This window comes from Tachypleus tridentatus, chromosome 2, assembly GCF_004210375.1.
Source record: "Tachypleus tridentatus isolate NWPU-2018 chromosome 2, ASM421037v1, whole genome shotgun sequence".
Lineage (NCBI taxonomy): Eukaryota > Metazoa > Arthropoda > Merostomata > Xiphosura > Limulidae > Tachypleus > Tachypleus tridentatus.
Genome location: NC_134826.1, coordinates 94,348,245 through 94,470,140, shown reverse-complemented (window position 1 = coordinate 94,470,140; position 121,896 = coordinate 94,348,245). Strand labels below are relative to the sequence as shown.

The following is a 121,896-nucleotide window of genomic DNA, read 5'->3' as shown; positions in this document are numbered from 1 at the left end:
CAGATGTCACCGATCTTACTGCATTGAAATGATGACAGGCGGTTCCGAGATTAACTAGTCGGTCACTGCTTTGGTCCTTGAGACTTTAGAACTCATCCCTTTTCTATTATTCATAGAAAATGAAAAAAAAAAGCAACAGGAGAAGAAAATCATTACTTATAAGATTATTCAGAATAACAGTATTAGACACTTATCAAATGTTATCGTTAACTCACAAATAAGGACAAATAAAGTACTCGCAATATTATATATTACCAAATAATTGTCTTATGTTCCACAGTTTCTCAAATCTCTGACCTAAGACCTTTTTCTTGTTCTGATAAGCCTGAGTTCAGTTTCTAAGAGGGTTTATCGTCTTGTCAGACTAAGAAATTACAAGTCACATTACTAACTACTAAACATTTGTTTTACATAATTAGTTATGAACTCAGTATCCTTACATCGAAACCCAGAGAAACTAATATTGATGTATTAATATAAATCTCTACAATGGGTCAGCGATAAGTTCCTTGACTTATGATGCTAAAAATCGGGTTTCGATGTCGCTGGTGGACGCACCAAAAATAGCCCATTGTGCAGCTTTGTGTTTAGTAAGAAACAATCTTAATATAAAAAATACTTCTTTAATATTTAATTTTCACTAGGAGGCAGTGAGCTAGCGTTTAAGATAAATGATAGAAAGAAAAACACATAAAACATAAGTAAAATCAAAACTAAAAATAAAATAGTAATTGCTACTTGAAGTACACATGTTCTGCTGTCGTGCCTATATTCTTATCAGGCTTAAGTATCTGGCAGACTCTTAGCTATGAGTTAGCGTTCTCTGTTAATAGTAACTCAAGGAATAAAGTCGAAGAATAACCAATAATATTATCTTTCTTATTTTAATTGTTATTGCATTATTATTGATTATTCATGGTTTTATAAAACATCTAAAACAAGATTTTAATTTTGCTGTATGTACTTAGGCATATGTGAGTCTAATAATAGTAATAATAATAACGGTAATTGAATAATGTCATTGAAAATTACTTAAATACGGCAAGCGCATCAAATTTTGCTGATAACTAATTTACTAATGTTTTTTATTCAGCGTTCATAGTTTTTATTTAACGTTATTAGCGCAGTTGTTATAATTCAGGCACTTATGTTTCTATGATGCTTTTAGTTCCTGTTTATTTTTACATTTAATTCCGTGAAAAGTTATTACGTATGTATAAATGATCCAAGTGTCTATTTGATTGTAGAAGTAATATAAATTTTGTTTTTGTACAATCAATATGTACTACATTTGCAAAAATAACGGTGTCGCTAGGATCTGCACTTTGTTTGCGAGTGCGTGGTTTGTATCATTTGATAAATTCTATTTTTGATTAGGTATACCGGTTAAAAATTAAAACTTTGCTGCGTGTTTCGGAAGATACAATCCCAAAGATGTCACTTTGCTGTGCTAGTAAGTAATCTTATGGATAATTCTTTTTTCAATCTGTGGTGTGTATTTAAAATAAGTCGATTATGAAAGTCTACTGCTAAACAGTGAGGCCTAACAATGTCGATGAGTAAAGACGTCTAATATTACTAATAATAGGAAGTCGGAAAAGTTCGGAACAGTATGGAAGTAAATGTAGCAACAACTTAGTAGTATAGTTTATAATTCATATATAAACGATTATTGTACAGAATCGGGCCAAAAATATTATTATGAAAATTATACCTAATAATCAAACTAATTATTTAAGCTCATAAAATTACAACTGTGGTATAGTTCATGTGTGTTTCAGTATTGCATTAAACAAAACTAGGTAACACATGGATCTAGATCTTAGTCTTTAAGAGCAATTAATTCAATTTGAGGCCTGAACACTTTAATACTGCTTAAAAATTGTATTAGATTTTATTCATTTATTATTTTGGCAATTCTTAAAATATTATGTTACAAAAGAAGAGTAGCTAGAGACCATTAACTAAGAAATATATCTTAAAAACACAAGTACTAAATGCATTATTTAAATGTTAAAGTACAATATTGTATATGCTGTATGTTTTGTATTAAGATGTATAAAACACGAACTTCGGTCAAGTAAAAAAAAAAGTTTAGTGTCTGGAGTTTTTTGAAAATAGAAAGGAGTGGTCTTTAAGTGACCTCTTTTGAAAAAAATTGATCTCTGGGTGTGCATGTGTGATTGTTGCTTGTTTTCAAAGGGTCCATGTTAAACAGAAGTTTTCTTTTTTTCATTAAAAGAATACAGAATTTATGACAAAGATAAAGGGCAAAATGAGTTATGTTCATCTCATCTTTTTTATTCATAAATCTTTGTTTCCTTGCATGATCAAGAATAATTTAATTACAAAATGAAAAAAAAAATCAAAGCGAGAGGGATGGCTGTAAAAAAGTAAGTGGGTGGTGATGCTGAAATATTTTTGTTTGTTTGTTTAACTTGGCTTTAATGTCAGTTTTCATTATCCCAAAAAATTATGGATAAATTGTATGCATTCATCCTTGTAGTGTATATTATATTGAAACCTGGTTAGATTTGGAGAACATTGATAATATTATTTTGAAATTCCAGGTAACAAGTTATTAAATAGTGGTGATATGGTTTTTAAAAGGGTGTAGTGGCTCTTTATGTGAAGTATAAACCATAGACTCCTAAAAGTTGAGGACAAAATACAATTAAGAATCTATGGTTGGGGGTTTTAGTGGCAGAAAATTTAATTAGTGCAACTGTTATAGACCATCTAAGTAGAAATACAACATCAGTGAGAAAATGTATAATGCGATTAAGATTGTAATTAATAAGATTGCTGTGAACAGTTGTTAAACAAATTGTATACACAGTGAATGGCGTTGTATGGTGTCCAGTAATGATGAAGAAGTATTTCTTGAAATGGTTGTGGAATGTTTTTTATACCAAGAGGTTGAAGACCAAACCAAATGTATGTCATTTGTAAATCTGTTGTTAACTGCTAATGGGGATATGGTTTTAAAGAGTTGAAGCAGGGAAACATTTGCATAAGAGTGATCATTTTGTAATTAAGTTTGATATTTTGTCACACATTGAAATAAATTAAGATTTATTTCCTAATTTCAAGATAATAGAAATAGATGTTTTTTGAAAATAAATTGTTTGTAATTCAAAATAGGCTTGTTTCTGAATAAAGAAGAAAATAAATAAATAAAGAGAAAATTAATTGGTTTACTAAAAAGATAAAGGAGTACGTGTAGGAAAATGCACGAGTTTAAACTTAAACTACCAGACTTTTTTTTTTTATAGAAGTATAGGAAAGTAGGGATTTTGTTTTTTAAAGAAGATAAGAAATCCAAGAGGGTTTATTTGAAATAGCTGGCTCACAGTGTGAAAACAAAATTGTAAAATGTGGTTAAGTTTTTGTGCCTAATTATTACTTTACAAATCTTCTATGTATGTAAAAGAAACTTAAAATATAATCTGATCAGAATTAAGTTGTTGTTCCAGTAAACCATCAGGTGTATGATGGTCCATTGCAAAGACAGTTTCCTTACTATTTTGAGAAACTATAAAATAAACTCAACAAAACGCATATCTAACACTAATATAAACCTACACATCTGAATTGATTACATTTTCATAATGAAACAATGGATATGAATGCACTTAAACTTCAATATTAAACATTAAATTTTCACAATTCTCAAGTTACAGACATCCTGAAAAGATGTTTAAAACAATCTCTACCACTGCTGCAATATTGGATGTGCAAAAATTCTACATGACATGACTTGTGGGAATGAAGTACCATGTTGGACAATTGTAAATTATGGATACTGAAACCATATCTACTTTATAACAAATGAGATGGTGACCTTTTATATTTTGATATTAAGTAATATAAAGCACACAACACATGCACTATTAGTGGATGTAAAATTACAGAAAGAAAATATTTTGAGTTATTAATCTTATGTTTTTCTGGGTTACTTTTATCTGAATCATGGAAAAGCTGTTGACTAGTGTACTTAGTTTTTAAAATAGTTTTGATGAGGTTCAACACAAAAGATTAGCTATAAAAATTATGCGAGTAAGGGTTGGGGAAAAACTAGTTAGTTTAGGTATAGAGTGATAGAAAAAGGTTATTAATGGAGTTCAATCAGACTGGACCCTTTTTACTAATGGAGTGCCTCATTTGTCAGTGTTTTAGAGCTTTGCTTTTTGTTTATGTCAATGACATTACTAGGGGCATAATTATTAAAGTTTGCTGATGACATTAAACTCTTGTTTATTTTGAGTTGTATTGGGGATGAATTGGCAAGTCAGATGTTTAGCAAATGGCCTTGAAAGTAAATGAGGTAATGTATTTGGGCTACATGTTTAATATAGATTGAAATTTACTGAATAGTGTGAATGAAAAAAAAGAGATCCTGATATAATGGTGAACAAATCATTCACACCATCAAGGCAGTGTTTTATGCTTGCATTAAAATTTATCGGATTTTATAAACATTGATTACAACTCAAAAATTGTAATTATTTTTTTTATAAAAGTCAGTAGTTAAGCCATTCATACTGGAAAAAGTTCAGAGTATGTTTTGCAGCTTGTTAGCATGATTTCTGGAGTGGAAGGGTTATTTTGAAAGGACAAGTTATGTTATTTTCTTTTAAGAAATAAATGGTAAGAGGTATTAATCGGTGATTTCAAGAAAACCCACTTGTAGAGAAATATATATGTAAAAACGGCTCGTTTGGGTTGAGAAAATATTTTACATAGAAGAGCGAACAACGTTTCGACCTTCTTCAGTCATCGTCAGGTTTACAAAGAAAGAAAGAAGTAATTGACCGGAAGCTGACCACATGTTTGAAAGGGGTTGTGTAACTGAGTGTTGGAATGTAGAGGGCAGTGTTAGATGTTTGAATATATAATCTTGTATGATTTATTTTATTATTTCTAATATAGGTATAAAGGTGTTCTTTTGTATTGGTTTATTTTGGGTTTAAGTTGTGTAAATAAGGCTTCTTTAATTTTGCATGTTTGTGTTTGTTTCTTCATTTAGTATTTGAGTGTTTCTATGGTTATGTTGTGTTTATTTGTCTTGCAGTGTTCGAAAACGTGTGAAGGTGACTTTTATGTTCTTTGAATCTGGTTTCCTTTTTTCTACTTGTTTCTCCAATATAGAAGTCGTGGCAATTATCACATTGTATCTTATAAATAATGTTGGTGTGGTGTTTGTCAGTGTAGTTTTTACATAGTATAGACCTCAGTTTTGTGCCTGGTTTTTGAATAAATTTGGTATTAACTGGAATGTCATATTTTGTTACTAGTTTTTGCCAAATGTTGGTTATTTTTCTGCTGATGTCGGGAATACATGGTATGCAGCAGTATATGGTTTCGTGATATTTTGATTTGTGAGATATATTTACTTTTGTTGGTTGATTTTGCTTTCTGTCTAGGTGTGTGCGTATAATGTTTACTACGGTTTGTGGAGGAAACTTATTGATGTTAATGAAGTATTGTTTTATTGTGTCTAATTCATCATTAATTTTATCTGGTGAGCATAGTTTTATGGCTGTGTTTATTTGGTTTTTTAGTATGTTGAGTTTTTGTTTTGTTTCATGTGCTGAGTCCCAAGGAATGTATAGTCCAGTATGGGTGATTTTTCGGTTGATTTCTGTTTTGAATTGTGTATCGGTTCTTGTAATTTTGAGAATAAGAAATGTTATTTGATTGCTTTCTTCCTGTTCACATGTGAAGTTAATGTTGGGATGTATAGCATTAATGTGATTGAAAAAATTAAGTGTGTGTTCTGTAGACGTGAATCCTGCAACCGTGTCATCTACATATCTGTACCAGTATAGTGGTGGATGTAATGCTGTGTTAATTGCTCGTGTTTCAACTTGTGTCATAAAAATATTGGCTAGAACTGGTGATACTGGATTGCCCATGCTTAGGGCATTTGTTTGTTATATAGTTGTGGTTGTTGAACATGAAGTTTGTCTTCATCGTGGTGAATTCTATGAGAGTTGCTAATTGGTTGCTGGGAATGTCTATAGATGGGTTAGGGTCTCGGATATAGAGTTCTAAGGCTATCTTGCAGGCTTCAGTGGTTGGAACTTCTGTAAAGAGGGATATAACATCGAAACTAGCCATTAAAGCTTTATGATTAAGTTGATTTAGATTAAAGAGTCTTTGATGAATGATCTAGCTGATGTTACGTATTTGGAGAATGCCCATTCTATGTATTTACCAAGATTGTAATTAAACAATTCATATGTGGACATAATTGGTCGTAATGGACAATCTGGTTTATGAGGTTTGGGAATGCCGTATATTTGTGGTGTGCATGAGTCAGTTTTACCTAGGTAGGAATAAAGTGTTTGTGAAATTGTGTTGGCTTTTTTTCATTTTTAGTAGTATTTTGTTTAGTTGCATTTCATTTGTCTTTGTTAAATTTGTGTGTATTGGTTTGTTCTTTATTTTTTGGATGTATTCATTCGTGTTCATTATGACTATAGCGTTACCTTTATCTGCTTTTAGAATTTTTATGTTTTTGTCTTGCTTTAGATTTTAATGGAATTAATGTCTCTTTTTGTAAGATTGTGTTTTAGCTTTCTGTTTTGCGAAATTATGTTGATGGTTTTGTGAGAAAATGCTTTGAAAAAATTGTTTAAGATGTTGTTTAGGTGTTTCTGGAAAATATAAATTTTTTAATTTTTCCTGGTAAGTTTGGCTGTTAGATGTCAATAAAATTGTTTCAGTTGTCTTTTAAATAAAGATAAACAAATGCAAAATTAAAGAAGCCTTACTTATACAACAACTGAAGCCAAAAATAAACCAATACAAAGAAACAGCTTTATACCTATATTAAAAAATAATATAATAAATAATAATAATAATAAAACAAATAATATAAAATTATGTATTCAAACATCTAAGCATGCCCTCTACATTCCGACACTCAGTTACACAACCCCTTTCAAACATGTGGTCAGCTTCCGGTCAGTTACCTCTTTTCTTTCTTTGTGAACCTAACGATGACCGAAGAAGGTCGAAATGTTGTTCGCTCCTCTAAGTAAAAGGTAAGAGGTATTTTTTATAACTTCAGTCACTTAGGAGATCATAGAATAAAGACTTCTCATTTCTTTTCACTATATTCTGAAGATAATAGGATGAGAGAGTATGCATTTAAATTTGGAAAAGAGAGGCTAGGTTCCACAAGTTTTATTTTTCTAGTAATGTTGCATGTATATATAGTTGCACAAGTGATGATAGCACTCTATAGGAGTTTAGGAGAGGGGAGGAATAAATGATTTCCTGAAAGGATGGGGATCTTTATTTTTCTCAAGGATGTTGAAGAGGAGGTATAGAGGTCTAAGTTGTCTATCCATTGTTGTTATTTTTGTATCTATTTTTCCAGTTAGTAATGAAGTACCTGAGCAGCCAGTTATTTCACCTGTCTCTGGTAGCATATTTGAGAAACGACTTATCCTGAAATACATCACAGAAAATGGCTCTGATCCTATCAGTGGAAGAGAGCTTACAGAGGACATGCTGATTGAAGTACGGAGTAAGTATAGGACAACTGGGTTTATTAAAAGTATTTAGCTTTAATGTGTTGACTTGATTCAACATTTGATTTGCAACTAAGGTAAGAAATGTTTCACCTTTGTTATTTAAAAACATGGTTACCAGATGTCCATTGCTTGTCATGTGTTATAAAAATAAATCCAAGTCTGATTACTTGACTGTATTGTACATTTATGCTATCTGGTGTTTATTTTGTTTTTTAAAGATTTCTATGCTCAACGTAAAATATTAATAATGTAGTTACAAATAATTATTTAGTGCATGTAGTAATCAGTTTTTAAAAAAATCATGTTAGGCCTATGTACACTTGTTCTATCAAAGCATATGAGAAAAAGATGCATGTTTATAAAGTTAAAGCTCCCATACAATATTCCAATGGTAGATTTAGAGGTGATGGTTAGCCATCCTAACTACCACCCTTCCCCCTAAATCCACTGCCATATATTTCTTATAATTATTGTTATAAGTTATTATCAAAAATAAGAATTTCAGTGGATGTTTTATTACATAAGGAGTTCAGAATATTGCAACATGCTGGAAGTAAATATAGCACATCACATGAATGCAAGTTTAACCCTCTATTCATGGGCTTGGTGAAAATGACCAATTTGTACTTGTGAAACTATACACAGTAGTGCTTACTATAACTGAAATTGAAGTTAAAACTTAGCTATTACACACATTTGGTATTATAAACCATGGTTTTATATCTTTTTAGAAATACATTGTTCATAAAGCAGTTTAATAACATTTTGATTGGAATGCTGTAAATGGTCATGATATGCACAAAATTGTTACATCCAGAGTTGAAGGGTTAATATGAGCTCAAATCTCCCACTATACCTGAATATAAAAATTACTTGTTTACATTTTATGATCATATTCTTGACTTGATAAATAAAATATATTTTGGCAAATAGAAATTGGTAACATGTAGATTCTTTAATATCTTAAAATTGTATAAAGTCCTACTCAAATTATTGTTAGTTTGAAAATGTTTTATTATTTTTCATTTAACATTTTGAGCAGTGAAGATATGACTAACAAATGGGCATAATCTTACCTTTCTTACGTGAAGAATGAATTGTCTACAATTCTCCCCTTTTATCTCTTGATGATAGGTGAAAGTGGTCTAAATAGTATCTTTAGATTGTTCACTTTAGTGTGTGCTAATTTTTCAAAAAGAATAAGCAATATATGATAAGACCATTTGGATAAGTTATTCTTAGTTTTGAGACAAAACAAAACAGATGTGCCTAATTATTACTTTACAGATCTTCTATGTATGTAAGAGAAACTTAAAATATAATCTGATCAAAATTAAGAAATTGTTCCTATAAACCAAAAGTTTGAATTTGTCTAAGCTTCTATCAATCTGAAAACTTGTTATTACACTTTCACTTCTATGCTTGATCATAAACAAGTACAACTTGTACAGTTGTACAGGAAATGGTTTAAATTGTAAGATTTTAAAAGTTGACCATTAAGTTTTCTAATAAGCAAGAGATATACTCTAGTACAGGTATTCCTTGATTCACAAATGGGATGTGCTCTTGAAGAATGTAATGTAAAATGGAAAATCACAAGTCAAAAACAATTTTTTCCATTATTTTAAAGTAAAAAATACAGGATGCCATCCTGATCCAAAAGTTTTGGCCACACTAATTTAATATTGTCTATAATGTAAGAAAAATTCTGCTATAAGCAACAGAAGAAAAAACTGAAATAGACATATTCATTAATAAAATATTTAATGTACTATACTTACTAAAACGTAGTTGTTGCTTTGCATGTCAAGGTGATGAGAGAAGGGAAAGGCTATGAAAGTTATTGTTGCTTTTTTGATAGGGCAAAACTTTATGACTTTTATGCGAACTTCAGTTGCAGTGAGAAATGTAAATCCAAATTGAAGAAACATGACCATGAAAGTTCATTGTGCTGTAGCAAATAATTCTAAAGTGAATATTTGTAAATCAAGGGATACCTGTATTAATATAATAATAATTTAGTAGTTCTAAATTTATTGGCAAGTAAATATGTACTTAGTATAGCAAAATATGAAATTTTATTTTTTGGATAAAAAATTTCCTTATCAATTGTTAACATACAGGAATTTGTAAGCAGAAACTTTTTAATGCAAAGTAGTTGAAATCCTGCACTTTGAGTACGATATGAAAAAGACAAGTAAAATAAATATTCACCTCATTTATAAATATCTGTGAGTTAAGCCTGTATTAAAACCTACTTTATGCTTCATCAATATCTACTTAGTATTTTGTAAACACATTGCATGTTTTAAGTGTTACAAGTTTTATTTGGTGTCACAGAAACAAATTATTTTGAAGTCAGTAGGTTGTCTTAAGATGGAGGAATTAGTTCAATACTATAATTGTTAAATAAATATTAAAAAGAGGTAAGAACAACTTGTATGAATATTACCAGTGAAGATTTAAAGTATGCATAACCATTCAGAAATAAATTTTATTCAGACATGTTGGAAAGAATGGCATATATACTAATGGACTTGTTTTTAAGAACTTGGAGCTTTGCATAATTTAGAAATATAAAAAATGACCATCTGATCAATCTAGAAAATATTAAAGTTTTAGTTGATATTGTTACAAATACTGCAGATTATACAAAAGTATACAAAATACTTGATGGGAAAAGGGAATTCTGATTACAGTGAAGCTAGTAGTACCCAAAACTGTATTGCTAATGATTATATTAAAGTTTTAATTTCACCAAAATAATCTATAACATATAGGCCTCGTGCATTATTTGATTTGTCATCCCCATTATAGTGGACTGCAAATCAAAGAAATAGTTAGGCCTCTTGTAATTATGATGTGTATATAATGCTTATGGAGTAGTTTAGTGCTTTCTAGTTCAATATATAGTAATCTAAATTCTTTTAGATGCATGCATATTATTAAATTTAATTTATTTTATATCATATAGTGGACCAACTTTTTAATGATTATATTACAAATTTATTTTCTTTACATCAAAGGTAAAATAAATATCTGTGTCAAATGGGTCTAACACGTTCCCTGATTGGCTGTACTTTCTGCTATGGACTACAGTTTTGCCTATTCAGAGCTCTTCAGAATAGCTTAAGTCAGCAAATAGGCATATAGGCCTCGTGCATTATTTGATTTGTCATCCCCATTATAGTGGACTGCAAATCAAAGAAATAGTTAGGCCTCTTGTAATTATGATGTGTATATAATGCTTATGGAGTAGTTTAGTGCTTTCTAGTTCAATATATAGTAATCTAAATTCATTTAGATGCATGCATATTATTAAATTTAATTTATTTTATATCATATAGTGGACCAACTTTTTAATGATTATATTACAAATTTATTTTCTTTACATCAAAGGTAAAATAAATATCTGTGTCAAATGGGTCTAACACGTTCCCTGATTGGCTGTACTTTCTGCTATGGACTACAGTTTTGCCTATTCAGAGCTCTTCAGAATAGCTTAAGTCAGCAACTTAAAAAATACAGTTAGGTCTGTTACAATGGTGATACATATATATTTATGAGGTTTTTAAGTCTCAGAAACTCTTAAAATGTTGTTGATGATTGACTAAATGAAGTGGGACTTTTCAAGGTGTGAAAAAATGTATTTAATGAAAGTTTTTGTTCCTTTATTCAACCTTTTACATAGAAAAAACAATCATAAATAACTGCTTTACACTGGCAATTGTGTATTTTCATTTACCAGTTTGTTGTCAAATTTCCCAAAACTACTTTCAAAAGTTGTCCATCAAATGTAATGTGTAGGTTTTTAATCTAAAGTTTAATCCACATTTGCAGTTAAATGAACTTTTCACTGCCACTTTTGTAGATGATTCTCACAATTAAAAAAAAAGATGCATTTTCGAATATAATTATTATCTGACTTGAAATTAGTAACCTTTGTGAAATATTATTTCCTTATGATGATACAACATTTGAATTCCAAAATTAAATGTACTTAATATCACATTCTAAAGGTTAAAATGAAGGCTATACAGTATACCCAGTGTGTGTGTGTGTGTGTGTGTGTGTGTGTGTAATAGCTGAGGCATCTGATAAGATATGGGGAAGTCATAGCTCCTGACCCCTTGTACAGAGTACATAGAGGTATGGGCTGAATGCGAACATCTCGCCATTCCTTGGGAGTCATCAGGGTACAAGTGGAGTTTGGTGACACTTGATCCAAAAGTTTGTCAATTAGACGTGGACATCCATACACAGATTCTTGTCAAGGAATATTTTACATGTACAAATGTCTAATACAATGAAAGGGTTAAGCTTCAGGTGTGTAACAAATACTAGAAATACTTTAAAAACAACTTATAAGCAGCAGTTATTTAATTTATTCTTGATCTACAGCTCCACCTGTTGTTAAACCAAGACCACCTTCAGCTACCAGTATTCCTGCAATTTTAAAGACCCTGCAAGATGAGTGGGTGAGGAACACTTTATATAACACTATGTTAAGGCAAGATATACACCTTAGTATTGATTTCATATGAGAAGTTAGTTTTAATGTATCAGGTCATCCCATAAGTAATGTCTGAAAATTTAAAACAGAAAGTGCATCATCATTTTTGTCTTTGTAGAAGGCTTTAATGACTAAAATATGTAGTAGGTTGTGTATAAAAATGTTCAGACAAATAAAAGAAACTAATCTAACTCTACTTTTTCAGATCATTAATCAAATAAACCCTTATGAAGATCAATGTGTCTGAAGAGTACATTAGGCATATAATACTTTGAGTTTAAAAAAGGCAATAGTGCAGCAGAAACTACATGAAACATTCAAGGTGGTTTCAGAAGTTCAGATCAGGTGACTACAGCTCTTAAGTGACGTGTGATGTTTGGGTCATCCTGTTGAGTTTAATGATGAATTGTTGCTGGCTGCACTTGATGAAGATTGTGTTGTAACAGTTGAAGAACTAACACAGAAGCTTAATTCAACCCATTCAACAGTTCACCGTCATGTGCAACAACTTGGAAAATGGGTCCCCCATGATTTTACAGAAGCCAACCTTAGAGAAAGAGTGGAAATTTGCACTTCTCTGTGCTGTCATGAAGGTAACTTGCCTTTTTTGGACATGGTAGTGACTGGAGATGAAAAATGGATATTTTGTTAAAATGGTAAGTGCTGCAGACTATGGCTCAGTGCAGGTAAACTGGCTAAAGCACAGCCCAAAATGGACCACCACCCTAGGAAAGTCTTGTTAAACATTTGGTGGGATATTGTTGGTGTGATTCACTTTGAGTTACTGCCACTCAATATGACAGTTACATCAGACTTCTATTATCAACAGTTAGAGTGCTTAAATATTGCACTGAAAGGAAAGAGGCATGCTTTAATCAGTTGTAAAGGTGTTGTGTTACAACAGGATAATGCACGGCCCCATACAGCAAGGATCACATCTGCAAAGATTGAAGAGCTAGACTGGGAAAAACTTCTACATCCTCCTTTTTCTTCAGACCTTGCCACATCTGATTATCATCTATTCAGAAGTTTGCAGAACTATCTTGATGGTAAAGTGTTTTGAACACATGAAGATGTCAAAACTACCTTCTCTATATTATTTTCCTCCAAACTGCAATAATTTTATAGAAGTGGCATTCGGGAGCTTGTGAATTGTTGGCAGGAAGTAATTAATAATAATGGAACATACATTATTGATTAAATAACATTAAAAACATTTGAAATCCTTTATTTTTTTCTGAACCTAAAATTGGACATTGCTTAAGGGATGACCTGATTTAAAATTAAAATCTGGCTCTGAACTTCTATCCATTTTTCATTTTGTGCTGTTCTTGATTTTTCTTTTCCTTAGAGTATTTTATTTTTGAAAACTTGTTCAATTTGTTATAGAAGTTTTTAATATAGTACAGCTTGTGTTGAAAGTTCCTAGTGGCTGAAACTACTGTATAATTTTTAAGTATTTAGAAAATGCATTAGTCTACTTAAGATGTTAAGTATAATTATTATAATATATATATTATAATATATATATATCATTATAAATGATATACTATTAATACCATTCAGAATATTGTTATATGTAATTAAGATAATGTTTGTGAAATTACATGATTTAGGGAGCCATTTGTAATACTTTTCAGTGTGACTTAACTTCCTATTGCATGTATGAAAATACTGTAGATTTTTTTTCAAAAATATTACTTAAATCTATAGAAATAATATGCTTGTATTTATTTGTCTGTGTAGAGCTTTTCTTACAAATGTGAACACTAGAAAGCTCAAATCATTAGAAGGGCTTTTGACCAAGAAGTCCAGATTGCATATTGGTTTTTCAATTTGGAATCATTTTAGCAGTTTTTTTGCTTAGTCAAACATTTAATGCAATTAGTATGATACACTTATTGTCATCATATGACAGCTGGCTTCAATTTTGAGTTTAGTTTTTCTACTTACAAAACATTTTACACAAGCATGTAAGTTTGTGAAATAAAAACTTGCATTCCAATAAATGTCATTTCATCATTGGCACATTACAGGTGGGGAATGTTATTTTACCATTACTTTTCAGAGGTAAAACAGGATGATAGAATTTCTTTGGAGCTGAAATATCTGTGGGCTTTGACTTGTTTAGGTCTAAAGTATGCATGCTATTTGTGAGTATGCATTCAAATATTTCCACGTATTCAGCTAAGTTTGTCTTCATTTGCAACTTTACATTTATTTTAATTTGCAGTAACCTAGTTTGGGGGCCACTCCATTATTTTTCCAGTGCATTTAACCCATGCCCAGTTTCATACTATTGTCTTACCCTTACTTCACTTTCGTGGTATTTACCTATCTTACATTTCCTTTCTTAGGCTCTGCACTTCAGTCCTCAGTTTTTGAGGAACAGCTTCTACTCATATTACTTTCACCTTGGCTCATTTGTCATCCCAGGCTCTCACCTTACACACATGATTTTCCTCTCTTTTGTTAGGGATCTTTAGAGTTGCAATTTGATCATCCCCTGGGTTTGTCTGCCTACCACTTATCTTGGGTAATTATGTATAGCTCCTTTCTTCAGCATTGTATATTCAGCCATGTTGTTCAAACTTTGTAATCACATGTGGAAACCGTGTATTAACACTTTACATTTTTTTTTTCTTTGGTAGCTTGTTTATTGCAATTAGAACCACAACAAGCTGCTATTATTGTTTCCCACCCTTCTCAGCCCCTGCCTGTTTCTTCTTTTAGGTATTCCTAATCTCAAGGTTTTATTTGATGTAAACTTGCACAACAGTCAGTATCAGTTAGTTACGGTCCAGTGGGAACGTGATTGTGTGATTTTGTACTCTTTTGGTGATCTTTTGTCACTGATCAGTGGATTATAGAGGTTCTACAATTCATTTCCCCACTTCCTTTCCCTTGCCTGGGGGTCCCATTACCAGCCAATGTCTATCAAAGGCAGTTCAAGACCTTCTGTCTCAACAGGTCATTGAACCTATGAATCATTTTTCTCCAGGTTTTTATTCCAGGTTATTTGTTATTCCAAAGAAAACCAGAGACTGGCAGCTTGTCATAGATTTATCCCATCTCAGTCTATTTCTCAATCTCGCCCATTTTACTCTGGTATTGTTTCTCACCCACAGGTTTTTTGTGTTTTTTCACTGGGTTTATGGTTGACCAAGATGGATGTTACAAATGCTTATTTACATATCCCAATAGTGTAGCAGTTGCAACCAACAGTTTGTCCGTTGAGGTGTGAGTTATTAGTTTTATGCACTACCTTTCAGGCTTGCTTTGTCCCCATATGTTTTTTTGGGTGATTTTGAGCTATTGCTCATCATCTTCATGCTTTCTGGATGCATTTTCATTATCATATGGAAAATTAGCTGCTCTTAACTCATTCCAAACAGAAGTCTGCTTTTCATTCAGCTACCCTGGGAGGTGGCTCAGGAGGGTTAGTTAATCAAATTGGAGAAGTATTTCTTTCAACCTACCTAATATCTAATCCATTTGAGTGGGTTTTTTTTCAATACCACTCTCAGTCTAGTCCAACATTCTTCTCTTCAGTGGAACTTTCAGTTCACCACGTTTTTACCTTTCCCTCTTTCTTATTGCCTGTGAAGTTTTGTTACTTTTGGAGATGTGGTCTTACATGCCCACACTTATCCCCTTAGGTTGTGCTTATGTGCAAGTTTTTCATTGGGTTCTTCATGACCAGTGGAATCTTGTATGGATCTTTTGCATGCTCTTATTACCTTTCCTTATGGCATAATTGACAATTTGCATTGGCAGTTGGACAGTACCCACATGTTGGCAGGTATTGTGCCTCCTCCTCTTTGCTCAAATTTACATAATTTTACAGATGCCTCCTTCCAGAAGCTGGAGGGTGGGTGGGTCAATCAACAGGAGGCTTTGAAGTTTTGGTTTCTGGGTGAGAAATCTTGCCATATCAACACTCTAGAGCAGAGGTCAACAACCTCTTTCTGCACAAGGGCCAGAGGCCATGTCTATGAGCAGATGGAGGGACACATTAAGTTACAAACTTAAATTCTTTTTTTAGGACCACCATGGGCTAGGTGGATGTGACATTTCATTTGGGAACTGAGAGTCGAATCTGGCCTGTTGGCTGTAGGTTGGCAAACCCTGCTTTAGAGCTTCTAACTGTATGTCAGTCTTTGGATCATTTTATTCATTTGTTCATATATTATCTGGTAATGATTCATTTCTACAATTTCACACTGGTTATTTATCTCAGTCACCAAGATGGCACTTGTCTTCAATCCCTATGTTTCATATGTTGGATATTCTATTCTGGACCTGCATGCAAGATATCCATATTATTGCATCTCATGTTCCAAGTACTCTCAGTGTTGTCACAAATCATTTTTCCCATCCAGAGAAAAACTATTCAATGGAGTGGTATTTTGTTTCTCTTGTTTTCTGGTGGCTGTGCCTTCATTGAGGTGCTCATTACACTGATGCCTTTGCTACGTCTCTCAATCACAAACTACCTCTGTTTTGGTCTCTGGTCCCTCATCCTCTTGCCCTGGCTATCAACAGATTTCTGTGTTTTTATCCTCTCATTAACTTTCTTCACTGGGTGGTTTCAGTCATCGATACCATTGTCAGGTTCTTCTGATTACTTCTTACTGGCAAGCTCAGCTGTAGTTTCTTTGCCTTTACCAGCTACAACCTACTTTTTTTTTTTTTTTTTTGTCTCCTTCCCTTCTTTAACAACCTTAGTCACGGGTGCTTCATTTTGCTTTTCCTACCCCATGTCTTCATGTTTAGTTTTTATCTGGTTCTTGGCAAGGAAATCAGGCTTGTCTCTATGCTTCACTTTGTTTCTAGCCCATTACACTTGCCCTTCCTTCATGGAAGTTTAACAGTTTAAATGAAATGTTTTTCATTGTTCATCTGTGAACTGGTGGTTTTAAACTGATCAGTCCACTGTTCCTGATAGTTCTGACTTTTTTACTTGGCTTTTTAGTAGGGAATCCTTTGTCTCCTCAGTTTCAGGTTATTGAGCTGCTTTATACCACATTTTTTGTTTGTTTTTCTAAAAACTATACAGTATTTACCTCTTCAACACTCCCTGTTGATATGTTCCTTCCAGATTTGTCATCATGGTGGGCTGCTCTTTGTTATTGAGATGTTAATGTGGTCCTCCTTTGCCTCTATTTAAACCATTTTCAACATGTTTTTTGTTTCATCTTTCCCTCAAGACTTGTTTCCTTTGCCTATTAGCGTGTGGTTATTAGCAGTCTGGTTTATTTGCCATCGATGTTTCACGTGCTCTTCATCATACTACATATCCTCTCCTTTATCTTGATCAGGTTTCATCCCCAAAACCTAGGGAGGACAACTTCTCCTTTTTGCCAATTTCCCTTCCTTTAATTTTCCACTTTTATCATTGGCCTGATCTGGATAAACTTCTATGTCCCGAATGTATTCTTTAATGTTATTTTACTTGCACATTTTCCATATTTAGTGCTCATTCCTGCCTCTTTGTCCCTTGGCATCCATCCTCTGTTTATGATCTTTCTACTTCAACCCTCATTAGTTTGGTTTGGTTTATTTCTCTCATTCATCATCCTCCCACACTTTGTTTCAAGTTGTTCTCATCAAATTCAGTACCTTATTTTCTCTCTGCTATCTCATCTTCATCATCTGCTAGAGGAACTTCTTCGACTGGAAATGTGGACTACTCCTAATACATTTGTCTCTCACTGTTTGCATAAGATTGCAATTTCTTCCCCTTTAGCCTGTTGTCTTCTGTCTATAGCCATTCTTCAGACTTCTGTGCAACTTTGACCGGGTAAGTTATTTTTCTTTTTCTTTAATTTTTTCAGTGGTGTTATTTCCCTTTTCATGGTAATTACTCATTGTTTGGATCCCTCTCTGTGGCAAGAGGTGCTTGACCAGATATTCTTCAATCTTTAAAATCCTCACTGTTTAGCCATATTGTCTTGCTTATGATGTTCCATGGCCATGCTATATACACTGTTGAGATGGGATGTTCCACCAGATTGCTTAATGATTATCCTTGTGATGAAATTGTTTCATAAATAGCCTGTACTGGACTGTACCACTCATTGACTACATGGTTAAAGCAGAAGGGACAGCTGCCCATCCCTTTCATGCCTTATGTTGAATAAATTGGTATGGTGTGCTTTTCAAAATAGGGTTTGTGATCACCTATTGCACTGTCTCGTATTAAGCTTCCTTCAGAGTCTTGACCATATTTTACCAAACCTTCCTTCTATTGAAGTTTGGGATTGCTTACCATTTTCCAGTTCCAAGCTGCTGGAGTGGTAGACCATGGAGGCATCCTCCTGAAATGTTTAGTGAAATAAAAAGTCAGTTCAGAAATAACCATTCAGTTCAGAGTAGGATGGTGATGTCTGATAGTGTAGATAATGTGATATCCTCTACTATAAAGCGTACTAGAAGTGAGTCATCAAATTGTATTTCATATTTTGGATTGAGATCCCTGATCTTTCTTCAGTGTGGATGTTAATTTACAGAGTCCAGGTTTTGAATTTAGAGTAGAACCAGTCAACATAAGTTCTCACACGTGTTAAAGATGCCCGTCTTCCTCCTTCAGTTATACTCCATCTCTGTTATGGATCATGATGAAGGTAATTGGGTTGTTACAGTTCTTTTCTTATTCTGGGGATGTTACTTCAGCTGGTGGGTTCAATTCAGTTTCAGTGTTGAAGGAGCTGATTTCTCTGTGGTATACATCTTTTTGATACTGGATGTCGGGCTCCCGGATTGATATCATTTTGTATTCTTAACATATGCCTTGTACTGGAATCAGGGGTATTTGAAATCTATTCTGGTAGCTTAAACTTGAGGTGAAGCCAGTATTAACCTCATCCTACCCTTGCATAGATGTTAGTTCGCAGCAGCATTTGTTTTGGATGTGACTGAGTATGGTCTGTCATATCCTAACCACTATGCCTGGGGGCACTTCCATTGTTTTCTCTCCACACGTCTTGGATGTGCTCATCTGTTTTTCTGCCCACATATACTTATAGTATAGGAGAAATATAACTTTGCAATAATTTAACTTTGACTCATTTCATCTTCTGCTATAAATACATTTCTAGATAATTTTTACCTTACTCTGGGTTTTATTTTTATTTTCATTTTTTAGTTTCTTTGTTTCAACTTGTAAAGCCATGCTATGCACTGAATGTTCATAATGTTTTCGTGCACTGTACACTATTATAGTAGCATTACTTTACATATAGTTTTATTAAATCAAGTTACATCAATGTTTGTCTGACCTTGTAAAATTTTTAATGGAGGATTTATCAATTTAACAGAAAGCAAAGCATAAATGGTGTGAGTTAAAATGATAGAATAAGGAAAAATTCAATTCAAGGGCATGAAAACTACCACATATGTTTTATGGATCATGAATAGTATGTCTATATTGTTCAAACATTTTTGTGGAATATATTTTCTTAAGTTATAAATGGGTTAATTACCTAGAAGTAATGTTATTTAATGGAGGAATCAACAAAAATAATTTCATAACTTATTTACTGTTATATGGGAGTAAAAGCACTGAAGTACAGAATTGAAGCATTTGTGTCTGTAGTAAGCAACAAAGATAAAGTGTTACAGTGTGCAGTAGAGAGTTAACGTACTAAACCCATAACAGTGAATGTTAGAGAGTCATAAAAAGTTGTAATTGACAGGTGTACAATGTTTAGTGGGACTACATTATTAGATAAGGTATGTAAAAGCTGTAGAAGTAAAGGCTAAAATTTAAAATACTTGGTCACTTTTAAAAATGTATTACATTTTCTTCCAAAATTTGTAGTCTAGGCCTGCATGTATTAAATATAAACTGTTATATTTCTCAAAATAGTTATTTTACATATAGCATGGTTATCTTCTGTTGAATTTATCTGAGCTATGGAATGGTACATCGTCACTGTCATGATAAAAGATAAAAATGTTTTTGTTAATGTGTCTTTGAGGTTTAATGTTTTTTTTATTCATTACATGTGTGTTTCTAGGATGCTGTTATGTTGCACAGTTTTACCTTACGACAACAACTCCAGACTGCTCGACAGGGTTAGTTTGACATTTGTTTAAGTTTGTTTGTTTTGTTTTTTAGGTTAATAAATACAGAAGGAGAATATATTTTACATAGCTTTTCCCAATAAATAATAAACTTTAAGTATTCAAAAATATTTGTGTATCATTGAAAGTTTAGGTGTAATCAACACAAATGTCTCTGGAAATAAATTCTTTTTCGAAATCAGTAGCTGCTTCTAAAAGATGCATAACTTTATCACAAATAAGACTTGGGAGAACTCGTATAAACAAGAGGTTTTATTTTTCTTAATGTTCAAAATGACAAGTAAAACAAAATGCCTGAATTTTGAAAAAAAGTTTAAAGCCAGAATATATTATTAAAAGCATGGTGAGCCAATCCATATTGCCTTTTAAGTAACTTAATTTGGCTGGTTAGCATGTAGATTATCATTCATGTAATAATTCTGTAACAAGTCATGGAATAAAATCACTTGTGAAAGGAAACTGCAACTGACTTTGCATTGAACTGCAATAAAATGAATACAGGAAGTGACTTTCCACTTCATTGAATTGTATTAAATATAATAAACACAGAAGTCTTGAAATAGTGTTTACCATCTTCCTTTTGTGTGTGTGTGTGTGTGTGTTATGGCTCTCTTGTGGCTGGGTATTTTTCTGTTGATTTTGTTTTTGTTAGACCTAAAGGTTAGAGTTTAATGTGTGTGTTGTTCTTATTCTCTTGATAAATATATACATTTAATCTAACTTTTTCAGAATTGTCTCATGCTCTTTACCAACATGACGCTGCTTGCCGTGTAATTGCAAGACTAACAAAGGAGGTAACTGCAGCAAGAGAAGGTAAGGATATTGATGATTTCCATTCTACTGTGCTGTTTCTAATTCTATCAAAGACTTTATAAAACTGTAATTTGCACTATACTTGTGATAAAAATAAGAAAACTAGAAAAAAGTAACATGCATGATAAGAAGTGAAAAAAATCTGACTCCTCTGCAATGATTAATGAACAATTTTTTATTTTCTTATTGAATGTTTTGGAAGTGGCTTTTAAGGTAAAATTAGGAAAGTTACATTCCTTATTTTTTATTTCTTAGTGCTTTAAGACTTATAAATAAGTTTGAATAAATTAAGAATGTAAAACAAGCATCTAAAAAAATGCATACTACTTTTGATAACCAAAATGTAGCAATTCAAGGAATATCCTAATTAAAGTAAAATTAGCATATTAAACAAAATGTGTGAGAATTTTATTTTAAAACTTTAATATCTTAAGTGTGACATCACTGATGTCATAACCATATTTGTGCAATTGATTGAAAATTATTAGATTTAGTAAAATAAATCATGTAAAGCATTATTGAAAGTCACTTACACAGGTTAACTTGTTTCATTTAAGAATTTTGTTTTCATATTCATGAACAGATTGAGACACACAACAGACTTTTATTTATATATATTTGGCTATTTATTACTTATGTTCTCTCAAATATGAAAAACACCATGATACATTATAATAAGGTGTAAGTCTAAATGAATATTATAATTCTAACAGATTATTCTTAGTGTATTCTTGATTTGGTAGAAACAACTTTAATATTCATATCTTGATGAATCACAACCAAAAACAATTACTTGAGAGTGCAGAGCAACTTGCTTTTATGGGTATGTATCTAAAATAACTTGGGGAGGGGATGATATATAACTTGCAATATTTTGTTTGTTGTGACATCTGACTTCCTTTATATATGTGATAGTGTATAGTTGGCAGCTTAGGAAAATTTCAAAACAGTTCTGAAGTGTTTGGGTTTTCAAACCTGAAGGTTGAGCTTTTTACATTACTATCTTTAGATGTTCCATACTGAAGTGGTTCAGTAGTACTGATTATTTGTTTATAGGTGAAAGGGTGTTTTTGTTTTTTTATCATCATTAGTAGCAGGCTGAGTGTGGCTTATTGATCAATAAACTAGGCTGTAGAATTTGAGAATCCATGATTTTTAATGCCATTGCTGTGAAAGACAAATTGATTGCACAATGGGACTATGGCTGTATTATAAGAGTAATTGTGAAATCCAGCTATTCAATTAAAGTAATGTAAGAGATGATGGTGAGTGCTATTGACTGTCTGCTTTTTTTTAGTATATCAACTCAAAATTAGGGATGGCTGGGGCGAGTCATGCTTGGGCAGCTATGCAGAATATTTGAAAGAGACAAACAATAGTTAGTAGTTGTAGTTTATATGATCACCTAAGTCTTAACTATTTAATTACTTTTTTTATTATTATGACAAAATGCTTTTCTTTTGTACATGTTTTGATGCTGTCTAAAAATGTTGTCAAATGTTTTTGTAACATAATGAATGTAAAAATGTTTTCAGCTTTGGCTACTCTGAAACCTCAGGCTGGCATTGCTGCAGCTCCTCCTGGTGTACAACAACCTGTAAGTCATTTTCCCTTTTGATAGCTGTGAAAAAGTGTGTGTGTGTGTGTGTATAAAACTTTTTAGGTTTATGAAGAATAACAAATGTCAGATGAGTATAGTTACAAAATGTGTTAAATTCGGAACAGTAATTGTACCTTTTCTAAAATCACTATTTCTTTACTTTACAATAATAACATTAGATCATCTGTTTTTCACAGCTGAAGTTATACAGTGTTTTTATAAAAATACTAACATCTGAAGTCAGTCTTCTGAAGCTAAACAGTTTGTTTGAAATTTTTAAATGTTTCTGGTCAAATGTCTGTAGTTTTCTAATTGATAAGTGTATAGTATACCAACAGTAGCAAACCAGCAATATATATTGTCTCTTTTTGTTACATAGGCTTTTATAAGCTTGAGAAGAGAGATTCTAAAAATTTCAGCTAAGATGATAATGCTGATGTTTACAAACATATATTCATTGTTGATTGTTACACTTAATCTTTTATAAAGTTACATGGATTTCTAAATGTATATTTGACTGAAATAAACATCGTTATTTAAATAAATATATAATAGTACATCTCTCACATGTTCTTGTTGAATTATTTTACATTATATTAAATTTTGTAAAATTATCAAAACTTTGAACATTCAAGAGATATTGTGAGATTAACCTTGTTTGGTAATAACATGTAATTCTGTTGTGTTAGTTGGTCTTTGTATGAGATAAAATATGTTTACACTTTTTACAGTTAATCCATAGTTTCACTTTTCACTACAAATTTATTTAAGAAAACTATGATTTAGGTATTGTAGAAGTTTTTAATTATTTAAGGTTTGTTTTAATATGATGTGAAACAGAGTGAACTGTGTTTAATGAATTAATATAATAATGATTGTTAGCAATATGGAGCAGAAGCAGGAGGATTAGCTGAGCAACCAACTGAAGAAGCAGGCATGACCCCTGAAGTCATCCAAAAGGTCAGTAAGAATTATACTATTATTGACATTATGACTTCAGAAAAAAAAACATCCAAAATATCAGTAAATATCATACTGTTAGTGGCATTATAATATTAGAAATCATCCAAAAGGTCAGTTAGAATTGTACCATTAGTAACATTATGATCTTAGAATGATTAAAAAGTCATTTAGATTTAGGGTTCAGGTTCAGCTTAATGTTTAACTTATTGGACTGGGAATCTAAAGATCCATGGTTCTCACATCCAATTGCTAGAAAATCTCCATTTTTTAAGGCTGTAAATAGAAAGTAAAGGTAATAAAATCTTGTTTGTTCATAAACAGATATTTATGTTAAAGGTTAAAGGTCTTTGTACTGACAAAAGTTAACCTTGCAAATAATGGACATGAAATTCTGAATAATTTGTAAACCAGTTAATATTGTTAGGGCTTTATATAGTTTGACCGTTTCCAGACAGGTTACTGGTGAAAGGCCATTTCATTGTTCGTTGACTCGCATTCAAAATTTTATTGAACTACTATTTTAATAATTTATCTCATTTAAGTTTCATATCAGACTGTAGATTAGGACTCAAATTTTTGTATTATACGTTATTTAATTTCTTAATTTAAAAATAAGTGTTACAAAATGCACCTGAACATCAATTTGTGTGTGTGTCGCATGATATGTTGAATGCAGCATTAGATCAAATTAAATGTTTGTGATGTCAAAATACAAAATCTATTGTTTTGTATGTATTAAGAACTCAAATTACTGATATGGAAGAGCTATAATTGAAAATAAAAATATTCTATCTTTTCTGTTTGCTGAGCTAGTACTATATTTAGTGAATCAAACACAGTTGACCTATTCACCGCTTTCCATTTTAGAAAACAATCCCTTATATGCACTTACTTCTATACATGACGTGAATAACCAATAGAAAGCTCAGAATGTTCCCTTAGTGATTTTCTCAGTCATTTTCAAATACAATGGCATCCTCTCTTTCTCTCAAGCTTCATGCTGGTAAGCTGAGCTTTTAGCCTGTTTGATATTTCATATTTTTTTAGATACAAGTACAATTATTCACTCATAGATTGTAGTGGAATTCTATGATATTAATGAAGTAATTTATGAGTTTTTGGTTATTCAAATGTCCATATAAAACCTAAAGAAAATTATTTTGTTTTGCATGCTCCACATGTGAAATTTCTTGAGGTATAGCAGGCTGTGATAAGCAGTAACTTGAGCACAAGGGTCATAACTAGAAGAGAAAATTGTTTGCTTTATTTCTTTATTTACTGTTTTATGATTTAAGAAATATAAGTGTAATGCCTTGTATGCAAATATTAATAATCTGTATATATATGTAATGTATTATAATTGAAACATGACTATTTTACAAAATACTAGTCCACTAAAACACAGACAAGGGAAGGCTAAAGCTTAGTTTTACATTAGATACGTAGTATGAATGCATGTGCACTGTATCAATGCAAGCTATGTAATGTTAAGTAGGCATAACTGGAAGGTCAATATAATAAAAAATAATATATATATATATATACTACGAGACTTAAGCTACTTACACGAAACATTTGTATTTTTGTATGTGATCATTCTAGCACGAATAAAGATTAAAGTTTAGTTTTATATTATTGGATACTGTAACATGAGTTCACATTGCATGTCATTGTGACTTCTGTTGTAGCTAGGCATGGCTGAAAGGTCAATATAATAAAACATTGATAAATCTATATAAATGTATAATGCAATGAGATGTATTTAGTCTAAACATGTTTTCATGTTATCTGTAGTCATTCTAGAATGAAAAAGGCATGATTTACATTTATTTCCTAATTTTATATGATGTTTATGATATTTGGCAAATTGGTTGAACCTGTACAGAGATTTATTGGTGAAACTAATGTAAAATATAATTTTTTTCATGAGAAATGTTTGATAAAACTCTGGACATCGTAAGGATTTTGCACGTGAAAGTTGAACATTTTATAATGCATAAAAGTATTTTTCATCTTAAAATGAAAATTTCATTGCATGTTGGATAGGCAACACAAAAAGTGATATTGTGTTTATTAACCCTTTGGTAGTGGGTTTGATATAATATGCTTGAGTTTGCACATTTTCACACACTAAGTAATTGCACTGTAACTTTTGATACAACATATTTGGTAGATGTTTAGTAAAGAATACAAGTATCTTGTACACAAAAAATCAGAATTTTAATGAAATATTTTTACTAATAATTTGTTTGGGAAAATATTGAGTCTGTTTAATTACTATTCTGAGTGCAAAGTGATTTCATGTTATGGTTAAAAAAGCTATTCTTATCCCCAAAATCTTGAATGTTACTTCTATGATCTCTAAAACCTCTTAAATACATTTTAAATGTTTTTCTTTCAGTAAGACTTTATTTTATTTTGTTTTTTCTATACACTGTCTATGTTACTTAACCAACCTCTTAACCATCATAAAAGAAAAATAGGAAATAAATATAAATTGTTTTTCGTTCTAGAATGATCACATATTATAACACAAAAATACAAATGTTTAGTGTAAGTAGCTTAAGTCTCATAGTAGTGTGTGTATATATATATATAATATTTTATTATATTGACCTTCCAGTTATGCCTACTTAACATTTCATAGCTTGCATTGATACAGTGCACATGCACTCATACTACGTATCCAATATAAAACTAAGCTTTAGCCTTCCATGTCTTGGCTCTGTTTCAGTGGACTAGTATTTTGTAATAATCACATTTCAGTTATATATTGTATATGTATATAGGTTATTACTATTCAGAAAAATTTATTAAACTTATTTTTCTTAAAATATAGAACAATAAATCAAAAGTAAAGCAAACAATTATCTTTTTTTCACTATGACCTTTAAAATCAGTTGCTGCTGGACATATGTTGCTAACCCTTTTAAAATTTTGCACTTGGAGAATATCAAACAAAAATGTTTTTATGTTTTATATACACAGTTGAATAACAAACAATCATAAATAACTATACTGATATCATAGAATTCCACTATAATTTATTAAGCTTACTAACTAAGATGCATTTAAATTTAAAAAAATAAATAAATTTAGCAGAGTGAAGACACAACCTTCCTTCTTGAAATCTTGGTTCGAAAAATGTGGTAACCTTTTCACAGATTAAAGTGGTTGAAGAAACCACTAGGGGGTATTCTAATCTAAGCTGTCAATTGGTTATTCACATCATATATTAAAATAAGTGTATATAAAGGACTATTTTCAAAATTTGAAAGAGGTGAATAGGGCAACTGTGTTTGGTGTAGTACGTAAGTAATATCTCAGCAAAATAAAAATATATAAAGTTCTTAGTTTATATTCTAAATTGATAATATTAGTAATATGAGTTCGTAATTTGTATAAAATTACAGACTTAGTATTTTGACATCACGAACATCTAAATTTAAACAGTGCTAAATTCAACATACAATGTGACTGACTAAAATCTGTATTTAAGTGTTTTTAATATTTACTTTTCAATTAAGAAATTAACCCATATATGATGTTAATGTTTGAATTATCTACAATTTGATTTCAAACTTGCTGACATAAATTCATAAAATGGTAGTTGAATAAAATTTTGAATGCAAGTCAACAATTGTGATGACGTGACCTTTGACCGGCTGTGAAAGGGTTAAAGCATTGTAACGTATACTGTTAATCTGCAAAACCAATCCTGAACTATGGTTACTAATTTAAAAGTATCAGCATGTAAACTATAACAAGCAAAAGATGGTTACTAGATGAGTCCAATGGACCAAGCCCAAAATAAACAACAGCTCTGCAACCAGGTAGATTTAATTAAAGTAAGACCTTAATCTTCTAATCAAGATGGGCTTTAAAATACAACAGTAGATGCTGTATGTATAAGTGCAGTGTATTGATTTATCATACATTAAGTTTATTTATCAACATAAAAGTGCTTTGTAATAGGAACATACCATTTTAGCTGTTGGGTAGAAATGGTATGTATTGATCAGTAGAACTGCAGATTAAACTTAATCTAAACCATTCATAGGACAAATTTTCAACCAATAAGTTGTTTACCACATATTGTGTTCCATGAACCTTTTTGCAATTCAAAAATTGAAATTTTAACAAAAATATATTATTACTATCATTTTAGTAATTTCTCACAGTAATGTAGTTTAGTAAAATTGGGGATATTATCATGCATCTTAAATACTACAAGAATACACAATAACTACTTTCTAGTGAAAAGTAAATGCCCACTTAACCACCAAGTCATGAAAAAATGGAAAATTATTGTTACTAAATCAGCATTTTGGTTCATGTTTTCATCAGAAACATTACACAAGTTGTAACAGTGGATCCTGACCAGTAAATAAATTTTAGATTTTTTTCATGTTAGTGGATGTTTATATCATTGCTATGAACTATACAAGTAATCATTAATTGCATTTTAAGCTTCAAGACAAGGCCACTTTGTTGACAACAGAAAGGAAAAAGAGGGGAAAAACTGTTCCCGAGGAGTTGGCTAAAGCTGAGGATGTCCGAGGTTACAAAACGTTAGCATCTCATCCTGTAAGTTTATTTTTAATAACATGCTTTTCATATTTTAACTTTTGAACCTCTCTTCCCATGTGTGCCTTACTGTGCATGTCACAAAGTTTTAGTGACATATGTGCAAATTTTAATTAAACTACTTTTTGTTTATGTTATATCAATTAATATGGCATAAAATCATAGCTAATAATCCATATTTTAATATTTTATAAGTTCTAAGTCTTCAATTTTAAATGACAGTGTTTTAAAAAAAAAACTTAAGTTTCCCTGAATGTGAGAAATGTGACATGTTTTCTGTAGGCATTCCTTCTTCCCTATTTTATTCAACACCCTTCCAGTAATTACAAAATTTAATCAAATAGAAAATTGGATCCCTCTCGCCACACCTACCTGTTGCATCTTCTCTTTTAGGATTTGTTAATAGTTCTCTCTTACATTTAACCCCCTAATTACCAGGGCCATTTTGTCTTATCATAAGGGCAAAAACATATTTGTGAATTGAAATATTACACGGAACTTCTATTAAATTTAGGTTTTATTTTTCTAAACAGAAACGTAACATTAAATTATATTTCTTAATGAAGTTTAAAGACAAACTTAAAAACCAAAAATCCTAAAGTATGGGCCCAGCATGGTTAAGGCACTCAACTCATAATTCGAGGGTTGCGAGTTTGAATCTCCATCACACTGAACATGCTCGCCCTTTCAGCTATGGGGGTATTATAATGTGACAGTCAATCCCACTATTCGTTGGTAAAAGAATAGCCCAAGAGTTGGCAGTGAGTGATGATGTCTAGCTGCCTTCCCTCTAGTCTTACACTGTTAAATTAGGGATGGCTAGAGCAGATAGCCCTCATGTGACTTTGCGTGAAATTCAGAAACCAAAGCATGTAGTGAAACAGTGTTCTCTGGATTTTACAACATGAATTTGGGATGGTGCTTATTATAGTAACTACCCTTTATGTAGAAGTTGTATTTAGTGGCAGTCAAAGGTACTTTTTTTTTTTTTTATAACATTGTGTAATGTGTATGTATTACTAGTACCATGTAAGAATTTTATACTTTTCTTTCTATATTCTTACTATCTTTACTTTATAATTAGACCCATGCTTATGTTATTATTGCTTTGTAAATAAAACAGTCTAACTAATATATGAAAAGTTTATTCTGATATTTTGTAAAGGTTTTAAAACTCTGTGTACATGTGACAACAATAAAATCCATATATTGGTTGTCAAACAGATTAAACACATCTCAATAATAGAGGGGAGCCTGTGACATTCTTGCAGTTGGGTGTCAATACACTGAAAAGTTTAAGTTTTGAATTCCAATATAAATCTTGCATATAATGAGAGGAATGTGACCAAGAGAAAATTTTAAGTGCTGTAAAGGGATTTTCTTTGTAATTTACAGTGTCTTTATTCTTTGGTAATCTCTTTTAACAGGATGTATCATGTAACTTGGGTCAGGTAATGTTACTCAAACCATCTATGTGGTAAGCTATTATATATGTTCACAAGAAGTGGCAATTAGTTTTGTCTCTGTAGTGAAACAACAAACAAGGAGGACATGTTGAAATAAACTTGTTTGAAAGTTCAAAGAAATGATACTCAAGTACTGAGAAGCTTTCTTTTTATCATAATCTACAGTAATGTTTAAGTGCACCTGCACTGTACTAAACTAGAATGACCCCCAACAAGTGTGGTAGTTTATGGGAAATGTACAAAGTTCATGCTGTTAACATCATGTTTGTTTTGACACAGTAAACAGAAGTATGGTTGCAATGAAACAAACTTAAGTACAGATATAAAATTAAATTGAAATTATTTTTATATACATATAGAAACATGAAATCCTATTTAAAAATAAAAAATACTCGTATGTTGCTTAGATTTGCTTAGAAATATTATTTTCAGCCTTTTGTATTTCTTAACTCTAAGGAGGGAACATAAATATTAAAAAATAAAAATAGATAAAAATTTGCATTTTATGGATAAGTTTTTAAAGATTTGAAAATAATCTATTATACTAAAACATTAAAAGTAAGAAGCTCAAATCAGGAACAAATATAAGTATCATAATTCTATTAAATAAATACCATTTCCTAATGTAATTTTCCAATATGTTAAAGGTCGTAATGCAAAAACTAAATTTGTCAAACATAACAGGCTATATGTTTATTAAACTACATGCATATATGAAATTTCTTGGTTTAAGCTGGTTGATTGATTGCTTATAGAATGAGTACATTAACCAGCTAAACTACAAGTCATAATATTACTTTATTCATTTCTAAGGGCGAATTAGCCAGGGCTTATGAGTTACGTTTTGGGATACCACAATTAGAATTTCTTGTTTTTATATAGAAGTTATATACAGAATGTTAAATATAGATCAGGCTAGTTTATACGTCAGAATGTTTCTTACTGGGACAGTGTTAAGCCTTTGGATTTACAACACTAGAGTCAGAGGTTCGATGTGTCTTGGTGGACACAGCAGATAGCCCAGTATGACTTTGCTATAAAAAAACTTGTATGTCAGAAAGTTGTAGAAATTATTACTTTTTGTAGTTTAGCCATATTTTTTATTGGGCTGTTTCCAAACCTTGTATTCATTAAAGAACTTCAAAATAGCATGAAGTTTTAATGTTACTGTTGGTTAATAAAAAATTAATATGTACAGGTTGAGTTATAATTTGTTATCTTTCCTTACTTCAAATTAATTAATTTGTTGTTCTTTTTTGAGTTTCTTGTATGTGTAATAAAGTTTTGCTCCTTAGGGTTTGCACAGTGCCAGTATTCCTGGTATTCTTGCAATGGATGTATGTCCAACTGACACGAGTAAGATTCTGACTGGAGGAAATGACAAGAATGCCACAATTTTTAACAAGGATACAGAACAGATCATTGCTATTTTGAAAGGTCACACTCGAAAAGTGACCTCAGTAATTTATCACCCTGAAGAGGTAAGTCATTATCAAATGTTATTGTAATGGCCTTTAATAGGTACTTGCACGTATTAAACTTATTCATTCAAAATTCTGGGATATTTATTTGATACATATTAATGCAAATTACATTAATTTGCCAAGAAACATGCCAAGAAGAAACTATGAGAAGTCATTGGGAAAAAGTGATAAGGTATTCAAGCAGAGATTTATCAGCCAAAACCATTTTTAAACAGGTAGCAAAATAAGTAGACAAGCTAATACATTAGAAATAATTACCTACATGAATCCATATGAAAGCATAGAAATCTGTTCATTACCCTCATAAGGTAACAGAAACCACTTGCCTAAAATCATGACGATGAGATGTGTGTAAAAATGGGATACATACAAAAGACCTGTTTAATTGTTTTTGCAAAATAATTTATTAAGAAGAACGTTCATTTCATACTCTAGGAATGTTTAAGTGTCCTCTCCCATCCCCCAGAGCATATAAACAATTCTTGTGTGCATGCTGCTAATATTAACCATATAAACTAATTGTTGGTGTTATCTTAGTATTGAGTCATTTGATGTGGGATTTTTTAATTTTAGCACCACCTAAATTCATAGATTTTGTAAAATATCTGTCAACAATTCAACTTTTTATCATGTCAGTCTACTATAACTGAGATTTTAATTAGATATCATTTCTTTATGAATTAAACGTCTGCAAACTTACAACCCTAAAAATTGGGTTTTGATACCTGTGGTGGGCAGAGTACATATAGCCCATCATATAGCTTTATGCTTAACAACAACCAAACCAAATGGTAAAAATCTCTGGTTTTGAAACTTTTTTTTTTACAACAGCTGAAATGTGATATTGTTTTTGCATTTTTGATAAAATTATCTGTGCTTGAGCATTTTACAAACAAATGACTAGTTTTTATTATTTTCTGAATCACTTGGTAACATCTTAAAGAGTAACAAAACTGATATTTTACATTATTATTATAAGTATTGTATTTCTTTAAATATTTACAAAACTTTTGAATATTGTTTTTTACATCTGTTGAATTATATAATACTGAGATATGTATATTGAAGTTGTACATCTGTTGAATTATATAATACTGAGATATGTATATTGAAGTTGTACATCTGTTGAATTATATAATACTCAGATATGTATATTGAAGTTGAATGTTAATGTTCTTTATTCCAGGAAACTGTTATCACCACCTCTCCTGATGCAAGTATCCGGGTCTGGCATGTTCCAACTTCCCAGACAGTCCAGATGATACGTGCACATGAAGGTCCTGTGACAGGTTTGAGTCTTCATGCCACTGGTGACTATTTGCTGAGTACTTCCACAGATGAACATTGGGCCTTCTCTGATCTTAGGACAGGGCGGGTGCTTACTAAAGTTGGAGACACCAGTACACCACATGGTAGCTTATAGAAAATCTTTATTCTTTTTTAGTTTTTTTTCTTTGATCCTTTGTCATATTTTTTCTTTAGTTTCTCAACAATATTTATTCCACTTTTTATATTTAGAACATATTTATATCGTTTTGATTCATCAATTCCTTTTGATATATATATATATATATAACATTGTAACATAAATATCTGTTAAAACTTTTTATCTGGCAGCTTTAACATCAGCGCAGTTTCATCCTGATGGTTTGATATTTGGTACTGGTACTTCGGATTCGTTGATCAAGATATGGGATTTGAAGGAACGAACCAATGTTGCTAATTTTCCAGGACACTCTGGTCCAATTTCTGCCATCTCTTTTTCAGAAAATGGATATTACTTAGCTACATCAGCTGATGATTCTGTTATAAAACTGTGGGATTTGAGAAAGTTGAAGAACTTTAAAACTATCACACTTGATGAAGGCTATGAGGTGTGTATGAAAATTTGATGTTTAAAAAGCATCTTGAATTGTTCTGTGATGTGTTAACTTTTATAAGACAGCTAGAGAGGAGTGAAATTAAAAATGAATTTTTATAGAACACATTATTTACTTTACATCTTTTTCAACATAGTATCAATACTGTAGCAGCAAACAGAACCAGCTTTTTTAATTATTCAAACATTTATCACATTGTTTAGATAAAACATTCAGTTTCTTTAGGTACTTCCTAATGACTATTACTGGTTGTTCTTTTTTAGTCTTTGTTTCATTGATACTTAGCTTGCGATATACTTATTGTTATTTAATGTGTTTTTTGTATTTCATTGACTTGATCATGCTAAATTAATATTGGCAATATGAAGATATTTTATGTATTTTTAACTTTATCCTTACTCTGGAGAACTTAAAGTGATATATGTTATTACCTCCTTCATAGGGTGTTTCTTCCACATAAAGTAAGGGAATTGCTATATCTGTTAAATCCATACAGAATTCTTTTTAAGAATTTTAACTTGTGTCAAAACTCGTATTAACAGAAAGTTTGCATACAACACACAAAATTTCTGTCTGTGTGCAAAAAAGGAGACACCGTGTTTACCTTTTTTTTTTTCTTTACACCCGTGCCTTGGCTTGGTATAATGGGAATTCCAATGCTTCTGACAATTCAGTCAGTCATTTTTATTTCTTTGCTGTTTCTGCTGGTTTTATCATGTACTTGGTAAAAGTCTGTTTTGACATGGAGCCTATTACTGACATTTTTAATACTAATACTTTTAATACTAAGCATTTTTAATTCAAATGGATAAGCTAGATTTTTTACTAAAGTTAAAAGTTGTTTTATATAGTGATGTCTTATTAAAGAGGGGCTGAAAATAATAATGACAGGTCTCAGAAATGTGCTTTTATTAGTAATGAAAATGGTAACAAATTTGCTTTATGACTAAAATGTTTATACTAGTGGTTTATTAGTTAAACTTAATATGATATATGTAGTGAGTAACAGCTTACCAGTTCTCTAGATCTTTTTCCATTTTTCAGGTTAAAGACTTGTGCTTTGATCAGAGTGGGACTTACTTGGCCATAGCAGGAAGTGACATTAGGTAAGGAAAATCTATAAAATTTGCCTTAGTTAAACTTATATTTATTTTTAATTTTTTTCTTATTAATTTGACAAGATAACAAAGAATTTAATGAAAAATTAATATACCCTTGATATTAAATGGCCATTATGGTACAACATTCACCCTTTCATGTTGACTACACTATTTAAACTCCTTTCTGAGCAAGTCATGAAGTTTTACCGAGTTGCATTCGAAATTTAATTAAGCAACTTTACTGTCAGTGTATTATAATGAAATTAGCATTATCATATACATTATAGTTGAAAGCTTTATATAAGTTTGAATTCCTTTATTTTAAATGAAACCTATCTTTAAGTAAAAATTCTTAAACTTCAATTTTGTTCTCGTGTAATATTACACCCAAGCGATAGCAGATCTTAAGGTCTTGTCTGTATTACTTCAGTAGATCATGAACAGTATACACGCATGTCTAAACTGAATCTGCTCATACAATGCTGTTCATCTGTTTTCAATCCAACTTCATTCTGATTAACTAGGGTCCACAAAAAATACATTTGTGCACACTTTGGCAATAGCCACACCCACCTTTTTATTTGGACAAGTTATTTCAAGCATCATTTATATATTTGGTATGTTTATAACCATTAGAAAAAAGCTCATTTTAAATTACAATTTTCTAATTGTTATTTTTAAAACCGTTATGCAAAATTCAATATTAAGTCTGTCAAACAGCCAAAATAATGTTTGCTGATATTGTTGTCATTAATACTTAGATACATATTAATTAGTTAGATAGATTGAATTGTATTTAGATTTTGCTGTTATATTTTAGTTCACTGTATATTATTTATATTTTAAAGGTTTAACTGTTTCAGTACTGGCTCAGTCCTTGGGACTGATCTCATAACAGTTATGTGCTTATTATATTTCTCATGCTATAACTTTCAAAGTAGTAAGAGCATGTTCACAAAACTCTGCAGATTATCAGAAAACAGTACAAAGTTTTATTATGAAAAATATAAAAGTTGTTATTACATTTTTAATAGTCTTTAAGTAATGTTTTTCTCTGTTAACTATTAGACATGCAAAGGGATGTTGATTTTGAGATTAAAAATATATTTAGCATCAGAACATTTCCAAATTTCACATGTGAGATCTTTATAACATCTGGATAAGTATCAAATGCTTTTTGAGAAAACAATTTATATTTTATCCGTTATTTTCCTTGTAAAATATCTATATGGGTTTGGTATATTTGACTGATTTCGTAACCAACACAAAAATTGTGAAATTATTATAAATTATGCTTTTTTGTTTTTCATTTTAGAATGACTACAAACTAGAATGCAAAAACACAAATGTTTAGATTAAGTAGCTTAAATTTTAAGGTTATACATTTATATATATTTATTATTTTCTCTTGGCCTTTCAGCTGTGTTTGGCTAACATTAAAAAGGTTGCAATGAAGTGGTGCATTTGCTCTAATGTTGCCATATTCAAAAATATAAAACTGGCCTTTACAAAATGGCCTCTCTTGGTTGTGTTTTAAGGTATTTTGTGAAATATAGTTGCATTTCAGTTTTAATACATAACATGTGTATATACATTGTTACTATTTAAAATAAGTTCTTAAATTTCAGTTATTTTTCTTAAAACATAGAACAATAACTAAAGAATTATAGAAAATAATTATCTTTTTAGTTACAAACTCGTTTGCTGCTTGCTGTAGGTTGCTAAATGTTAACAGATTTTGAATGTAGAGAATGTGAAACAAAATAACTGGTTTAAAAAAAATAATTAGGTTTAATATATATATTTGAAATTACCAAAAACCAAATTACAGTATCATAGAATTTCAGTATAATTTAACAAATTTAGTAACTGTTGTATATTTGGCTATTACAAAATTTAGAAATTTCAAACTCACTATAGACTCACTTTACCAGTTTTGAATCTGCTATTAAAAGAGCTTCTTTCCCCAGTAAGTACTTTGTAAAGGCTTAGGGGACGACTTGGGGATATGCTGAGCTTCCAATGGGTTATTCTCGTGTCATTGACAGAAGTAGGTATACATAAGCATTTTCAAAAATGAAAAGAGGTGGATGGAGTTACTGTGTTTGATTCAGTACATGTAAAGATACTTCAGCAAATAGAAAAATAGCAGGTTCTTATTTTATGTTTTATCTTGGTAATATTGGTAATTTGAATTCCTAATTTGTAAGAAATTGAACACATTGTTTGGACATCACAGATACCTAATTCGGAGCAATTCTGCATTCAGCATACCATGTGACACACAAAAAGTTATATTTAAGTGTGTTTTTAATATATACCTTTAACCTTTAAATTAAGAAATCAAGTAATGTATAATACTAAAATTTGAATTATAACACTATGTGACACAAATTTTGTATCTGGATAGTATGTGTTATTTCTTAATTGCTTTTGTTGTAAAAGTACAGAAAATGGCTAGTGAGTAGTTTTTTGAGGTTCACGACTGCAATTTAAATCCCCCAAATATAGTCTCCCATCATGTTTTCGTTATATGCTCCTTGGTAGAGGCATTCAAAGTCCAGTATATATGGAAGTGCTCGCCTTGCTCCTGAGTATGCTCCCATGTTCTCCTTGAATTTGTGAAGATGAGCATCAAGGATATGGGCTTTCAGGGACATTCTGCAGCCCATTTTGCTGTAGTTCTTCACCATAGTCTCAACCAGTTCCACATAATTTTTGGCATTTTGATTGTCTAAGAAGTCCTGAACCACTGTAACAAAGCTGCCCCAAGCTTTTTCTTTCCTTTCTACTGAGTTTCTTCAGGAATTCTGTGCACTCCAGGATCTTCTTTATTTGTGGTCCAACGAAGACACCAGCTTTGACCTTTGCCTCAGACAGCTTAGGGAAGAAGTCTCAAAGGTACTTGAAGGCTGCAGACTCCTTATCAAGAGCTGTGGCAAATTGTTTCATAAGACCCAATTTTATATGCAATGGTGGGAACAACACCTTCTGGAGGTCCACTAGTGGCTCACACTTGACATTGTGCCTCCCCACAGAGAAGTCGGTTCGTTGTGACCAGTGCTTCCTGTTGTAGTGCACTGCGGTGTTCCTGCTGTCCCAAAGGCAAAGATAACAGGGAAACTTGGGAAAGCCTCCATGAGGACCCATCAGGAATGCCACCATTTTGAAGTCTTCAATAACCTCCAAGCCATACTCATCATACTTCAAAGCTTCTAGCAAGGTCTTGACGCTGTTATTATTCCTCTTTGAGGTGCATTGAATGACTCAGGGGAAGAGACGGATACTTATTCCTGTTGTGAAGCAGCATAGCTTTGAGCCTTCTGGATGAGCTATCAATGAAGAGGCGCCCTCGTTCAAGTTACAGTCAATTCCAGTTGCCTTGCACAAACCGGATACATTGTGGCAGAAACAGAGCCCATCTTGACAAGCAAAGGAAGAAGCTTGAAAAATGTCAGTGCTGCTTGCTCTGACCTGCGACTTGTATACCTTCATTCTTGAAAATTCTTGTAAGTTCAAGACAATTCTCTATCAGCTACTCAGCACTGAATCTACCTGGAATGTTCTGTAAAATGGGTAAATTTGAAAATTTCATTACCCAGGTCGCAAAAGCAAAGTTTGAATTGAAAAATAGGTATTTTCCATTTACTTTAGGCATAAGCAATTAGGATAATACTTTCTGCTGAGGAACAAGAAAAAGTAAAAATTTTGTTACATAGTGTAATCTACAATGTGATACTAATATAATTGACATAAATTATAAAATAGTAGTTCAATAAAAGTTTGAATGTGAGTCAACAAATGCAATGCCATGGCCTTTGATCCATGTGGATGGGGTTAATGATGTTTTTAATATAATCTAAATTTTGTATTTGTTTACGAGAGTCGTTGTATTATAAGAGTACAAAACATTTTGCCAAAGGCTTGCATATTTCTCCTAAATATATTGTAATATACCCCAAAGTCACCCATTGGCATGTGTTGTAAAGGACAATGAAAGAAAGTATAACATTAAGAAAAACATAAGTGAAAAGTTAAAGAAGTGAAATTATGAATTAAAGAAAAGAAGATATTTAAGCTTATTTGATGAAGAGTTAAAAGATATATACATATTTTTGCTTTTTTAACTTTAAAGATTTTATTTATGACAATAGCTACTGTTAGTGATATAATAGAAAAAATCAAACTATAAACATGTAAGTTTTTAAAAAAATTTGATATTCATTTATGAGGTTCAAGAGGATATGAAAATGAAACCTGTGAAATTGTAAAATAAAAAATGTATTTTTATATTTAACATGAAAAATAACTGCAATAAATAAATTTTAGTAGAGATAGAACAAAACATAAAAATTAAACATTTTATTCTGAAACTACATGCCCTTTGCAAAGTCTCTTTTAAAGCTTCAAACAACTTCATTCACTATTTTTAATTTTGGAACAAAATTTGATGATAGTTATTTAACAGTGTAAGTAGGTCAAAGGGGTTAAAGACTTTCAAAACATTGCTAGTCATTTCTTGCATTCAATCTTGGTGGCTTTGGGTCTTCTCATTGAATTGGTTTTTAGTCTTAAAATGGGCTGTTCAGTGACACTTTATATTCTATATCTTGTAAGAATTAGATACTAACTTTCACCTTGTGTTAATGAATAATAAAAAAAACATTTAGATATGGGCAGTATGATTTTAAATGTATTGGCTATTTTTGGCAATTGCCAGTTACCCTTTTATCTACATCCCTTATCTTAGAAAAAGAAGTGGAGTATGAAATACTGCATATGTGAAGTAGTTGCTCAACTTGCATTAGAAATGTGAAATGGTTATTTAATTCATAATAAAACTTTAACTCTATAAAACGTTTGAGTAAAATAAGATTTTACTGTTGTTAGTGCACAGTCCTCTATTCTTCCTCTGTTATTTGGCATCTCTCTTGGGGAGCCACTGTCAGTTGAGGCTATCTGTATTTTGTTTTTTTTTTTGAGAGATGGAGACATATATTCGGCCCAGGAATGTTTCTTCTAGGGGTTCTGAGGCTACTTTTCTTGATGATCCAGAACATTCTGGACCAATGATGTCAGTAGCTACTTAAGGTTCTAGCATCAGGGTTGATTCTTCCATTTACTTCACCCCCATTATCCTCTCAACCTGTGGTGTTTCCATTCCTGACTGATCAGGGGAGTGTGGATTTTCATTCTCAGGTTATCAGTTGAGATCAGGTCATAGGGGTGTTAGTGAGAGTTGATGCAGTTTTTCTTGGATTTTATTCCCATTTACATGTTGTGCCTGAAACAAAAGAAGGTTGACAAATGATGCTCATTATTTCATCTCAACCTACATTGGCATCCTTCATCAGGTCTGTGGATGACCAAGTTCAATGTTGCTAATGCATTTTTAGTTAATTTATTCTGCCACTATCTATGTTTTATGCACAGGGGTAACATTCTACTATTCAGGGATCTGTCTTTTAGCCTATCATCTACACCATATGTTTCATGCAGGATTATAAATGTTTTTCAACATGTTTCAAGCCTATGTAATGGGCATTCGTGATTGTACTTGTGTGGATAATTCTATGTCTTTTGGGGATGTGGGCATTCCTTGAATCTCTATAGTGATCATATTTATAGTGATGATATTGTGCTTAAAACTCTGTTATTAGGTATATGAAATCACCAAAATGTTTGTTTTTCATTCTAGAAATCTGTTTAATTTTGTGCTTTGTACTGAAACACATTTTTTTTCCTTCCTTCTAGACTTTATCTTTGCAAGCAGTGGGACAACTTGAAAATCTTCAGTGACCACACAGCCCTTGCTACAGGGGTTAGGTTTGGACGCCATGCCCACTTCATCGCTTCTGTCAGCATGGATCGTACACTTAAAGTCTATGGAATTTAATATTACATCATGTTGCATCTCAGTTATGTTTGATGGAGTGACCTATACTTTCCAAGCTGATTCACTCTGTACAAAACAGTTGTAAACAAATCTGTTTTCTTTGCCTAGTTTTTTGATGCCCTCAATGTACTTCATGATAAAAAGAAGCTCAGACTGTTTTATTAACAGAAAAAATGCCAACTTTTCTTTATGTTTCTCCAGTTTTACTTGTCAGGTTAAGCCGTCATAAGAACAGTCTTGTAACAGATCAAAACATGAAAATATTTTTGTGGAGATTACCTTTTAATACCAGTATTCCTTTTTTTTTAAATTTATTTTTAGTAAAATGGAAAAGTGTTGGGGTTAAAGAAAATGATTTATATCATTATAATGGAAATGCAAGATTTTTGTTTTTTAATTCAATGCTTTAATATTGTTCATTCTTTCTTCAGCATTGGTAAATATACAGTTTTCAAACCAGTTACAGGTTTGTAACTTTCTAATCTAGGATAGAAATATGAATGTTTTTCTTTTCTGTTATAAAATGAGGTTCTGCAAGTTTCTATGGAAACTATATATTATCATATGCATTAGCAAATGTATTTTAACTTACCCAAAGATATCCACCTTTTTCAGCACATTTGTTAATAAATACATTATTCTGAGGGTTTGTTAATGAATAGTCTAGATTAGAATATTTTAAATTCAGAAACTATAAATGCTTAAATGTAAGGTAGTTTATTTTAAATGTAGCCTTTCAGCTGCTTGTTTATTAAGAAGGCTAGTTTGTAAGGTAACTAGGCTTAATGAGTGTACATTTAGAACTGCTTTAGTTTTTTTTTTAATTTTTTCTGGATATTCTGAAATATTAAAACTTTTAGGTGTAACAGCATTATGAAACAGGAAGTAATTGATTTAAAGATATGTTTTGGAAGAAAAAACAACACTGCTCAGTTTTTGAGACTGGTAATTGTTATAAATTCTAACCAATCCTGGTCTCTTTTTTACAGAAGAGGAAATTGAAAGAGTTTTTTAAATACAAATCTTACCTCTGTAGATTGTTGTTGAAAAATATGATTTGTTTCAATGTCGGCCTTCTGGATATTAAAATTCTGTTTTATATATTTGTTTTAACCTGTTTTACTGGCCAACACAACCCTGTGTGAGGGGAAAAAAAAAGTAAAATATCATTTGTATTTGACGTTTGTCCTATAAAATAAAGACTTGTTTTGACAGGTACTTATTAGTTAACTTTATTTGATTTGAGGAAACTGGCACATCAATATTTGTGATACTCAAAGAAAAATACTTTTTAGTATTGTTTTAACAAAAGAATTAAACATTTAACTTTAACACAACTTAGTATTTTAACCACGTTAAGTTTGTATTAACTATAGATTGTGATGAAATACTATGATGAACATAATATGGTTGAAATACTATTATTATGCACACTTCTGTTTCTTGAAAATCCATAAGAGTCTAGATAAAGAATTTGATGTCACAAATTATAGTCCTAATACTAATGTTTTATGTCAAGTATAATTAATTACGGTTTGTTTGTTTTTTAAATAAGTACGACTCCATAACTGTTAATGCTTTAGATTTGTTTTTCAGTTAATAAATTGTAATGAAAGTAAGGCAACAATTATTGTTTAAAGTTTCTAAGGGATGAGTGAGGGTCATAAACCAAAAAGTTTGAGAACCCATACTTGAACCTAAAACAGTCATTTCAGCTATCACCTTCATAATCTTTAACATAACTAATGGTCAAAATTTGGCACAGATTAGTGCATATTAAATTAGTACACTGTTTTTACAAATGAAAGTTTTTTTATGAACAGTACTATTAACATCGTGATCAAATAAACTTTCTTTAGAAAGTACTTCTGTAATAATTTCTTTACTACAGATTTTTGTCTTAAAGGTACATAAAATTTCAACAATTTTGTATCTCGGGACGGCTGGTATGAGTATTAAAACTTTTACTAATAAAGCAGAAAAAATTTCGACTTCAGGTCATCTTTAGGTTAACATAAAGATACATTTTTTACTTCAAGTGGGTATCTTTGTCATCACGAATTTCAATAGTTTTGTTATGAACGATTCGCAATATTTAGAAAAATTGTAATTCTTACGCTCTAGTAGGCACTACAGTCACACGGGTTAGTTTCTTCTAGAATATAGCGTTAAATACAAGGAGATAATCGACTACTTACTGAATAAACATTATATTTTGAAATATTTATTACCACATCATTTCTTGAAACAATTAACGACTCAAAAGTAGATATATAATGATTTGACATTTTTCCACCGTCATATTTAACTCGATTATTGATGCCCCACTTTGTTGACACCGATCACCCATATTTTCCTCTACGTTAAGTTTTAATCATTCACTCATGCATCAAAAGACGAATAGGTTATTTAGTCCTCAAAAGTTTGTAGAGTTTTCCACTTTAATTCACCATACAGTAATCTAAATTAACTTAGCTCTGTGAATAATATTTCATAACGTGTAATTTATTATTCAATGTTGTACAGTAGATCCATTGTTTAATGGATTTCCTTTCTTTCTCATAAAAGGTTAAATTGAAAATATCTGTGACGTAGAAGCATAATGTATTTGTGATTGGCCGTACCCTCAACTGTGGTCTGCGGAATCATATGTCCAAGGCTCATCAATATGGTTTGGGTTAAAGAAGAAAGAAATACGTGCATGCGCGTTATGTGTTTACTCAGGTTTCAAGATTTCCTCATGGAGCTGTAGTGTTCACGTTTTTTTTTCTGTGTGGTTTTTCTCATAGAAAGATGCGTATGTGCGCACGCACGTAGATGAGTAATAATACAGGATTCCAAACCCTCAGGGTCCACTTAGTATGGGTGTAAAAATCACATTCCTCGGTTATTTCCTCTTGAACCTCTGATAGTCGCACATACAAAGAAACGCATATACCTTTGTATCTGTCTGTGATTTCTATTTGTAATATAAGGAATCATTTCCGTTTTAAGTGATTTTCGGTATCTTGCCTCCTTAAAAAAATACACATGCATGTGGATAAATAATAATACCCAGGTTTGTTTAAGTAAAATTGCTTAAAGCCAACAATGAAACCATGACACTTACATGTACGAAAATGTTGGTATTTTGTGAAGAACCTTTCAATAAACAGTTTTATTCTAAATCCATAAGTCTATCTAAAATTTTTACAAACAAGCTTTATTGCCTGATGACGTTATACACAATTAGTTGCTTTGATTAATTAATGTGTGTGGTAAAGAGCTTTATTAAGTATCTTAAACTGTTATATTGTTTTCCAAATAGTTTTCCATGATATTTTAAAACCATAGATATTATATTTACAATATGCTTCGATTATTAACCATAACTATTGCATTATTTTAAATCTATGTAATAACTAAAATCAATTTGAATTTCGTAATCTACACTTGTATAAATATGAGAAATTTGTTTTTCCGCAAACTACTCTGGGCTCTTTAAATGAACCTCAAACAAACGTGCTAGGATAATACATTGGATAGAGTGGCATGTGATGTAAACATAGACTTCACGATTAAATAATTTTCGGAGTACTAAGTTTATTTACTTCATCTGCAGGGTTACACCAGAAAAAAATACTTACTTGTCTTGTTTGTTTTTTGAATTTCGCACAAAGCTACTCGAGGGCTATCTGTTCTATCCGTCCCTAATTTTGCAGTTAAGACTAGAGGGAAGGCAACTAGTCATCACCACCCACCGCCAACTTTTGGGCTACTCTTTTACCAACGAATAGTGGGATTGACCGTCACATTGTAACGCCCCCACGGCTGAAAGGGCGAGCATGTTTGGCACGACGGGGATGCGAACCCGCAATCCTCGGATTACGAGTCGCATGCCTTACGCGCTTGGCCATGCCAGGCCTCAGTATAATGTAGCACATAATTATTCATACTTTTCTTTCAAGAAAGATTCATTTAGTCCTCTAGTCTACATGTTCCCAAACGTAGACCTCATTTGTGATGATCTGTTTATGAATTATTTCATAAGCTCTTCTATATTTATCTTGTCGACCTCATCTTTGTGTGTGTGACAAATTGCTACATGGTTGAGGCGGCACTGAGACATAGTTGACCTTAATCACGTCTTCAACCGTCTTAATGCAGAAAAGCTGCGTTCATATTCGCACCTGCATACTGGACATACAAGCAAAATTTTCATTAGAAGAAACACTTCACTAAACACCTGTTGGCTTGTTTCATGCATTTTACAGTAAGCATCCTTCGCACCTTTCAGAGATACCGCTTTTGTTGTTCCTTTGAACATGGGCAACTGAAACTCGAGCCGTTGTGCAGAGATTTCTGGATAGAAGTTTATAACCGAGTTGTCAATCTTGCCAGATGAGATCATGTTCTCAAGTGCCAGATATTGCCTCAAGTCATTGTTGTCTGCATTGGATCTAGTGGTCAAATGTTCTATGACTGTGTTCACAAATTCAAAATATTGGCTTCTGTAGTAATCTCTAGCTGTTGCAGAATGGTGTGCTGAGCCATCACCTGTGATCCTTCTGGGGCGTCTGCGAATGCGTGGTAGTTCAATAGGCACCAGATCTAGAAACGTTATCTTTTTCTCAGCTTCATCAAATATCTTATTGTAATTTTCCTCTCTTCGCAATACCCGCAATTGCTCAACTGTCATTGCAGATGCTTTAATCATGCCAGATACTGTCGCTGATTTTGCTTGGAATGCACGGTTTAGTTCCTCTAATGCAGCTAATGGTTGCTGAGCTATCAACAATCCTAAAACTGACAAAGGAATTGTCAAATCTGTCCAACAGACCCCGTGCTTTTACTGCTACATCTGATTTTTCATTTGTTAATTCAGACAAAGAATCAACAATGTCACTGTAGTGATCATTAGCACATGTAATTGTAGATAGGCGGCACAACCAGCGTGTTGGACACAGTGGGCGGATGTATTTAACTAGACCATTGTGGATGTCTGACAATACAATATTTTCAAAGATTGCCTTATATTTGCCTGACCTCTGAAGCAAGACACCAAGTTCGTGTACCCACGGGATAGAATCTCGAACACATTCACAAGCTTCAACTGCATGTTGCATTATTAAATTATCCTTGTGCAGGACAATTCCGCAGTGAAAAAACAAAGCTGACAGTTGCTTCTCTTTTATTTTTGCCTGGCATCTACTGTACGCACCACTCATGTTAGCGGCTCCATCATATATTTGTGCTCTTAATCCTGACAGTGGTAAATTGAGTCTAGTCAGTACATCAAGTATAGTCGAGGATATTGTTTCACTAGTTGTATTGGAAACACTGTCTAAACCAAGAAATGTCTCATGGACGTCAAGGTTTTCATCTACGTATCGTACACATATTGCTTCCTGTTCGGCATCTGTAACATATTGAGTGCCATCAACCATTAATGCAAAGATTTTACTTTGCTGCACTTAATGGCTGAACGTCTCCATTATTTCATTCTGAGCCTGGGGTGAAGTGAATGTGGTTTTCTTTGACAAGTAGGCCGTCAACTCAGGATCTTCCTCTTCCAGGAGCTTCATTAACTGCAGGAAGTTCCCCTCCGTATCAGTATGTCCACGTAATGCTAACTCTTGACGAAGTAAAAAACATAAACTTCTGAATATTTTGGCGAGACTTCTTTTGCATTCTTCCTGCTGCTTCTTTTATTCATCATGTAGTAACTTCAAGTGAACCTTCTGGAGATATAGCGAATCTGTGCTGAGAGGAGGATTGGTGTTCGTTGAATTTCTGTTTTGCCTTTTTCCAGTTGCAAAAACCGGTGGATATGAAGGTATACTCCACTGGCCTCTCCAATTTTCCTGTAAAAAGGCCTCTATTTTCCGCCTTGGCGCAATGAAAGCATATGACATTTTGAGTCTGATTGTCAAAGTGCAGCAATGAAAATTCATCAAACCACTTGTCCTGGAAGCTGATATTTTGAGATTTTGCTTTCTGTCGTGGTATTAGTTGTGCGTCTAGATCATATGGCTTTCCACACTGTATCTGTGGAGTGTCAGATTTTTCATTACTTCACAAACTTGTTTCATGACGTGCAATAGTTGCACAAGCATTTTCAGACTCATCCTCTGATGAACATGGTATTTCCTCTGTATGGCAAGTTTCTATTCCTTTGCTTGAGGTTGTTGGATTATCTGCATCTGCATTGTCACTTGTAGTACTAGTAACTGGCTTGCAGAATTGTCAATATCGGAATGTTTCAGACGCGTTCTTGTCATAATTGGAATCTGTTTCCCAGATGACTCAACAGGCAAAAATATAGTCTTTATTGAAAAATTCTAACGTACAACGAGCGAAGATAGAACAGAATGGAAGTAGGACTGGACTGTACAGTGTATTTAAATCGAACGTGCGAACCCCACAGTGACTACCGAGCCGACTGACCGCCTGGGCATCGCTGGGACAATAATGTGTGCTAGTTACAACAGAAGTAATTGCAAGTTTCTCGAAAAATACTTGAAGAATCACAAATATATTACATTCCTGTTAAAGCTCATCAAAAGGCAAACACGTTGTGATATAATGTCTATAAGCACGTCTATTAAATAAAAACACCTAAACAAAAACTAGCAATACAATTCGAGTGGAGGGTTCAGGCCGTTGAAATCGCTCCTTTTGTGTTTTAATTATACAAGAAAATTCAATATGTTTACTATCTATGATAACAGAATATATTGTTTTTTTTACCATAAAGCACCAGCACTTTATTAGAGGGCGGTGATAATGTGAAATTTCATGGATTAATGAGGGCCACAAACACAGGTCTAATAAGCCCTGTTGTAAAATCGAGGCTCAGACTAAAGGGAGCGGAGGAGGGTGATGTAGGGCGCGTCTGGATTCGAGCGACCCGAACTTGTCGTTAACTGTACACTAAACGTACACTATGGTCAGCGGGTTCGGCAGCTAAGGGGAGTAGGGCGTTCGACAATAAAACAGGCTAGACATGCATGAGAAGAAATGGCGTAGGAAAACCGCACAATATACACATAAGATTGATGCAGCTACAAGCTACAAATGGCCTGCCAGATCTAGATTACAGGAGTTTACACTTGGGAGTAATATTTTCGAATTTCATGCTCTGTTCAATCTGTTGTGATGACAATTTTACTTAATCTTACACTACGTACAAGACGTAGGTAGATTCTGTGATAGAGCTTGCCAGCCCTGCATGTATTCTTAGGCCTACTGACTGATACGAACTATCGCTTAGATCGAAAAGCTTAGAAGTACGCCTATATTAAAGATGTACATTTCGGTCACTGAAAAAGTCTACATCTAGGCCTAATTATGTAATTCGATTGGTAAGAACACGAGAATCACAAGAACAAACAAACAATTTGTAGGCCTGTGATGCAATAAAACAATTCAACAGACCAAACTGTAGGGGGGGATGATTGTATGCACCATACCCCCACCTAAATTGAAGGGGGTGTATCTCTTATCCCTCCCAGGATCTACGCCCCTGTTCTCTGGGCGTAGAGAGAGATAAATACAAATTTTCAGTTTTGCATTTTTCGGTTTTTGTGGGCGCTTTTCGCCACTACTTCGCCCTTTATAGATGGATTTTTATAACATATAGTATGAAGATTCATTGAGTCCATGGTGAGATGCATACACGTTCTCCATTTTGCGGTTTGTATGAGCGTGTATTACTACTACGTTGCTTTCTGTAGATTGATCTTCTCTAAATGTGGAATGAGGGAAGAATCGTCCAAATTCCCTGTTTTGCATTTTGCTGTTTTTATGAGCGTTTTCTATTATTACTTTGCTCCCTGTAGGTGGATCTTCACCAAAGTTGGTATGAATGTTTCTTGAGTATAGAGTGAGATACGTACAAATGTTCACTTTTGCGGTTTGTATGGGCATTTTTACCACTATCTTACTCCTGTAGCTTCACCAAACATCAAATTGAGGTTTAGTAGGTCTATACAGCTTTTAGATTTGTAGTTTGTGGTTTTTGAGGAACTTTCCAATTACTTTTTAATTTTGCATTTTATTTTTTTCCTCTCGAAGATTCCGAGTTTTTATCTACTACTTTACGTCCTGTAAATGGATCTTTACTATCTTTGGTATGGAGGTCGACAGGGCTAATGAGAAGCTACATACAAATTTTCGGTTTTGAATTTTGCACTTTTTTTCCACTATTATATAACCTTTAGATGGGTCTGTACCAGCTTCGGAAAGGAGATTCATTAGGTCCATGTGGTGATACATTTACGTTCCCAGTTTTGCATTTTTGGGATTTAATGGGCGTTTTTTTTTTTACGACAACTTCGCCCTGTTTTGACGGATCTTCACCAAATTTGGTATGGAGGTTGTTTGTGTCCCTGGGAAGAAATAAACAATTTTCCATTTTTGCAGTCTGCGGTTCTAGTGAGCGTTTTTACCACTAATTCACCCCTCTGTATGAAACCTCTCTAAATATAATTTGAATGTTCACTGGATCTATGGAAATTTACATGAAAATTCTCAGCTTGCATATTGCGGTTTTTATGGGCATTTATTACCACTATCTCACTCTCTTAAATAGAACTGCACCAAGTTTTAACTGAGGTTCATAGGTATCATGGGAAGATACGAACAAATTTTCGGTTTTGCATTTTGAAGTTTATTGAAAGCCTTTTTTGTATTTTTTACCATTACTTCGCCCTGTATGGATGAATCTTTACCATTTTTGGTCTGAAGGTTCAGTGGGTAAATGGCAAGATACATATAAATTTTTAATTTTGCATTTTACGATTTGTATGGGCTGTTTTGCTTTTATAACCATTACTTCACCCTGTGTAAATGAACCTTCAACAAATTTGGCAATAAGGGTTAATGGGTCTGTGAGAAGATACACAGAAGTTTTAAGCTTTGAAATTTGCGATTTATTTCGCTATTTTTGCATTTTTTATCACTATTTCGACTCCTATAGTTGGATCTTCACTAAATCTGACACCATCCCTAATTTAGCAGTGTAAGACTAAAGGGAAAGCAACTAGTCATCACCACCCACCGCCAACTCTTGGGCTACTTTTTAACCAACGAATAGTGAGATTGACCATATTATAACGCCCCCACGGCTGAAAGGACAAACATGTTTGGTGTGACGGGGATTCGAAATCGCGACCCTCGGATTACGAGTCGAGTGCCTATAGGGGAGGTTACCACTACTTTGCTCTCTGTAGATGAGTCCTAACCGAATTTGTTATAGAGGTTCATGGGGAGATACATATTTTCTGTTTTTGATTTTGTTGTTCATGTGCGCATTTTTGTGATTTATTCTATTACTTTGTCTCTTGTAGTGATACATCGAAATTGTCAGTTTGACATTTTGCGGTTCTTATGGGGCTTTTTAGCACTACGTCGACTCCCGAAGCTGGATTTTGCCAATATTTTTTATGGAGGTTCATTGTGTCTATACAGAGATTCATGCCAGTTTCAGTTTTAAATTTTGCAATTTTTACATTCGTTACCACTACTTTGTCTCCTATCGATGGATTTTTACCGATTAAGTAATAAGTGAAAAAACAAAATTATCCGTGTATCGTTAACACTCTTACGAAAAGACGTTTCTAGTCCTGATTTCTCCAAGCCCGTTCCCCTGGCTATGGTTTCGCTAGATAGTAGATAGGGACAGTGGGAATCTCGTTAATCCATTCATTAATGGATTTAAATGGCAATTTCATTTAAATACAAAATTATTAGCCTAATATTAATAACTTTTCAAGTTGCTCTGGGGCCTATTAGGTCCCACTTTTCGTAGGAGTGTTAAACATTTATTTACCAGACCTGACATTTTTCACGCAGAGTATGTTCAATAGAAGTACTTCCTTTGTGATACGGATAATGAAATTAACAATAACATAGAAACTTAAATAAATGATGTTTTGGTAAACAGTGTCTATTAAAAGACAAGGATTGGCTTTATTTTAATCGTTATTTATTTATTTTGTTCACTTTAATTTCGTGGATGGGAGTGTCTAGACAGACTAATGGACCGTTTGTTGTCCTTAAATTTTATGCTATGTAATGTCATGATAAAAATATTTTTTTTTAATTTTTTGATCACATGAAAACGTATGGTTACTATAGTAACAGATATACATAAATTGTTTCAATTGTTTTTATATAACTGGGAGCATAATTCTTGAGTAACGTTAAAAAACGTAGATGAAAAGCAACACAAAAATATGGCATCTTCAAAGTTACTGTATAGAAATATATATACGTTACTCAGTTAAGAGTATATTATTTAGCAAACAATTATAAATTTAATTGAGTTATATATTATCGTAAATGGAATTTGACGTTTTCGGTTAAGTACTGAAGTTCCTAGTTACTAAGTTAGGCCAAATTTGGTTTAGTCCTTAAACGGCGGCTATCATCAGTTGATGCTGCTACCTACAATATTCTTGCTGTTTATGGGTTAACTTATATGGTATAAGTAATGTGATGATGAAAAATTTAAATTTGCAAGTTAGTACTAAAAGTTACTAAACACTAGAACATTAGAAAAGGGTTGGCTTTAATCGAATGCAATGAATTTGTCAGATTCATTTACTCAAATTCATGGAAGAAGAAAGTTTGAACGTGAGGTGGACAAAAGATTGGTGAATTCCGACAAAAACAGTGAATCCTTTTCTTTTACTATTGAAGAGTGTCGTTTATTGAGGAGTTTGGAAGAAACTGTTTTTAAAATTCAGGTGTTGATTATTCTATCCATAATATCTAGAGATAAAGAGTATGCAAAATTAGCATCGGAAAAAAATATTCCTACAGAAAAATATGAAGAATTGAAAGAGAAATATGGTCATTTCAGTAATTGTGATGATGATGTGAATGGACTATTTTATGACGAAATAAGGTCTTTTATAAAGGATCTGTCGATTGCAAATAGAACAATTTCTGATGAATTTTTTATCAAATATAAACACCACTTTACTCCAGATATACTAGGTAAGTGAAGTTCCATTGTACCTGTAGTTTAGAAGTTAAGACAAAATATATTTTTAATTGATAATTGTAAAATATGCATTAGTAGTAGGACTTGTACATAACTTATGATGTGACACATTTAAAATATTAATATTTCCAATAAGCCCTTTAACCTCTTTTGTTTGTTGTTCACTATTTAAGATCATTGTGGCTATGTGTTGAATATGTTATACTTTTGAATTTGATTTGTGTAATAGAATTATTCTTCATTAGTACAAAAGAGTATTAAACCCCATGAGCTACATAGTTTAAATTTGCCATGCATACAGATGTATCATAAATATATTTTATATTGCCTGATCAGCATGTTAGTTGATTCTTTTAAAGCTAAGCATTCTTGTAAGTTTAAACTAGGTTCTATATTATACTACTTTGTCTCATATCATACAATGTATTTCTCTGTAAAATCAAAATTTATTGCCTGTCTTTAGTTGCATGAATTCAAAGGACAATACTTCTTTATAGAGCTTAATAAATTGTCCTGGTTGTTATGTTAATCTGTATTCCATAAAGCATTATTCAATTACTTTTGTGATATTCAGCCTTTCTATTAATTTCAGTGCAAGAGTTTTTCAGAAACATCATTCCCAGAGTGATATACATATAAAAAAAATAAGATACTTCTCATATGACCCATAAATTGCCCTTTAGATGTAGTCAGTTTTCTTGGATTAGTTTTACAATGTTGTTTGAGAGTAAGAGTAAATAATTACAGGTTTTATATATAACACGATAAGTGAACAAACAAGAAGGGATGTCAGATTTATTGTTAACCATTAATGAGTATACAAGTGTTAGAATCTCAAAGGTTGTGCAGGTGGATGGAGACTGCAGCAGAGTGAGTCAACTATCCTCCTGGACCTCTTGTCAGTGCATTATGGTCTTGATCTGTCAAGAATTCTATAGAAGTTGATATACAATACACAATAAGCTATAGAAATTCACGTAGGGGGACTTTTAGGAAAGAGTGATCACTACATGACTACAAAGAATATTATATTAAACTTTTATGTTGTTATGGTTTAGCTTACTATTTATTTATTATACAATCTGTTGTTTAGTTCAACAGTAAATTTTTAGTTACATGAACTCAACTTCTTTATAGTTGTGTTAATTCTAAGTCTGCAGGTATTATAAAAATGACAAACTTTTGTCATAGTAGTAACACACAAATATTAATATAATGAATATAGAAATTTATGCTAATAGCTCGTAACTGAGATGCAATAACCTTGTGTTCTAACCACTAAATGGAAATTATTCTTTGATCTTTAAAATTAATTATTTCATAAGATATAGTTAGAAAGATTTATTATTCTGTATTGTTATTGGTATTGAAAAGTGGTTCAATTTTGGAATATTATGTTATTCCCCAGTGAATTTTTTGGTTATTTTTTAAATTTCTTTATTTATTGAAATTAATTAAATTGAGATTTATGTTGTATTGTTTATTTATTTTGGTACCTAGTCTTGGCTAGACATGGGTTTACAAATTATTTTCTTTTGTAAGTGTTGAATAATTGAATTCTATTTGATTGATTTTTTTTCTGTTGTTATATTTAATACAGTATTTTTGTTTGACCTAGGTTGTAGCAGCATTTAGTTATAAATTGATAGTTGGCTGAATATTGAGATAAAATTAAATTTTAGTTTTTTATTTTAAGAAAGCAAATTTTGAGGCTGTAAGACAAGATTTATCATTATTAAGTTGGAATAATAAGTTAAAATATGATTTGGGAAATTAAAAAAAAACCTTTTAATTGGCAGTAAGCACTTTTCCAGAAAGAGAAAAAGAATAAAAGTGTATCAAACATCATTGGCTTAGTAAAGACATAAAGGAGAAAATCAGAGATAAATAAAAAGTTTTAATTAACAGACAGAATGGTAGATATGCATAAAAAAGATTAAAGTTATGGACTTGCATAAAAAAACATGAAATTAGAAAAGTTTGTAAGAAACAGCTAGCTAGCTTATAATGTTAAAACTAATGGCAAAGATTTTTCTAAGTATTTTAAATGCATATAGAAAGTTGTTTGAATGAAATCTCAGCTGTTAGAGGAAACTGATGGCAAGGTTTTTATTGAAAACTATGAGAAGGCTCACATTTAAGTGTTTCTCTCTTTAGTTTTTACAAAAGAAGATGTTAGCAACATTCCCACTCTTGAGAAAGCATTAAGTGAGAAATATTGAAATTTATCTGAATTATATGGATTGGTGGTGAGTAAAAAGATACAAACCATGTTTTTCATATTTACAAAACTACTTTCAACAGGTAATAGACTGATGCCTGAGAATTGGAAAGTTGGTAATGTTATTCCTGTTTTTAAAAAGGGTTGTAAAAGTTGTCTAGAAATTATGGACCAGTTAGTCTTATTTCTGTAGTGGAAGAGTGTTAGTGTCTGTTACAAGAAACTTTTCAATATTATTTTGTGAAATATGATATCATAAAAGAGAGAAATTGTGGATTCACCAAAGGAAAATGTTATCTTACTAATTTGTTGACTATTTTGAATGAGTTAATTGTTATCTGGATGATAGATTATTTTCAGAAGGTATTTGACAAGGCACTACACAGAAGTTTAGTGAAAAAATCACACAATTTGGAGTTGGAGAAAGATTAGTTGGTTGGATTGTAAGATGGTTAAGTAAGAGGGAGCAAAAAGTTATTATTAATAGAGTCCAGTCATACTGGACTTTTGTTACTGATGATGTGCCTGAGGAGTTGATGCTTATGTATTTGCCTTTCTTATTTATATTAAAAGTAGTGAAAAAACCATATAATTAGTAAAGATGTTATTATATTCTTGTTATTTTTATCCTGAAAAAGGTTTTAAAGGATGGCTAGTATAATGATTTCAGGGATGGAAATGTTATTTTTTAAGATAAGTAAATTTGTTGTTGTTTTTTTAAGAAAAGAAGTTTAAGAAATCATCTGATTGAAGTTTACATTGTTAAAACCTTTTTTAGGTATTACATAATGATTTTGATCAATTGACCATTAATTATAGAAAGTAAAAGATAATATGTTTGAGTTATCATAAGTTAGATGATATGTTTACTATAGGTGGGAACACAATAGCATGAATGAACAAAAAAGGATCCTGGCATAGTGGTGCCTAAATTACTCAAGCTATTGGAATGCTCCAATTGCTCATTTGCTAGTGGTAAAGCTAATAATATTTTGATATGTATAAATTGTACAGTGATTATTAGTCAAAAGAAACAAATCTTGAAACAAATCTCTAGTTAGACCTTGCTTGGAATACTGAGTAGAGTTGTAGTATCCTTATCTTAGAAATGGTACTGAATTACTGGAAAGGGTTTCAGAGAAAGGCTACAGGATGGTTCCAGTAATGAAAATGTTAATTTTTTGAGATAAGTAAGATTTTTTTTTATATAGAAATGAAGGGTAAGAAATGATCTAGATGAAGTTTACATAATTAAAGGCTTTTGATTTCTGAAGACAGTAAGATGGCAGAAAGAGGAAAAAGGCAGACTGAGGTCTAACTAAGACATTTATGTTTTTCCAGTAGGTTGATTAGTTATGATATGAATTGGCATTCCAACAGATTTAATCTGATCTTATCATGAAAACTGTGAGTAGACTTATATACACATAGACAATTATGCCTTGTCTGGCAATCACATTTTTTTTCAAAATTTAATTGAATGGATCCTGGGAGCATAGTGTTATTACTGTTTGTGATTTGTGGCATTGGTGAAATCCAGATTGGCAAAGTCATGTTTATTATTCATAGTCAAGACAAGAAACTATACTTTTTGGATAAGTTGGATAACACATCAGTGACCTAAATATTCTTTATTACCATAATGTTTTAACTCTTCTGTTGTGACCATATACAGGCAGTTACTTGTGTATGCATTTAAAATACATATGTTTTGGAACACAAGTAACAAGTGTCCATATATAAAATTCTTATTTACATTTAACATACCCACTTTAGTTTTAAATTTTACAGTAATAATTTCATAAAGATTTTTATTTTGAATCTCTAATTTGGAGGGGCTTTATTTAAAAATCTTTTGAGATATTATGGCATATGGATAGGAGGTCTATGGTTATGTGTTGCTACCCTGTAAGGAGCAATAAGATAGAAAGAAACACTGACAGATATAAACATCAAAATCTACGAGTTGAATTAATATGTGCATATGCAAACAAAAAAAGTGTTTCATTCAGTAAAATTTAAATGCTTACATTTTTATTAAAATGTAATAATTTTAATAAAATAAATTGCTTTCAAAATAATTAATGGCAACTTCATTTAGTTCATAACAGTCTCATACTAAGACTTGATATATTTTGTTTCATGTCTTTCTTATATTTTCTTTTAAGCCAAGCTCAAAATCAAAAAAATGTTTTTTGAAAACTTTAAGGTCATAGTTTTTATAAAAAAAAAAATTAAAATGTAATTCAACTACTAGTGAAATTCTGCCAGCACTCCTCGGTATGAGTACTGGAACTTATTTTTTAAGGCAGTACTAGTAACAAGACTTATTCTAGCTGCTTTGATGCTGTTTTAAGTTTTACAGGTTTTTCTCTTTTGTTTTTTTCAAAAACAGGTCCATTTCACCCTAGTGAGTACCTCTGCATCTTGTTTGAGAACTTCACCTATGGAATCAACACATAATTAATTTCACTGGAAAATGAAGTTGATAATCTTAATTTATTTTCTATAAAGTATTTAAATTCTTTAAACATGTATACTCCATACTTTTACACCATTGAAAATTATCATTTATACAGATTTAAATCATCAGTTTCAAGAACTTTACAAGAGCTTGAAAGAAAGATTTAAAACTTCCTCAGATTTGGCACTAAAGGATCAACAGTACATTTTGAAAGTTCAAGCTGTGGAGCTGAAAAATGCTGACAAGATTCAAAAACTAGAAATTGAGTTACAAGATACAAGAAAAAAGAAAGATGCTAAGGTATGAATTATTTGTAATTAACACATTTTCACAAACATTTCCAATTTGTAATTTTAATAACTGAGTTGTTTAACATGAGTCTGTTTATGATTGTGCATTTTCTTTTTTTTTTTTGTTAAAAAGTGCATCTTAACAGACATCTGAGGATGTTTCTGATTATAATATTTTTTGGTTATCTCTTCTCTCATAACAACTTGCTGATTTTAGGAATAGGTTTTATTGATGGATTACAAATTATTTGTAACATTTCCACACAGATTGTAGACAAAGAAATGCATGTTTTGTTGTTTTTTGTCCAGTTACTTCATATTAAACCATCACTTGCTTTGGCTTACATAAATTAATCAAAGTAGGGATAAAACCTACTGTTAATGTAATTTCTACCAATTGACAAGTCCAGGACTTGGTTAATTTTACATTTACCATATATTAAAAATATTTCACTTATGTTTAACGTAATTGAATGTATTGATTTTTGTATGAAATATCTTTTATATATATATATTGTAGTTTGACACCAAGATTTCTGAAAACAGTATATTTCCAATTTATTGTATCCCAAATGAGCTGGTATTAGTAGAAATGTTTTCATCTAGCTGTTCTTATATGATGCCATACACTGGAAGAGAAAAAATCCAACCTAATGAATGGATGAATGGACAAATAATTATATATATTATAGAGTATAGAGATGTAACTAAAAAGTATCATAAGCCACCATTTCATAAGTTCTAAAGTAACCACTAGGTGCATACATGTACACAGGGTGGTTTGAGGAGGTTTGGCAGAACCCCCTATTTTTTTATCTAAAAATATTATGTTTATATAGTTGTAGCACAGCTGCTTATGTTATTCTTAGTCTACATTCTTTTAATAAAGCATTAGGATTTTTTGGCTTGAAGTAGTTGTATGCAATGCCTTCTTTTGACACTTTATAGTTGGAATTGTGAAGCTGTATTGATACTATCAGGTTTTGTAGGCTGGATTTTTTTAAGTGTCTGTGACTTATTGGTGAAAAATTTCAACAATAAACAAATAGTAACACAGTTCATTCATTTTAAAATTATATATTAAAACAAGACAAATATATATAAAAATGTTTGTTACACTGTTGATTATCATAGTTGTATCCATAGCTTGAAATAATTGCCTCTTATGCATCAATGTCCATACAGGCTGGTTCAGTTGCTTTGTAACACAAATGCCAAGGTGAATTATTTTTCTCTGGTCTTTTATTATAATAAAGACTAATAGCCAAACTCATAATCATGCAATCTAGATCTATGTATTTATACCCTGACAGAACTCAAGAATGCTCCATGCATTACTAGGTATTCTTGTGCAATAATAATCAATTAAAACAACATACTCTCTACACAATGTATGAATTGTAAACAATAACAAAAAGAAACTTGGCATAACCTCTTGCTTCTAAAAATAAGTAAATATGACACCCATGCTAAATAAACTATCCAAATTATAACACTTGCATTAAACAAACAGTAATATATATATACACATGCACACACACACACATAATAGCTACACATGCTTTTGGGCCCAAGCATGCTTTGACGTGTCATGGAAATAGTATTTTAAAGTGATTGTGGGTTTGAGATTTAACCATTTTTTGTAAGTTTTTATTTTTGTACAAAGAAGGAGCTGAGAAATGTATTAAGATTAAATCTATTTAAAAATTACCTGTTTTATAAGTAACAGTCTGGGTCAAGAGAGTACACAGTATACAGTATGTAAATTAAACCTTTGACACTTCTTACTGAATAGAATGAATCATCTAGGTAAAACTGATTGCAGCAACATATGAACATTTTCGCCATAAAAAAGAAGAAAGTATTGGCACGTGGTAACCAAGGTACAACGAGGTCATTTTGTTGCTTTAGTAGCTAATATGGCCTTTGAAATGCAATTAGAATAACTACCTTGTTTTGACTGGCTGAGTGCTTAAAAATGTGCTTCAGTGTACCAAATATCATGTTCATGTGAATATTCAGCATCTGCTCCCCACTGGTTGAATACCTGAGGTATACATAAACCAAAGAAAAACTGAATGCTCCAGCTTTAATATGTGATCATCATTACAATTCTATCAACAATGAAGCTGTGTGTAAATTATTTATGATAGAGCACCAAAAATTAATGGAGTATGCTAATATGCTATTTTGGTAGTGCTTACATGTATGTATATGATAGCCAGTGATTGATGTAACTAATATCCTATTGTTGTACAGACATGTTTAAATTATTACTATAATTTAACAATTAATAATCACTCTGCATGTGGGTAGTACACTTCCTTACTGTAATAAATCATACGTATTTATGATAATTCAAGGTTTAGCTCTCCTTGCAGGGGTGCAACAGAATGATGATTTGTTGACTTTTCATTAGGTGTTTGTGAATTTTATGTGAAGAACCATGCAATTGTTCAAGCTGTATTTCCTCCAAAAGTGCTTTCAGATTTAATCTCAAAATGCCATTTGTTTAACAATTTTCTAGATGGGTATATCCTCAGATCTCCATGGTATTATCATGTTGATTTTGCTTCATACAATATATGTTATCTGTTGATCTCACAAATTAGAACACTCTTTTCAAACATCCTGTATATAGGTCTAAGGTAAGATCTATGTAAGAGTTAGCTGATAGGAAAAAGCAAGTAATAATTTTATTGTTATTCAGTAGTACAGTGATTTCTGACATTAGTACAACAAATAGGAATGTATACAAATGCTTCCATTTAAAGTGGGTTATATGTATTTAACACCAATTTTAAAATTAATAGATCTGTGAAAAAGTGACTATGATCCATCAATTAGAAGAGGTTATTGATCAAGTGGAAAGTTTGGCAGCAGATAAAATCAGTCAGCTACAGTAAGTAGGGATTTCACTTGTGAGTTTAATCAGTAGAGGTTGTGTAATATGAACTGTATCTACTGAAATGTATATTGAGATCTTGTTAATATATAGTATTTTATTTTGTTTATTTTTTTTTATAACTTTAGTGTGAAGTAGTTTAATTTGAATATTGATATTAAATCAGTAACAGATAAAATAAAACTAGTTTCTTTTGGTAATTTTATTTAAGAGCTTCTTACATCAGATGACACAAATTTGAGGTTAGAGTAATATAAGAGATGATAAATAAATAATTAACTTATTAAGAATAAGATTCTTTTATGCATTTACAGATATTGTTTTGCAATATTTTATTTAGCAGCAACTTTGTAAGCAAGTAAGTTGAAATATATGAACTGGCTTAAAATTGCATATTGTACAGGTGTAATTACTAAAAAACGATATATTTGGTGGATAGTTTAATCACTAACCAGTGTTAACAATAATGGAAAGAGACTTAATTGCAACTTCTGTAATCTGTTACAAATTTAATTATAATATCAGTTAATATAGCTGTTGTTTATATGAAATTAAAAATAAACATTTGCATTTCAAAACATTTTTGAATAAATGACCAAGTAAGCATTTGTAAAAAAATATACAATATTAATTTGAACATCAAACACTTGCATATCTTGATAAAATGTTATGACTTGTTTAGTTATAACAAGTTTAGAATTGTTGAATCTATAGTATGGGTGATCATCTGATCATCATTATTTTCTTTTCTTTGTCAATTAATGCTGTTTTTGCAGTTTGAATTGTTATTAAAAATTGTGTATTTGCATGTACATCACTATTAATCTAATGACCCAGATTAGCAGCCATATTGGAGACATCGGATAGTGAACAACTCACTAGATCAACATAAAGATAGACAGTATTTGAGATAAATTCATGGCAAAATTGATTAAAGCTATAGAGAAATTGCATGAATTTGCTTTTAAATATAGAGATAACCTTTATAAATAAGAAAGGGTGAGATATGAAGAGAAGCTAAAGCTGATGAATTTACAATGCAGATTTTAAGTTCAACAGTTTATGTCCAAATATGAAAACCAACATTACTATCTTATTTAAAGTACTATCATAATTTTTTTTTTTACTTTTAGTATTATAGCATATTGTACATGAAACATAGGAACTTAAAGTTTAAAATACGTCAAAATCAAACTTTAGGTAACTATGTTCTTATTTAGTTGAACTTGACAACAGATTTACACATGCACAACAGACAACATCAGTTGTCAATCAGTGTCAAATTCATGTTTTCTCTAGAGATAAAAAATCAGTAGGTTGTGGTCCATTTAATAAAGTATATTTTAAGAATGCAGTTCCAGTTATGTTTTTCATATTAATTCTAACATGCAATTTTTCTAGTTATTTCTAGGTCAGTTGGTGCCAGATGGCTTTTTCCATTGGTGCAGCATTTTTGTTTGGGCTTGCTTTTGTTTATAAAAATTTAAATATATATTATATATATATAATATTTTATAAGAATTATTTTTTATATGAAATAAAATGAGCTGAGAATACTCAAATATTTTCCAGAATTATCCCATCAAAGTTTTTCTGGAAGTTGGCTAGCTACAGTCCCCTTTGGCCCTCACTGAATTTTTAATTAATAAGGTGATTAATAATCACTTTAAGAAGATGAAAAAATTGTAAATATGTGTTTCTGTCTTATTTATTATGACACTCTCTGAATCTTTCAAGATTTTGTTTGTTTCAATTTTCATGCAAAGTTATTCAAGGGCTATTTGCACCAGCAGTTCCTAATTTAGTAGTTATAGATGAGAGAAAAGGGAATTAGTCAACACCTTTCACCGCCAACTCTTGGGCTACTCTTTTACCAGTGAATGGTAATTTCTGTAAGATGTAAAGGGTGAACATGTTTGGTAACAAAAATTCAAACCCATGACATGGGGATTAATATGACATAATTTAAGGATAACAAGAACCATATGGTCCTTCAAGGTTATCTATGTACATCTACCCTTGATAAAAAAGTAAAAACTCAAACCCACTATTATTTTGCAAGACATTTTCTATTTCATTTTGAAAACATTGTAAAGTGTTAGCCTCCACTACTGTCAAGAATAGCTCATTCTATATGCCAATGATCCAGTTTGAAAAATAAAGTGTCTTGACTGAAGCCTATCCTAGTTTGAATATATCATAAAGAAATCAAAGGCCATTTGTTTCTGTTTTATTGGGTACTGTTGTATTGTTGTTTGTGAGAGGCTGTAAATGTTAGTGTTTTAAAGATAGATTTGTTGTTTTCAAGTTTGACTAGATTTTCTTTGTTTAGAAATATTTTGAGTTCTTAAAGAATGTGTTAGTCTTTGTCTGAGAGTCAGATTTATCTGTAATGTAAGTACAAGTTTTTTTTTGTCTGGATTTCAACTTGATGAAGGTTTAAAGTTCTTCAAAGCAGAATAAATTTGAACTTGGAAAATTTTTTTTATTTAATTTAAGAAGCTTTAACTTTTAACTTGTGAAAGCTTAGAATTCATCCCTCTCTTTTCAGTTAAAGATGCATTACATACTCTTTTCTTATTTTAAATTTAACCTTGATTTGTTTGTGTTAAAGTATCTAGTTATACATTTTTGTGTTCAGTCTCTTTCTCTTAATTTTAGAAGAAATGCTGATCCCAGTATCATATTTAACTAGATGATTATTACTTTCTCTAATGTTCTCCACTACAGAAATAATTTCCAAGGCAACTCTTGCTACCCCCTTTAAAAAAATGGGTGTAACATTAGCACATATCCACTGTTCCTTTCTATTAAACATGAAATAGAGGCTTGCATGTCTGATTATTAACCTCATTTTAAATCCTAGGTAGAACAGTCTGGTTCTTGTTTTTTATCTGTTTATAAAACACCAAGGAATTAATATCTACCTGATTCATGTCATTCCCAATACTTCCCAAGCTGAGGGTTAAGAGAATTGGTAACATCTGTTGCAAAAGCAGAAAAAAAAAAAAGAAAGCTTAGATGTATCAGTGGAGTAATCATATAGAGGTATTTTTTTATTTCAGTTTATTATAATAGGGGACAATTGCCATTTAGTGTCTCTAAACTAATTCAAAATATTTTTCATTTATTCATATATTTAGGTCTGCCACAAGGAGGATAAAATTTGGCCAAATCTTGAATATTTATGAATAGTTAAAGCATTAATAATATTTTCATTCTGGAGCAGCTATTTTTCATGATTATGTATCTTAATCAAGCAAAATTTCCATATTTCACCATTCTTCAAGTTTCACCCATCTCCATTCTCTTCAATGTTTGGATTTTTTGAATTACAATTAATATTTAAAAGAGGAACTCTGTATCTGAATTCTTGAATTTTGCCATTGCTATTTTTGATTTTATCCTACTTTTGATAAAACTGTCTCTATGTTTTATTTCACATACCACTGTTGCAGCTTCTGTACTAAAAGCACTGTTTTCTTTACTCTGTTTGTGTGTGACAAGGAATGTTTTGAAATTACATTTATGGAGGATTAGAGAATCAATAAAATTTTGGAGATCTTCTTCACTTAAGTACTTTGTAAGTGGTGTCTCTAATCTTTCACTTTTGTGCTAGGTTATTAATTCTGTGTAGTCCTTAGCATCAAAATTGAGAGAAGGCATTTTTGTAGGTTTCCTTTGATTTTCATTTTTAGTAGCAAATATTCTTCATACAGCTAGTTTTCTTTCTGCAGCCCTATCATTAGTCACCATTTGTAGCCAAAGATTCTTAGGATGAGAATAAACTGTGTTTCTGTTAATGACAACGTTGACTGTTACCTTCAGATTATCATCAAGTAATCTTAAGTATCAAATCAAACAGTTGCTTTTCTCCTTCAGTGGAAGAGGGTTTGTTTTCAATCAAAACCACATTAGAAAATATATGTTAGCAACATATACCATTAAACATCCGTGACTTTATAATGGTTCATTTTATAGAGTGGACCATTTTCCCAGGATTTTGATGAGCTATGTCATCTGAGCAATGCTCACATGATACTATGTAGCTAGTACCAAAAACATACTGCTGGTCTGTATTGAACTTAACATCAGTTGACAGAATATCAATTTCAATAGACTCAAATTCAGTTATGTCAGTATGCTTGCAATTTTCAAGAGCTTTGCCAAATTAATCTGTCAATAGTTGCGGACTGCAGGTGTCACCAGTGAGAATTTTCAAGAGGTGTGTGAGCAGAAGCTTGTTGTCATGAAGTAAATATATTTGCCACTAAAGTGTTCCATTAGATACTAATTGAGAAGCCTTATAACTCCTCCTTTAGCCCTCGTATTAACATTTGTGCTATCATAACCAGTTACAATTAAACTATTTTGATTGATTTTATTCATTGTCAAAAACTCTTTTATTGCACTTGCCATGCTTGTAGCATTTCTTGAGTGCAGCTAAGTATGGCTCAAATAATTTGAAGCTAGTTCATTTATAATTACAACATGCTCTTTTATCATTTTTTAGAATAATGCTTTCAGCCAGCTTCTGTTGTACTCTTGTCTTATTCTTTCTCATTGGATCTGATGTATTATTCTGGAGGCTGGATCTATTTTTATTATAAGGTTCAAAGGAAATCCTTCTCCTATCAATGAATTTTGATCTGTCAGATTCTGAAATAATACCAAAGTCTTAAAGTACAGCAGATGCTATTGCTGCTGCAGACCTATCTGAGACTCCATTGTTAGATTTTAACATTCTAAGATAAATTTTGGTAACATTCTTGTTCCTTATCTTAAGTGTGTTGGTTGAAGGTAAGACATTTTGAGGGAAGAAAAATGGTTAATTGATTCACAAATTTGTGAAAGGTGACCATCCAGCATCTAAAAAACAAGAGCACACTGTGTTTTTATATGTATTAATAAAGATTGTTTTCATTTTGTGTAACATGGCTTGATGATAAGTTACCTGACTCGCAGTATGGGGTCATGCGTTTGAATTACACTGCCACACATTCTCATCCTTTTAGCTGTGGGACATTATAATGTGATAGTCAATTCCACTATATAGTGGTAAAGAGTAGTCCAAGAGTTTGCAATGGGTGGTGTTAATTAGCTGTGTTCCTTCTGGTCTACCACTTCTAAATTAGAGACAACTGGTACATATAGCTCTAGAGTAGCTTTATGCAAAATCCAACAAACACAGTAAATAGACTGGACAACATGATGCATGACATAAAAACATTTTGTGTCACACATTGTGTTGTCTAGTCTGTTTACTCATTTGCTTAAATTTAATTAGTTTAGTTACATTCAATATTACTTTGTAATTTATCCTGCAGATCCTTTCATTATAAGGCAGACCTACCAAATACTCTTTGAAGAAATCAGTTTAAAATACCATAATAATAAATCTGAAATACAATATTACCCCCTGTGGTTGTCTGTTTGGTATAGAAAACCACACTGAATCACATCAAGAAATCTCTTCTTCACTGCTTGTTTCCATATAATGAAAGTCAGTGTATCTAAAATTAAAAGTATCCATAATTATTGCAACATTAGTCTTATAAGTAACAACACTGATCTCATTATAAAATTTCCATTGACTTCATCTGTGTAATTAAATGTAATCTAACAACTGTCAATTAAAACTTTTTAGTTTTTAAATCCTTTATTGTTTACCTATATAGCTACAACTTCTTAAATACCATTTTTGATATTCATTTACAATAGGCTGTAGTGTATCTCATCTTCTTTTAAAATATCATTATTATTAAATAGATTATAATTTGAAATTTCAGAATAATTTCAGTTAGAAATATTCTCCAAATCTAAATAATTTCCAATATTTCCCATTATACAACAATCTTTCATTTCAACTAAAGTCCTGAATTCATCTGTTTTGTTCGTGATATTACTAATATTAGAAACAGTAGCATTTAAAGTTATCTTCAGATTTGATGGACCTTTCTTTAAGACTGTTACATAACTAGTTATGTTTTAAATCTTTTTCTTCCAATTTTTTTCCCTAGTTGTCTTAGCAGTTGTTTTTTTAGTTTTTCTTTCTCAGCAATATACAAATTTAGTTTAAGCTGTCTTCAATGAATTTCTTTAAGAGCTTTATCAAACATCTTGCTCTCTAATCTGCTTAAGTGATGCATATCTGTAGCATATAATTTACCTCGGTACTTGAAATGAAACTATCAACATAATCTTTTTTTTTTTCGTACTGTATTTGAGTGGAATTCAAAATGTCAAAATATAGTCTGTTTCATAGATTCAGAAACAAAGAACATTGCCCTAGCTCTCTAGTAGAACAAATATATTATACTGTCTTGTTTTTGTTGATCTGTTAAATCCATATATGACAAATAAATGACAATAAATCTCTTATAGAGAAGATACTGCAAATCAGATTGGGTATGAGCAGAACATTTGCAAGGGTCACATCACTCAACATCAAGAAGAAATAAATCACTTGCAGACACAGTTATTCCAGCTTTGTGCTAGCAACAAAGAAGATGAGAGTATCATGAAAAAGGTGAGGAACTAGATCTGATTCCTTTTACTATGTATGATAGAGTTTCTTTGTTTGAAGAAAACCTGAGTCACTTTAGTTCTTATATTGAAGTATTTTGTACAGAATTCTAAAGTACTAAAATGATAAAATTCAAATGATTTTCAACTATAAATGTAGGTTACCTTGTTTATTCAGTGAGCTTATGAACATCCATGGAGTAAGAAACCTACAGCATCTAGTAACTTATACCAGTTGGAAACGTTACCTGGTACAGACTGACATGTAATGAAATAATTTGATCATTTATGCATTAATATCTGACTTAATAACATACCTCTCCATGTGTTACAATAACTGTAGTAATGTGTAGATATTTAAATCTTTTTTTCTCTTTCTCTCACTTGGAGTATTTTTTGGGTATCTCACATTAGTTGAACAGGTTGCCCAACTGACTGTTCTGTTCGAAGAAAGTACTGTAGATGTCTAACACTGGTATTGCCTCTCCATTTATATCCAGTAGTTATGCCTCCATTTTTCTTTTTTTCACTTTCAAATGAGATTAAATAAGACTGTGTAAGATAAACACTTTTAATTGATTTTAGTGGTTATAAATCTAGTAATTGGAAATCTGTTTCATATCTTGTGTGTAACACCTTGTATATCAGTATGTATACCTTCGACGCTCAACTACGCTTTTATACCCTTTTGGAGGCAGTTATTCCACCCCCCCCAAAAAAAAAAGATTAAAATTACATGACAAAGTAAAACAACAGTAAAATCCAGTGCACTATTTTCAAAAATTCAAGACCTTCTAGAAGCCAGACCTCTAATAAATTTCAAATCACATTGTTGCCTAGGAAGTTTCAGTAACATTTCTAAATACAAACAGTAAGAATAGGAAAAAATATATAACCATAAAATAATACAACTTCTCATACATTTAGTCATACTTCCAAATAAAAATTCATTTTTGTTTCAATTTATAGTAGCGACTTGGACGGTTAAAATCTTAAAACAGTTTTCAGAAACAACTTTCTGATTGTATGCCAAGAGGTTAACAGATGAAAGAATGATCCATTTTTGTTGGTTCTGTTTTTGCTGCAATACTTTTAAATAACATATTTTAGGATGTTTAAGTGTATTTTCAAAATATAGATGTGTTATTTTTATGGTGTTCATACTACTAAACACCAGGGATTATAAACTTAATTTTTCTTTTCTTTAAGCGCAAATTCAAACTAGAAGCAGAATTAGAAAATTGGTTGGCCAAGTACGATGAAGAGATTATTGAGAAACAGGTGAGAGTACACCTTATAGTTGGTATCAAACATTTTACCTTAACTTCAACACAATAAGACATAAGTACTTAAGGTGAGTTTGTGGCAGTTGGTTATGAACTGATATCATTGTTAGTAGCATATATGAGCACTTAAGTCTAATTATTAATAACTAAATAAGTAACTCTTTTTTTAATTGCTTTAATATTTTTAACTAAATATTAATTCCCAACTAGTTTTTATACTATTCTTTTTGGTTGCTTATCTTTTGCTGACAAAGTAAGGGGGGAAGAGTTAATAATTATTAATTAAGCACAGATGATTGTATAGGACAGTGATACGAACCTGGTAAACCTTTTTTGAAGGTACATGTGAACCTTTGAAAACATTAACAAGAAAATAAAACCACACTTCAAAATTTGAGGGTAGCCCCAGTGGTTTACCAACATGTTCTACAAGCCAGCACTCAATGTTCACAGATTGTCTACTTACTCTGAAATTATTTCTTTAGACTTACGTTTTTTTGTTATTTTGTAACAAATTATATGCATTAGGGTTACATTTCGCATAGTCTATGGTTATAGCACTCGACAAACAACATATGAATCACAGGATCATAACATGTCACAGAAAGTGCTTGCCATTTTCAGCCCTGGGGAAATTATAACATGCAATGGCCCTACTATTAGTTTATTGAAAATAGATGAGTAACTCAAGATTTGGCTGTAGGTGAAGATGACTTCTATTAGTCTGTCACTTCAAAATTATGGAAGCAACTCAGGGCAAGAAATCCTCAAGTAGTTTTATGGAAATATTCTTAATCAACAAGCATCAGGGTGCATTGCTAGCTCAAAGTTAAGTTATATGAAAGGGATAGGAACCACTGGTATAGGCTACTAACCATGAGAACTGTGATAAAGCTTGTTGATATATATGTGGGTACACACACACACACATACATACATATGTATACATTCTGGTAATTTGTAATGTGGAATTTCAAATTTATTTTGAATAAATATCTTTATTTATTTTTCTGTAGAAAAATTATTAAGATAAAGGTTTTTAATAAAAATCTAACTCAGAAGGGGAAAATGTAGCGATTTGGGCAGATAGTGGGATATTCCATCAAATTCAGAAGCCAAAGGATGAGGTACATTGCTATGTAGGGTATGATCCAGGAATCATTTGACCATGTTTTTCTTTGCTATGATCCACATGCATCATAGTCATGCTATTTTGTCATTATTGCTGTACGCCTATCACTTTTCATCTTTGTAATATTTTTATTTCGTTTCTTACCTGATATTAAATTATTCTTAACCTCTGTTAGTTTGCCATTTCTGTATACAGATATACTTTTCTTTCAGGTAAAGGCACCTCTTTTGTCAAATATTCTTTGATCTCTTTGTGAGTAACTGGTATACTATCATGACTGCATCTAAACCCAGTACACTTGTAACACCTTCAAATTTTGCTACTTTACATTTGCAGGTTAGATTTGATTCTGTCATTGTTTCCATATTGACAAGAACAATCACTTAGAGATTCTGTCCTGTTAGCTCAGCAATTCCTAAAAAAAAAAGGATTGACTCTATAAACACTATCATTTTTTAAAAAATATACTAAGTCTGATGAATTCTGGTGTTGAAGAAATCATCTTATCAGTGAAGAGCAGAAAAAAGTGTAGAAGAAGAAATGCTATTATAAACACTTGTTCCTAAGAATATGTTCTGGATCAGTAAATAATATTATGATTGATATCATTAAGTTTAGTTTCATGTAATACTACTTTTTACTAGCATCAGAGTTATACTCATAGGAATTGGACAGATCAAGTGTGACAAAAAAAATTTAAAAAAAGCTTGGACATTGGTAAAAATGTTTTGTATTTTTCTTGGCTAGGAGGAACTTGATAATCTTTCATCAGCACATGAGAAAGAGTTGGAACAGTTGCAAGAGCTAGAGGAAGCAATTATGAACCTGCGGGCTGACTACGAAACTGTCATGGAAGAACGTCGGTTCATCCAAGAAGAGAGTGAACGCTTGCAGGCCGAGCTTGAGCGGCACACTAAAGCTGTCATACTAATTCAAGCCTACTGGCGTGGCTTCTTTGTTCGTCGACAACTAAAAGGGCGAGACAGATCTGGCAGGTTGTCACATGGGAAAGGGAAGAAAGGCAAAGGAGGAAAGGGAAGAAAGAAACATTAAAGAATATATATACATTACAAATTGTTTTTATAGCTAGATTTAGGTAGATATACATTACTGATTGTTTCTACAGCTGGAATTAGAATAAGGTAGATATACATTACTGATAGATTCTTTAGCTGTATTAAGGTAGACATACAATACTGAATATTTTTATAGTTGATTCAAGGTAGAAGTACAATACTGATTGTTTAGTAGCTGGGTTAAGGTAGACATACATTACTGTTGTTTTAAAAACATATATTACTGATAGATTCTTTAGCTGTATTAAGGTAGACATACAATACTGAATATTTTTATAGTTGATTCAAGGTAGAAGTACAATACTGATTGTTTAGTAGCTGGGTTAAGGTAGACATACATTACTGTTGTTTTAAAAACATATATTACTGATAGATTCTTTAGCTGTATTAAGGTAGACATACAATACTGAATATTTTTATAGTTGATTCAAGGTAGAAGTACAATACTGATTGTTTAGTAGCTGGGTTAAGGTAGACATACATTACTGTTGTTTTAAAAACATATATTACTAATAGATTCTCTAGTTGTATTAAGGTAGACATACTGCTTTGTTATGCATGAGTGAATTGTAGTTAATTTAGTGACCTCTATGTTTGTACTTGGTAGAACTTGTAAAGGTTAATTTATTATTATTATAGTTCCTCAAGAGAAGTGTTCTCATTTTTGTAAATGAAATTTAGCCCAGTGTACTAAATTTATCTTAAATTATTTTTCTTACTTTTGATACCTACTGATGAACTTTTCAGACTTGTAAAAAAATTGATACCTGTAAAATATTTAGAGTTTGCAAAAATGCTGGGGTGTACTACAAAGTAACGTGTGTGTGTGTGAATCATTTCTAATTGAATTACATAAAGTATCATACTTCTGCTTCAGTGTTGACATTTTGAATATTTAAACATTTGATTGTAATGTTCTAGTATAAAATAAACCAGAAATCTATCGTTTTTCATGATGGAGTAATAAATAAGTTATAAATTTCTTAGGAAAAGAATTAGTCTAACTATTAATAGTTTTCTGTATGTATAAAAAACTTGAAGTAATTCAGAATATTGTTTTTAAGAAAATAAAACATCCTAGAAATATTTAGTACTAAACTAAGTTTGAAAATTTATGGTTTAAATTGTGAAAGCTGGAGTAGCAGTACAAATCCATAAGCCTTAAATTTTGATAAACATCACATTAAATGCAAATGGTTCCCCTCTGCATTTCTCATAATTTGTCTGCAGCAGATTCAAAATCAGAGGTGTATAAAATAGCGTTTCAAATATATTTTCTGTCTCCCATATTTCACTGTTTTCATTCAATACCAAAACCTGTCGGTGTGGACTGATTCATTGTAAAATATGTCAACGGTTTGAGTCCCAATGAATATCCATTACTTACAAGCTAACCTGTAAACAAACATAATGCACTGTTAGTTCATATTAATGTCTATTTCTTCATATACTGTGATAAAGGAATTATTGATTTTCCTAACGTGCTGATAGTTTACAAATATTAGATTGTCCAGAAATAAATGTTGTTTTTGAACTGTGAAATTTGAAAAAGTATAAACTAGTGTTGTAAAACATGCTTTTACCAAAGTAAGCACCATTTGCTTCAACACACTTTTGCCAATATGTAACAATGCTGTTTGTACCCCTGCTGTAGAAATCAAGTTTCTGTGGTCAATGAACTCTTTGAAAGCTTCTTCTGCAGCTGCCTGGTTTTGAAAATATTTGTTGTTCAGAAAGTTGTCAAAGTACTTGAAAAAATAAAAATCTATAGGGGAAAGGTCTGGGGAATAAGGTGGATGAAGTAGAACCTCAACTTTGTTGTAACACATTCTGATAAAATTAATATGAAAATAGTATTCTCAAATGAAACTGATTATGCTTTGTAGTTTCACCAGATAAGTTTCCTTAAGGAGAGATTTTACAATATAGTTGTCATAGAAAATTGAAGAGTAAGAAGCAGTTTAGACACATCTGATGCACTGTGACAATAATGTTGGTTAATATTAAACAAAGACACAGTGCATGTACCTACTAATTAAGTTTAGACAGTCAATTCTTTCAGATGTTTCTCACCTTCAAATCAGAATTATCCTTCACACTGACTATTTAGTCAGTTTTATACCTGCAACTGAACTTAGCTTTTACAAAATGCAACTAAGCTTCTATGTGATTGGACATAATCCTACTTCATTGTTCATACCTCGATATCTGAACCTAATCTGCTTAGCCAGGAGAGAACATCACCCTTGAGTATCTAAACAAGGTCTACAGTGTCTCCGAAGGTATTACATGTATCCTTTTTGTGGAAGATAGCACAGAGACAAAAGTAATTTGAAACATAGGATTTAGTGATTTCCTTGACACTGATTCATGTGAGTAGTATAAGATGCCCCTCCAACAGTAGATTTAAACAAACATAACCTTCTTTTAATTTCAACAGTAATTATAGTGTATACTCCTGGGTATTTGCATAAATGTTTCCAATGAGGGGCACAGTTTTCAGAGGTGGAGAGCAAAGTACTGTGAAATTGTGAATTAAATTTAAAAAAAATCATATAAATATGAATAAAGAAGGAATTTTGCATTTTCCAGGGGAGGGTGCAATGTCTCCTCGCGGACACCTTTGTTTTGTACCCATTGACATTAACATAACATGACTACAATATTTATAAGCATGATTTAATGATATTTAAGTAATATATGTAATGACGTGATATCAGGTCGCCCACTCTTACAGCGGTAAGTCTATGGATTTACTATGTTAAAATCAGGAGAGTTCGATTCCCCTCGGTGCAGTCTGGCATGGCCAGGTGGTTAAGGCACTCAACTCGTAATCCCAGGGTCACGCCAAACACACTCGCTCTTTTAGCCACAGGAGTGTTATAATGTGATGGTCAATCCCACTATTCATTGGTAAAAGAGTAGCCCAAGAGTTGGTGGTGAATGGTGATGACTAGCTGCTTTCCCTCTAGTCTTACAGTGCTAAACTAGAGATGGCTAGAACAGATAGCTTTCATGTAGATTTGCACGAAATTCAAAACAAACCAAACAGCTGTAATAATTATAATACTGTTTTAGTTGTTTTTATAGAGGCATTCAGATAACTCTTGAATAACCTCACCACTCTCAACAGAATCAATATGATTTAAATTTATAAAACAATGTATGTTTAGTTTACCAGCTTCAACTTTACCAGCTATGAAGTTTAAATTTATTAAATAAGCTATGTATATTTGTAGGACATTGGTATGCTGAAAAAGGTGTGAACTTGACCTCTGACAACATAATACTTTACCTAGGCAGAAGGTCAGTTGCAAAACAATGTCTTAACTCATGGTCATTGGGGCATGTCTGAGGACAAATTGTAACTAACCTACATAATATCTATTAAACAGTATTATTCATTAATGAACAATAACAACAAAATTATAACAGATGTTACATTAGTCAATGATGAAGTTATTGCTCTTCATTAGAGACATAAGCACGAGAAGATACGTCAGAAAGATCAAACAGATATCTTTGTGGTGACTTGCTACTGCTTATGTATGTCTGAAATTGTACAGTACAGTAGAAAGATTAGGATAATCTGTCTTGTACTATGACATAAGTGTTGTTTCAATTACTAATGATTCCCCTCTAGGTGATTATCTTGGAGAATTTACAGACAAGCTTGACAGACATTACGTTACATTGTGGGTCAGTTGTGGACCTAAGCAATACTGACACTTATATGAAGATGGTAAGTCCTGTTACAAGATCAGATTATTTACCCTTAATTTTATCAACAGTCAAAAGTTAAACCCCTCTTCAATGAAGAATAAAATATATTTTTAATCCTTCTCAGCATGCCATTACAACATGTTGGGATACGAAAACACGAAATATAATTAGACCATAATTCAAAACATACATCCCTGTCTACAACAAAAGAAATATTCTAACAGACTTTAATATCCTACGATATGGCTACTAATTTATTAATTTACTTAATGAGAGGGTGGTCCTTGGGTTTAGATTACCATCTACAACACCCTTTCACTTGTTTAGTGTGGGGTCCAACTGAAAATGTTAAAACCCAGTTTGGTAGCACTGTGTTATCAAATTACCATAATATTATTCACCTTACTTCAGAAAATCTGTGGTTCTGTAGTGAATACCAACAGTTGTACACTAATTTAATGCAAACCTTTCCTAACATTTATTTTGTCAAAGATTATTTGAAACTTTTCGAGATTATTTACAAACCAAAAAGCCAAATCTTATGTTTGAAAGGGGAGAAAATAAGGGAATGTCTTAACTTTTTTACAAGTGGGGGTCACAATTTGAATTAATCTGTATTTTATATTATATAAATTTTATTTTATTAGGGTAGATATTGATTTCAACTTTTGATACATAATTTTATTGAAGAATGTGAGACAAGTGTTAGCTGAATGATTTAGTGAGACATGTTTCTCACATGTGTCAAATATATTGAAGAAGCCTGTCAAGATGCAACTCAGCATCTATTTGGATATCTAATCATTGATTTGAAACAACAAACTTCCCACCATTTATGGTTAAGAACTTGTTTGTTTCTAGTGGATGAGATTGAAGTGTACGTGCCTAAGTGATATATATCCATACATTATAATGATTTCTGCCACATAGACAGTGAAGAATTTCATTTCAAGGATGGACCATACATTATTAAAAAACTAGCATTCAAATGTTTACACAGTCATTATGTAGGTGTGGTTTTCTATAAATAACCTTTTTTTTTTAAGCAATTTCTTGCAGACAATGTTACTGGGTGACAAAAAATATTCAAAAATCTCCTGGAAAGATGGAACCATTGTTTATATATGTATATTTGTAGAATGTGATTAGTTTGCAAAGATAGAACTATACATCTCTTGTTTACTAAGGGGCGTGAGAAAATACTGTTGAGAAGCCTTTTTCCCCATTCCTCGTTATAATTTGAAGTCAATATGATGTCACAGAGTGAATTAACTGCATAAATTAACTCTCCACTGTCCAATTCATAAGGGTGATGCCATATTTAAATGGTTGTAAATTATTTTATAAATATTTATTTAAATAGATTTATATAATGTTCACACACTCTCATTTTGTCATTATTCCTCATGACACCTAGAGTTAAACAACACCCAGAGTGGTTCTTAGCATTAACTAAAACATGAACAAGTTAATGATATGATTGCTGGAGTTAACAATGATTTCATAACTTGGAGTGGTGGATGTGCTTTAAATGTTTTAAAAGCTCAATGTTACCATGAACAATGATAAACATACAAAAGCAGAAACTTAGATGATAGAAGTCATTACTGAGAGCATTGGTTGATAAGAGAATATTTGTTTAACAGAAATGAAGATTTATTACCATTACTTATAGTACCAATAGTTTCTCTGTTTGGTAGTTTGTCAGGACGTGCTATTGGTAAAGGTGCTGGTGTTTAAGATGGAACATGCAAAACAAATGATTCTTGTTCCTGAAGATCTATTACACTTGCTTTATCAACTTAAACACCTATTTATAAAATTTTAAATGCTTCAGATAAAGATATGAAATCTGTAATATAATAATAATAATACTCTACTAGCAGATAATAAAGCTAAAATGCTAAATCAGCTACAACAACGTTATTAAATATTTCAGTCACAAGCCATGGAACCTATTAAAATTAAAATGGAATCACCAACTCATGAAAATTTGGATATCTTTGACAGAGTATTTGTAAAATATGAAAAGAAAACTGACTTACTATTAAAGTTAATACTTTCAAATGCGGATGCAACATGGAATGATCGAAAAGAAGTAGTGATTAATGTTCTGAAGAGTAACATAATCGACCTTCAAAGAATAATGGGAGGTAAATCATAGGTGAAACATGAAATTTTATTAGTATTCATATTTAGTACAATAGAAACTCAGTGGATGTGCTCGAGTTTAGCAGACAATTAATATTTTATGTGCCCCCTTTTGCTTTATTAGCTGCAGACATTCTTGCAACGTATTTAATTAAAGTGCCCTTTGAGATTCTTCATCAAAAGTCTCTAATACACTCTCATCAAGTTTCTTTGGAAGTAACTTTTGATTTATCAAGCTGTAATCTATCAAATCTCAGATCTACTCAGTTGGGTTGAGATCAGGGTTCTATGGGGCCATTGCATTATTTGAACGACTCCAGCAACTCCTCTTAGCTAAGTAATTTCTGCATGGGTTGGATGAACGTTTGGAATCATTATCTTCTTTTTAGTAGAAACATGCAAACCACTGGATGTACCATAATGGATCAATGTCTGATGATTCTTCCACTGGTCCATTATTTCATCTATTTTGTTAATAGTGTTGCAAATGTCGCCTTAGCAAAAAAATACTCCCAAACCGTCACATCCCCTATGCTTCATGGTAGGTGCTATGCATTGAAGTAAGTATTTTTCACTTTTCTTCTACTGGTTGTACAACCTATGCTTTGAACTAAATATTTCAAACTTGGACTTATCCAACATAACACCCTTTTCCAATCATAAACATCCCAGACTTGTACTTTCTAGCAAATTTCAGTCTGCTGACAATATATGAAGACTGAAGTAAAGTTTTTAGTAGGTCCATGTAACATAAATAATTATAACAACCAATTTAAGTATTTGCTGACGTCTATCAGTGTGCTTTCAAAATATGCATGCATTGTTCCTCTCAGAAATGAGAAAGGAGCTATACTTATAATGACCATCGAGCACACTTTCAATCAAAATCGAAAACCTTGTAAGCTTGAAACTGATGCTGAAAGAAAATTTTTCTAATATTATCTCAAGGAATAAAACATTCACTATTTTAATACGCATGATGAAGCTAAAATCTCTATAGCTGATTTCATATTCTTACTCTTAAAATTAAAATTTTGCACTATTTTACACAAAATGGAAAATGCAAATATATATCGGTCTTTAAAAAAATTAGCCAATGTCTATAACAGGTCATATCACTGCAGTATTAAAAAAGACCTTAATCACACAAGTGAAATTCCGATTCCAAGTGGAAAAAATTAACAGTATTTCGTTAAATGGAAAGGATATCCAAATAAGTTTAATAGCTGAATTCCTCAAGGCATTCTGAATTGTCATTTATAATTCTATTACACATTACTTGATATGGATCAGTTGTATATAGCATTAGCCAACAATAGTTTTATAAATTATTTTGCAAACAATGCCTTGACAAAATATATCGCACGTCTTCTGAGATCTGTTAACGTCGAAGGCTCGTGGGAAAATTAATTGCCTTGCCTGAATTACGATATCCACATACTTGGTATAAAGTATCTCCCTACTTTCTTGCTCGCAAAGTCTCAGTAAACTTGTTTATATAAGACCAGGTCGTTAGAAAGAGCCTGAGGATTTTATTATAATGCTAAACCAGTTAGAATATTTATATTGTGAAGCTGACACATATCCTGTGTTTTATTATGATTCATTCACCAGAAAAATAAGTGTCAATGTGAAAAAAAGAGGCTCACTATATTATTAAGTCCAATATTGTCTTTACTCCGCAGATTTGAATTTAATCGTATGATATCAGAGTCAGCTGCAGTTTCACGTACTGTTAACATGAATGGAGAATTTGATTCACTCTGTGTTTACTAGGATACTGTTGAACCCAGTATAGCCAGTAATGCACTCTTGCCACTGTCAGGAATTATTTAAATTAAAGGTCAAGATGGAGACGTGACAATGAAACTTCAGTACAGGGCTGTATAAAAAAAGCAAAAAACTTACAAACTATTCAAATATATATATATAAATGATGAGATTGGTCGTCGTACGTTTGTTTTTGAATTTTGCGCAAAGCTACTCGAGGGCTATCTGCGCTAGCCGTCCCTAATTTAGCAGTGTAAGACTAGAGGGAAGGCAGCTAGTCATCACCACCCACCGCCAACTCTTGGGCTACTCTTTTACCAACGAATAGTGGGATTGACCGTTAAATTATAACGCCCCTACGGCTGAAAAGGCGAGCATGTTTGGTGATGCGAACTCGTGACCCTCAGATTAAGAGTCGCACGCCTTAACCCACTTGGTCATGTCGAGCCGGTCGTCGTATGTCAGTTGAACATGAGAGGGTCATTATTACATTTCACTTTTGTCATCATGAGAGTACCTTACCATAATGACCCAGTGGATTATGACACATATAACGATTATCAGGTGAGAAATGGTTTATCTTATTTTGCAGGTATTCACTGGTAATGAGGTTGTAATTTATGGATGTATTAAGTTTGTTTTATTTGTTGTGTTTTTAATTTTGCGTAAAGCTACACGAGAGCTATCTGCGCTAGCCGTCTCTAAATCAGCAGCGTAAGACCAGAGAGAAGGCAGCTAGACATCAACACCCATCGGCAACTCTTGGCATACTCTTTTACCAACGAATAATGAGATTGACTGAAATATTATAATGCCCCCATGGCTGAAAGGGAGAGCATGTTTGGTGTGACAGGGATTCGAACCCGCGACTCTTAGATTACGAGTCAAGCTCGCTAAGCACTTGGTGCATCCATAAATGATTAAAATTGGTGATAATCTAAATGTTTGGAAAAAGAGTATAAAACAGAACAGACATCATATTTAAAGTGTTTCGCCTCAAACTTCAATAGCGTTTAAGAGATCTGTTAAAATAAATTTATTCTAAAAACTTCAACTTACGTGTATATAATAGAATTTCAAATGAGAGGCTTACCTGATCTACGTATGCTTATAACAATCTATAATGAATATAAACACGTACATAACAAGTATGGTACAATTATTTGATATAGTTAAATCATGTTTGACACATGTCCATGTGATGAAATAAATCCACTCTCAGTATATATGAATACTAAGAAACATATTAACATTTCTCAAGGATTATGCTGAAAAACAAATTTGTAAACATAGTCGGATATCCTTCATACAAAAGAAACACTGATAGTCAAAGATAAAAATTTAGAAGTAGGTAATTACTGGATTGTGACATACGACCGTTTTACCGCTTTAAATACAATATCATTACCAATGTTAAAGTATGTTTTTTTTCAAAAGTTAAAGACATAAAGCATCTTTCTAAGTATGTTTATAAGGATTATGTTTGTACAAACTTTCTAACTAAAATACAAATCTAAAGGTTAAAATGGAATGAATTACAATTACGCATACTTATCATATTTTATTTTAACCAATTATATTTTAACAATAAGAGTGGGTAAAAATATTTCAACCACATTGTATTCAAATATAACATGTTTAATACTAAATACAATTTATTAATATCAATATTGTCTTACTCGCTTTGAAAGTGAGATGTACTGTTTAGCTTGTGCTATTTTCATATAAAATGAATGCACACAATGATGACAGTTTTATGTGATATGCAGATGACTTCTTCAGCTTCATTTTCTGATTTATTGTAATTTAATTTTGAATATACTGCAAAAGTTCTCATACTATGAAGAGTGCCTTCTTATAGAAGCACGGGGGTCTTCCAGGGTGGGATCAGCTGCGAATCGTTTTTTGTTGTTGTTGTTTTTTCGCAAAGGAAGAATTAGTGGAATTAAAAATTGTTAAAAAAGAAAAATGCAATAAAAATATCAAAACTAATTTGTTTACCTTGCCGGGTGGCGACCATTAACAATAGTAATACATCAAACTTATGCGGCAAGGTGTTTCCCAAGTAATCTCTCAATTTCAATTTTTGTTTGTTTATGGTTAAGCACAAATCTACTTAATAGGCTATCTACACTGTGCCTATCTGTGGTATTGAAACCAAGTTTTTACCTTTATGAGTACGTTGACTTTGCGCTGTGCCAGCAAGCTTTCAAATCATAAACTATCGGAATCATAATTTTTCTCCTTCGCCTGGGGAGTCTCACTATGAAACGTTAAAGAACGTTGGTATATAGTGATTTATAGCATTAAGTTTGAATTTTGACCAGTTTAGTGCTAAATTATCGATTTACTTATGAAAATGTTTTGGGGTTCAATAAGCACATCAAAATATTGACAGATCATTTCATGCAATTTTACATGTGTATCGCTCATTTCATCCTAAGTTCTTTAAAACTACTAGGATTAAGCAATAAAAAATCTAAAATTCAACATGCTTCAAGAGTTGACTAGTCAGTGTAGTATCCATGTTAACACTTTGACTCTGTACTTATCGTGGCCATTTTGAGAAGCTTCATTAAACACTACTTCTTTGCGCATTTATTTTTCTTGCGTCAGATTCTGGTAGATCAGTTTCAACTACTCAATCGACATGTAGCACATTTGTTTTATCATTTACGTTATCAAAACATTTATTAGAGAATTCATTGGTTTAGAAAAATTATATATGACACCCTGGACTGTTTTCTGAGCCACAATATAATCTGGTATGGCTGTTTGACATTATTTCGATAAAAGACCCGTCATCTCAGATATCCATGGTTTGAGCTGAATTGTCAAAACCGTTTGATATTTTAAAAGTAATGGCAGAATATCGTATTAATCTAGTCGTGCTATAGGTACGAATGTGGTTATAGCACAAATTTACACTTTTTGCATGTTTTCGTAAAATCAAATATCTAGGAGTTAGAGGATAGAGGGCTGAAGCCCACGCCCTCCCATTTTTTATATCCTAATTTTCACATCAAATAAAAGAACTTCAGTTAAAAAAGCAGTAAAAGGAGCATGGAATTTTTATCCATCAATAAAATGTTCGCTCGAGCACATCATTTTATTTAAAAGGTTCACCAGCGACTGCATTGTGTACCACTGCCACCGCCTCTTATTACCAGATTCCTTTGTGCTTTGCTTAGCTTTTCCAACATGCCTAGGGCCTAGATTTGTCTGTCTATTTATCTATTCTAGCATTGGTATTGTCATAAGTCTAGACCCAAACAAATAATAATTTGTAGCAAACTAAAAGCTAAAAAATCATTCTGCAATGAAATGTGGAGTTAAGTAAAACAAATCTGGCTGAAAAATAAAATTAGCTGATTAGCTACCTTTCGTACGCGGCGCTAAAGATTTCGAAATGAAAATTGCTAGAAGAAAGCCTAAATCTCTGCTCAAGGCGATAAAAATACTTACCACTACAGTGGCATATAGCTTTAAGCTTAAAATATTCAACCAAACACGAAAATGTTTAGTCCCTTTTTGAATGAAGGTAAATTCTGATACATGAAAAACAACAGCGCAGTAGCAAACGATTTTCGGCAAGCAGGTGACGTATGTTATTAACCTGAGCACGCGCAGAATTTGCTATGGAATATGAGAATTTCAGCATTATGTTGAACTTAATGTAAAATATTCATTGCCACAAAAACTGTGTTTGTAATTTTAAATTTGTACGTCTTAAGGTATATTAATTTAACGTGGTTAGCCTTACTATACAGATCATTCATTATGAGTGTATTAGCGTCACTCAGAGTTGGCTGACTCATTGGTGTAATTTTTGGAATAGTAACTGGAAATTGTTCGGTGCTATATATGAGCTTTTTATTTTAGAATGTGTGTGCAAAAACGAGGGATAAAATACTCCTCAAAAGTGGCACATTCCAACCTTTTTCGACAGACCTTTGGCCTGCATCACTCAGGATGAGCAGGGTCGATTACCGTAATAGTTTTGTATGGAAACTGAAAATTTTCGACAGCGTACATGGATCATTTTGTTTTGTGATTTTTACCCGAGCTTGAACAAGCCTGCATCGAAACCCAGGAAAAGCAAACCCGTATTGAAGCTGAAAGAGACAGTAAACATCTCGAGATCGAACAAATTCGTATCGAAACGATAAAGAAATTAGGCTGAAAGAAATGGAATTTAGACTCACCTATGATTGACAATGGCAAAATGACAAATTTGAACACAATCGATAATTCAATTTACCACCACTTAATGAAAATGAAGTTGATAAATATTTCCAACATTTCGAGAAAGTTCCCCAAACCATGGAATAGCTCACCGAGTATTTTGAACTGATAAAGCACAATAAGCTTATGCTGTTCTCTCTCTAGAAGATTTTATAAAGTATGATAAGATTGAAGCAGCTACCATAAAAGCATACGAGTTAATACTTGAGGTTATCGCCAAAAGTTTTGAGGTTGTCGCAAATAAGATAGCCAAACGTATATGGAATTTGACCCCGAAAAAGAGGTTTATTTTGATCAAATGAAGTAATTTATGCATATTGGTAACAGTTTCGACAAATTAAGACATTTTCCTCTAATTAAGGAATTTAAACGCTGTACAAGTGACGACCTCAAAACTTATTTGAATGAACGCGAGGGATCTGGTTCATCTGCTGAAGTTCCGTTTACTAGAAGCAAACTGATCTGTAAACAATAATTGTTTGTTTGTTTTTGAATTTTGCATAAAGATATCTGCACTAGCCTTCCCTAATTTAGCAATATAAGAGTAGAGGAAAGGCTGCTGGTCTTCACCACAAACTAACAACTCTTGGGCTACTTTTTACCAACGAATATAGGAATTGAACGTCACATTATAATGACCCTACGGCTGAAACGGCAAGTATATTTTGTATAACGGGGATTCGAACCCGCGACCTTCAGATTACGACTCTAGCGCCTTAACCATCTGGCCATGCTTTGCACAAAATTCAAAACAAACCAAAACCAACCTTTTTCAACGCTCAGAGAGTTCTTTGTTGAACTGTATTTTCTGGATTCGCCTCGTTGTGGTTTCTGCTTGATATTGATGTTATTGAGTAAGTTTAGTTCCTGTATTCTGTTTTTATGTTTGATTGTAATTCACTCTCCAAGACAGTACTCTTCTTTTGTGTTATTTCAACTTCTGAGTAGATGGTTGTATTTCGTTTTTTTTATGTTTGATTGTAATTCACTCTCCAAGACAGTACTCTTCTTTTGTGTTGTTTCAACTTCTGAGTAGATGGTTGTATTTCGTTTTTTTATGTTTGATTGTAATTCACTCTCCGCTTATGATTATAGGCACTTAGAAAGCACCACTTAGGACTATGAATTTTCCCACTTCTGCAATTATCACTATAACCAGAATATGGTTACCAGTTTCTTGAAGGTACCATTGCTGTTGAAGACATAACTCATATGATGATAGGATTCTTTGCCACCACGGAAGGAGAGTATTACCTAGTAGATGGAAGGAAAAAGTTAGTTTGATTCTCTTTCGTTTTTGTTTTTTGACGAAATGTTTCTTAGCGTGAAGAATATATGCTTGGTATTCGGTAGTTTAGTTATTCTGTATAGTTCTTTAACTTAGATGTACTCAGGTAACTTAGTGATAAGTCTTACTTTGTTTGTATTTATTTTTTATAGTTTAGGGTAGTTTCAGTTTGATGCACTAAGTAGAATTACAAAGTTGTAATCTATTTTCGTGTACGTACACATGTTTTTTCATATGGATAGCTTTGTTGTGGTTTGTTTGAAGCTTTTAGAGTGTTTATTTGTTATTTTACTTTAGCTGCGATATATTTTATTTGTTTCTTTCATGTGAGTTTTGAAACACATGATGCCCAAGAATTTTGTGGCTACTGTGGCTTTTATTTTGTTGTATATGTTTATCTGAACCTGTTTAGCTTCCTTTAGGTTTTTTCCTAGTTTATTAAGCAAATTATGGATTTGGTTTTAAGGGTTTGAGTATTACTCTTCATTGTGAAAACCGAGTCTGTATGTGGTTTGATTGTTGTTATAATTGTTTGGATGTTTGTATTGGACTATTTGATGAATGTCAGTTGAAACCTGGGAGGCCTATGTATATTAATATTTTGATTTCTAGATTTAGGTAATTCAAATATAAAATCTAGAAGGTTGATTAATAAGAGGGCCATGAAGCGCTCAGGAAGAAGAGCAAAAAGATTCGATGCTATTGCCTTTTGTATTTACAGAACAGTTTTGTTTTGTTTTTTGAAATCGCAAATGTATCACAAATAAAGTTTAAAAATTTTGGAATTTACTAATTTGTATCTTATTTCTTCGTGCAAAACTTAATCGAAAGCTTGCTGAACATCAATGAAGGTGTCCATGACAAATGTTTGATGTTTATATTGTTAAATGTTGTTTCAATGAGTCTGGTAAAATGGTCAGTTATTTGTCTCTTTTTCTAAAGGTGTTTCGTGTCTATGAAAGTGATCTTCAACGGTACAGTGGTACTTCTGCGGACTTATGGTGCTAAAAACGGGATTTCTATAACCGTGGTGGGCAGAGCACAGATAGTTCAATGTGTGGCTTAACTACAAACAAACAATTTATCAAATTAAGTGATTGATTTCCAAGAATCTGAGTAGTCAGTCGGTGATTTTTTTTCAAGTAGTTTGCCCATTGTATTTGCTGAGCTTAGTGAACTGTAGTTTTCTGAGGGTTGTGGTGCTTAATTTTGTTTAAAATGATAAAAAAATCCTATATCCTATAACCCCAACACTTTCGAAAGGTGAGTGATATGTAAAGATATGAGTGGCGCCATCTAGGGCATCTGGTCTTCCAGGAAATATTTAGTATACCTTTCCATGTACTGCTGTAAGTGTGTTTCATTTCCGGTACAATGTGGCTGGTGAAAAGTGTGTTATGTAAAAAAGATGTTAGGGATATTTTGTTTTAGAAATAGTTAAGAAAGAAGTAAAGAAACGATACTTAAGTGTTTAAATCAAATAAAAGTAATATTTGGAGATTGAATGAAAAAAGAGAAGTTAATTAGTTTCTACAAACTGGTATGAAAATAATTATCTTAAATGAATAGTAAGTTTTATAAAAATTATGGTTCGTACTATACAAAAGAAATAAGCAAATGACAAAAATTATATTTCTGACAGAGATTGGAGGTCACTGATTCCTGGATCCACATTGATTCCAATAAGTTGAATGGTGTTCAGATTAGTGATTCAATAAGCTTCTTTTATTTCTCTATCAGCTTTAGCTTTTAATTCTGTTTCAATGTTGATGAGATAATGACGTTACTAGAATGACCGGATCAATTAAAATGTTGAGCAACAGGGAAATCTTTTTAGGTATTCATTGAAGAATTAATTATGGTTGTTGAAACATTCATGTCCTACGTATTGGTGATTGCATTTGTTTATACTCTATTAAGTAAATGACGATTTATTTGGAAATTTGGTTGTGCTTGTCAGAAAAGGAGTCAATAGTTTTTATGAACTTGCAGGTTTGACAAGGAGCTTTATTGCATGGACTACAACCTTTTGTGTGTATGTGTGTTTTGTAATTCACTTTTATGTGAACAAGACTATCTTTTAGAGTTCTGCTTTTTCGGAAGGAGACAACGAGAACTTCACAGAATATCTGTTTAAGGAGATCATTGAGCTGTAGTAGATGATTTGTTTTCAGAATTTCCACAACGTTTCTGAGTTAAACGTAATGGGTAAAAATAAGATGAATTATATTTAAAATTTTAGTATTGCTCTGTTAAATTTAGGGTGTTTCTCCGCTGAATATCTGTCGATTTCGGCATCTTTATATTCTCATTGTAATATGGTTTGTTACAGATCCTTGGTGTTTTTTCTCTAATGCGATTCATCTGGGCATATTTTTTTTGTATTTTAAGAGCTTGACTGTAGATGATGTTTCGTTTAGTGTGAGAGGGATGACAGCTTTATAGTGAAGGTGTTGTGATTTCTCGCCTACTCAGATTAACTTTCTTGATATCACTGTCTTTACAAATGACAGAATTTTACACACAGACTTGTACATAACATTTACAGGGAAATCAAAGGTAAACTTGATTGTTTTGTGAAAAGTGTTTCAACATGAGATATTTGTTTTTACGTGGTTCAAAATCGGCTGTCCGAATGAAAAATATGTCATCTATATAATGTTTCCATGTATGAGTTTCTACATCACTTAATTGTAAAAGATGGCTTTCAGTTCGACCTCTAAATATTTTGGCATGACTGGGAGCTATTTTGATATTCATTGCAGTCCAGTTAACCTGAAGGTAATGTTCATCATTGAATTTGAAGTTCTTCAGAGTTAAAACACGGCTGACAATATCAGTTACTGTTTGATATTCTGATGGGTCAGAAAAGTTTAATGTGGACTTTAGAGTTTTCTAGCCCTTTATCCTATGGAATATTAGTGTAAAGAGACGAAATATCTATCGCGCAAAGAAGACTCTCAGATGGCAACAGTCCATTATTTTGCTTGTTTTGAATTTCACGCAAAACTACTCGAGGGCTATCTGCGCTAGCCGTTCTTAATTTAGCAGTGTAAGCCTAGAGGGAAGGCAACTAGTTATCACCACCCACCACCAACTGTTGGGCTACTCTTTTACCAACAAATAGTAGGTTTGACTGTCACATTATAACGTCCCCACGGCTGAAATGGCGAGTATGTTTGGTGTGACGGGAATTCGAACCCGTGACCCTCAGATTACGAGTCGAGTGCCTTAACCACCTGGTTATGTTCATTTTGGGAGGGAAGTGGGCTGGTAATTCCTGTTTCACTCTGTACGTAAACTTTTATAAAGTACATTAGATATTTGTAAGGAAAAAACTTCAAGGGGTAACATCATATACACTACAATTATGATTTTCTTTTAGATTATGAACAATACAGAAATTCCTTGAGACTTAGCACATGAAACAAAACAAAAACTCAACATACTAAGAAACCAAATAAACACAGCCATAAAACTATGGTCACCAGATAAAATTAGACAAAATAAAGCAATACTTCATCAATATCAATAAGTTTCCTCCACAAACTGTATAAAACAATATACGCACACACCTAGACAAAAAGCAAAATCAACTAACAAAAGTAAATATACCCCATATTTGAAAAATCACGAAACCATATACTGCTGTATACCATATATTCCTGACATCAGCAGAAAAACAACCAACATTTAGCAAAAACTAGCAACAAAATATGATATTCCAATCAATACCAAATTTATTCAAAAACCAGGCACAAAACTAAGGTCTATACGTTAAAAACTACACTGACAATTACAACACCAACATTATTTATAAAATACAATGTAATAACTGCCACGACTTCTATATTGGAAAAACTAGTAGAAAAATGGAAACCAGATTCAAAGAACACAAAAATTTACCTTTACACGTTTTTGGAGACTACAAATCAAATAAACACAACATAACCATAGAAAACACTCAAATACTAAATGAAGAAACAAGCTTAAACAAACGCAAAATTAAAAAAGCCTTACTTATACAACAACTCAAGCCCAAAATAAACCAATACAAAGGAACACTTTTATACCTATATTAATAAATATAATCAAACATCTAAGTACGCCCTCTACATTCATACACTCAGTTACACAACCCCCTTCAAACATGTGGTCAGCTATCGGTCAATTACCTCTTTCTTTCTTTGTGAACCTGACGATGACCGAAGAAGGTCGAAATGTTGTTTGCTCCTCTACATAGTACTTTCTTTACTCATACCAGCCGTTCTTAAATATATATTTTTCTCTACAAGTGGGTTTTCTCGTTTGTTTGTTTGTTTAGAATTAAGCACAAAGCTACACAATGGGCTATCTGTGCTCTGCTCACCATGAGTATCGAAACCCTGTTTTTAATGTGTAAGTCCCCAAACACACCACTGTGCCACTGGTGGGCAGTTTTCTTGTCATCACGGATTATTAGTAGAAGGATAATAATGATGATGAAAAAGAACAACAAATTGATAACCCCTATTATGAACTACTACAATGTGTCTAAATTTGACAAAATATATAGTTGTTGTTTTTCACTCAGTTTCTATTCTTATCTTAACACACAAAATCATGTATTTTACCACGAAGATGTGCGTTTTCTAAACATTCTTTTAAAACTAAAAACTACCTCTGGCAGTATTGATACTGTTTGTACTCAGCCCATTTTCAAAGGTTTAGTAATCTCTGTTTGTGTACTTCTTTACAGTAGAATAACTGTGTAACACCTACTTCAAAAGTTTGAATTAGTCATCTATGTTTTTGCACTTGTTGACAGAATTCTCAGAACCAGACAAAATATTAAATTTGTAAAGAAAATTGTATAAAGTTATACAGCAAAGTTAGTTGAAATTCAAAAACAAAACATGCTTATAGTGCATGTGTTTATTAATATAAAAATGATACATCTTTAGTTGCATAAAGTGACATAATACTCTGAAAACTGGCTTTTAAAAATCTCAAATTGACATTAAAATTTTGCAGTAGAAAAAGAATTTTGCGAAATTGTAATTCAGAACTTCCCATGCATCAGTAACTATGGTCTTAGTAAGCCTTAAACCAGTGTATATAATCAGTAACTATGGTCTTAGTAAGCCTTAAACCAGTGTATATAATCAGTAACTATGGTCTTAGTAAGCCTTAAACCAGTGTATATAATTGTTTTTTCTTTGCGTATTTCATTTTCTTCATCTTCTTAATATTCCTACCCAACAGACAGATTGCTCATGCCTCACTATCTATTCACTGTGATTCAAATGCAAGAATAATGCTGCTACTAGCAACTACCAGATTTACCGAGAAAAAACAAAGCTCTCTACCCTAGATTATCATGAGCAATTTTTCCTGAAAGAAGTCATGGTTAATGGCCAATCAGTGAATAAGGTCCTGAGGACATCTAGAATAAGGAAAGTTAGATATTTCTTTGAATGACGGTCGATATTAAGGTGTAACATAGCCTGGTAGTTAAGGCACTCCGCTTGCGAACTGAGAGTCGCGAGTTCGAATGTGTATCACTAAACATCCCCTTTCATCTGTATGGGCGTTATTGTGTAATGGTCAGTCCCATTATTCAATGGTAAAAGAGTAATCCAAACTTAGTGGTGGATAGTGGTAACTAGCTCCTTTCCTTCTAACTTGTCACTGATAAACGAGAAACGACCAGCGTAGAAAGCTCTTTGTTTGTTTGTTTTGGAATTTCGCACATAGCTACTCGAGGGCTATCTGTGCTAGCCGTCCCTAATTTAGCAGTGTAAGACTAGAGGGAAGGCAGCTAGTCATCACCACCCACCGCCAACTCTTGGGCTACTCTTTTACCAACGAATAGTGGGATTGACCGTCACATTATACGCCCCCACGGCTGGGAGGGCGAGCATGTTTAGCGCGACGCGGGCGCGAACCCCCGACCCTCGGATTACGAGTCGCACGCCTTACGCGCTTGGCCATGCCAGGCCGCGAAGAAAGCATTCATGTAGTTTTATGTGAAATTCAAAACAAACTAAACTTTGTTAAAATGGAACACATGCTAAAAATATAGAAAGATATCCACATTATGCAAAAGGATAGCATACACATGACACCAACCCGTACCACTGTAACATAAACATAACTGTAAAACATATATGTAATAGTGTTATAGTATATGTAGTTACTAAAAATGGAGAACATCGAATTTTAATTGGCCATGAATAATTACTATTTGATACTTTTAATCTACATAATAAATGTAATAAACGTGCGTAAATCAAATTTTGCTTTTTCTACATTCAGTGTTGATTTTTTCGAGTTTAAAAACACATCCGAACTTTCTGAGTATTGTGCAACCCCTTTTTAAAATACTATAACATATGGATTGGCTGTGAGGGCCGGCATGACCAGGTGGTTAAGGCACTCAACTCGTAATCTGAGGGTCGATGGTTCGAATCCCCGTCACACTAAACATGCTCGCCCTTTCAGCCGTGGGGGCGTTATATGTTACGGTCAATCCCACTATTCGTTGGTAAAATAGTAGCTCAAGAGTTGGCGGTGAGTGGTGATGACTAGCTGCCTTCCCTCTAGAGTTACACCTCTAAATAGATAGACCTCTGTAGCTTTGCGTGAAATTCAAACCAAACCATTGGCTGTGATTAGTACAGATATGATTTTTTGTTTGTTTGTTTGGGAATTTCGCACAAAGCTACTCGAGGGCTATCTGTGCTAGCCGTCCCTAATTTAGCAGTGTAAACGGCTGGGAGGGCGAGCATGTTTAGCGCGACGCGGGCGCGAACCCGCGACCCTCGGATTACGAGTCGCACGCCTTACGCGCTAGGCCATGCCGGGCCTACAGATATGAAAGAGCAGTTAATGGATGCTTTTTCAATAATATCTGAGCTTGAGAAGCAAAATAAATATTTAAGGAGAAAGATATTTGTATAGAAATTTATTTCCACCAGCCCTGAAAGTTTGTATTTATTATTTGATTGGTTTACCATAAACGTTTACGATGTAAACACCACTGTTTCCAGTTCCGTCTCATTTTGAATACGCTGTTAATTAATAGGGTGATGTGCAAGAAACAGTTTTTATTCAACGACATATCGCATGAAAGCGGGAAGTTCCTCATTTAACATGCAGTGGGAATTTGTGAAACTTAACGACTTAACCCGTTCTCCATTAGTATTAACATGGAGCCTTTGCTTTACCGTGTTACTTGCGGTGTTTGTTTGTTTTTTTCTTTTAGTAACAATTTATGAGTTTTCTGTGCGCTTTGTTATGTTTCCAAGAATTTTATGTTTTCATCTATGTTGGTTGCTATTTTACCGTGTTGTATGTAGTTTGTTTCATTTGGTATAGATAAGGGGTCACCAAACTACGGCTGTCGAGATCATTTTGTCCAGCCCGCCAGCATCTAGCCGCTTGGAAATAAAAAGTGACATTTCATCAAATGTCCGACTGTCATAACAAAATAAATCACACCGATGGTCGCTTTAAGCTGGCAAACACAAGACGTTATGATAAAAAGAAACAAGGCTGTCACGCGCATTTTTAACCAATAGGAAAATTCTTTTTTCGTCCTTGCTGTCCGTTTATTCATATCGATGCACGTATCTATGAAAGCATTAGGATTTCAAAAACAAGTACAGACTTAACCCTCGTCCTACCGACTCGTCTTTTAAATTCAGCGGCCTAGGGTTACCGCTTCAGCAAACTCATTTCTCTTAGTAGTCGGGTTATACGCTTTTCGTAACTCGTTCTTAGGTAAGTGTCGTGGCAAACGTACGTTTCAATATATTTTTTGTGCGTTCCTGGACCAGTACAATACTTTTCTCACAGCGTTCTGTGTTTTTCATTTTCATATCCTGTTGTTTTTTTTCACCCATCGTTATGGCTGCTTTTAAAAGAAGAAAAGTGGACTCTGAGTGTCGTGCTTTCAATGAAGAATGGGGAGAAAAGTACTTCTTTGTGGAAACAAAAAACCAGAAAGCTACTTGTGTGATGTGCACCGAAAGTGTTGCCGTTTTGAAAGAGTACAATCTTCGGCGTCACTATGAAACAAAACATCTATCAACATATTTGAAATTTTCGGGAAAGCTCTGTTCTCAGAAATTTAAGTCCATGTAACGTGTTTTTGAATCTCAAAAGAATCTCTTCACGAGAAAGTTTGCTGAAAATGAATCTATCACTTGTACAAGTTACAAAATAGTGCATAGGATGGCAGAGCGAGGAAAACCTTTTACTGACAGCAACTTCATCAAAGAGTGTGTGATGGAAGCAGCAAATGAGCTGTGTCCTGAAAAAGCCAATTTCTTTGAACGTATCAGCCTTTCAGCAACTTCAGTTGTACGGAGAGCAGAAGAACTTGGAGAGAACATCGCATTACAGATACGCCAAAAAGCTAGAAACTTCCTATGGTATTCTCTGGCACTGGATGAATCTACTCATCTCTCGAGTACGTCACAACTTCTCGTGTTCATTCATGGAGTTAATTTGGACTTTCAGATCACGGAAGAGTTGGCATCAGTTTGCAGCATGCATGGAAAAACAACTGGAGAAGACATCTTCATGGAAGTGCATAAAACTTTGCAAGACTATAACCTTCAGTGGAATCAGCTTAGAAGTGTAACAGTTGATGGAGGAAAAAACATGGCTGGAGTAAAGAAGGGTCTGGTGGGGCTGATCAGGAAACAGTTGGAAGATCTTCAACACCCAAGCGCTCTGTTCATACATTGCATCATACATCAGCAAGCACTCTGTGGAAAAGACTTAGATATTTCTTGCGTACTGAAACCAGTCATTTTTGCAGTGAACTTCATTCGGGGTCATGCACTTAATCATCGCCAGTTCAAGGCGTTTCTCGAAGAAATTGATTCGGATTTCTGTGACTTGCCTTATCACACGGCGGTGAGGTGGCTCAGCTGCGGTAAAGTCTTGTCTCGTTTTTATAAGCTGAGAAGAGAAATAGATATATTTCTTATCGAGAAATATAGAGCCAATCCACTTCTGTAGGATCCAACCTGGTTGTCAAAGCTATCATATTTGCTTGACATCACATTCCACATGAATGAATCGAACTTGAAACTTCAGGGGAAGAATAACCTTGTGTGTGATCTCTGTAGAATCATTAAAGGATTTCGGAGAAAGCTGTCATTGTTTGAAGCACATTTAGAAGGAGGAAACCTCTCTCATTTTCAGTGTTTCAATGAGCTTCATGCTGGAATCACAGAAGATGTCAACCTGGAGTTTCAGAAAAAGATTATTGGTGATTTAAATAAGCATTTTTAGAGAGATTTTTGGATATTGACAGAATCGAAAGTGACATTCTCCTTTTGCAGAATCCTTTTGATTGTGTCATTGATGACGTGCCAGTGGAACTTCAGCTGGAGGTCATCGATTTGCAAGGAAATGACTTGTTGAAAGCAAAACACAAGAGAGGGGCAACTTATTGAATTTTACAGCTGCATTCCTGAAGATGATTTTCCAAAGCTGAAACAGTTCACATCTGGTATGGCATCAGTGTTCGGAACAACTTATGTCTGTGAACAAGCATTTTAAAAAATGAAGTATGTGAAGTCGGTACATCGATCAAGGTTGACTGATGAACATTTGAAAGCAATTCTAATGATTGGATGCAGCAATTCAAAACCGAACATTGAAGATATATTGAAAGCCAAACGCCAATTTCATAAATCTCACTAACTTTTGTGCGGCTTAGTTTTCACTAATTCAGATATGTACTCACTATGTGGGATGTAACAATTGTTTTTGTTAATGTCACCTTTGATAACCTTTTGGTAAATAAAAATGTTGTTTGTATTTCTGTTTGTTTTTTGTTATATGTGTGTATTGCATGCTACTCCCACATGGCTAATGTGGTATCCTAAACTTAGTGTTAAGTGTTTTACAGAGAGCTTTCGTTCTAGCTTATGAGTATTGAACATAATGATCATGTGGCCCGTGCTTCTCACTCCCAAAGTAATCTGGCCCCCTGTGAAAAAGTTTGGTGACCCCCTGGTGTAGATTTACGCGTTTTCTACATAATTGGATGTCTTTCGGATAATTTTCGGGTTTTTTTTCCGCTACCCATTTTTTAAGATGTTATTCACGTTTTCATTTTCTCATTTCCGATTTACGTGTTTTTTACGTAATTCATGTAGATACAAGATAAAAATTATTCAAAAGAACAAAAGAATATATGTTGAACAAGGACATATTTCATAAGTCGGCATATGTGCAGATGTAATGTCGGTGTGTTTAAACTTGATTTATTGATGTTCCTAATTTCGATTTTAACCAAGATTAATAGGCCTTGTCTCGTTATATATGCAATTTTTATTTCCAGATTAGGTTCATAAATACTAAACCATGCATGGCCAAGTGGTTAAGGCACTCAACTCGTAATTTGAGAGTCGCGGGTTCGTTATACCAAACATGCTTGACCTTTCAGCCGTGAAAGCGTTATAATGTGACGGTCACTCCCACTATTCGTTGGTAAAAAAGTAGCCCAAGAATTGGCGGTGGGTAGTGATGACCAGTTGCCTTCCATCTAGTCTTACGCTGCTAAATTAGGGACAGCTAGCACAGAAACTCGAAACAAACAAACAAACATTAAATTACGACTAGCTAGCGGCCTTACGAAAAGAAAAAAATCGTAACTTGTGTGTTTGCAAATTTAGCTTGCTACAAAAATGTTAATTATACCACAGATTATTCTTATCTATAGGGAATTCAAAACTCCCGCGTTACGTGAGCGTTGTTCTTTTCTATATGTCTTTATTTTTTTAAATCATAACCCAACTTTATTTCAAGAAGGTCCACCAAACTAAGTGTATAAATTTAAATCTATAATAATCAACAACAAAATTTGTTAATAAAGCTCGTTTATTACTTATGAAACTTTAGTGATACTTCTTCTTACCCTTAAGTATGTAGGTTCCACCAAAAAATTCTACACACTACGTGCTCTAAGAATGACACATTTCATTGCAGAGGTCAAAGTCTTACGCGTAGGGTTATTAAGTCCTATCTTTATGCTATCTTTCAAATCCTTTAGTGTCCGTGACTTATGGTATGTACTTTTTTCTGTAACCCCACAAAAAGAAATATGCTGCTTACAAATCCGGAGATCGTGATATACCTGTCAGGAAGAGGACATTTTCCTCTAGTGATTGTGGCTAATAGGTCACCGTAACATCAGCCAATGTACCTATCAAAAAGAAGCCATGTTATGAAACGGTTCGTATGGCTCTGAAATATAGAAGAACTTAGATAGGTATACTGATTAGATTGAGGTAATACTGATTATGAAGAGGTTGAAAGTGAGAGCGATTATTATAAGGTTGGTATTGATACTGATTATGACGAGATTGAGTGATACTGATTATGACTACGAGGTTGAGTGATTAAATTAACTGATTACACTGTGTAACAAAATTTTTACTTTTTCTTGTTCCTGGGCATAAAGTGTTATATCCTAATTGCTTATGCCTAAAGTAAATGGAAAAGATCTATTTTTGTCTTTAAACTTTGCTTTTGTGACATGGGTAATGAAATTTTCAAATTTACCCATTTCCCAGAACATTCCAGGTAAATTCAGTGCTGAGTAGCTGATAGAGAACTTTCTTGAACTTACAAGAAGTTTCAAGAACTTTCTAGAATGTTGTGGAACTTACAAGAAGTTTCAAGAACTTTCTAGAATGCTGTAGAAGTTACGAGAATTTTCAACAACCTTTTAGAATTTTCTAGAACTTTCCATAGTGATATACATATATACAGGGGCTCACCACTTCAGTTTAGTTTTAGCTGTCTAAGTGAACACATAGACCTATCTGATTTTATCAGAGATGGCATCAAGAAGTTGCAAGCATTCTCCAGATGCATTCTGCTATGTATGTGGCTAATTTATCAAGACAAGAGCAAAAAAGTACTCTGACAGCATCTGCTAAAATGTGTGAAATCTATAAGACAGGGGTTCCCAACCGGTGGGTCGCGACCACCCAGGGGATCGCGAAGCCTTGGCAGGGGAGTCGCGTAGCCTTGTTAGAAGTAGCTTGGGATAACATTAATTTTATTTCATCAATTACATTTTCATGCTCTTACATTTTTTTTTTTTGTTTCGGTGCAGAGCAAAACGTGTGCGACGTTAGTTCAATACCATTAGGTGATATTATGGGTGTATGTATGCGTGCCTGTGAGTGATGTGCCTGTGTGAATGTGTATGTGTCTGCAACTGTATGTATGTGTGTACTAGTGAGTAGCGAGTATGTGAGTGCACGCGCATGTACGTATGCTTGTGTGTCTGTTTAGCTGTGATTAAGTGTGTGTGTGCTCGCTGTCGACACGTGAGTCACATGTCCGTTGCTGATTGGTGGATGACGAATCGCGCGACTGGCCACGCTCCCTTCCCTCCCAATACTTACCCCATCATTACTCTACCTGCACTCCCCACAAGTAGTCAGTGTAAGATCTACAGTTGCCAAAGCGTTCATTATTCAACATTTTTATTTTATTTTAACAAGGAGATAAGTAAGCAGTAGAGGTGAGTTGTGTCCATGGCTAAACGGCGCAGATACTCAGAATGCTACCTCAACATTGGCTTCACAACTGTAATCGCCAACGACGGCATCGAGAAACCACAGTGTGTTTTGTGCCATGCTGTCCTGATTGCAGAGTCAATGAAGCCATCAAAACTCAAGCGTCATCTCGAGATGAAACATCCAGAACACGCAAAGAAGGGTTTGGATTTCTTCAAACGGCATGAACAGTGTCTTAAAAGCCAAAGAATCGATAGAAGTGGGTCGTTTCAGCAGCAGAGTGCAGCCGTAGTGGAAGCTTCATATGAGATTGCATTCGAAATTGCTAAACAAAAAAAAGCCTCACACAATTGGAGAAACACTTCTTAAACCCTGCATGATGAAAGCAGTAAATCTTATTCTTGGAGAAGCCAGTGCAAAGAAGATGCAGTAAGTATCCCTGTCAAATAATACTATACAGAGGCGCATTTCTAAAATGTCTATGGATGTGAAGGAACAGGTTTTGACTGAAATCAAGGGTTCTCTTTTCAGCTCGACGAATCAACAGATGTAAGTTCATGTTCTCAGTTGCTCGTCTTCGTGAGATACATTAATTCAGGTGACATCAAAGACGAATTCTTATTCTGCTTTGCACTTGAAACCACAACAAAAGCTGATGATGTCATGGAAAAAGTTTCAACTTTTTTTCAAGACGACGATCTTCAATGGGAAAACGTGTGTGGAGTTTGTACGGATGGGGCACCGGCTATGCTGGGATCGAAATCAGGATTCCAGTCGAGAGTGAAGAAGCTAGCACCTCAAGCAAAGGGCATCCACTGCATGATTCACCGATATGCTCTCGCCAGTAAGACTCTCCCTGCCTCTCTGCAGGAAGTGCTTGAATCTGTAATCAAAATTGTAAATTATGTGAAGACTCAAGCACTCAACACTCGCCTATTCTAAGAACTATGCAAAGACATGAATGCTGACCACGAAGTCCTTCTCTTCTACACAGCAGTACGTTGGTTGTCGAAAGGAAACGTTATTAATCGTGTCTTTGAAATGAAAGATGAAATAAAGCTATTCCTAGAGACTCAAGAAAGGAAAGATCTTGTAGCTCACTTCGAAGATGAAGCATGGAATAAAAGGGTTTCGTACCTAGCCGACATTTTTGACCAGCTGAACAAGCTCAATTTGAAGCTTCAAGGAAGGGAAACACATGCTCTCCTTTTTCAAGATAGTCTTCGGGCCTTTGTTTCCAAACTACAGAACTGGCGTCGGAAAACCAATCTTGGAAACATCGCTATGTTTGAAAAACTTTGTGGAAGGACGGATGAGTCTCAGATCCAACTGGATCAGTTCCTCAAGGATGAGATTACCGAACATCTTCAGTCTCTAGAAAAGGAAGTCGAGCGTTACTTCCCTGAGCTATCACAGGAACATGAGGCCCTGGTAAGGAACCCATTTTGTACTTAACTTGATGTATCCAGCATCCCAGATGAATTTCTGGATCTAAGGAACAACTCTTCAGCTCGTGATCTCTTCAAGGTGAAATCCGTGACTCAGTTCTGGTGCGCTATGTATCAGTCATACTCCAAAGTCAGCATGATAGCTTTACGTGTCCTTGTTCCATTTGCTTCTACCTACTTGTGTGAGGCAGGATTTTCCACTCTTGTCAATATAAAAACAAAGAATAGGAACAGATTGGATGTTGGAGATGACATGAGACTGGCTCTAACAAACGCTCGGCCACGAATTTCAAAGCTTGCTGCTGAAATGCAACATCAGGCATCTCACTAGCTGGGTTGGATAGCTGTTCAAACCTATGTTAATATTATTTTAAGAAATATATGTTCTTTTTGTGAATTCAGGTTGGCCCAATGTGATTTAATTTGCTAATAAATAATTACAGAATTTTTTAATATTTTTTTAGATGTTTCTTTCCCTCTCCTTCACAGAAAATAAAAGAAAAATTAAGCTGCTGATAGTAAGCTCTAAGTAGGGGGTCACATGGGTTTCAAACTTTTAGATAAGGGGTCGCGAGGGCCAAAAGGTTGGGAACCCTTGCTATAAGAGATATTTCGGCATGCCTGTCAGAGATCAAGATAAGCCTTGGGTACCTCATTTTACCTGCGCGCACTGCAAAAAAACTCCAGAAGGTAAAACGGACAATTTTTGCTTGCTTGAATAGTAAGATTTTATATTAGACAAATTTTAGACCTTTTAAAATTTAAATATCATTGTTTTAAATTTTCAATAGTATAGAAAAAAATATCACATAAAAATATTTTGAATGAACCTCTTACACATTAGTTGTGGATGAAATAAATTTATTCTTCATAATAACAATTTTATTTTGCTCTTTTGCAGGATGGTACAGAGGGGAAAAAGAGAGCCATGAAGTTCGCTATTTCAAGAATTTGGCGTGAACCCACTGACCGCTTAAGCAATTGCTACTTCTGTATGGTGGACCCTTCGAAAGGTCGGGCTGGCAAGAATGCATCTGCTATCATGTATCCGGACCTTCCATCACCCATCGCTCCAGTGCCATACTGCTCTAAGCTCCCTGTATCCACTCCGCCATAGAGAAAGCAGCCATCCTCAGAAGAGAGCTGCAAATCAGAAGAGGGGGTAGACGTTGAAGATCCAGATTACAACTTCAGAGGTGCAGCTGGTGAGAGAAACCCATACTACCCCAACCAATGAGACCTCAATGACTTGATCAGAGATATTGATCTAACAAAGTCGAATGCCGAGCTTTTGACATCTAGGCTCAAGGAGTGGGATTTGTTAGATGAAAGTGTGCAAGTCGCAAGTCAGAGGAAGCGTCACCGACATTTTCAAGCTTCTTCCCTCGTCAAGATGGGCTCTACTTCTGCCACAATGTATCTGGTCTTTGCGAAGCTCTGGTAAAGAACTACTGCAAAATGGACTGCAGGATTTCCCTGAAAATCATCTTGATAAATTCAAGGAGAACATGAGAGCATACTCAGAGGAGCAAAGCGAGCGCTTCCACCAAGATATACTGGACTTTGAACGTCGCTACCAAGGAGCGTATAACGAACACATGATAGGAGACTATATTCGGGATCTGATACGTAAAAGTGATTTACAATACAGTCGCAAGTCTCGAAAAAGTACTCACGTCTAAACATTTTTGTTCATTTTTGTATAACTTTAGTATAAATACATGTAAATCTTGATTCATATGTTATTTTATTCAGACCTTATGTAAACGAAAATGTGCAAATTTGCCTGTTTTTACACAGAAAATAGGTTAATTTCTAAATTTCATTATCTAGGTCACAAAAGCAAAGTTTGAAGAGAATAATGGCCATTTTCTGTACTTTTACAACATAAGCAATTAAGAAATAACACATACTAACCAGGAACAAAATTTGTGTTACATAGTGTTATACGTATATTCTCGTTATTGTTGTCATTAACTAAACTATGCTAATTGGAACGTTGTTACGAGTTTAAATATTTTTGGGATCAGTTTTGAACAAAATATACAAACATAAAACTAAAATTGCATAGTCATATTATGTAGTTCACTGACACTGAAAGAGGAATTATAACTTTAGCTACCATGATCGCATTAACACTAACGCATATAGACACGGAAGTGTAGTTACATTGTAAAATAAGAAAAATCAACAAACATCTCTAATTTGCATTTCTGACCATAAATAACATAGTGACAGAATTAAAATCTCATGAAAACATGTGCAACTTATTTGCAGAAATTGGTCACATTAGCACATTTTCACAAACAACTCTTAGTCAAAGTTACACCGTAAGCCTCGAGTGCATGCAACAGTTTTGAACTATATATGAGGAAGGATAGATCATAGTATGGCTAAAATTTTTCTAGCAGATTAGGCGTGCATGATAACTGTCTGTCAGTGCGCATGTCGCTTACAACAATCAATATATAACGACCTGTACCAGAATGCATGATGACCTGCATTTGATCATTGTGACCTTGTAATACGGTTTGACATGTTGTTTCTGAGTGACAATCACCAAACCATTCCGCAGAGAATGTCCACAAACATGAAGTTTCTGGTACATGGTTTAGAGTTACTTACATAATATACAAGCAAAACTCACAGCGGTAGAAAAGGTCACGTTATCTTAAGAAACATCGCTGATGACAATATTTACATGTAGCATCCTACTTCATACGTTTACCACCCTGGTCAAAATCTGGCCAATAGCTTAAAAAAAATGACAGACTGCTTACATGGCAAGCTGACCAATAACAGTAACTCTGGAACTGGATGAATAGTAGACTAGTTTGTTTTTGAATTTCGCGCAAAGCTACAATAGGGCTATCTGCGCTAACCGCCCCTAATTTAGGAGGGTAAGACTAGAGGGAAGGCAGCTAGTCATTACCACCCACCGCCAACTCTTGGACTACTCTTTTACCAACGAATTGTGAGATTTATCGTCACATTATAATGCCCCCACGGCTGAAAGGGCGAGTAAGTTTGGTGCGACTGGGATTCAAGCCCGCGACCCTTAAATTACGAGTCGAGTGCCTTAACCATCTGGCCATTCCGGGCACTGAATAATTGAAAGCGTGTAGCTTAATAAATGTAAATTTGTATTGTAAATAACCTTGCATTGTACACGACAAAAATATCCCCCTACATTCAAGATTTCACAGTCCACCATGATATCGGAAGCGATCACTACCCCATATCTGTTACTTTAAATGGTGCCTATCCTCAAACCCCAAACACTCAACCAAATCTTTTTGATTACTCGGCCGCGAATTGGAACTCTTTCTGGGAATTTCTCGACCGAAGTTTACCTCGAGTCATGACTCAGGCAAACAACTCAGAATCTATTGATGACTATTTACTTCACATCACTAACAACTGATGCTATACACAAAATAATTCACATCACTAACAACTGATGCTATACACAAAATAATTCCCAAACGTCGTATTATTAGTCATCCAAATTCTTGGAAACTAACTAGAGAAGTACATTTACTGATCACCAAAAGGCGCAAACTGAGACGTCAATTTATAACTTCCCGAAACCCCATGATTAAAACCCAAATTAACCGTGTGACCAACCTCATCAAGCGCCGCATTAACGAACAAAGAGATCAAAACTGGTCCGAGTTTTGTGCATCTCTAGATAATTCTTATAAAGATCCGGCCACATTCTGGAGAAAGTTTAAAAGTATTTGTAACGACAATTCAACCAATAGGATTCCCAATTTAAAACATAATAACAGCTCAGCAACTAATGACCTCGAGAAAGCCAACTTGTTAGCTGATTACTATAAGCAGGTTTTCGCCACTCCTAACTCGCCGCACTTTAATCATACTCATCTGGGTACTATTAAAAATTTTATTCAAAATAATATAACAGCGTTCAGTTCTCATTTCCCGTGCTGTCTACCCAACAATAGCAATGTCTACACTACTGCTCTTCAAAAACTAATCAAACCAATAACACCGGTTGAGATAAAATTAATAATTAAAACATTAAAAAACAGTGCCCCTGGTGAGGATGGTATACGAAATATTATTCTCAAAAAAGCATCACCTTCATTCTTAAGACATCTAACAGCCTTATTCAATCTCTCATTTTATTCAGGCTACTATCCGCCTCCGTGCAAATCAGCCATAATTAAAGTAATACCTAAAACAAACCCTGCATCCAGTAACCCCAAAGACTATAGATCCATCAGCTTAATTAACAACATTGGCAAATTGCTAGAAAAAATATTAGCCACTCGAATTACATGGTATTTGGAAAGTGAGGAGCTACTTTCTGAAATACAAAATGCTTCCCGGAAAAACAGGCAGACAGCTGATCATTTGGTTCGGTTAACCGAATCAGTTACACAAGGATTTAATAGAAATCACACCACAGTTGGTTTATTTTTACACGTGAAACAAGCCTTTGATTCCGTCTGGCACCAAGGGCTTAAATTCAAACTCTTCCAATTTGACTTTCCGCCCACCCTAACGAGATGGATAGCCAACTTTCTCGACAATAGAACAGCTAAAGTTAGAATCAATAACGCTACATCTCACACTGTTCGCCTCTCGGCAGGTGTTCCCCAAGGGTCTGTACTCAGCCCTCTGTTGTATATTCTCTATGTTAATGATATACCCTTTCCTCAGCTCAAATATACTCATGCGTCGCAATATGCCGACGATATCGCTGTATGGAGCATGTCACGCGATCCCCTCCACGCCGCCGCGAAAGTTAAATCCACACTACATAGCATTACCGCCTGGTGTAATACCTGGCGGGTTGCACTAAATGCCACTAAAACAGAGGCCATAATATTTTAACGCAAAATTGGGAGAAAAAACAAATCTACTTCCAAAGTTAAACTCAAAATTATGGACACCGAAATTAAATTTTCGTCTACCGTAAAATTCTTGGGCATTACATTTAATAGACAACTTACATGGACAAATCACTTTCACACCATACTTTCTAAAGTCTATAAACGAATCAACCACCTCAGACGTATTGGTAGTATAGTCCGAGGATGTAGATCCAACACGATCCTCGCCATATACAGAACTAACATTCGTCCGATAATTGAATATGGTAGCATGATCACGGTAAACGCTCCCTCCTCCCACCTTAAGAAATTACAACGGGCCCATAATCTTGCCATTCGTCTTGCGCTTCGCCTGCCCAGATACACCCCGTTAGCATACGTCAATAAAGCGAGCTCCATCCCGCCTCTTAAGAAGAGACTCATTTATCTTGCAGCCAACTACTACAAAAAAGCAAATAACCGTACATCATTAACAAAACAAATTCCACGATTAGCAGCGACCCCACGCTCTTGGCAGCGATACCTCTCGCCTTATAATTACATACACGCCCTGAATGTAAACTCAAGTGTCTAACCATTCATGTTCTTTTCATTTCCAGCATCGGGCACTGGTGAGGTTGGTTTTTTTCGGCACCTCACCAGTGAAAGTGGGTTTCCTCGGGGTACTCCCGTTTCTCCCCACATCAAAATTCCTGTTTAGATCCCAGCCCTGAAAAGAGGCCTCCAAGAACACATTTTAGTCAATTTAAAAGTTTAGGATGTTTATTGTAAAATCAGAAGGCATAAATAAGCTGACGCACTGCTTGCATTTCTCTGCTCGTTCACTCCGTGTTAACGCCAACCATTTCTTCTCTCCCGATGTGATTCTGCGAATTTTGGTGGATGTGATGCTGGACCTTCCTCGTCATTCTTCGTTGTCTCCCTGGCCGGCAACTCTTCTCAGTTTCTCCTGACGCTCCTCAATCAAATCCAGTAAACTATCGACTTCCCGGTAATTTATGACCATCGCGCGAAGTGAACAACTCACACGCCACTTCAGCCCAATTATCTTTTTCCGTAATCAGTTCGTTAATTTATTCTTGCCTTGTGTTGGGTGAAGAGAAACTGTAGTTTCTGACCGCCCCTGGTTATTTTTCGTTCGACAAGAACGAAATAATAATTTAACCAAAATTCCTACCTAGATCTGTCTGCCCAAATAACCAAAAGTGCATAATTATATATCTAAAACCACAGTCTGCTCAAACTTTAGAAGAAAATACTGAATTAGAAAAATTTAGCGAGCGACTAAAGACAATCAAACGGTTGCCATTCATGAATAAAATCAATAAAAATAAAATAAGTGTCAAAATTATTTCCACACAAAGCAGTGCTTGATCTATAAGATAAATCAGGCCCGAAATAACAACAACAAAAAAACGTTATTTCTCAATTTTAACCCACCATTGGCGGCAGCCATTTTTACGTTTGTATTTGCATAAAATAACCACAATCCAATTCAGGTAAGTTGAATTGAATCAGATTTTAATAATCTTTTGAGCTTGTTTTTTTTTAAGCACAAAGCTACACTATGGGCTATCTGTGCTCTGCCCACCACGGGTATCGAAACCCGGCTTTTAGTGTGTAAGTCCGCAGACATACTACTGTGCCACTGAGGGGGCATCTTTTAAGCAACGAAATTACAAGGATACCCAATTATCATATAACTTAGATACACAAGCACACACATAAAAAACCTGGTTACAGAATTGATGGATATGTGTACACAAGGTACAACAAGCTTCGAAACATCGTTTATTTTTATTTTGGTTGGTGGTGCTTTTACAACTTCAATAATGCTTTCCGGTCAATGGCTCTCATGTTGTTAGAGATACAGGAAGTAGTCAGAATTTTGTACTCTTTAATATTAACATTGATATTAAACCAACCAACGAATGTCATTAAAAAGCAAAATAAAAAAGAACGGTATTTCAAACCTGATGGTACTTTGACGTTTTATCCAGCTTCTATGCTTAATACGTTCCAAAAAATAACGCTTGTGTACATATGCGTGTGTATTTGTTTGAATTTCTCGCAAAACTACACGAGGATTATCTGTACTCGTCGCCCCTAATTTTGCACTGTAAGACTAGAGGGAAGGCAGCTAGTCATCACCACCCACCGCCAGCTGTTGTGCTACTCTTTTACCAACGAATAGTGAGATTGACCGTCACTTTGGAACGCCCCCACGGCTGAAAGGGCAAACATATTTGGTGCGACGGGGATTCGAACCTGCGACCCTCGGATTACGAGTCGAACGCCTTAACCAATCTGGCCATGCCGGGCAGCGCGCGCGCGTGTGTGTGTTTCCACACCAGTGATTTCGTCTTTGAGTGTAAACTGCTCGAGTAACTTTAATACAGACTGGAATGTTAAAATAGAACAAAGTATTGTTGTTTTTGCTAGGCGCTGAAACCAGGAGTTTTAAAGAAGAGGATTTACTTTTACTCCACCGGTTTTTAAATGATATAATTGGTAAATGTTTTACGTGTATATTAGAATAGTTACTAAACAAATAACAAAAAAGTGCACTTAAAATTGTCTTAAAGTAGTTCAGATTAGAGGTAAGTATTCAGTTACCTAATTATGACTTTTACAAGATGTTCCTCTTGCTTTACAGAAAATTTAAAAGTTTATTTATTGTTAAGGAGAACACTCTCAAGCTGTCTTCTTTGTTGAATGCCTGGTTCCAGCCATCCTTTTTGTATAAATGAACCTTTTTAAAATGTACTTACGAACTGTACTTAAAATACTCTTAGCAAGCTTAAAAATATTCTTCTATCTAATTTTTGTAATACATAAAACTGACAGCGGGTTATTTGATCAATTGACCAATCTATGGGATTGTAAACTTTTACTTTTAACTATCTTTCCAAATTATCATAAAAAGTTCCCCAGAAATAAATAAATAAATGTGTGCTTTGAAATTAGATGGAAATATTATTCAGATTAATTTTTTGCTGTATATGTAACTTATCACTGCCTGTTTTTTAATAGTGGTTTTAATTGTTCACATACAAAAATGTTTATTATACTACCAGTGATGACGTTTTTTCAGTTTTTGCACAATTTGTTTTTGATCAAAATTTTTAATACGTGATAATCAGATAAAACTTATCACGTGCTGAAAGGAACACTGGGCGATACTGAATTTCTTTAGGAGTAAATTGTAATTCGTATAGATTTGGAATAACAAATACAGTAAGAGTTGATTGAACTATGGATGTGGAAGTAACAATATTCCTAGCTTCCAAAAGATGGCAGCACTAACAACTTTTGGAAGTAGAGAGGACTTTGAAACTCCAAATATGAGTAACAAATGAAACGTTGGCAGGGAAACAGCACTTCATTCAATCATATTGTGGGCACTTTTTAATTGTTCGAACATGTTTGATTTTACTAAATTGTGATAGTAATCTTTATTATGGTAATTTACCTTTTGTGTTGTTTAACGTCCCATTAATAGCGGAGGTACTTTGTGTAAACGGTGATCACTAAAGAATAAATAAAAATGAAGTATTTTTTTAGGAATCTGAATGAGCCATCTGTGCAGTGCCAACCAAGCAAAACCCGGTTTTTAGCGTTATAGGTCCGCAGATATTTGGCTGAGCCACTAGGAACCACTTAAGGAGTCATCCGTGAGTATTTGTATTTTATTTACTGCTTAATGAGTATGTCATCGTTAGTTGAAAATATTCGTTCAAGAAAATGTTTTTTTTTTTTCACAGCAGTTTGTGCAGCTTCCAGCTAATCGTATGCATTTCCACACATTAATTTTCAATTGTTTGTACTAATTTATTAATAGAGCCATATTTGACTTGATTATAGAGTACTAACGCTTTTAAGATATTCTCATTTTTTTAAAGATTGGCAAACGTTGTTCATATATCATGCGATTAACTTCGCTCGTTGTATTCCTCTTAGGTGTCGGCTCGTCCATTTTTGTTCTTCTTATTGTTACAATACCATAGCCTAGGTCCTGTAGGTAAATATCCAAACGGGGACTGTCCTTCATCTCTACTAGCTAAGTTCATAGTACCTTTATAAAGATCTTTCATCTTCATCAGATGGCCCGGCATGGCCAAACGCGTTAAGGCGTGCGACTTGTAATCTGAGGGTCGCAGGTTCGCATCCGCGTCGCGCCAAACATGCTCGCCCTCTCAGCCGTGGGGGCGTTATAATGTGAGAATCAATCCCACAATTCGTTGGTACAAGAGTAGCCCAAGAGTTGGCGGTGGGTGGTGATGACTAGCTGCCTTCCCTCTAGTCTTACACTGCTAAATTATGGACGGCTAGCACAGATAACCCTTGAGTAGCTTTGTGCAAAATTCCAAAAAGACAAACAAATCTTCATCAGATATATTAGCACTCAAAACAGCATCAGTGGAAACTCCCTTCTCTGATTCCTTTTCACTGAAAGGATCAAAAGATATGTTTTTCGTCATCCGCCCCTTGTGGCACAGCAGTATGTCTGTGGACTCATACCGCTATAAACCTGTTTTCAATATCCGTGGTGAAGAGAGCACAGATAGCTCATTGTGTAGCTTTGTATTTAATTGTGGACAAACAAACAAACAACTTTTCGTCATCCTTGTAAATGTACCTGTCAGGTCTGAGGTGCATGTTCGATAATTGTCAGTTAAAGGCTTTTACTTATACTTTCTAATAGTTGTTGTTCAGCTAAAGATTCATCTATAGTAGGTGTCTGTGGCTTTTTGGCGATAAATGTAACGGTAAATGAATGCGCACTCCACTTGTTTTTAAAATTATATATATATATATATACTCGGAATTCGTTTAACATTTGTACAACAAATTCTTTACTCTATGGAGATCGTAGGGATCTTATAAACACCATATAGTTATTTTCTTCTTGTCAAAAGCCCACTTAGGCTTACTTAAATACTTTAGAATTTCGGTTAACAAACCGAACTTCCATTCTCTATTTCAATCGTACTAGTAGCCTGTGTATAATTCACTTATAATGCGCGCAAGTTACTGCAGTCTTATACTCATGGCCAGATTACTTACTAGACACAATAGGCACAGTGCCTAGAGCCTGCGGAATTTCAAACCAGAATTTAGAATTTATATATCTATCATTTATCTAACTTTTGGTTTAACTTATACGGCTGGTAGGGCCTACAAACAGAAGCTGACTAGGTCCTTCGATTGTCTTGATCTCGCACTGTTTATACTGCTCTTCCAGTTATCGTTTGATCTTTTTTCTTCAAAATATCTTTTGTTTCTTTTGTCAAACTCCACTAAGGCTGATTCTATTATTTTAGAACCATGCTGTAATGGAATAAATTATTCTTATCTTCTTTTCTACTGTTAGTTGTACTCTAACATATTAAACGTAAATCCCACGTTAATTATCATACCTAGCACTTCTGCGGCACTTAACTTCACACCTAACTTTTCCTTGGCTGCGACTTTACTCTCTTCTTTTGTTGTCTGTCTATTATTTCTGCTTGTATCATACTATTTATATGTTTATCACTTAATCGTCTACTCGTCTTCTAGAAATCTCTATATTTTCGACATGTATTATACAAACTAAACAATCATGAAATATTAATTCACAAAATAAATTAATCAATATTATATATACACTAACCAGTCTTTTATGTTATGACAGTATATATTTTAGTGGAACTGTTTTCACTCAGATTGTCATCTTTAAAAATGTTTCTTCCTTTCCATGTATCTTATTTTTGCGCCTATTACAGTGTAACGTTCTTATAATAATGCCAAATCGACGTGTATTTAAAATATTTTGTGCGAATGTTTACAAAGGCAAGTTGTAAGGGAAGTTTTAAAAACTAGGACTAGACACTAGTGAGAGCAAGGAAAACTAAATAAAAAAAGAATAAGAAGCAAAGAAAAGTTTAGCGTAGGAAATGAGTACAGAAGTAGTTACAAGGACTGGCTTAACCTGTTAACTGTCAAGTATTTCAGCTGCTACAATACAACTCTAATGCTTCTTCATTTTGTAACTTTCTTCGTGACGCCATTTTGGATTGAAAGTGAAACAATTTGTAAGTAGGTCAAATGCATGTATGGTACTGACATCTAGCGTTGAAGTTAAGTATTACTGAGAACGAATTAACTCGTCCGTGGCACTGTGTTACCGATCGGCTTGGACGAGTTATCTCGTCTACGGCACTGAACAGGTTAATTGTTACTGTTGTACTGCTTGAAGTATAAAAAATAAAATAGATGATTTCAGAGCACTCATAGGAATGAAGGATTTTGATATAATTGGAATAACTGAAACGCATGGTTAAGTGTAGATGATTTTGATGACAGAAGTTTCTTTTAAGCGTAGAGTTGCAGGCTATTTAATAGAGATAGAGTACTAAAGAGAGGAGGAGAAATAGCTTTATATGTAAAACACGAGTTACATCCTTTTGAAATGAGGATATCAAAGATAATAGCAATAAGACTGAATTCATTTGGGTTTCCATTAGTAAATATAAAGGGAAAAGGTTTTTAGTGGCAATTTTTTATAGATAGTGAAATGATACTGCTGAAATTAGTTAGAAACTTTAAAATGAAATTAATATTTCAGCTGTTAATGAAATCATAATTATGGGCGATTTTAATCTGAGGCATATAGATTGGGAAATGCTAGAGTCAAACTATGAGGAAGAAATGTTTTGGGGAACTGTTCAGAATGTCCTTCTTCACCAATTAGTCAAGGAAGCTACTAGAAATAACGCTATTTAAGATTTATTGTTAACTTTAAATATATAGAAGTGATGGAAACTGGAGGACATCTGGGTGCAAGTAATCATTGCTCCATTAGGTTCATTGTTTTACTGCATATGGAATAAAGTTATAATATCTTTATTATAAATTTAAAAAAAAAACAGCAAATTTTAAATGGATGCGACAAGAAGTATCTGTTATGAATTGGGCAGCAATGTTGTTTGAAGACACTGATCAGTTGTGAAATTTTTTAAAGATAAATTTTAAAATATTCATGGTAAATATATTCCTTATAGAAAGAAAAGGATAGTTCTAAATAAAAAAAAACAGGTTAGTACACAAAGAGTTTAAGATATAAAATTAAAGAAAAGCATAATAAATCTAAAATATTTAAATTGACTGGTAGACAGGAGATTTAGAACATCAAAAAAGTTGGTGAAACAGTAAATTAGGACATCAAAAAGGACTGGAAATGAAAAGGATTTCTTTAAATATAATAAGGGGGAATAAAATGTTAAAATGGTTGTAGGATCCTCGAAATATGATAAAAAAGGCTAGTATCTGATGATTATGAGATAAATGGATTATTACATTTTGTTTTTCTTTAGTTTATACTAATAAGATTTACGCAGTATTCCACATCTTCAACAGTTGATAAATGTTAAAACAAGATAAAAGAAAATGACTATATTAATTCTAAACTAGTTAAGAGGAAACTGGAAAATTAAAAAAACAATAAAGATTCTGGGCCACATAATACTTTCCCACGGATTTGGAAGGAGGTTAAAGATTAAATAAGGGAGCTACTTATTACTATTTTTATCATACCTTGAGGACTGAAAGTTATCTAATGTAACGCTCCTTTTCAAAAGGAGCCCGGCAAGGCCAGGTGCTTAAGGCACTCGACTCGTAATATGAGGGTCGCGGGTTCGAATCCCCGTCACACCAAACATGCTTGCCCTTTCAAGCGTGTGGGCATTATAATGTACGGTCAATCCACGATTCGTTGGTAAAAGAGTTGGCAGTGGGTGGTGATGACTAGCTGCCTTCCCTCTAGTCTTACACTGCTAAATTAGGCCAGCACAGATAGCCGTCGTGTAGCCTTCGCGAAATGCAAAACAAACTAGCAAACCTTTTCAAGGGAGGTGATACAAATTGGCCTAGTAATTACAAACCCATTAGTTTTACATCGGCTGTGTGAAAAAGTTTGAAAAGTATGTTAAAAGATGTATTGCAAAGTCATTTAACAAAGTTTATAAATTTATTGGACAATATGGTTTCACTACGGGAAATCTTGCCTAACAAATCCTTTGACATTCTTTGAGGGTAATGGCGTATAACTGTTTTATCTGGATTTTCTGAAAGCATTTGACAAACTGTTACATAAAAGGCTTGAAAACAATTATCTATATAGGTGTGGGGAATAAGTTAGTAAATTGGATAGAAGAGTGGCTGGATGGACGAGAGTAGAAAACTGTTACAAATGGTGTTCAGTGAAACTTTATTAATGTCACAAGTGAGGTAACTCAGTCTTAGGGCTATTGCTTTTTTTGTTTACATCAATGACGAAGATAAAGGAATAGATTACTTGAATTTGCAGGTGATATTAACGTTTCAAGTGTTGCTAACTGTGAAGAGGATGCTACTGATTTCCAAAGGATTTCAATCATTTAGTGAGTCGGGCAAATAAATGACAAATGGGTTTTAATTACAATAAATACAAGATAATATATATGATTTATCACACTTTGAATTATAAGTATAATTTCAATGAGCTTAACCTTAACAGTGTTATGAAGTGAAGGGATCTTGGTGTAATAGTTGATCAGTCTTTAAAGTCATCCAAGCAATTCGCTATTGCTAGTGTTAAGACAAATATAATTTTAGGTTGTATCTACAGAAATTGTGAATATATGTCTAAAGAGGTCATACTTTCATTATATAGGTCATTGATTAAGTCACATTTGGAATATTGTGTTCAGTCTTGAGCTCCTTACATTAGGAAATTGTTGGAAAGGGTTCATAGGAGATTACTTAAATGGTTCCTGGGATGGAGGGGGGTCGTCATAAATTTGTTTTCTCTATAAAAAAAAAAAAGGGTTAAGAGGGGGTGTTATTGATCTGTTTAAGATTGTAAAAGAAATTGATAATGCTGATGCATCAACATTTTTTATATTTAACAGTGAGAATAGTGAGACTAGGAGACACAACTTTAAATTTTGCCATGATAGGAGTCATCTTCTGCTAAGACAGTTTTATGTTTCTAACTGGCTTTTGGAATGGGTTGTCTTCAGATGTTGTAGAGGTAGTAAATTTAAGTGAGTTTTTAGAAAATAGCTTGACTGATAAGGACTGGATTTATGTTTGGTTTGTTTTAAAGTTAATTTAATATAGATTGTGAAAAAACAAAGTAGACCAATAGGTTTCATATTGTCTCAAAACCTTGTGTGTTGTTATACTGATAACATTGCTAAACATAAGCAGTTCAGTTACTCGTTACTAGTATGAAATAAACTTGTCATTTTCTCAAGCTGCTCATGAGTATTGTTAGTTACTCATAATAAAATGCCATTGGTGGATCAGCTGTATGTGGTCCTATAAAGCTAAAAAAAAACGTGTTTTGACATCCGTAGTAGTTAAAGCACAGATAGCCCATTGTGTAGCATTGTGCCTAATAACATGTAATGTACCCTAAAGCATTTGTAATATCTACATATGAACGACTCCTAAATAATGTAAATATTCTTATCACTAATAAAAGGCATATGGATTCTTATTATGACTTTTACCAACCAATTAGAGCTAAATACTATCCTGCTTTTTATTAATATTAAATTTAAAACCATCAACAATTACGCTTTCATCAACCGTAAGAAATAACAACTTTTTACATAATATACATTTGTATGATAATATATTTATACTTAAGAACATACGTCATATTATAAACAGTAAGTTAGTAACTTCGCAATGTGTAATAGCTATAACTATGAACACAATTGACTGTTTGAGGTGCTTGGCAATTAAAATGTGTAATACAGAAGTGAAATAACCGATAATGCGTTAAATCTAACCTATATAAAAACTAGTATGTGTGTCTTTGCATGTCACGCTTGATTTCTCGAACTAGAAGGAGTCATAAAAGCCAAAATACGTTTTTTTTCCAAATACAATAGTTCGATTACCGTCTGCCCATTACGATTTTAGTGACCGCGGTATAAAGCAGCCGTGAGAAAGATATAGTGAAATCTTATAATTGTAGTGAGTTAAACGTTGGTATAATAAACCTATAGTAACGATGTAAAATGGGTTCACACAAGCCTAGAGCCAAGTGCATAAAATTTATCATGAAAGTAAAAAATATCAATTCAATATTAAACTTAAATCGTTTCTGAATAAAACTATTGTGTTATATTACAACGTTTTAAATTAAAAAACCCTCTCTAATCAACAGTGACTCTAAATTAAGAAATCAACTAATATTTTCCAGCTTTGTTGTTTATATATTTCATTTATTCTTTCAGTATGCCTAGCGCGTTAAGGCGTGCGCTTCGTAATCTGAGGGTCGCGGGTTCGCGCCCGAGTCGCGCCAAACATGCTCGCCCTCCCAGCCGTGGGGGCGTTATAATGTGACGGTCAATCCCACTTTTCGTTGGTAAAAGAGTAGCCCAAGAGTTGGCGGTGGGTGGTGATGACTAGCTGCCTTCCCTCTAGTCTTACACTGCTAAATTAGGGACGGCTAGCACAAATAGCCCTCGAGTAGCTTTGTGCGAAATTCCAAAACAAACAAACAAACAATCTTTCAGTACATAGACTAACAACAATATTGTTATATGTTTGTTGCTGAGCAACATGACATAAAAGCTATCGTTGGAACGTAATGTTATCGAAACGCACTAGCTTTTGTAAATATTCGAAGTCGTTACTCTAACCGATTTTTAACAATAATTATTTTATGAATATACCGCGAATTCATTTCATAAATGATCCTAAATTTGATTGGGTCACAAAGGAATTTACCGACGTTCAACTGCCTCGACTGTACGATTGAGTTCGCAACATTTATTTATTTCAGGTAGCTACGAAATGCGAGGTTAGGGTATACTATGGGGCGGGATGGTTGTCATGTCATTATTTGTAATAATAATGTGTGCTGTCAGTATTACAGTATCACTTGTACTAGTATCGACAATGCGTAAAATATAATGTTTATGCGTACTGTCTATTAGAAGTACCATCAGACCGCTGAGCTGCAAGATAACCTGTGATTACAGCAAACTGGATTTTTTTGCATATCATATATTTCCTGTATCTGCTTTGTCAGATATAGATCGACAGTCGAAATGGAATTTTATGTCGTAGAAGATGGTAAACAAGTATATGTGTGTACAAGAGTTAAAAGTGGGTCAGATCCTTAAGGGTGACTCCGGCAGAAAAGCTGACATGTGTGATGAAGAGATGTAGAAGCATATGTTGTTAGTGTGTCAGTAGATCTTTAATATATTAAGGTCAAATTTCAGATCCAACTCACAGGGCAAATATTAAGAAAGTTACTGTATACAGAAAGTGTTAGTTTTGACCGACGTATCATGTCTGTATGGAATTTGTTCACAAGATAAATGATAAGCTAAGTTTCAATATTATTTATTTTAAAACCTAAATACGTTACAAGGAGTGTGTGTATTTATGTCCCCACTTGGAAATCTCATTGTTTTTAGTGATTTAAATGTCACAATGCACAATTACCGTGATGACCTTTGGTACTAGGATGTAAACGTGGGAGCTCCACAGACTCATATTTTGTCGGTCTGTCATTGAGTGGTTGCTAAAACACATACAAAAACTACACATTGTGTAATATATATATATATTGTTAATAACAATTTGCAGCTTTGTTGTTTATACATTTCATTTATTCTTTCAGTACATAGACTAACAACAGTATTGTTATATTTTTGTTCCTGAGCAACATGACATAAAAGCCATCGTTTGTATTGTACGTGCTATATTCAGAATTTGCAAGGTCTTTCGCCTAATACCAGGGCTCTTTAATCTAGTTGGTACATGGTAGATATAGTAATGGTTACGTAAGTAATACACGATTTCATATCAGAAGAAATTGTGACTGATGAATTGATTGTATAGGAATATTTTGTTATGCCATTTTATTCCAGCCCGGGGGTTAGGCCTTCTCTTTGGACAAGAGATGGAAATGATAACCTATAGTTGAAAAACAAAATCGGTTGGTTAAAGGGTATCGACAAATATAGAATATTTTATATAGAAATTTGGAATTGTGGTGTAAGTAAAAAAAAAAATGATCAGAAGCGCTAGAAAACGTAATGTGGTCGTATTTATATATTAAACTCTTAAGTGATGACTGTAGGTATTTGGGTGGGAAGGGGGAATTGCAATCAAGGAAACCCAAGTATATTACGAAAAGAGATGAATATGAGTGGAGAGATGGAAGGCGAGGGTAACCTTGTGACTAAGATTGTCTGGTGGAAGTGGCATAACTGTAACAGATTTACTGTTGTTCATTTGTTTTAGTGCCTACATTTGTTTCTGTATAGTTTTGTTTTTGCATGTAACATATATTGTTGACTATATATTGTGCGGGTCTCGCTTGTTCCCGAAATTTGTAGAACGCTTTTGTGCGTAAGAATCAACAATATACTAGATGTGTATGTAATACGAGTGATTGACAGTATTGTCGCGAGCTTTGGTGAAGGTTCTAGAGTCTCTTGTGATTTGTATAAAAAGAGACTAGCCGAGAGACGAAAAAAAAGAATGTTTTTGGACATCTTTGGTGAATGTGCTATACGTCTAGAAAGCTATAATAGTAGTTAACCTCTATTAATCGGAAAACTACAGAAATAGTCAGAAAATTTTATAAATTTACCAATGGGGAAGAGATGCTGGAAATCTACCCTGAGAACTAGAAAACAGAAAATCAGTGAATACGTAAAGCCTAGAAACTGAGAACACTAGTAAGATTAGTGTGAACCAACCTCATACCAGGTTTAGGGAAAATAAGGATAAGATAAAACTTTCAGAATCTGGGGAAAAATCGAGAAGAAATAAAGAGAGGAAATATGTCGGAGATGGAGTAAGTGATTACATCTGAACCAACAACATGTCTCTCAAGACGGCTGATATGGGTATTAAAACATTTATTAAAGTAAAGTAGTGAATCAACAACAGAATTTCGCCGGTTACGTGAAATCTGGTCATTCATTACAATGATGGGAACATATAAATAGTCATTGTCTGGATCATAAACGGAACTAGAAGTTACAGCAGAGAACGAGTCAATGGTCAACTATGTTCGAAGTGTCACTGATCAAGAGAATGATAGATCGATGCTTGCTGTAATTGAGCAACTTAAAGCGATAAGAATAGTCCTAGACACTCTATTTATAATGGCAAGCTTCTTAACAACAACTGTTGTGGTGTGAATTGGGCTAGACTAAGTCAACTGAGTTTTTCATAGTTTTCTATTTATGTTACAACACCATCAAGGAATTTCTGATGCTATATAATTTATTTATTTTGACATTATATATTATAATTTATTGTTTATTTTAATTAACCTGTTCATCTCTCAGACTAAGTGGCATATAATATCCAAACACGCTATAATAATGTAAAGAACTGAGTTCGTCTCTCCTTAAGAGTCTCCCGCTAGTACAGTGGTAAGTCTACGGATTTACAACGCTAAAAGCAGCGGTTCGATTCCCGTTGGTAGACACAGTAGATAGCCCGATGTGGCTTTGCTATAAAAAAACAACAACACATACACTCTCTCTCTTTATGAAAGGCTGGCTTTGATTGTTTCATTTCTAGTTTAGTGCATATGACGGTCTAGATGGGCCAACAGGTCTGTTGTTTTCTTTAAATTATATGCATGTGTATGTTTTGAAATCTGAACTGCGTTATCAAATATCTGTTGTCTGTTATTAAGAGCACAACTAAAAATGAAATAAACACACCTGTAATACCTCTATATACTCCAGAATAATGGCATTATAGTTATTCTGAAATAGCCCAATACGGCATCATACCTGTGTGTCTTACATACGAGTGTGGTGTTTGCATTGCAAGGAAACAAATTTTACTGTTATGTAAACATTCTGTAAATTATTCGAACACTTTCACATTCAACAAACGTTAAAATTAAGGTTTTCAAACTTAACATAGTTGAGTATCTTCAGTCACTCTCTCATCAACCTCCCACGTCTTCACATAGGGTTAATATATGCAGAGCTGCATGTATTATTCGTGTTTTAGACCCACAAGCTTAAGTTCAAAAGTAGAAAAGGAAAATTGAAAATGTTAATAGTAAAGTCGCAAATGTAATTGATTGACAAGAATCAATAGTTTAAAGTTGCATACCTTTCTTATCGATAAAAACCTAAAAAAATTAAGTGCTCAAATCCTTTAATCGATAGAGATTATCAATTTAAAGTAATGATTATTAGAGATCTGGCAATCTGTCGTAGATATTATTGTTTGATTGAAAGTGCTGAAGAATAAAGTTGTGGAACTTATTTATCAATATATTAACGATATGTGAGTAAATCAATTAATTGGCTTACAGGGCTGAATAAATTATGAGTGCTCATAATGTAGATTATTAATTATTCTTTTAATCTGACATGTATATTTGCCCTTTTTTTGACGCACAAAGTGATGATGGCCTTAGCAACATCACCTGTATTTGATAAGGTATATTTACTGCTCATACGTACACTTGACCTCTACCTATATACTATTACCTGCTGACACTATTTCTGTCACATTTAATTTCTGTTGTCTTTGTAATGATACATAATCTTTGGATTACTTAGTATTGATCATACCTGAAGAAGACCAGGTTCTATCCAAACATGGAGTATGCTCCATCATCAATAAAACTTTTCTTTATGTTTTTAAATCATTGTTTGCCGATGTATTATTACAAGGCCAAAGTTTAATATCGCTGAATTTTTTTAATGCTGTAAAGCGGTAGGTGTCATCTTGTTTTAATGTTATGCTTTTCCTTTGGACAAATAAATATTCATATTTATATAGAACAAAAGCATTTTAGAGGTATAAAAAATATTTCATAACTAGTTAACGTTACTTCTTTGTTTCTATAAAGTTTCCTGCTTGTCTTTTATATCTAAAACACAGATAACTCGAATGCAGGTCAAAACGAAGAGGAAAGTAGGTAATAACAAAAAGGCTTAAGTCAGCAAGCATTAGACACACGATTTAAAGTCACGGATAACAGAATTGGGTTAAATGTAACATTTCCTTGTATGGCTCTATCTAGTAACTCTCATTCTTTCTTTCCAAAAATCAATAAATCAAGTATATTTGAAATTATGAAATACAATCGATTAGCTTCAATTACAGCAAAGCACCATGTACTGGTAAACTCGAAAACTAGGTAGGTTTACTGAATCTAGCACATATCTTATTTTAATATTTTTATTGATCGTCTGCTGTTATTATCAAGAAAGACGTGAGACATGTAGCAACTACTTCAACTCGTGTTTCGTGTTCAACATCTGATCACGACATGGAGTTGATAAGGGAACTTAAATGAGCAAGAAAAAATTTAGATTATTACTTTTCCTGATAATATATATATATATGGACTTAACTATCAAAATGGTTTACATTAATAAGTTCTTTCTAAAAACAACCGGAATGATCCTAATCATTTGTAACTGTGATTTTGGAATACCAGTAGAAGATTTCGCATATTTGTTCCGCCTGTTTTTTGTTTTTAAATCTCCAAACAAAACATTTTTTTCTTCTCGATAAAATAATAAAAAAATAATGTATTTCATCTCTTACAGTTACATTGAATAATTATCTATATTAAATCTATATTTGTTTATACTTGTAACACATTTACTGTTGTATATTTATTTTAGTGCCTACATTAGTTTCAGTGTAGTTTTCCTTTTTACATGTGACGTATATTCTTGGCTGTGTATTGCGCAAGCTCCCCCTCCCGTTCTCGAAAGTTATAGAAGATTCTTGAGTGTAAGAATCAACAATGTACTAGGTGTGTATGTAATATTGATGATAGACAGTGTTGTTGCCGAGAGAATTTTGTGAACGTTCCAGAGTCTCACGTGATTCTTACAAAAGCAAAGCACCAAGAAGAATATAATAATAATAATATTATTATTGGATAACTATAGTCAGTACGTATAGACCTCGGAAACTAAAATTTTGATTAAAGCCTACTAATCAGAAAATTACAGAATTTGACCAGGAACGTTTATAGATTTCGAACATTACAAACCGTTCAACTTCAGGGAATTAACTTTGGACGTTAGTATTTCTATAACATTAGACATTGTCGTAAGTGAAACTTACAGGTGCTTCAAGCTTTACCAGCCGTCAAAAGAAGTGTACAGGTGTATCAACAAAGCATTTGCTTTGCGTGAATGTCAATAAAAAATTCAGTTCCAGACCAGATATAAGACTCAGTATTGTTTGTCAGTTTATAAAACTCGTGTTTATAAACCATCATTTGTAATAATTATTAGTAATAACCGTTATTATAAATTGTATTGTGTTTTCTTGTATTAAAATATTCCTGTATTAAAAAAGAAAGTTGCATGTCTCGATCTTGTTGACAAATACCATAAATTTAATCCATATTAACATTTAATTAACTTCTAAATTCAAATTTCCGATTATATTAAATAGTAGTACGTTAACATACGTAACATAATAAATCGGGGGTTTCTGAAGATACACTACATATTATGCTAGGCTATGTTCAGAGGCAGCCCTTAGGGGTGTGAGAGGCACCCGGATCGCTGTTTGAAAGGAGCTCCAAATGCTAACCAAATGTGGTTCTGAAATTAATAAAAGCATATTTGCGATTAACCTTTTTTTTATTTAAAGAGTCAAGTTCTTTTCAATGTATTGGCAGAGAGAGGAAGAAAGGCCTTGCGATTTCGAAAACTTCACAGTAAATTGATGCAGTGATAATGCAAGATAATCTAATTTCACTTGAACTAAACTTTTGTAAGTACATTTTCATTGTTATTATTGCATTCGTTTCAATTTTTTATGTTTGAAATATGAAAACAGTATACGTAATAACTAATATTGAGTTTCAGATGCATCATGCATGGTTATGCATTTTTGTCTCTCTCTCTCTCTCTCTCATGCACACACACACATACATACTTTCATGTACATTGTAATATGGGGAGCCCCCCATCATTAATTCTTGCACTATGTCACCCTGTACTCTAGAACAGGCCTGGTTATGTTCCCAATTTAGATACTTTGTTTTGTTTGTTTTTTTTAATTTCGCGCAAAGCTACTCGAGGGCTATCTGCGCTATCCATCCCTAATTTAGCAGTGTAAGACTAGAGGGAAGGCAGCTAGTCATCACCACCTACCGCCAACTCTTGAGCTACTCTTTTACCAACGAATAATGGGATTGACCGTAATATTTTAACGCCCCCATGGCTGAAAGGGCGTGCATGTTTGGTGCGACCGGGATTCAAACCCGCGACTCTCGGGTTACGAGTCGAACGCCTTAACCCACCTAGCCATGCCGGGCCCGGAATTTAGATACAAAATAATAAAAACTATAACCCGAGCTCCTTCGAAAGGTGGACCTTTCCTCTTTAGAGTAATCTAATTTAAATGGTTGTATTATGTTTGACTTGAGGTTTGTTTGCTGTGTTGTTGTATCGAGTACTGAGCGCGCGGCGTAATAACTAGAACTATCTTGAAAGTGTAACCAATTTTAACTACATAAAAAATGAGAGGACGACAGGATATTGTTGATTGGATAGGAAATCAGTCACGATGGTGGATGTATTACTGAGATAGCAAGTTTGTTAGACGATTTGTTTTCAGCTCAATTTCATTATATCGTAATAATTAATATTAAATCTTTTACTGGAAAACTGATAAGCGAAAATTGCTCCACGACTTTCCTAAGTATTAACCTTGTTTTTGACGAAGAAATATGGCTATTAAAAGTACCGTTGATGCAAGAACATTAGCAAATGATTGTTTACAGTGTAGCGTCATTTGTGAAATTAGGTCTATCGTTAGTTCGTGAAAGCATTTAAGTGTTGAACCTTTACTCAAAAAGTAAAACACTTTATTAACACTTTTTTTATCATTAAGTGTAATAAACATTGGTTAGGTTTTACTACATAATACTAATGAATCTGGCCAACGGTATAAACTGTTACAACGATATCGAAACTCACCTGTAGGAAGTAAGAATAAAGTTGTTTGTTTCTAGTAGTAGTATATCTTCTATACATGAATATCCACTAAAGAAATGAAATATTATATCAGAAGTTTTAAAACATAGACTGTCTGAGCATTACATCAACATTTTTTTGGGGGGCTCTAAATAGAATATTTGTGCGTGTGATGTTAACATGGTCACGGAAAAAGCAGTCTTTCTTTGAGAAGAGACGACTTTCAATAAGGCAGATTGCCAGAAGGATTAAATTTGACCAGTCTACTGTGAGCTGCTAGGTATAGAGATATAGTGAGACTGACTAGCGGAAAGCAAGAAGTAAGGAAAAAAAAACTTCCACAGAAGCTGAAAATCATGTTCTGAAACGCATGATTCTGCAGAATTGTAGAACATCATCCACGATCTCAAAAAGAAACTTCATGAGTCACTGTCACTAATGTACTGTCAAGTCTCGCCTTTGTTCAGCCGATCTCTCTCCAAGATGCCCATGAAAGAATCCCTTCCTAACCAATAAGATGAGACTCAACTGGATCGAAAAGGAGGTGGAAATGACTGAAGCAATGTGGAACAAAGTGATCTTCTCAGTTATCAAAGTTCAACCTGCATGGATTCAACAGAAAGCGCTTGTGCTACGTCCATGTGGAGAAGGGTTTTATTCAGCGCTCTTGAATTGAACTATGGAACATCCATGGGGTCAGATGATAATGAGATGCATCTTTGACCAGTCTAGGTAGAATGCACTGAGAATGCCGACAAGTACACTGATATCATGTGTCCCTATTAAAGCCAATAATACGGGATTAGTTTGTAATACTGATCAGTTCACATTACAGGATGTTTTTTCATATCATAGATCAAAAAGGTTGGTAACATCCATGCAGTCTATGCAGTAAACATGAAATAAAGAAGAAAAATATATATATTAGATTTTGCTTCTGGTGAAGGATTATTTTCAAAGGGAGGGGATGAAACCACTTTTACTACACCGTATCGAAAAATGATAGATAGTAATGGATAACCAAATGCAAGAAAAAACACATAGAAGCACCTCCACGTGTGACATCATGAACTAACCTCTGCGTACAGTCAGTTCATCGCGCACTCTATGCTACGACAATGTCAAGCTGTTATCAAGGCCAGAGGAGGTAAAATCAAATATTAAAAGAGGTAATAGATTCCGTGACAATTGTTTTTCAATTACATTAGTAGAGTTATCTTTAAAACTAGGATTTTTACTCAGAGAACATTTTCGTATTTGCGAAGTATTTGTTGATCATGTGCTGTAAAACGTTTTCACGGTTGTTTCTTAATAGAGGACTATATATGTGTTTGGATGACTGAAATGTGAGTTATCTTACATTACACGATATCCATAAACCGTTTCACACTATTTCATATACTTTCACAATGCACTATCTCGTTAAAAATTACAAAAACCAATAAAAGTTTGAAACATTTGGGTGATCTAATAATTGTTTCCATCACTATATATAAACAGCTTTTACATACAAAATAGTGACACAGTTTTGTCCTCCAACGAATGAGCTGTATGTTTACAGAATTACAATACTAAACTTAGGGGTTCGATACCCTGCGGTTGACACAGTAGATAACTTAATATGACTTTGCTCTAAAACAAACACTTATAATTTAATTTACGATTATCTTTAGTAAACGTTTATAGGTCACTTATAATGTTTTACCCTTCATTCCTAAATAAGAGTGGTCTAAATGAACAAACGTAAGGACTGAAAAAGAAACCTAAAAATATGTAGTAATAAAAGCGCAACGACAAAATTGAGGTACTTGCATTGTACAAAAATAACAAAAAATTAACAAACGTAGTATACTGATTCATTTGAGCCCCAGGTGGTTAGGACACTTAACTCATTATCTAAAGGTTGCAGGTTCGAATCCACGTTTCGCCAAAAATGCTCGTCTTTTTAGCCGTGAGAGATGTTATAATGCGACAATTGCACTATTCATTGGTAAAAAAGTAGCCCAAGAGTTGTTGGTGAGTGATCATGACTAGCTGCCTTCCTTCTAGTTTTTCAATGCTAAATTAGGGACGGCTAGCGCAGATATCGCCTGTGTAGCTTTTCGCTAAATTCGAAATAAACCAGAAAAAAAACAACAAGTAAACAGATGTTTTAAGAAACTTTTCAGTTTGGTTGAACAGGTGTTAAAGAAAGAAACATGAAAATTAATTCGTCCATCTTTATTTAGTCGAATTAAATTAATTCCATTTGACGTCACACAAGAGTGGAATTATTGGAATACATCATAATTCCAGCAAGGTTGGAAAAACACTAAAAACGTAAATGTGAAGTCCAATCTGTCATTTGATTTACCACGTTTCACTGAGTTAAACCGACTACGAAATATTCAACCCCTGATTTGTAACCCTCTGCTAGGTCGAATCAAAGGAGAGGAGAAAATAAAAAGACTTTTTGTGTATGGTGCTTTGAAATGTCTTTTATTCACACAGTAACCCTACATTTATAGAGGAATTTTGAAGAATATGTACGATTGGTGCTATTATTTTATCCTTGGAAGTTATTCAGACAGGTCTTTAAAATACAAAACATAAATAAATGTGAAGTCGAATCTATCATTAGATTTATCACGTGTCAGTGAATTCTATTGGTTTCGGAGAATCCACCCTCATCTTTAACCCCAAGCAAATATCGTTCTAAAGATGTATTATTGTAATGTCAGACTGTATGAGAATGATACTCTGGTGAAGCATTTGTTCACAAAGATCGTTTCATTTTGCATCAGAAAAGATGGCTGAAATGTCATGGTTCACAAACTGCGAGATATAAATCAACACTACATCTTCCCCTAGAAAATAAAATGCTAGAACAAAACTATTGTTAAACTTCTGATTGATGTACAAATTTTAATAATTTAGTTTTTTTAATTATTTATACTGATATGTAAGAAAATGGGTCAGTTTGATTTGATGTTTAAAATATTATCAACAAATTAAATACCAGTTGAAATATTAGCAGCTACGGAGGTCTAAAGAGAATTCATTTTAATTTCT

The 121,896-nt window shown here is 33.2% G+C and overlaps 2 protein-coding genes across 2 annotated transcripts; both read left to right on the top strand.

Annotated features, from left to right (window-relative positions):
* The first annotated feature begins 1,297 nt into the window (after window positions 1-1,297).
* On the top strand, window positions 1,298-41,155 carry Prp19 (pre-mRNA processing factor 19). The gene is made up of 13 exons (XM_076489553.1): window positions 1,298-1,453; window positions 7,391-7,540; window positions 11,949-12,025; window positions 20,082-20,139; window positions 20,878-20,961; window positions 22,497-22,558; window positions 23,444-23,521; window positions 27,995-28,111; window positions 30,873-31,058; window positions 32,248-32,473; window positions 32,679-32,935; window positions 33,986-34,047; window positions 39,796-41,155. Exons 1-13 carry the CDS (start codon window positions 1,435-1,437, stop codon window positions 39,935-39,937), a joined length of 1,518 nt encoding a protein of 505 aa, XP_076345668.1. The 5' UTR covers window positions 1,298-1,434; the 3' UTR covers window positions 39,938-41,155.
* Window positions 41,156-49,510: 8,355 nt separating this feature from the next.
* Window positions 49,511-69,639, top strand: LOC143244587 (dynein regulatory complex protein 10-like). Its single transcript, XM_076489550.1, has 6 exons — window positions 49,511-50,920; window positions 55,728-55,912; window positions 58,716-58,804; window positions 65,192-65,336; window positions 66,542-66,613; window positions 68,498-69,639. Exons 1-6 carry the CDS (start codon window positions 50,503-50,505, stop codon window positions 68,801-68,803), a joined length of 1,215 nt encoding a protein of 404 aa, XP_076345665.1. The 5' UTR covers window positions 49,511-50,502; the 3' UTR covers window positions 68,804-69,639.
* Window positions 69,640-121,896: the final 52,257 nt, after the last annotated feature.

Coding starts and splice junctions, on each gene's coding strand:
- Prp19 (XM_076489553.1), top strand. Junction 7,541..11,948: donor CATGCTGATTGAAGTACGGA/GTAAGTATAGGA, acceptor CTTGATCTACAG/CTCCACCTGTTGTTAAACCA. Junction 20,962..22,496: donor GGTAACTGCAGCAAGAGAAG/GTAAGGATATTG, acceptor AAATGTTTTCAG/CTTTGGCTACTCTGAAACCT.
- LOC143244587 (XM_076489550.1), top strand. CDS start 50,503: ATGAATTTGTCAGATTCATTTACTCAAATTCATGGAAGAAGAAAGTTT. Junction 50,921..55,727: donor CTTTACTCCAGATATACTAG/GTAAGTGAAGTT, acceptor TCATTTATACAG/ATTTAAATCATCAGTTTCAA. Junction 58,805..65,191: donor GATAAAATCAGTCAGCTACA/GTAAGTAGGGAT, acceptor AATCTCTTATAG/AGAAGATACTGCAAATCAGA.